Source organism: Cibotium barometz, chromosome 7 (assembly GCF_041138505.1).
Source record: "Cibotium barometz isolate CiBa-2024 chromosome 7, ASM4113850v1, whole genome shotgun sequence".
In the NCBI taxonomy this organism is placed as follows: Eukaryota; Viridiplantae; Streptophyta; class Polypodiopsida; order Cyatheales; family Cibotiaceae; genus Cibotium; species Cibotium barometz.
The window spans coordinates 54,288,827-54,426,314 of record NC_141052.1 but is presented as its reverse complement, the minus strand read 5'-3'; the positions used below and the strand labels follow the sequence as shown (position 1 = coordinate 54,426,314).

At 41.6% G+C, this 137,488-nt stretch overlaps 3 protein-coding genes across 4 annotated transcripts in view; 1 reads left to right on the top strand and 2 right to left on the bottom strand.

Moving 5' to 3' along the window:
* The window catches only part of LOC147637188 (uncharacterized), a 9,953-nt gene extending 7,371 nt beyond the window's left edge, over nt 1-2,582 (bottom strand). The window contains exons 1-3 of the mRNA XM_086800807.1: nt 2,313-2,582; nt 1,987-2,107; nt 1,372-1,549 (exon numbers count right to left, since the gene is read on the bottom strand). Of these exons, the coding sequence (XP_086656933.1) occupies nt 1,372-1,549; nt 1,987-2,107; nt 2,313-2,430 (417 nt within the window). The 5' untranslated portion in view covers nt 2,431-2,582. The remainder of the gene's footprint in view (nt 1-1,371; nt 1,550-1,986; nt 2,108-2,312) is intronic.
* Nucleotides 2,583-23,452: 20,870 nt separating this feature from the next.
* G4 (UbiA prenyltransferase family protein) lies at nt 23,453-66,812 on the top strand. Of its 2 annotated transcripts, XM_086800805.1 has the most exons (15): nt 23,457-23,757; nt 24,131-24,172; nt 24,384-24,478; nt 24,685-24,772; nt 56,684-56,769; nt 56,923-57,009; nt 57,884-57,949; nt 58,064-58,147; nt 58,265-58,326; nt 58,468-58,543; nt 64,878-64,940; nt 65,040-65,121; nt 65,962-66,038; nt 66,148-66,195; nt 66,329-66,812. In XM_086800805.1, exons 1-15 carry the CDS (start codon nt 23,586-23,588, stop codon nt 66,389-66,391), a joined length of 1,191 nt encoding a protein of 396 aa, XP_086656931.1. In that variant the 5' UTR covers nt 23,457-23,585; the 3' UTR covers nt 66,392-66,812. The 2 variants fall into 2 exon arrangements, with proteins under 2 accessions (XP_086656932.1, XP_086656931.1); XM_086800806.1 differs by lacking the exons at nt 64,878-64,940; nt 65,040-65,121 and having other exon boundaries at nt 23,453-23,757.
* Nucleotides 66,813-113,414: 46,602 nt separating this feature from the next.
* LOC147637186 (uncharacterized) lies at nt 113,415-115,396 on the bottom strand. Its single transcript, XM_086800804.1, has 4 exons — nt 115,120-115,396; nt 114,771-114,839; nt 114,220-114,326; nt 113,415-114,125 (listed from the first exon to the last, which is right to left on the bottom strand). Exons 1-4 carry the CDS (start codon nt 115,310-115,312, stop codon nt 113,709-113,711), a joined length of 786 nt encoding a protein of 261 aa, XP_086656930.1. The 5' UTR covers nt 115,313-115,396; the 3' UTR covers nt 113,415-113,708.
* Nucleotides 115,397-137,488: the final 22,092 nt, after the last annotated feature.

The window sequence follows — 137,488 nt, the reverse complement described above, 5'->3', positions numbered from 1 at the left end:
TTGAAGGAGGAGTGGCCATTTTGAAATAAGCCCCCCTCCTTTGCCCACGTGGAGGGAGGGCCACTCTCCCTTAATCCTGTATAGATATAAATGTAAATAAAAACACACACACATACACACATGTATACACACATATACATATATGTTTTCTATTTAATTTATATTTTATTAAAAGATACTTTTTATTCTCTTTCTCTCTCTTTTCACCCTCCCTCATTACATCTCTCTCTCTCTAGGTTTGCCCCATGTCACTCTTTCTCAAGCACATTCTACACATAGATGCAGATGTACACACATGCATGCATATACTCTCTCTCTCTCACACACACACACACACATGTACACACCGCACATACACTAATCTAAACGCACACTCTTTCCTCCCACACAAACTATCTCCTACGTAGAAATTATCTGTCGTCTCTCTCTCTCTCTCTCTCTCTCTCTCTCACACACACACACACATGTACACACCGCACATACACTATAGAAAACACACACCATCTCCTACATAGAAATTCTCAGCCTCTCTCTCTCTCTCTCACACACACTCTCTCTCTCTCTCTCTTCACACACACTCTCACATAGAAACTCTCATGCACACACTCTCTCTCTTCACGCACTCTCTCATGCACACACATACACTCTCTCTCTTCACGCACACTCTCACATAGAAACTCTCTCTCTCTCTCTCTCACACACACTTAAATAGATTTATACATATATATAATTTTAATTAATTAAATTTTAGATTAAATTTTAATGGTAGAGATGAGTGATGAGGTATCCTCACTCTCAAATAAATGCATCTTTCATGTAATCTCTCTCTCTCTCTCTCACACACACACACACATGTACACTATTTATATATACATGCTTACATACCTATAGAAACACATACATACATAATATATATAAGTGTGTGTATCTATAGGTAGGTAAGCATGTATACAAAGATTTCATTGAAAGATGTGAGATGAGATCTTCTTAGATTCAAATTCAAAATTGCCTTGGAAGATGTGAGATTTGGCTCCTCCTCACGCTTGAAGGAGGAGTGGCCATTTTGAAATAGGCTCCCCTCCTTTGCCCACGTGGAGGGAGGGCCACTCTCCCTTAATCCTGTATAGACTATATCTAGTGGGAGTTGGACTCCCAGTAGGTTTAGAGTAGGCATTGCATTTAAAAAACCTTTATATTTTCATATTGGAGATCTCAAAACTTGCCCTTAAAAAAAGGGAAAAAATGTTGTGAAGATTTTATATGAGGTAATTTAAGAAAAAAACTTCAAATTTTATTTTGTGATATTTCCTTGGAGTTGAGATGAGGTTTTTCAGTTTTTCATAAAATAGGTTGACAATGTCATGAGGGTACCTGGAGGTTGTAGCCTAGCCAGAGGAGGGCCCACACCGCAATATTGGAGGTGAAAATTCTGGGAAGGAAATCGTGGCTCTCACTCAGAGCAGCTGGAAGGTACACCAGAACATATTCCACGAACAGTAGCACCGAGGGCAACGCGATAATGTTCGCTACCGCGTACGCAGACTCTCCGCTGCATTTTTCAAAACAGCCCTTCTGCATTACTATAGAAAATCTTGTTTCGCTGCAAATTTAGCTCACGCACAGCATTAACCCACTGACTGCACCACTAACGCAATTAGGTTTTCCGTTAACCTCAAAAATTAATCACACATTGACTCGTAAAACAATAAGCCACTGATCGAAGGTGCACCTCGTGGTCATATTGAATCTAAGCTCAAATTGCTAAGCATCCTAAGTCTAAATCAAGCAGTAATGCATACGCTCCTTGTAGTCATATTTGAATCAAGGTCGAATAACATGATTATGCTGAGTCTGAACTAAGCATTACCGTTTGACTGGTTACTAACACAATTAGGGTTTCCGATTGCGCACATAAACTGAGTATTATGAAGGTGCTCCTTCGAATCTAAGGTCATATGCTGTATTACGCTAAGTCTAAATGCTCACCTTTGTCCATCCAAGTTTTCATCCCGAGAAACAACTTGGTACATGATGTAAGATATCACAAGCAGCAAGAAAGGGAAGAGCAAAAGCCCAAGCCAGCGAGGAACCCATAAGACAGGATGAGCTGCAAAATCAAAGAGAAAAAGCAACATTGAGAACAGTAAAATGTCCGTGAAAAATATCTGCATCACGCAATGGCCTTCTACACTCATGACATATACTCCCAAGTTAAGCAGAGGCCTAATGGCCCTACATGTTCAGGCCTGCATGTTCAATATATACACACAGAGATCATTTAGAGGGAGGAGGTCGAGGGCAAAGCATCACACCATAAACACTCCACCACAAGGGCAAGTTTTCCGGAGTGCTATCCCAGCTATAGCCTGCAGCAACTAAGCTAGTAACAGTCAACAAGAGAGGCAGAGCGACAGGGCTGCTACCAGCCATGGACTATTGTAAAGGAAAGATATAGGGACGGAGAGAAGCACGAGGAAACCCTGGCGCAGAGAGAGAGAGAGAGAGAGAGAGGAGGGATGGAGAGGAGCACGAGGATACCCTGGCACAGAGAGGGAGAGACGCGGGAAGAGAACGTGAAGGTGTGCTGACACTGTGCTCTAAGAAGATAAATGAAACGTTTGCTTTGAAGGTTGGACCCATTAATTCCTTTAATGAGCCCACATGTGCTTGCTCTGTCACCTGTGTTTACAAGTCCAACTGTACAGTGTCCTTCGGTGTAATTTTCACGCTTATAATTTTGGGTAACCTTGAATTAAAAGACTCACATTTCTGAAGTTTTAGCTATAAAACAGATTAACTGATGCAATTTTTTCAATAAAAAGGGCTGGAGCGTGAAGGTCGTCCGGGCTAGAAAAAGATTTTATTTTTGACACTGGTGCAACATCAATGGGAAAGAAATCATTGATTTTATTTTTGACACTGGTTCAACGTCAATGGGAAAGAGATCATTGATTGAGAAGAAATCATGCAAAAGGTGCAACTTAGGGCCTTTACCCACTTCCCCCGCCGCGGAAAATCCACATGACGCATTCCCGGCTCCAGCCTCCAAGGGAAAAAGGGGGAGATCTGCCCCACCCAATTTCCTGTCCAGAGCCTGGGTAGAAGCTTAGAAGCTGCCCTTTGTCGCAGCAGTGACTGATCGAAGCACACGCTTGATTGCATGGGGTTGACAAGCCCTTCGAAATGAGGCCACATTGATACACTCGTCAAGCTCAAACACTCAATTTGAAGGCACGCATCTCATGCGCTGCATCGAGTTTGGGGATCAACTTGCTATTTTTTTCGGCATGGCCAACTCGATGCAGCACGTTTGGGCAGTTGGCCGCTTACCTTTACACCAAGAAAAGGCTCTTAAATTATAAAATGGTTTTATTCGTAGCAAAAGCACAAAAAGTCCAAGGAAAAAAAAAGGCTGTAAGGCATTTAAATTATTAAAAAAATTATTTATTGATAGCAAAAGCACACGAAGTAAGCTAAGAAAAACCTGAATTTTGATGCAATCCATCCCTCCAAGTGGGTTGAAGAGTACACGGTTCAAGGGGGTAGAAGGGGAAACAAGGGCATAGTCAAATCTAGCCAATTAAAGAGGATTTTGATGCTCCCCATCAAAGAAAGGGTTGAAGAAATTTCATTCAAAAAGCACTAGATTCCACAACTATATTTATAAGCTAAGCACCACCTCTCATCACATGCCTTTAAGATATTAGTTGAATCCATTTAATCCTTGAATTCAATGTGCACAGTGCATTGAGTTAAAGGTTCAACTAGGTAATATATATCATATGTGTTTGACCTAAATGATCATTCGAACATGTACTTTAAATTTGAAAGCTACATAGGCATCTGCCTTCCTTGAAGCTCTTGCTTCAGCCCATTTCGTAACATAATGTGTTGTGGTTGTCCCTCACGTAGCAAAACTAATTGGTCCAACATAATCTAGACTCCATTTTTTAAAAGGTTGGTCTACTTGAGCAAGATGCATGGGCATTGTGTCCTTCCTTTACGGTTTGGCATAGAGTTGGAACTTATCACAACCTTTGACAAAGAGTGCAGAATCCTCGAAGAGCGTCGCGGCCACCAATACTCCGATTGGAGTATTTTCTTAGCTATGATTTCTGTTATAAAATGTCCACCCATTTTCCCTTAGTGCACTCGTTCCAAGATGTACAAGTATTCATCCTTCCTAGGGCAATGTCTTAGTATAACATAGTGAGGAGAGACGAGTTTGTCACGATATTGGATGAAGCACATTCAAGGGTAGCTGGAGGACATTTCACTGGAGAGATTATAGCTCGCAAGGTGCTTGAAGCAGGACTATGGTAGCCTATGTTGTTCGAGGACGCCATAGAGTTTGTCAAAAGGTGTGAAGAGTGTCATCGATTTGGTATCCCGCAACAAAGGAACAAGATTCCACTTACCCCTGTTATTGCAAGACAATCTTTCGAGAAATGGGGAATTGATTTTGTTGGGGGACCTATTAGTCCAGCTGTGCATCTATCACAAGCCCGATATGTGATCATGGCCACATACTATTTCATGAAATGGGCAAAAGCCAAAGCCTTTAAGCGAGCTAATGCACACACAACAACTAAGTTCTTATATGAGAAAATCATTTCGAGAAGCTACCCATTAGAGTTAGTCAGTGATCGCGGTTCACATTTCATTAATGAGGTGATTGATCACTTACTTGCTGGATTCCTTGTAGTCCACCCCGGAAATCATCACCTTATTATCCATAGGCTAATGGTCAAGTGGAGAGTATAAACAAGATTTTGTGTACTATCATTAGGCAAAATATGGACTCTCATTTTTGCCCCTTAAGGATTTCCACACCTCCTCTCTCTAAAAAAATGGGCTCATGATGACATTTTTGCAAATCAACTAAAAAGTGAGCGGAGTTTGGACATTTGAAATTGAGACCTTTCCAATGGTATATAGCATGATAAGCAATTTTAAATATTCGAGAAGTCTCCAAATTGGTGATGATGTGGCATGCCACATCATCACCAATTTGGGGACTTCTTAAATAATCAAAATTTTCCATCATACTATATATCATTGAAAAGGTCTCGATGAGTAGATTACAAATATGCAATCTCCGCCAACTTTTGATTTGATTTGTAAAAATTTCACCATGAGCCCATTTCTCTAAAGAGAGGAGGTGTGGAAATCCTTAAGGGAAAAAAATGAGAGTCCATATTTCACCTAATGCTTGACAAAAACATTGGAAGCAAGTCGAATGGATTGGGAACATAAGCTAACAGCAGCCTTATGAGTACCTAGTTCCAAGCTTGAGAATTGCAGTGCAAGAACATTTGGAGAATGCATTAGCTGAAAGGCTAATAGATTTAGAGAAGCTTGATGAAACCAGACTGCATCACATGAACTTATGGTCGAAAAATTACGAAGAAAACATTGGTTTAACAATAACTTAAAACAAAAAGAACTAGAAACGGGGGACCTTCTCCTCATGTATGGTGTAGGGAGCACTAGAAAAAATAAACTCAAGTACAAAGGGTTAGAACCTTTCCGAGTGTCCGAGATCACACCTTAGGGGTCGGTTAGAATTGAGACAATTGAGGGCGTACAAATGGAAGTTACGTCAATGGAAGCAAGCTTTAAAAATGAACATCTTTTAAAACAACGGAAGGAGCTCGCAAAAGAAAAAATCCAGCAAGCTCAAGAAGCTAAGTCAAGAGAGGCCAAGGCCAAATAGATACTCCAGAAGAGGATGTTGCATGTGAACATGGCTTCACTAATGCTCCTTGACGAAGATGAACTAATGGGAATCTCTACGACTAAATGTCATGCAATGAGCATTGCATTGATAGATACAGGATCAAGTCATAACCTGATCTCATATGAGACATGGGTAGCCCTAAATAACCCGCACCTTGAGGCCACCAATGCACAAGTACGAAGTGTGTGATGGTCTCATTGAGTGCTCTTATTTTTTATGCATTTGCTCTATTACTTTGTTCTCTTTCTTGTTGGAGTTGGAGCACTCTTTGTTCTGCTTCTTTCAGAGTTGAGGATAGTGAATTTAGTCTTCCTTGGCTTGGGAGGTGTACTATAGCTCCTGTAGCTATTTAGCCTATATAGCTGCTTGTTCCTTGTTATGTGCGACTTCCCTTTGAATTTTCTCCTTGGATTGCTCCAGCTGCGCTTTCAAATCTGTATTTTCCTTGATTTTTTGCACTAAATTTTGACTCAAAACAAGATTGTTGTTTTCGAGTGTTTGGTATTTGGCTTCTTGCTCCTTAGTAGCTTTTAAACTTTTTAGGATGGCATCCCTGTGTGTTGCTTCTACTGCTATTAGATGCTCTAGCAGTGTTTGAACTTGAGTGGTGGCCTCTTGGACCTGCTTCCATAGCGTTGCATTTCGGTCATAAAACATATGGGTTGTAAGAAGATGGCATCGCCATACACGCTGTTCTTATTCCCAAAGGAAAGCACTGGCTTATGTTTTTCGAATGATCACCGAAGAATATATGTAACTTATTATTATTTCACATTTAACCTCTAAACTTTAACACCTCAATTAAAATACTTTCTTCAAATTATTCTCTTTTCTAATTCAAATAAGATTAACGAGGTGTTTGTGAAAGATACTCATGTTAGTGTCTATGATAGATACTTGTATTGGTGTCTGAATTTTCATATTATTGGATGTTTATCCCTTTTTACGATTAGAAATCACAGTTATTTTATGAGATAAATGGAGAAATATCTTTAGGAAATAAATCTAGGAATAAATTCAAGTAATTTGGTGCTAGACCCCATGACCACTTGAGAAAGGTGGGTCAGTAAGATACCTGCCCATCTCTTGAATCGTAAATTAAGCCAAGACTTGTGACCATTCCCATTTCTTCAATACGAAGAAGGGATAATCGTCTGATTTAGAGAATTTTTCCTAAGACCCGAAATCGTCTAGAAATAAGTTAGAAATTCATTTGTAATTGATGGATGGATCACCCGAGATACGAGATTCGTGATTTTCATTAAGGAAGTCCGAGTTTTGAAAAAAAGGATCTTGTGAAACCAATACTAGAGATGTTTTCTCGTGAAATGGCTTTTTGTAAGATGAAAGCAAACTCAATGGAAAAATCCTACTTGCATAGAAACTCTGTTTTTGTAAAGGACTGTCTTACGCTAGAATGCTGGAGGAAGCATTTGGTTTATTGTTTAATCTAAGGAGAGTTTGCAACAACAGCCGGCCGGCGGGGAGTCATCGAAGGACGTCTCTCGTGGCAAAGCCTGCCAAGGTCTTGACCAACCTCGGTACGGTTAAAAATGGTGTGCTTCCGATACGATGGGCGAGGGTCAATGAAGCGGTCCCTGAGTGAAGTGTTAGGACACCTAAGGAGGATCCTAGAGGTATGACCAGGCGATGCTTGGGCTCGTGGGGTTGCGAAGACACCCATGCGTATATCGCGGAAGATCTTCATGGATTGACGAGAAATTTATTTAAGTAAACTGGAAACTATGAAATTGGATCTCATTGGTTGACTAGCCGGTCTTCAATGGAGAGTCTGGATGACACTTGAGTGGAAAACAATGGAACTGGAATACTGAGCATTATGATGGAAATAGTGTGGTTTTATTATAATTCTGTCTTGAAAATAGTTGAATCTGAGAAAAGGCAATTTCATATTGGGTGCGTAAGTGGTGTGTCTATTTAATATTTTTGCATGAGTGCCGGCTAGGGGGCCTGGGAACTCTTTTCCCTACTGGTACCCCCGGGACAAAACACAACCAATTTTTTATAAAGAGGGATCCCACCAATATAGTGATTGGGTAGTTGGCTAACCCATGAGCTGGTTGGATCGGTGGATTCCTATAATAAAGTTCAGTTATGTTCAAGTTATGATAGTTGAAGTAAGTCACATGGTAATTCTTATTCGATGGTTGAAGTAAGTCACATGGTAATTCTTATTCAAGTTACGATAGTTGAAGTAAGTCACATGGTAATTCTTATTCGATGGGAAAGAATCAAGAGCTGTGTCTCACTTGAGGGGAAAAAAGCGATGATCTCTATGAACTAAGTGCAAGTTCCTCCTTGATTCGGCCATGTGACCGTGGATTCGATTAGAATACAAAGGATAGTTAAGACTCTTAACCCCGTTAGATAAATTTTCGTCAGAAGATTTTCTTGGAGGAATCGCCTGTGCTTTTCGGGGGAGGAAAGTTTTTCCATTTTCGGTTTTTGATGGACTAGTCCCTTGCCCGGACATTCGTGGGCAAGGCCCCGAGTGGGAAGCTCTGCCCTGCATGTAAGAGGTTGCTCTTTCCACTGCTATCACTCCAGAGTTTGTTGATGCGCAGAGAGGTCAGGGGTCTCACAGAAAGTGTAGGTTTTATACCTTGTTTTTGAAGAGTGAATAAGATTTGTGTCCAATAACCAGATTTGTGAATGCATAATGTACCAATAGAGTGTGGGGTTTGTGAGATGACGATAATGTATGTGATTGACGACACGGGAAGCAATCGTTCACGCTTATTCAATCAACCACTTTCAATCATGCAACTTATGCTCAAGAAGAAAAGAATTAAAAACATGAAAAGAAAATGCAAAGGCAAGGTACAAGCTCCCACCTCAAACCCAGATATATCGATTTCGCAGGCAGATAGACGGAAATCAAAATCATTGAGATTCAAGCTCGAGGGTTGTGTACACAATGAAGATGACAAATGTAAAATGCACAAAAAAAGAAAGAAAATCGATTTTATGGCACAGCCATCGGGCTAGGCAGCTGCCGTCGAGTTGGGCAGCTGCCTTCATGAAGAATGCCACGTGGCTTTCCATGATTGGTGGAGAAAATGTAACCGTTTCATGACGTGAACATTTGAGGACCAGTTCACGGCGTGAACCTTTTAGGACCAGTTCATGGCGTGAACTATTTAGAATGTTTCATGACGTGAACCTTTTTGTACCAGTTCACGACGTGAATTGTTTGAACCAAGTGTGTGCAAGGTTGATACCCCCTACGTTCCTTTCATGCTCAGTCACTCAATCATGCATTCAAAGGTTGGATGAAGTGAACGATCCCCATTTTTACCTTGTATCCATTTTTGAGTAATGGATACCTTTATTTTTTATTGCCATGGAAACCAAGGTGGTACTTTGGCACTTCTGGGTAGTTGTTGTTGCAACAAGCATTTTAACTCCGTGTGAGAGTGCTTGATCTTTCCCTCCATCCAACTGAAGAGTGTTTCTACTAGGTCATGTGGATTGGGGTTTGTATCTGTGTCCATTTGTTGCACCTTTTTCTTCTTTTCAATAACATTGCCCAACTCCTCGATCGTGGTGGTTACAGGTAGCGGTTTTGTGTTATTTAGCTTATCCTGTTGGATTGATTTCTTCCTCCACACCAATGTTTGTGCATTCCTAGCATTTGTTTTAGTCGGGAGTTGGTTCTTAATGCCTTTACTGCCCTTTTCTTTGTATTTGCAGGTATTCAACAATGGCCTTTGGGTGGAATTTGGGAACCCATACTACTGTATTGCCCTGGTAATAGCCTTGTGCCACTAGCAATTCCTTTCGAATCCATTGCTACCGAGGGCTTTGTGGAGTGCTGTTTTGTTTGGAATACTGCCAGCTTATATTTGCAGACCATTTCTGTCCCTTGTTTGCTCTTTGAACTTTTTTCCTTGATTCCTTATTTATGCCCTTCTCATCTTTGTATAATTGGTTTCTAAGTTGACCCTTAGGCACCCACTGCTGAGTATCTTGTGACTTTGGCTATTTTTTGCGTATGGATTGTGGGGTTGATGCCTTCTCTAGTACATAAGCTGCTGTTACTGTGCTTGGTGTTTTCATATCCTCAATCATGGCTTGCTTCCCTTTGTTTATCGGGCTCCATAAGGGCATGGAAATGACATTGTTGCCCTTGTTCAACTATGTCATCCTCTTCTCCCATTGGATATTACAGTTACTCGCACAAATCCAAGATCGTCCCAGGATCATTTCATCCTCCATCGATCCTATAGGCACAACAAACACCTTTCCAACCAAGGAATTATTTCTGATTGGAAACATTAACAGCCATGTTAACCACCGTACTTTATAATTTTGATAAAACACATATTGAGTATCCTAACATATCTCCGGAGGATATCACTGAGCTACAAGAATTTATGAAGCTCCACAAACCCAGCCACCCACCCCTTATTTCAAGAGAGGTTCAAGATGAAGCATCAAATTCATCACCTAATCCTACTTACCCTGTATATTCAAATGTTGCAACAAGTAAATTACTTAATCCATATCCAAGTGCTCCACCTACTGTTGACAAATCTCAAGCCAACTATATATTTTCTAGACTTCCTTCTCAACCCTTATAATTTCCCACTAACACTCGCCCCTGAGGAGTTGTCGGCACCAGACCCGTCTCCACCCAAGGCCAACTCAAGAGGTTATTCACAATCCACTACAAGATACACTTGAGCCATTTACTAATAATGATTCTATTCTTGAGTCCTTGTCTGTTGTCTACAGAGTACGAAGGTTTAATAAGAGCCAAGAATCCTCTACTCAAGCCAAAGCTAATGTTCAAAGTGTTAATGCAAATAACACCCTTTGAACCTACTCGACGGTTTCTACCCGATGCCTATTCAGATGTCACACCAACAAAGTAGCCGTATGTACCATACCGTCTCCGAGCACCGTGCCCTCTCCAGCTATTGCCTTTAGCTGGAGAGGGCACATTATGGTCCAATGTGGCATGACATACAAAGCTGGCAAACCCACACTTGGCAGATCTACTGGAAATTAGAATTGTTACATTTATGATCAGTTACTGCTTCCGCATATGGAGAAAGGCTAATCCAGTCCGCACAAGAGGGGTTATATGCATCGATTGTCACAGATAATGTCAACCCCAAACTGGAACATTTCGGTATACAGCCGGATTGGAGGAAAGAGTACCTTACAATTCCAGAATATAGCCATCAATATACGTGTGCAACACTAACACAGAGTGGATCCTTTGTACATGCCACTGAAGAGAAGGTGGACACCATTGGAGTTTCAAGAGGCAAAGCAAAGAGATTCACATGTCTACTACAACTTCCCTATATTCTTGCCAGCAACATTTACAGAGATAGGTGAGCAAAGAAAGCAAATGCTGAATTGGATACATGCATGGCGCCGCATTTCGGACCCAGGAATTGTGGCCAATGTTTGATTCCTGAAACTGATTATGGTCCTCATAGATCAACCCAAAGAAAGATCTGATGGATATGGTGCTGATCAACTGCAATTTGACATGAATCAAGGACCTAGTGATAAAGGCATGATGTTATATTATCATCGCCTAAGGTGTCTACCAGCATACATATGCATGTCACATTTGAGGATATGGTTGACAATAGGTTTCGGAGATCACACACTACATTTGGAAGAACCCTTAAAAAGCTTCAGTCACGTCGAAACTTCTATCATCACGAGTTCGACGACCAAGTCTTTAGACCTTGGTAACAGGTTTTGAGGACAGAACCTACATCAGGTAAGGGGGTGTTAATCCCATTTTGGATTAACAAATATGCTCTTCCATTTGAGGACATTAATAATAAGTGTCACGCAAAGGCACTATAAAAGTTGTACATTATGAGATATTGGCCACCCAAGGCCTTAGTTAAGTAAGTTTTGGGCGCCCAAGTGTGAAAGGGCCAATTGTATATAAGGCATTTTCTCATAATGAATGGACACAATACCCCTTTGTGCTATGAGAGTTCTTGCTTTTGTCTTGAGAGAGAGATTGTTGTATGCTTGTATGGACTAGTGAGAGAGAGAGTGATTGCCTTGGGTGGTGGTGTGAGCGACTCTACGGTGACAGCGTGGAGGTGAAGCTTGGAGGATTGGAGCTTCTCAAGAGAGCTTGGAGACCTCAAGGGACACGAGCTCGAAGCATTGGTAAGTGCCCTACGACAGTTGTGTTATATTGCTCTTTCCAAGGGTGAATGCATTGAGTTCCTTCTTGGAGGTGTGGTAGCCCATAACAATAATTAGCTAGAAAGATATCTATATTGACTTCATAGATGTATATATATCCATATCTGTATAATTTTTGGTCACTTGTCTTATTGGTCGAGTTTGTGTGGCAGCAGTATACAAAACATGATAGTAAAAAACATCGATAGAAATGTCATCCTTGCTATTTAAGAGTATATTCTCGAATGTCCACTGATCATCTGCAATGCTCCACATGTACAACCATGGCATAAGAAATCGTGTTAAGTACTATGGATCTTGCTCCTCATTGTCTGGATCAAATGAATCTGGTGATATACAATTCTCCTAATCATTGGGGATAGATTTGTAACAGTCATTGTCAACCAATAACATGTTTTGTTTGTTAAACTATGGATAATGATTCCACACAGCGTCAAGTTTCTTTCAGAAATTTGGTTTATCTAAGTTCTTATAATGTTGGATGTCCTTGAAATCATACAGGCCCTGTGAACATTATTAATAAGTGTTGTTCAATATTAGTTTAGCTATTTATAAAAAATAATTATACTAAAAACAAAGAGATCACTATACCTAAAAACACTTTACTATCTTTCCATTATCTAGAAAACACTACCTTTATTACTTCATCCATGTTGCATGCCATGTAATTGGTTCATATCATTAGGTGGAAATGCTTAGAGCACCAAATTAAAAACTTCTCAGCATTTGGTCTTACCACAAGCACTAGCTGTTTATTCTTGTGAATCACTTGAAAGACTCCATATGTCTATGCTCTTCTGGGAACTCTTGCTTACCTATACAACCATTACCTTTTAGACACTTAGATATGCCATGCTTTATGATTGGCAGATAATCCTACATAGTTGTCTATATATTGCAGTGATATATAGCATTGCTATATAGCAAGGCTAGAGATATATGCCATATGTTACATAGCACTACTGCATACCTTTTAGAAACTTAGATATGCCATGTTTTATAGCAAGTAGACATTCCAACATATCTATCTAGCAATGCTATATAGCAGGGCTAGAGCTATATGTTATATGCTACATAGTACAAATATTACCTTTGACACTTAGATATGCTATGCTGAAATATTACCTTTGACACCTATGCATTGCAAGCTGGGAGACAATCCTACATAGTTATCTAGCAATGCTATACATGTAGTAATGCTATACACCCCTACTATATATCAGTGTATATAGCAATGCTATATAGAAGGGTAAGAGCTATATGTTATATATTACATAGTACATGTTATATATTACATATCACTACTACATACCTTGGATTGTATCTGTTTTTAACAATAGCTCATTTATGTACAGTACCAATAGAGAAGCTATTTTTTTATTCAGAAAGAGGAATAATCATTGATTCTAGAGTAATGAAGAACACTTCATCTCATTAGCAGTAGAATCCTCTTTTGTTGGTTTTCACTCTATCTACTTTTCACATGGGATTCACCCTATTGACCCTCAACACTTCATCTCATTAGCAGTAGAATCCTCTTTTGTTGGTTTTCACTCTATCTACTTTTCACATGGGATTCACTCTATCTACTTTTCACATGGGATTCACCCTATTCATTAGCAGTAGAATCCTCTTTTGTTGGTTTTCACCCTATTCAGAAAGAGGAATAATCATTGATTCTAAAGTAATGAAGAACACCATCTCATTAGCAGTAGAATCCTCTTTTGTTGGTTTTCACTCTATCTACTTTTCACATGGGATTCACCCTATTGACCCTCCACATGGTCTTCACCCTTTTTATCCTCCACATGCTCATTAGAAGCACCCTCATTGTCATATGAATCATCATCCAACAACCCCATCACCTTAAGTATTAGGTCACTGTTCTCATAAGTTGCATACTTAAAACATCATCTCATCAATTCTAGGGCATGTAGAAGTATGTTTATTAGCATCTGTAGGGTTGGATATGCTAGGTTTTTCTCAACATCCACATGCCCAAAATCCACACGGTAAATTATCTTAGGCTCTTCAACTTCATCCACATGCCCAACTTCATCCACATGGTAAATTATCTTAGGCTCTTCAACTTCATCCACATGCCCAACATCCACATGGTTAGTAGGAGGCTTTAGGTCAAGGTTCACATGAGCAATCTCTACAATATCATCAAGTTTCACACTAATCCTAAGGTGAACCACAAAATCCAGATGAGCAGGTGTTCTTAGGAGAGAACACTCAAGCCTTGCTACTACAAGATAGAGAGAAGGGGAGGAGAATGCAAGGGTCATGACAATTTGCACCTTAAGCCACTCTTGGTAGAGTAACTCTCTTATGGAGAGCTAGGGTCCTTAACCTTGCCTCCTTTGTTGTCACCATAAAGGAGCTTGTGCAAATGGGTGGGGAGTAAAGATAGTAATTGGTAGTGATGGTCATCTTGTTGTTTATAATATAGACCTGACACAAAATAAGATCCTTTTAGACAAGTCTCCCATGCATCAGAAACTATTTTTTCTGCCGCATCCCCTTTGTTACATTGCATTTCAGAATAAAGAACTTAGCTTATTCATCATTGCTCTTTTTTGCATTGATAGCATAATTGTCACCTTCACAAAGAAAATCAACCAATGTATCGTCACAACCCTCATAGACAGGGTCACTAGTAGTGCTTTCATATGATAAAACCTTAACTATAGGTTGGAGTTGGACATGAACCCAATTTTTTTATATATGACTTACTAGTATACAGTCTCCATGCCCCATGCATACATGCATCGCAATAGCAAGGCAACTACCTTGTTTCGATTTGTGTTGCATCGTGCTTAGGAAATCCACATACACTATGGATGGATCGCATACTTCAATGTTGTCACACCCCAGGTGTTGCTTCAATCCACATCACCAACATTCATCTCCCAAAAAACTCATTTGTTGATATTCTTTTCCTTGGAGGTATATATAGTGGTTAGTGGTTGATCCATTGCTTAAGATCCCTCTTGATTATTGCACATGCCTTGTCATTCTCACCCTTCCCATGACTTGATCCGAAGAAACTCTAGGTCATCTCTGCATTTATGAGACCAAGATACTTGCCCACAAAGAAAAATGGTTTGAAAGCCTTGAATTGTGAAGCTGCACCATCATACCATACCCAATGCTTTCCAAAATACACTCTTGTTGCTATAACCAGTTAAAATGAAGTTTGAAGCAATGGTTTGGAAGAAACTCTAGATCATCTCTACATTTATGAGACCAAGATACCTACCTGCAAAGAAAAGCCTTGAATTGTGAAGCTACACCATTAGACCATACCCAATGACTTCCAAAATGCACATCTTGTTGCTATAAATAATGCTAGATAAATAATATATCATGTTTTTAATCATTAAAAATGTAGAAATGCATCTCTTTTATCACGTGGTTGTCCTCTTTGTTTACAACGATAAGTAATGTGTACAAGAATAGTGCATTGATCATCGTACTAATGCATTGATTGCATTTCATTCTTTGCTCTTTAAACGTGTTCTCATCAAAATCCATAGCCGGAACTACATCTTCTGAGAAGTTCCTTAAGCTTTCAAGTTTTCTTTTTTCCTTATTTGTTTAGACCAATATCAACATCTTCAAACAACTTAATAACAATGTTCATGTCATTCTCAGATTCTTCCCTTGGGCATAATTTCATTGCCTTAACACCACAGTTTTTACATTTTCCCATGATACAATATAGCCTATAAAAGCAAATCTCATAAACAGATTTGCAACCTGGTCAATGTAATTTAAATACCTCCATACAAAGTCGGTTCATGGCTTCCTTTAAGTATAGCATTTGAACACGGGAAATGAAACAATGTGTGTTCCTATCCTTCAACTTATACACAAAGAATGGTTTCAACTTCTCAAAATAACGTTGCCCAATTTTTACTTCTGGTAATGTTAACTTGAATCTCATATAAAGCTCAATCTGCATGGAGCAAATGATAGAAGCAATCAGTTCTATATTGCAACACCACAGTCTAAGAATGCAATTATGTTATAATTATGCTATATAGCAATAATATATATGATACACTATTGCTATACTAAAATAATATATTGATACACTACTGTTATATAGTGCTATATAGCAATTACAAGTTATATATTGATACACTACTGTTATATAGTGCTATATAGCAATAGTGCAGTTACAGGTTACCAAGTCAGTATAGCACTCTTGTCCTTGAGCAGCTATTGGGCATTCCATCTGTTGGTGGCAAAGCAAGCCTAAAGATGTGCCCCCACACTTCCATAGCCCCCTCTTCGATGACTTCACATGGAAGCAATTGCTTGTTCACACATGGCAGTGCTGAGAGAAATTGTGGGTGAGAGAGCACAAGCGTTAAATTGAGGGCTGATTGGGAACGTAATCAAAGTGGCGCATCGGAAGCATTAGGCGCTCAAAATAACAATGGTGTGTGTGTGTGTGTGTGTGTGTGTGTGTTGTACTACTCAACTCTCAGCCAAGCATGTAGGCTCTTGAAGCCAATGCAAGGCAGCCACCTAGGCTACCTAGGGCAGCTAACCAAAAATGGCAAGTAGAGCTCGCCTTGCAAGGGAGCCAATGGTAGCACTCCCCACATTGTACGTTGGTGTGACCGATCTCTCGTAGGCATGCCCGCGGGCATGCCTTATGGATGTTTGCGAGCATGCCTTCTGGATGCCCACCGGCATTTAGAGGGATACAAGTGAGTCCATAAGTGATTATTCATGTGTGTGGAGTTACACACAAAGGAGGGCATTGACAGGGTCATCGACATACATGTCGTGAGTTCATAGCCACTCGCAACACCGTTATTGCCATAGATGCCATGTGTGTGTGGCTACATGCAACATCGACATTGAGTTATCTTTGTAATCGTGGGTGTGTAGCCACATGCAATAGCAACAATATCGTAGCAGTCGACGTAACTCGTCCACAAAAGTTGCCATTACTTTTTGGGGATTGGCAAATTTGGCAGTTGTATGTACACACGAATGTTAGATTCCATTATATTTTTGGTAGTTGTATATACACACAGACGTTAGATTCCATTATATTTGTGGTCTCATTCAATGCTGCTTTTTATTTTTTTGGGCCAAGGAGATGTGCTCCTTAGGTCTAATTTATGGTTCTTTTAATGATACTTGTTTGGAGATGATTTTTTGACAAGTTTATCCGTCTTGACTAGTTGGATAACACAGTGGTTGACCCAACTAAAACCTACTTTGTATCTGTTTACAAATCCACTGCAGTATGATTGAGACCAAATTGGCCCATGGTTCTTGTCCCCAGTTAACAAGAAAGCATCTTTGGGTACATTAACAATAGTGGCATTGTGACATTTAGCAACTATAGTGTTGTACTAATTGCAACCAAAGCGTTCTTCACTTGGTCCGTAAAGACGCAAGCCCTCATGCATGGTGTTTACAAATCCACTGTAGTATGATTGAGACCAAATTGGCCCATGGTTCTTGTCCCCCAGTTAACGACGAGAAAGCATCTTTGGGTACATTAACAATAGTGGCATTGTGACATTTAGCAACTGTAGTGTTGTACTAATTGGCGTTCTTCACTTGGTCTTGGTCCGTAAAGACGCAAGCCCTCATGCATGGTGTAGGATGCATGCCCTTGTGCATGGGTTCTATTGGCAAGAATGCCATTTCTCCATTTGTACATGCTTTGGAGATTCTTGACAGAACTCGAGATATACCCAACATGGCTATGTGTATGCATGGGTACATGTATATAATTCTCTTGTGAATATGCAGAATGTGATGCAGTTTGCAATTGTTGAGTATATATGGATGCATATGCTTGTAGATACATGTTTGCACATCACTTTGTTGGGTAGTCATAGTGCTATTAAACACATGTGCACACGCTCAAATTGGATTCATGGCCGTAGCTGCTACAAACTTGGTGCACATAGTGGTCTTGTGCTTGTTACATATCTTATCTCTAGACAACAAATAAGCATCTTGGGAGTATGGCAACTACAATGTTTTGTTGTTTAACAACTGTAGTGTTGTGTTATTTAACAACTAGAGTGTTGTAAACTTGGTCCACAAAAATGCAAGCGCTCGTGTGTGTGGTCCGTAGAGACTCATGCCCCCTTGCGTGGCTTCTCACATGCCAAACAATTTATGTTTCGTAAAAGAAACATGAAATATGTTCAAAATATGAACATGGACCCAATGTGGAACAATCTTTTGTTGCAAAGATGTCTAGGTCAAGTAGATTTAAAGATTCATGGTAATATTAAATTCAGGGGTTCAAAGTAATCCGAGGCTCGGAATCATGAGATTTCAAGTATGTAAAGCCCAAGTATAAGGACATTTACTATCTGGGGTTCACCCTGCTTAAGTTGAGTACGTAGTTGCTCTAGTTTAGGTTGAACAAGGTTATATTTCATATGTTCAATATATTGGGAGTGTATATGACATGTTATATCATCTTGGGAAATATTAGTTATGAATTTATTTGTTTTTTTTTATGTAACTCCATAAAATATTGCAATCCACAAGGTTGGGGTTAATGGGATCTCAAAATTTATCACATTAATCTACATGTATACTCTAGAGTGAGTATTGTAGAGTTACGATGTTAGATTTTTAAACTCCTCAATGGTGAACACATGGTTTTAAACCAATCTTTTCTTATGCTTACTATTGTGATGTTTTACATCACTCGGGTTTTAAGGATGTGGAATCATCTAAATGAAAGCAAGAAGCTTCAATTTCTATGTCACAGTAGTTTCATGATCATTTGATGGAATGGAACGACAAATGTTCTACAAAAACTCTTGTGACCTTGGTCGTATGGGACACTAGGTAAACACAAAATTTGACTTTCTTGGCTTTTGATTTTTGTAGTGTGTAGTCACTTTGTAGGTTATGTCTGCACACTATACATTATGTTGACAAGATTGGCTAGCCATTTCTGGTTATAGTCATTGTCTACTATGTCAAGACTAGATGATGCCTTAGAATGATCAAATGGGTCTCTTGACATGGATGTTTGAGTTTAGGGTTGAACACGGTGTTTCATAAGTAAACTCCAGGTTTAGAGTTGATGTAGAGAGATCAGAGGCCAACCGCAATAGATGTGGTATTAATTCAAAGTCATTACACAACATATATCTTAATCTTGATGCTAGCGTGAAGTGCTCAGTAGTTATCTTGATTGTTTTTGTATTTAGGCATGATGTTGTTGTATATGTGCACAATTTCCAGCAATAATCATCTCCCTCATCAAAAAAGGTGTGCTAATCTGTAGAGATGAGTCGAGATTTTTGTGAGAAAGAAGAGTGAGAACTGACCTAGAGTGATCAGACAAATCCCTTGGGTTATGTACTGAGATGAAGGGCTCAGTGGTGGACCCTTAATGCCCACTTGACCCTGTGTCAAATGGGGGTGATAAAATTTAAGGGGGAAAAAGTGATAATATCTTTTAGTTGATTTTGGATGTTTTCTAATGAGCAATTTCTAGAGAAGGGAAGGTGTAGTTTTCGCCAGCCTATGTATAAGATCAATTGAACCTTACTACATTAAAGGAAAATTTGCTACTAAAGACTTATAATAGATGCACAAATTTGTTGCATTAAAGTCCAGGTGGTTTCTAGCTGCTGCAAGAGAAAAACATCTTTAATGTCGTAGAGAATGCAAAGAAATTCCTTGAATGTCGAAGCACATTCATTATAAAGTTTTCAAGGATTTTAAAACTTTTGGCATATGCAAAGGCATGATGTTATTCGATGCCTTAGTACAACTCTATTTTTGAAAGCGCGAGCCCAATTTTATATGAGACAATATTTTGAGCTCCAAGGGCTAATTTTTGAACTCATGTCATGGAGAGAGCTACACACATGAGGGGGAGATTCAACCCAATCTTGAGTAGATGGTGATGTTTTTTTTTTAATGCTATGGTTTTTGTGTTTGATTTGCTCAAGGTCTAAGACTACGCTTAAGTTTGATGTGCATGAGGTAATTTTCTCAAGTGGTACAAAGGGTCTAACACAATGAGATAGCACACTACCCTTCGTGACCATTGGGGATGCTTGAGAAGTCATTGTGGGTGATTTTGTTATTTTCGAACACATGGTATACCTAAGTGGAGGTCGAACTAAGTGTTATACAGGTGATACCATGTGAAACACCACAATCATCAGGTGTACATTGGGCCTAAATTGCTGTTAGCGTGTGATTTATACTTACAACTTTGTGCAGCACTGTCTTGGTGTGTAATTATAGCTTTGTGTGGCACTCATGTGATTATCTTTGTGAGTAGGTGAAAGAGAGCATTGGTGATACTGAGCACATGTGCACACTTGATGATTGATAGTATACGGGGGATACTTATTAGATGTCCGATGGTATTTTTTATGGTGGTGTGATGCCATGATTATTTTGTTGGCCATGTGCCATTATTTGTACATGTTATTTAATCTGCCACAATTGCACTTGGGTAGTGCTACTTGTATTAGCACATGTGAGCTACGTTTATTAGTTTAACACACTTTATGTGTGAATAGTTCTATTAATAAAAAGTGCTATTTGCGAGACATTATTTTTAGCTCCAAGGGCTAATTTTTGTATACATATCCAAATACTCATGTTGTGAAGGGAGCTACATGCATTGGGAGGAGATTCAACCGAATCTTGAGCACATGGTGATGTTTAATTTTTTTAATTATTGTTTATGCTATGTTTTTTGTGTTTGATTAGATATGTGCATGATGCAATTTTCTCAAGTGGTACAAAGGTCGTAACAATGGTACCAGATCAAGGGACCACTTTGAAGGGGAAAGATTACTCAAATTCAAGGCAAATTTCAAGGGAGCAAAGGCAAAGGCCTTTTATCCACTGGACAAAAGAATCTCTAAGGGTTATTACCCAACCAAGACCTGAGAGATATAGGCTCTAATGTATCTCCTTAAACCCACTCAAACACCAATTATGTGTTAAAAACAATATCATCTTTGGACACATCGTCTCCAAGAATGGCATCCCCATAGATGAGAACAAGATCCACACCATATGATCTTAGAGTTACCACACCACCCATCAACTACAAGGGGATACAAGGATTCATGGGGTACATATGGGTATTATAGAAGATTTATGTTAGAGTTACCACCACCACCCATCAAATATATCGGGGTGGTGCAGAGATTCATGGGGCACATATAGGTATTATAGAAGATTTATCTTCTTATATATCATATATGCCAGACCCTTGTATAAGTTGTTGGATTTCTTTTAATGGACAAACGAATGCCAATAAGAATATAAAAAGCTAAATAAGGCATTAGCGAGCACACCCATTTTGAGATCCCCTAACTAGGATCTAATTTTCCATGTGCATATTAATGCTTAAACATTTGCTATTGGATGCATGTTAGCACAACCATGGGGAGCATAACATGGACTTCCCTATGACCTTTGCTAGCTATCTCATAATTCAATGATGTTGAATACAATTATACCACTATTGAGAGAGAATTTAGGCATGGTATATGTAGTAAAAAAAGAACATACATTATCTCTTGGCTATAAAGTTTGTTTTCTTTGTAGACCAGCAAGACTTGCTTTATTTGGCAAATAAGCCCCTTGCACCATGGGGTGCATCACTGCCATAGATCCTTTTTCATTGCAGTATTCAAACCAACTCACAAACCTAGAGATGAGGCTTTATATTATACCACATGAAGCCTCAGCATGCTTCCTATCTTAACAACCAACCAAACCCTATCTCGAACGGGCTTGAAGCACGTGGATTTGTCTCGTCATTAACCATATCTTCAACCATCCACACCTCTCTGAAATTGGTAACATCTTCACCACTGATCTTGGTGACGCAAGGATGCAATAACCATTAGGAAAGGGATATGTTAACCACTTTGTAGGGTATATATGGTTACTTTAAGGATGAGGTATGTTAACCACTTCATAGGGTTATATGGTTACTATAAGGATGCGGTAACGAGGTATGTTAACCACTTCGTAGGGTGATATGGTTTCATCTACACGACCGTAAGGTGCTTTTTCATCTTACCACCGAATGCCATCTTTTGTAAGGTGGTGCTAGACATTATAAAAAGCGGATAATGGAATGCCATCTCTTGTAAAGCAGACTTTATAAAGTGCCCTTACTGTGAGCTTAATACCAAATAGGGAAGTTACCAACTTTGTGTATACACTTTCTTAATACCAAATAGGAAAGTTATCAATTTCATTCACATACTTTCTTAAGACTAGAACTAGTGGATTGGGAATACTTTAAAGTTTTTATCGGGCTTACTGTGAAAGCTAGTCATTTGTGTATGGCATTAAGCAATACATATTCATTTTGTTTGATACTTGCATGCATGATGATGGTTTGCTTGCTTAAATATGTTTGAGTGTAGGCTTTGCTCTCTCATTAGCAATACATATTCATTTTGTTGGATACTTGCATGATGATGGTTTGCTTGCTTAAATATATTTGAGTGTAGGCTTTGCTCTCTTATTACCTTCTTCTCCCACCTCTTGTGAGAGAGAACCACCGCGAAGGCCATTATTTTTTTGTCTCCAAATAGGCAAAGAGAGCTCTTCCTTCACCCTCTTAGCAAAGCAAGCATTTTGGTGTGATAAGGGAGTGAGGATGCGACTAGATGAACTAGCGCCCACATCGAGAAATAGCTTTTGTGGCTCTAAGAAAGGCAAGACCAAACGACACTTGTTTTGGCAAAGGCTAAGGTAAGCTCTTGACTCGAACAACTACTTAGAGTGGATTATAGTTTATTAGCAAAGTTACAAGGCACATGTTAAGGTCTGTAAGGGTTTAACTATGTGATTTTGTATTCACAATTGAAGGATGGCTAAATTTATGGTCGTTGATTTGTGTATTTTGAATGTGTACCATTAATTGTTATCCTAGTCCTTAAATTGCATTGGTGCAGAAGCATGGACTCAAATGGTTTGTTTTGCTAATGTGTCCGCTATGAATTAGTTGTAGAAAAAAAAAGGATTTTTTCCCTACAACTAATATGTTGTTGTGTCTACTGTGAATTAGTTGTAGGAAAAATTAGTTTGCTGTGAATAAGTTGCTAATGTGTTTGCTGTGAATTAGTTGTAGGAAAAAAAGGATTTTTTTCGGGGGTTGGAGGGACAAGTGTAGTCCAAAAGCATCATGAGGCTTTAATCATTTTTTTTTGAAAGTTGGACGATTTTTTTTTTACTGGAGATGTGTAATTTTAGAAATCGGTGGATATAGGGATATTGATGGCCCTCACCAGAGCCAACTTTTCGTTACTATATTAGGGACCATCACTCTATCGACTCCCCTACGTGAAGCGTTTGTCTAAGATTTCTTCTCTTCTTTTTTTTTTTGTGATGCAAGATTTCTTCTCTTCTTCCATTATTAAAAACTTCTTCATCCACCTCACATTATTAAATCTCTACTCTTCTTCTTCCCTTCTCTTCTCTTCTCTTCTCTCCATCCATACCTTATTTTTTTCTCCATCCACATCGCATTTTTAAGACTTAGTCAAGAAATTTTTTATCCATACCTCGATTGGCTCTAAAAGACTAACTACACAAGGCTGTCTCACTGTCTGTTACTAGTGTCAAAATGGCTATGGCACCAAGCTCCTTCCTTTACCTGCAACGAGCCTCGCCCGCGGCTTCTGCAAGAATTTGTCCACCCCACTTCCACCATCACCACCAGGAAAAGCAGCACATTCTTCATCGCCTCGCACTCCCCCCTCGACCGCAGCAGCAGCAACGGCAGCACGCTTTTAGAGGTTAGCTATCCCTTCTTTTACCCACATGTTAACTTGATCAATAACGGTTGCTTGGAATCGCCCAACAATACATCACTCTGTTGCCATCATGAGATTAATGCGTTTCATTTGGGCTCTAATTGGGATAGATTTGTGTAAATCTAAACTTCTACTCTTCTACTGCCTTTTGGAGAGAGAGAGAGAGAGAGAGCTTTGATTAGTTTTGCACGTCAATGGTGACCTCTAAATGAAAATATCATGTCTTACGGTTATCTGCAAGCATGGTTGTATATATGTGGCGGTTGTGAGTGTGAGACTTTAAAAGGTTGTGAGTTATGAGGTTGGGAACTTAGACCTTTTAATTGAAACATACAAGTTGAGTGCAATCATGCAGGTTGTGTGAAAACCAGGGCTGCAGATGTAGGCACCGATGAAGGTATTACATCTTGACTTGAAAACCGTTCAACAAATATCAGTAAGTCGTTTGGTAGTTTGATTCATTTTGTGATGTCAAGCATGCGCGCGCGCACACACACACACACAGAGGCAGATATGCACACACCAATTACTCTCCTTGCACTGTATCATGGGTCTTCCCTGTTTTAAATGGAGCTAAGCTCTCATCATGCATTCTGTTTTTTTGGCAGTGAAGCAAAACATACCGGACGCTGCTCCTGGGAAGGTTGATGATAGTGGAGCCTTAAATCAACTACTTGGGATCAAGGGAGCAACTGCAGAGACGGTACTGTATGAGGAGAAACATGTTTGCTTTTTGCAATCTGCCTTCCACATTTGTCCTGTGAATGTAAATTTTTGCATGAAAAGACTCTGTATTGTGTAAACGCAGACCAAAGCATTTATGCTCAGAGACTGTTTTTTTTTCATACCAACTATCTTTAGTGAATCAAATGCTGCAAGCTTACTAGTTTTATCTTGTGGCATAAGCAGAATAAGTGGAAAATTAGGCTTCAGCTTACAAAACCTGTGACATGGGCACCTTTGATTTGGGGCGTTGTTTGTGGTGCTGCGGCTTCTGGTAATTTACATGCACCTTAAACTCTGTTCATTTTTAGTGTTCTTGCTTTAAACAGAAAAAAAGCCATGTGTGCATATGTAGAGTTTTTGATATAGTTGCATGCTCATATGTAAATGGATGTGCTGATTTATATATGCACAGAGAGAGAGAGAGAGAGAGAGAGAGAGAGAGAGAGAGAGAGAGAGAGAACCACATCAAAAAAAGAAAAAACAAAAAAAGAGAGAATTATATTAATGTCTATGGGAGACCAAAATGGCCTATGAGACCAAATACACAATACCAAGACAATGAAGGTCTTAAGCCAAATTTCTGGACCAGGAAAAGAAAAGCTTCAAAGAAAAGTCCTACTAGGGATCAAAAAAGCTACAATGCCAGAGATCAAATACATTCACCTCAACTCAAAGTCAGTTCTAATTTTTGGTTTGGGTTTGCGCCGTGCGGTAATCTTCAATGAGAGCTCTACCCTCGCGGTAGACTGCCTGCTTTCTTTCTTTGCGAGCTACTCAAACTTCGGTGAATTTTATAGGCTTCTACATGAGTTGCATTGGGGTCAATTCTGCGATCCATATCTTGGTGTCTTTGAGTGCTTTTGACTGTTTGGGAATCTTAATTTTCTCATGTTTGGTACGGTAAGTGAGTATTGCATGATTTGCCTTGTGAAGCTTTGGCATGATTCCACTTATCATTGGCATGACTTTGGCTTTTTGTTGATCTAAGTATTGATTGGTTGCATGAGGAAATGGAGAGAGCAGAGAGCGACGAGGGGCTGTATATCACGGCGGAAGAATGGGACCCTTCTCATCTCAATCCATGTCTCCATGAGAGAGAGAGAGAGAGAGAGAGAGAGAGAGAGATGTATTGAAGCAATAGGGTTATAAAGGTGGGGAATGAGGTGACACATGGCCTTATGATTTGTAATTTGCCTTGTCTGGTTTGTGGTCGCGGTGCCCTTCTGTGGGAGTGTTTGAGATGTCAAGACAAGTCCCTCATGTGTTCTTAATTTGAACCCGGACAAGGAAGCATTTGATAAAGTTGCACATGCGGAAGCAAAACATAGGAGAGAGGGAGAGAGACAGAGAGAAAGAGACATAAGACAATGAACATCTTTATTGTGTAGCAAGAGGCTTTACGATGGCAATACTAGCCAATATGTGCCTGTGAATGGAATGTTGCATTAACAGTGAGTGGAGAAGAGGTCCTTATATAGGGAGGCAAGGAACTGGCCGACTGCCATCAAGGAGTTGGCCGACTTGCCCCATGTAGCTGGCCAACAGCAGTAAATTACCCCACGACTAATCAAAATACAAGTGTCCAATAAAAGACCAAATCCCATGTCACAATGAGATGCACAAATTCCAACACCTCCTCTGCAGCTCATAGTGTGCAAAAGTTTGAAGAAGAAGATAAGTTGATGAAGATGCAACCTTGGACACTCCGGTACTGCATATATTGGATACACCTCGAAAAGAGCACCTGCCAACCTGGCTCCTCGAAACAAAATGCCACCCTGAACAGCAAATAAATTTGCTTGGCTCTAGGTATAGAATTACAAGTCTGTGGAAAACACCGCTCCCATCATCCCCCAACAGTAGACGGTGAACACATCACGTCCAAAAAACCTCAAACAATGAACCCAGTCCATAATCTCTGCTACACCAACCAATAGACTTGGAAGACATCCAATGAAAATGAACTTGTCTCGCCAGATATTTTACTTGCTTGGAACTCCGACACAATGGTCCCATGCACCAAAAGTCGGGGCTAGACAGTCCCCCTCTCCCGCCCACAAGCCTCCTCTGGCTGGAAGCACACGGGGGAAACTATCTATATAACTATAGAAGCTGACCATCTAGATCCTCCCTGGCTTTTGTAGCCTTGGGGACATTAGAAGTATGAGAGTCATCATCTTGTATATGATCATTGCCCTTGTTTAAAAACTTGGTCGTGGCTTGGGCTTTTCCGTTGTTCTTGCAATCCTTGGCCAAATGACCCTGCTTTCCACAAGAGTAGCAGTGACACCGCTGTCTTTTGCACTGTAGCAAGTGCCTGATCCAGTCCACTAGGAGGGAACCTTGTATGTGTGTAGCCTTATTCATGTATATGTGTATGTGGTCACCCCTTATAACTGGAAAAGATAAGTGTATGCTATGTGTCATGTGCTTTTATGTGAGTGTGATTTGTGAGAGTCAAAAGATAAGGTTTTAAACCTGCAAAAAGCATGTACTTGGTGTAAGCTTTAGAACATTGATCAATGCTTTATTAAGTCCTACAATCTACTTCTCTCTCTCTCTCTCTCTCTCTCTCTCTCTCTCTAGTTAGGATGGAGTACCACCCTCCATAATTGTCTTTGGCCTAACCCTAAACCTGGGCAACCTGCTCCTTCATTTGGTATTAGAGCTGGTTGTTTCCACTGTTGCATCTTGTTTGTGTGTTATTTTCTGTAAGCCGCCTCCTTCAGATCTACACAGTAATGGCTTCTGCCTGAGCTCTGAGCACGTCCCCACTTTCGTTGACAAACCTGCTGCTCGTCAGCTTCAGTAGCAACAGCCTCTTGCTCTTCAACCATGTCACCTATGAACACTGGAGAAGTGCTGCCCTGACCCGCACACACCATTCGGGCCTACATGCCTGTGCCCACCATTTGGGCATCTCGCCATGTCGTCAAGCCCACCAGCGCCATGTCAACAACAGTGTACACCCACGCGATTAGTAGTTCGGCTGAGCAGCCCTGTTTGGGCCTTTCTTGCATCCGCCTGTGCGCCACATGCTGCCGGTGACCCTCCCATCGCCTTAGACGACCTTCACGAATTGCCATTACCTCATCTCCACGCTACTACTGCTCCTGCTTGCGTCGCAACTTGAGAGCCACCTCTTCCTTGGTGCTATGTCAGCTGTACCTTCCTCCACGACATCATCAGCAGCAAATCATCATCATCATCAAGGCACCTGATTCAGATTTCAAAATCAGGGCTTTTCAACAATCAAGGTGATAATCTTCTAATTAAGCACTCCAGCATTCAATAAAATGGGGGCTTTCTGCAGCAACACTAAACAATTAGCAGCAAATTGAAACTTCTTGGTCAACGAAAATTGGAGCTTTTCCAAATTTTGGGTAAAATCGATTAATTGAAGCTTCAAATCATCACATTGAAGTCCTAACGGGTTCAGTGCCCTGGCCCTTAGGCCTAAAATGACTGGCCAAGCATCAACAGCTTGGCGCTTGCATCGCAAACGACATCTTCACCGACATTCTAGATGTGGAAGTTTTTAAAACTTTCCAAACATTTATGTTTTTAAGTGTGTTGAGTCATGGGTCCTGTCTGTTAGAAGTCATCTCCTGTCTTTACTGATACACCAGGGCCTTTGTGTTGTGGGTGTGCCGCCCTTGTAGGTGTTTTTCTCATTTTTCCTCACTCCCCGTATTTTTTCCCATTTTTCTGTGGCCTGGGGGCTGTCCTGGGCTGGCAGGCGCATCTTTATCTTGGCCGACTGTACCCGACTGCGTGTGAACACCTTTCTGGTGCTGGCTGACAGTGCACAGTTCTGGCCGACTGGTATAGATTCTGGTCGTGGAGAGATAGGCCTGTCGGCTGCCTGTGGGGTAGGCCGACTACTTCTTGGGGGCCATATAAAATGGCCCCACATCCCCTTGCCATTTATTGTCTTGTATTCCGGATTCTTCTTGTGTATATATAGCAGAGTTACACGCCTCTCTCTCTCCATTGCTGTTTTTTCTGCACTTGCTCTTGTGTTTCCAGATTTTGTCATCATCTCCGTTGCGTATTCAGGCATGGTATCAGAGCCCTAGGCTCTTGATAGTTCTTGGGAGTTGTGTGAGCAAGAGGGAGACTGTTGTGTTGCTGATTGGTGGACTGTTCGGGACTGTTCGGGAAGAGAAGCAAGAGGACGGTAGGCTCATTTGCTGGACAGCCACTTGCAGGTTAAGTTCTTCTTTGTTCCCACTCACCCACCCTTTTCAATTACATCCCCGCAATGGCAGATCTGCTTGAGATGGCTGAGAGACATGTGAAGATCCCGACACTCCCCACGTTCCCAGTGGACCGTTAGTTGGACGGGAACAACTACGGCATATGGAAGGTTATGATGGAATCTGTTCCGGAGTCTTACGACCTTGTTGATGTCATCGTTGTTGGGGTTCCACGGTTGGAGGTAGAGGAAGGGGCGTAGGCACAATTGTGGGATCGTGTCAACGCCAGGGTCCATTCATTTATCTTCCTCAACTGCACACCGCAGGTAATCAATCATGTAAAGCATATGACGCTGGCCAGAGGTATATGGCATCATTTGGCTTCTCTTCACGACAGGGTATCGCCCATGAAGAGGATTTCCTTGGAAGTACAGATGCGGGTTATGAGTCCTGCAAAGTCGTCGACAATGTGGGAGCATATTAACAAGTTGCAGCCTCTTCAGGAAGTTCTTCAAGCCGGGAAGGAGATATCATCGGAGGACATGGCCATAACGTTTCTGTCGCATTTGCCCTCTCAATACTCAGCATTTTACTCGTCTTTGATTACCAGTGGTAGGCTCAGGACCATCACGTGGGAGGAGCTTGTGCCCATGGGCTTGGACCAAGAGGAAAGATTCTCAAACCCTCCACAGGGTGAAGGTTCGGAGGCCTTAACTGGCCAACGATCGAAAGGCCGTAACAAGGGCAAAGGGAAGGCTTCATCAGAGAAGACTTCTGAGAAGAAGTCCGACGCTGACCGCGAGAAACTAAAGGCAAAGAAGGACTTGTAATGATTGTGGCGAGAAAGGCGACTATTGGAGGTAGTGTCCCAAGCGGAACACCGAGAAGAGTGAAGAAGCCTCAGCAGCAATCGTGAAGACTCCAGCTTTTGTGCACCTGGAGGTGATGGACACCGATGTTTCATTTTCTTTGGGTAGGGAGGAGGTTGGAGGACTCACCGCTACGGATACTCGAGAGTGGATTCTAAACAGTGGTGCTTCCAGGCACATGACTCCGTTCAGATTTACAAGATCTCTGCAGGTATTCTGGTCACATTCTTACTGGGGATACATCCACTATCCCAGTTCACAGTGAGGGCAGGTTGGAGATAGTTCCTGATGGCAAAGGGGGGAAGCATTCCTCCCAGGTGTTGTATGTTCCCACACTTGGTTCTCATCTGTTGGTTGTCAGTGCATCAGGTTTGCAAGACTGGCGTACGGGTGGAGTTTGATGAGCATTTTGTTGCTCTCCGGGACAAGGCAACATGCCAGGTAGTTTGGGAAGGCGGAGTGGAGAATGGAGTTTACAAACTTTTAGCACTCTCTCTCCTAGGTCCTCAGTTTTGTGATGAGTGGCAGTTTGGTAATGGCCACTTAAGTGTGGATACACTGCGGGTGCAAGCTTTCTGAGACCAGGTGGAGGATAGCTTGCCAGTTGATGGCAGTAGTTGGCAGGAACTTTCCAGTACCGATGTTGGTAGTTCTTGTGTTCGTCAGTCAGAGGAAACTTTACGAGTCCTATGCTCTGATGTCTCGTAGCATTCGGGACAAAGAAACTTCTGTAGATGAGGATGTTCTTTCCACGGGGACCTCTTGGAAAGCCAGGCAAGTGGCAATTGATTACTTGCAGAAGGAGGTGGATTCTCCAGGCTTAGTGGTTCCGGACTCAAAGGGGGTGGTTAACATGTTTCAGAAGGCCTTGCGTGGTCTTTAGCAGGTTTCCAGGACTTGGCTTCCCACCGTAACAGGTGTTGATCCTTGTGAGCAGTATGATGCCTCTTTGACTCGGAAGCAAAATGGTTCATTGATTTGGTTGATGGATACCAGATTGGACAGGAGCTTCTTGATGAGGCTGTTGAGCTCATGGTTGCAGATGACTCTTTGGGAGGCAGGATTGCGTATCTTGTGGTTTCTGCAGCATGCGAAGGATCTTTATCTCTTTTACACAGGAGGGGGATTGATGGATGGAGTATGACTCCACGGATGGAGTGACTCAGTTTGGGGAGGAGATTCAGACACGAGGAGTTCTACTTCAGGCCCAGGAGCAGTTTTCTGGAGCAATAAGAGGCAGTCATCTTTTGCCTTGTCGACGATAGAGGTAGAGTACCGGGTTGCTTGTGGTGCTGCTTGTGAGGTTGCAGAGGTTGCATGGCAGGATTGGGCTTTTACTGGAGAAACCCAGAGTCAGCCAGAGGCACTTTGTTCGTGAAAAGATCGTTGCTGATGATATCTTGCTAGAGTTTTGTTCGACGAAGGATAGTACGGTGGACCTCTTCACGAGTCGCTATCTGAGGCTTTGCTCTGGCGGCACCCCAGCTCCTTGTGGTTGGTTTCACAGCCAGGAGCTGAGAGGGGGTGTTAGAAGTCATCTCTTGTCTTTACTGATACACCCATCTACTCCCCCCCCCGCTCCCACCAGTACCTACTACCATAGTTACTCTTCACTTGAACTGGTCTGGGAGGATCTTAGTGGTCCTCGGCCGGCATGATACGGTGACGTGCTGAGGGATGCTTCATGGACATCCGGTGTCCATACTCTTTGATGGAGGAGCATCGGAGGACATCATTAGAGACCGTGTGGTTGAGCGGTTGAAGTTGCCTACGACGGTGGACACCATTGGCGTAGTCCTAGCCACCGCCATGAGTAGCAAATGGAAGAAATTGAACCAATTTCGGGTTGTGGAGACCTTGGAGGATGCCTCGTTGGCTCTTGGAGAGTTTTATGAATGTTGCAAGTTCAAGGTGGTACCTTTGGATCAAGTGGATATTTTTCTAGGCCACCCATGGTGGTATGATCATGCGAATGTGGTCTACCTAAGACATGGCCCAAAGATGATCTCATTCCTAGTGCAGAGCCCCCATCTCGTGCCCCATAGTGGATGAGTCGTCTCGAGATGATAGAGCTCAAGCAACAGCCGGAGGAAATGTTGGCCAAAGACTTGGTCCATTCGAGCTCCTCACCATTTGGAGCTCCAGTCCTCTTGGTCAAAAGGACGGGGTATGCGTCTGTGTGGACTACCGGGCGCTCAACAAGCTTATTATCAAAAACAAGATCCTGCTACCTTGCATTGATGACTTGTGGGATCAGCATGCATGGGCGAAGTGGTTTAGCAAGCTGGAGCTGAAATTCGGATACCATCATGTTCACATGCATCCGGATGATATTCAGAAGACACCTTTCCGGACTTCATTCGGTTTGTTCGAGTTTCTTGTGATGCCATTTGTGTTAACGAACGCCCCGACTACCTTCATTAGGATGATGTCCCGGATCTTCCAGCCTTGGGGTATTCATTGTCTTGGATGATATCTTGGTCGTTAGCAAGACTAAAAATGAGCATGGGAAGCATGTATAAATGGCCTTCGGTTGATTGATGTCCATAATTTGTGGCTTCACCCTCGAAAGACGGAGTTTTTCATGGTCAAAATTTCTTTTTTGGGACATGTCATATCCAAGGATGGAATCTCGATGGATCCGGAGAAAGATTGAGGCCATTGTTTTGTGGCCCATACCAAAAAATCTACACGAGCTTCGTGGATTTCTTGGCCTTATAGTCTTTTATTAGCATTTTGTGGAGCATTATGCTAGGGAGACCAATCCTTTGATAGATGCTACAAAGGAGGATCGGATCTTTTGTTGGACTTTGATTGAGCAAGCATGTTTTGAGAAGGTCAAAGTTATTATGTCATCTGCTCTTGTTCTCTAGTTACGGGATTTGGATGAGCCCTTCATAGTTTTTTGCGACGCTAGTGGAGGAGCAATTTCGCAACAACATGGGCACACGGTTGCCTATGAGAGCGCCGAAAGCTCCATGGTGCTGAGTTGCAATATTCCACATATGACCAAGAGCTGCTTGCAGTGGTGCACACCCTTCGGAAGTGGCGCCACTATTTGTTTGTTTCGGAGTTCCGGATCCATACGGATCACGAGTGTCTTAGATATTTGTCGACCCAATTATAGCACGACTCCTCTCCCTGCCAATTACGTTGGTGGCATTTTCTCTCTCAGTTGTAATATGTAGCGGAAGCCTTCGTATTGGAGGATCCTGTCACACAAATGCTCACACGGTCTTCTGTATCCTGAGTTTCGTGAGTTTAGCAATCCACTTTAATACTTCAAACTTTAGAGAGAGATGAGAACTGTACACCGTATGGGGTCCCGAATTACCCACTGAAGGGTCCCCTATCCCGTTACCGAGATAGTATTTGCTTTATTATCTTTAAAGAGACTGACGGTGTGATTGACGATAAGCCAAACGCAAGACCTCTGAAGACCAAGTGTTGGGCTAAACTGTGCACTGCTGTAGAAGTACCAAAGATGTCCAATCTCGAGCCTACGCACTCTTTCCAGTGGTATGAGGGAGGTATGCAAAGCTAGGGCTGAGAGAGGGGCTGTTTGGGACTGTTCTAGACTGTATATGAAAGATCCCTGTTCCCACCGAGCAACGGATTCAGGATACTGGCAGCGGAAGTAGCACTTCTCGCGCGGGACAGGGGTCCCACATTCGGGGCCTCACCCACGGATATCCGGATAAGAGACTAATCCGTCGGTTGTTCCAAAACCGAACCCGGAAAAACTTCCTTTACCGGAAAGCACGGGAGATTCCACCAGGAAAACTTTTTACTCTAACGTAGTCAAGATCATTTCTGATCAAGCTGATCTAATTGCATCTTCAAGATACTTGATCAGATCAAGGAAGAAACTTGCACTTGGATCATTGAGATCAACGCTTTTTTTCCCATTCAAGAGGCACAGCCGTTGATTCCTATCCATAGAACAATTACTGTGCGGGATTTACTTTATCTATCGTAATAACAAAAGTTGAGTCTCGATTTACGGATCCATCAGTCCAGCCTAACCCCATCCAGTCCCATGGGTTAGCCAACCGCCCAACCACTGTAGTGATGGGATCCAATTAAGAATTTGGTTAGGTTTTGTCCCGGGTACCAAGGAAAAGAGTTCCAAGGTCCCCTAGCCGGAAGTTCATGCAAAAATAAAACTAGTCACACCATTTACACACCCAATATGAAATTGCCTTTTCACAGATTCAACCAATTTTAAAACAATCCTTTAATAAAACCATAGTATCACTGATCACCATCTTCCAATTTATCCGGTTGATTCTTAATTTTCCCATCATTCCTTCATCAGAGTATCTATGGCATCATTGGCAACTAGGACGCTCACCACTTGTCCACTCAGGAGCCGTTTCTTAGTTCCTAGCCCATAATACTCGGCAATATAATCACTTATCAAGATGGACTCTCATTGAAGATCAGCAAGATCAACCAACAGATCCATATAAAGAGCCATGGACTCATCCATTGTAAGACCAGCAAGGTCAATCAACCAGATCCATGCCCGATTTCAGAAAACAACTCTTACTCCTTGTTCCAATATCTTCCTCGACGCACGCGTGGGTATTCTGGGCGACCCAGAGCCCGAGCACCGTATGGTCAGCACCCTCTAGGATCCTTCGCTCGCAGGTGACCTAGCGCTTCACTCATAGGCCGCTTCCTTGGCCCCTCATCTACCGTACCGGAAGCTCACCATTTTAATCGCACCGAGGCTGGTCAAGACCTCGACCGACCTTGCTACGCGAGACGTCCTCCATTGACTCTCCGTTAGCAGTTGTAACTTTATCAGTTAGGTCTCCACGACCTTAATCACAAGATGGTCAAAATGCTTTCCCAGCATTCTTGACATAAAACAGTCATTTACAAACAGCATTTACAAACAGTCACAAAATACAGTTTCTATATTAACTCTCATTTTTCCACATTATCCCTCATCAATCTACATTGCTTATTCCACATTCCAGTTATATGTGTACTCATCCCATCACATCATTTTCCATCTCATCACTTCAGATTCCTTCACATCACATATCATATATTCACATCCATACATATATCCACATCCACATCCATACATTCCACATCTATATCCATGCATCTATTTTCATATCCACATCTACATGCACATTCATGCATCCTCATCCATACATCCACATCTACATGCACATTCACATCCATACATCCACATCTATATGCTTACATTCACATCTACATGCATACATCCACATCCCATCCATGCATCTAGATCGACATCCTCATTTACATCCATACATCCACATTCACACACACCTACATGCATACACCCATACATACACATCCACATTTACATCCATATTCTCACCCTATCACAACCCATATACATCTTATCCCATCACATACACTTCTTACCTCATCCCATACACATCCTATCACTTCTTAACTCATCTTATCACATCCTAACTCATCTCTTATGCATACCTCTATGCATGAAATTCAATTATGCTAAAAGTAACTCTTTTATAATAAAATATTCATCTCTTATGCATACCTCTATGCATGAAATTCAATTATGCTAAAAGTAACTCTTTTATAATAAAATATTCATCTCTTATGCATACCTCTATGCATGAATTTCAATTATACTAAAAGTAACTCTTTTATAATAAAATATTCATCTCTTATGCATACCTCTATGCATGAAATTCAATTATGCTAAAAGTAACTCTTTTATAATAAAATATTCATCTCTTATGCATACCTCTATGCATGAATTTCAATTATGCTAAAAGTAACTCTTTTATAATAAAATATTAATCTCTTATGCATACCTCTATGCATAAAATTCAATTATGCTAAAAGTAACACTTTTATAATAAAATATTCATCTTTTATGCATACCTCTATGCATGAATTTCAATTATGCTAAAAGTAACACTTTTATAATAAAATATTTATCTTTTATGCATAATATAAAAATTTAATTTTTCCATGATTACTATGAAATTCTTTCAATTAATCTAGGATGATAATTCTTAGAATATGGTAGGAAATCCTCTTTTCATGCATTGAATGAAATTATTTTATGTGTAAATTTTTATAAAAATTTTGCCATAGCTCCGCTACTATAACCAATTATTTTAAAAGATAAGGCTTATCTTTAAGGGAATGATTAGAATGATCCCTAATAGGATCATTAACCCTTAATGGATTAAATAAAAAATAATCATAAACTAAAAACATAGATAAAAAAATCATTAATTTGTTCTTAAGCATAGATTAATCTTGGATTAGGAAAAAGCTTTATGAAAAGCTTCCTTTGGATTAAGAATGGGTCATGAGTATGACTATTTCTTAAGTGAGAGAGAAAAAAAACCATTAGAATTAAACATAAATGAAAATTTATGTAATTCTTTACTATCATTAATCAATTAACTTCAATAGCATTCAAAAATCATACCAATTAAGCTTCTCAAGCTTGAGAGGGGTTGAGAAGAGAGAAACATTGAGAAATTATAAAAAAGATCAAAATTCACCATACTTACCTTACAATTTGCTTGATTCTTTATTCACGGTAGAGGCCCCCAACCAATCAATTGGTTTAGTATGTTGATGGAGCCACCAATGGGAATTGAAGAAAGAGAGAAGTGTCAAAAACTAGTGAATTATTAAAGAATTCACAGTTCTTGGCTTAGGTGGAGTAGAGTAACAAAGCATAAGACACTATATTTTTTTCAACAAGGGAAGGCTTCTATTTATAGGAAAAATTGAGCTCCTAACCAAACAAACTGATTCTAGAATTTTTCAAGTCAGTTTGGTCACTTTTTGACCATTTTTAGGTCAGTTAAGCTAACTTTTTGGAACTAGACTTGAATGAGGAGAGAGGAGAGAGGAGAGATGAAATATCTCAATTTTTATGAGTTTAAAACTCATTCAAGCATGTAAAGAATGCACCTCCTTTAAAGAACTCCCCTTCCTTACATATGTGTCAAAATGGAATCATTATACCCAAATATCTCATATTTTTAATATTGCTCATAGTTTTTTACTAATAAACCTTGTACATTTTCAACTCTTCATCTTATGTGAAATATGCGCCTCCTTTAAAGAACTCCCTTTCCTTACATATGTGTCAAAATGGAATCATTATACCCAAAATATCTCATATTTTTAATATTGCTCATAGTTTTTTACTAATAAACTTTGTACATTTTCAACTCTTCATCTTATGTGAGCATTTACTCATTTTTGGATACCTAAAATATCTCATATTTTTAATATTGCTCATAGTTTTTTACTAATAAACCTTGTACATTTTCAACTCTTTATCTTATGTGAGCATTTACTCATTTTTGGGTATCTTCTTTTACAAATTGGATTTATCTCCTCCCTACACATGGATTGATGCTATTGGTCCATAGGAACCTTAATTGGACCATAATCCAAAAATTTCTGAAAATCTAGGCCCTTAGGCTAAGGTCTTTTATACCTATTTCCAATTAATTCCAATTGCACATTGAAAAATTCTTTCTGAATTTCTGTTTCAGGGGAATTCATTTTAATAAGGTGAGATATTTTTCTATCTAAAAATATTCAAAATCTGAATATTCTTTCTCTAGAATATTTTCTCTCTCTAGGTTAAAACAGTTAGAAACAAGGTCTTTATATTTCTGAAGAGGGATTGATTACAGGGGAAGATACTAGACATCAAAAAGGGGGTTGGGGGAGGAATCTTACAATATGAATGCTGTAAATGAATGAGAATGCTGCGTTTTACCTTTACCAAGTGGCTGGAGCAAAACGATGAATGAATGAATGCTGAAAATGATGGAAAAATTACCAGAAAAATACTAGATAAATCTTGGATGCTGTTTGAGATTCCTGCAATGGTCTAGATGCTATGCATGAATGATGTGCAATATGCAGGATGCTTTCCGATGCAAACCCTAAGGTTTCTACTGACTGTATATGCATGAATGTGTCTCTTTAAGTGGGTTAAGGGACTTAGACTGACTGATTGACTGATTGACTATGGCTGAGAATGACCTACGTAGCTCGTGCCTGACTTATCCTGGACTGAGGATATACAATGGGGTCACGGCGTACGATAGATATCGTCCTGAATGGAACTAATACTGTACAAATGTTGCACTGCTGATGATGAGCCAGTTTGTTACCATGCTCTGCAGTGCAGAGTGCATGTGACATTCCCTCTTGCTTAGCTTGGGAGCAGGTTCATGGCTTCCAAGTAGTCCGCCAACAACTGGGGGTACTCTTGGAAGAACTCCTCGTCTAGCCATACGGCTTCGTGGGTACCTCGATCTCCAAGAGTACCCCCAGTTTGTTACCATGCTCTGCAGTGCAGAGTGCATGTGACATTTCCTCTTGCTTAGCTTGCGAGCAGGTTCATGGCTTCCAAGTAGTCCGCCAACAACTGGGGGTACTCTTGGAAGAACTCCTCGTCTAGCCATACGGCTTCGTGGGTACCTCGATCTCGGAATTTCGTATAGAATTGACATATCCGTCGACCGGAACCATGCTTCCAACGAAGAAGAAGGATGTGCTCGGGCTCAATGACTTCTGCTTCGTTTACCACATCTGGATGCTGTTCATCTGAAATATCAAACACTTCTGGACCAACATATGGTTTTAGCCAAGAAACATGGAAAACATCATGCATTGTCCAACTGGTAGGCAACTTTAACTTCATGGAGACATGACTTAACTTCTTAACTATTGGAAAAAGGCCAAAACTACGGAATGAAAGCTTGGGACAACGTTTGTCCACTTGTTTCAATCTCTGTTTCATGATACGCAAATAGACCCAATCCCCTTCCTTGAAGTGGACATCTCGTCTAGACTTATTCGCCTGTCTGCTATATGCTTCCTGAGCTTTGGTCAAGCGGTCCTTGACTGACTCAATGATCTCGGAAAATGCTTCCGTGGTTTTATTAGCCTCTAAAGATGGAGACACCATTCTCGTCAAAAGAGAAGAAAAACGGTGACCAAAGGCTGCTTCATATGGAGTTCGTCCGACACTGGATGAATGAGTGTTGTTCAAGATAGCTTGGACCAATGGAAGATAATGTTCCCATTTGGACTGCTGGTCATGACAGTATGACTTGAGAACATCAAAGACCAACTAGTTATAAATTTCTGTTTGGCCATCCGTCTGCGGATGGAATGCACTAGACAACTGCAACTTAGTTCCGAAGTTTTCGAATAATGCCCTCCAGAAATGCGAGGTAAACTTGGAATCTCTATCTGATGTTATGGTGCTAGGCAAACCACAAACTCGATACCAATACTTGAGAAACAGACGGGCTACGTCCTCGGCTGTGGCCGTATGCTTGCATGGGATGAGTATGCAGAATTTACTAAAGCGATCCACAATAGTAAAACACTGAGTGTTACGGGATCCGGTGGATGCTGGTAGAGGCCCTACAAAGTCCATAGATATGTCGATGAAAGGTCCGTCGGGAATAACCTGCCTTCTTTGTATGTGGAACCTTGACTTTTTGACAAATCTTACAGGCTTGTACATGTGCATAGACATCATGCCTCATCTTTGGCCAATAAAAGGACCGTTCTAATTTCTCGAGGGTACTGTTGATACCCCTATGTCCTCCAACTAAGGAGTCATGGGCGTCGTGGATAAGAGCGGAACGCTTTTCCCGAGTAACACAGAGACGGTTCTTATAGAACAACCAACCGTTCTGTATTGAATAGTGGCCAAGCTCAGAATTGAGGGCCAAACTGTACTGAGTACCAAACTCAGGGGAGTCGACATATTGGTCTTTCATACTATCTAAGTCCTTCCCCGTGATTTCGAGAATGGTAGATTCTTGGACTGCCTGGATACTGGCCTTTCGACTAAGAGCATCTGCTACTGGGTTATGCTTACCAGGGATATATTTAATCATTCCTCCAAACTGTTGGAAGATTTGACTCCACCTGGCGGCCTGTCGATCACTCCACTGGGCACTTGGCATAGTTTGAAGCCACTTAAGTGCTTGGTGGTCTGTTTTCACTGTGAAAACCTGTCCATAAAGAAAAGGCTTCCAATGTTTGAGTGCTGTGATCACACCCAAAAGCTCCTTGTCATATATCGAATAATTCTTTTCGGCGACATCCAACTTTCTACTGTAATATGCCACGGGTCTATTGCCCTGCTAGAGGACTGCTATGGCTACATTGTTGGCATCGGTGATGACCTCGAAAGGTTCGTCCCATGATGCTAACTTTAATACAGGTGCTTCTAAGGCCTTCTGCTTGCCATTTGTGGCAATCCTTCTTACCATGCCCTATGATGTGACAGAAAAAACATCTATTTTTTGACTGATACTTCTTTTGCTCCTCTGGAGGAAGATAACCTCCAGTAATGCCTGCTTTAGCCTTTTCATTGGGGGTTTTCTTAGGCTTAGATTATTTCTCTTTCTTACCCCCTGAACTGGAGCTATTACTGCCGTCCTTAGCATCTTTAGAAGATGCGTTACCTTTCCCTGGCTATATAGTGGATTGCTGTTGCTGGGGTTTGGTATTGGACTGAGATGACTGCTTGGGCTTGCCTCCGTTCATCTTCATTTCTTCATTTTGAGCGAGAGTCAAAGCCCGGTCATATGTACTAGGTTCAAAGTTACGAACAGCGAACCGAATGTTAGGATCCAATCCACGAATGAATTGCTCCATCTGGGTCTGTGCAGATAACCCTAACTATTGTGCTAAAGTGATAACCTTTCCGGAAAACTGAAACACTGGGGATCCGCTCTGTCTGAGTCCATAGAACTCATCTGCCAGACCGGTCATGTACTGGGGCGGGAGGAATCTAGTCTTCAGGTCATGGACAAAGGTATCCCAGCTGAACGCTGTGACACCTGTGGTCTGGTCTGTATAGAGATTAGACCAATGCTGCCACCAAGTGACTGTCTCACCAATGAGATGGGGAGCCGCTACGTGGACTCTATCCTGAGGATCTGTGATCCTAGCTAATGGAAAATGAGCAATAAATTGATGAATAAACTGATTTACTGCTAAATGATCACACTTACCATCATACTTACTGAAATTAAGTTGACTTCGAATGACGGTAGTTGATGTTGCGGACTGCTGGCTGGTGGCACCTGAGACATGGGATGCTGAAGAGAGGTGCTGGTATCTAAGATGAATGGCCTCCTCTTCCATTTGGTGCTCAAGTAACATACGTTCTCGATCGAGCTCTCGTTGGTGCTCCCGACAGTTCAACCTGACGCCGGTCTTCTTGTTGGGCTTCCTCGTAGTCCCGTCTTTCTGCTCTTTCTTGCTGCTTTCTAGCTTCTACTTTTGCTTTTTCTTCTCTCCTTTGGGCCTCGTCCTCTCTCTTTGTTGTTCCATCTGAAAGAAGAGGGAGATGTAGTTGGGTGCTGCTGGAGGCGGAGGAGGGCGTGCTGCTGCTGCCTCCAAGAGTTGGAGACGCTCCATGAGCAGTTGGTTCTTAGCTCTAAGAAGAGCTATGGTGTCTATGGTAGACGGAAGAGCAAGGTCTCCTTCGGGGGAGACGTCTTCCGGTTGATGAGTACTCTCCTCTGTAGACATGATGCTGAAGTCGGTGGTCGTGCCGCAACGTAATTTGAGCATCCAAGGATGCCCTCACGCTAGGATACGGTGTGTGTGTGTGCAAGCTGAATCTGATACCAATGTAATATGCAGCGGAAGTCTTCGTATTGGAGGATCCTGTCACACAAATGCTCACACGGTCTTCTGTATCCTGAGTTTCGTGAGTTTAGCAATCCAGTTTAATACTTCAAACTTTAGAGAGATATGAGAGAGAGATGAGAACCATACACCGTATGGGGTCCCGAATTACCCACTGAAGGGCCCCCTATCCTGTTACCGAGATAGTATTTGCTTTATTATCTTTAAAGAGATTGACGGTGTGATTGACGATAAGCCAAACGCAAGATCTCTGAAGACCAAGTGTTGGGCTGAACTGTGCACTGCTGTAGAAGTACCAAAGTTGTCCAATCTCGAGCCCATGCACTCTTCCCAGTGGTATGAGGGAGGTATGCAAAGCGAGGGTTGAGAGAGGGGCTGTTTGGGACTGTTCTAGACTGTATATGAATGCTGTAAATGAATGAGAATGCTGCGTTTTACCTTTACCAAGTGGCTGAAGCAAAACGATGAATGAATGAACGCTGAAAACTGTATGGATGCAGAAAATGCAAGATGGACTGAAGGCTGAATGCTGAACTGCTGCGTTTTACTGATGTAGATGGCTGAATGCTCATGCGTTTGAGGCGCCTAGGGCTGTAGGAGACAAACGTTGAAGAGAGATGGCTGAAACTGCAATCGCCTATGCTCCTGGGGCTGAGGATGGTAAGCGCTTGATGTCTCTCTTGCTGAATATGATGAATGACTAAATGATCATGCAATGGCTCTATTTATATGGGTTGCATGAGCCAGTCGGCTGGCTACAGAGCTGGCCGACTGCTCATGTCCATAAATAATGCATAAATGATGTGAAAAATGCTGAAAATGATGGGAAAATTACCAGAAAAATACTAGATAAATCCTGGATGCTGTCTGAGGTTCGTGCAATGGTCTAGATGTTATGCATGAATGATGTGCAATATGCAAGATGCTTTCTGATGCAAACCCTAAGGTTTCTACTGACTGTATATGCATGGATGTGTCTCTTTAAGTGGGTTAAGGTACTTAGACTGACTGACTGACTGACTATGGCTGAGAATGACCTACGTAGCTCGTGCCTGACTTATCCCGGACTGAGGATATACAATGGGGTCACGACGTACGACAAATATCATCCTGAATGGAACTAATACTGTACAAATGTTGCATTGCTGATGATGAGTCAGTTTGTCACCATGCACTACAATGCAGAGTGCATGTGACATCAGTATACCTTTCAAATTGATTATTTGCTTGGTAAGGAGAATGAGGTAGCTGACGCGTTGAGTCGAAGGTCACATTTGGTGCACACCGTGGAGAGTTGCCATAGTGATTATTTCATGCTGACAAAGGTGATGTATGCTGAGGGCCCAGATTTCAAGAAACCTTGGAGCAAATGCGTGCATAGCATTTCTTCATTAGAATACACCATTCGAGATGGGTGGTTGAACCACAAGGATTGACTTTGTGTCGTCAAGGGTGGTGATTTCCGTCAAGTGCTTCTACGCAAGGCATGCGATGAGCCAGACACCAAGAAAGTTGCCGGTAAGCTTCACCCATTGCCACTTCGAGAGTTGCCATGGGAGGACATTTCTATGGACTTTGTGGTTGGATTGTCGAAGAGCCGGAGATTCTAGAATGATTGTATTCTTACAGTTGTTGATCGGTTGAGTAAGCAAACCCACCTTATTCCTTGCAAGTCGGATGTAGATGCTTAGGAGGTGGCAAACTTTTAATCTGAGAGGTGTTTTGCTTACATGGACTTCCAAAGAGGATCATCTTAGACAGGGATCCAAAATTCACTAAAGGTTTTTGGAGGGCCTTGTTCTATGGTTTGGGGATGAAGTTACAGTTGAGTACTGTCTTTCATCCCTAGACAAACGGCTAGACCGAGAGCATGAACAAGACTATGATCACGATGTTGCAGTGCTATTGTCAGGAGCATCAAACTCTTTGGGAGGAGTTCTTGCCATTGGTGGAGCATGCCATCAATGATACAGTGCAAGCATCGACCAAGAAGGCTCCCTTTGAGGTGGTATATGGTCATCCGGTTATTAACACGATGACCCGAGCTCTCGAAACTTGCACATGGAACTATGGTGTAGACCAGGTGGTTGAGGATTTGGGCCAGCTATTGCGACAAGTTTGGGAAGAAATGTGGAAGGCACAAACAAAGCAAGTCTGCGAGGCTTACAAATATCGTCGGGATAGTACATTCAAAGAAGGAGATTGGGTTTATTTGAAGATCATGAAGCAAAGGCTAAAACAATTCGGGAAAGTTGCTTCCAAACTAGCTCCGAAGAAAGGCCCATTCAAGATTATCAAGAAGCTTAGTGATGTAGTCTTCAAGCTGGAGTTACTAAGCCATCGGAGAATGCATCCGGTGTTTCATTCGAGCAAGCTTATAGAGTATCATGGGCCCGAGCTGAGCGCTTTGCCGAATGAGGATGAACCCGAGTTGGTGGATGACGGAGGATTATAGGAGGTCTTAGCACTAGAGCAGGTTGCTTTGCACCAATATTAGCAGGGATCTCGTCAAAATCAGCGCCAATATCTCCTCAAGTTCAAGAGCTACCCAATCTAGCAAGCGGTCTAGTTTGATGAGGATCAGTTAACACAAGGACGAGTCTCGCCCATTGTTGAGAGCTTATCAAGAGGCCATGTAGTTGAGGACAGTTGTGATGCAAGTAGGGGAGAATGTGACACACCTACGAGTATGCAGGGCATAGTCGGACATCAAATAGCAATCGATAGGCAGAGTTGGATAGCGCAGAGGACACATGGCATTGCCATGTGGTAATGATGATGGTGGCGACAATGACATGGCAATGGGGTACAAGTGGCCGACAGCAGTACTATTGGCTGGCTAGGAGCATTGGTGCATATATATACGTAGGTAGCCAAATCGTCATATTCATATGCTTTCCTTAGGGATTGTAAGGCCCCCGACCCATAGGGCGGGGGAATCCTTTTGATAGGCGGTCAAGTCTCATGTTGTTTTCCGATTGACGTCACCTCGATCTCGTAGAAATGCGAGGTTACGAGCAAACGGACGGACCTAACTCTATCTCGCAAGGGAAGCGTAGTCATCCTAAAGAAAATTCTAATCCCCAGCTCGAAACGTGCATGGAGATGGAACAAGACCCACACTTGGTTCAAGGAAGCCAACGCCTTTTTCCCCCGTATTCATGAGGCACGGCCGCTGGCTCGGTCCCCTAAAACAAGTCTTGTTCGTGACTCTACTATTCCCTAAGTATCGTAGGTTACGACTAGTAGAAAGCTACCCGACTGATCGGGTCCACCCATCCTTAGAATGGTACCGTCAGGGCATCCATTCTCCCACTTTCCACACACTCACCCGTTCAATTGTTTCCTAATTAAGTCCTACCACACTGTGAAACACTTAAAAACAAATTCCTTTGTTAATTAATTACACTTGATTCCTTAAAGAAAATCTTCCTTAGCACAACATTGAAATCAACGAGCATACTTACAGTGAAAAATATTTACAAAGACCCTGAAACCGGGCCGATATCCCAATCCAAACTTCATGTCCAAACCATAACCATAACCACAATCCAATCACAGTCACAACCACAACCACAACCACATCGATGATCTAGAATTCGATCTTCCAGCCTCAACCAGCTAGGTAAACCTCACGGACCGTCTCCCCTCGTCGTCAGCCAGCCGACGAGGGCCAAGCTGTCCTGTCACCTCCTCAGGTATTGACGCTTGTACCAAACCCTCTCGCTCTTCGGAGGGGACGTCTCCTCATGAGGTGGGGGTTAAGTCACCGCACTAGCCTGGACCCACAGAACTAGGCAGCATATATACATCACCCTGGTGGTGAAAACCAATTCCCAGTGGCATAGGAGGGGATTGCCCTGGGCCGACTCCCGGCCTCGCTATATCCTCTGCCCGGCTACACAGGCAAGCACGGAGCTAGCTAAGGGGGGGGAGAAGCTGTACCTGCATGTTAGCAATAAACCAGCTGTATATTCAATAAAAAGAGACATAGCCTTTATCCAATGAATTCACACATTAACAAAAACCATCGTTTTGGAAAGACAATGATTCAAAAGCAAGATTATTTTCCTATAACTTTACTTAAGAGTAACCATAAGGTACTTTAGGCCATCTATACTAGGGGTTTAACCTTGGTTCCTTTCCTATTATTTCGAATCTTTGCATTAAGCTTCATAAGAGAGAATTTTACTTAAACTTGTTAAATGACCAACTTGCTTATCGTTTTCATGCCTATTCACTTCAAGAGGGGCGAAGTCGATTGCAGGGACGCGATTCGCTTCATTCCCTCCTTGGGCAGCACGTGGTTCCTCAATTCGACGGCGTTTCGGCGCCATAGGAGCACTAGAGTTTTAAGAGGATAGAGAGAAAACGAGGTGAATATAAGAGGTTGGGAGCGTGGAGAGAAAAGAGAGAATTCTACTGGTTCAAACGGATTCGAAAACGGAGTCCGTTTGGGGTAGGAAAAGCTTGTTGGGCTTATGGGCAGGAACGACCTCTTAGCCTAAGTTTAAGTCGCCGCATATGGGGGGGGGGGGGGGAATTGAGAGGGTGTTCTTAACTTGGAGAGCTCTTGAGAAGAGTGTACGTCTAGGGAGGCCTAGGGAAGAGTAAGGCAAGGGTTGGAGGAGAGGCACACTTTAAGTCTATTCACATGGGGGGGGAGAAGAGTGTAGGACATGTCCTAGAGCTTGAGAGAGGGCTTGCGCGTAGGGGCTTGCTGGGGGCTTGTCTGGAGAAGGGGGCTGGGAGGGTCCTTTTATAGGTGCTGGAGGGTGGACGTCCGGGTGCGGGAAGGTGACACCTGGGTGGTGTAGGTGTCCGGGAGAGAGTGTGGGCGTGAGACACCTAGGGGTGGAGGTGTCTCGAGGAGAGAGAAAGTGTTGACACATGGGGGTGGAGGTGTCTCCAAGAGAGAGAGAGCGCGACACCTGTGGATAGAGGGTTCTGGGAGGAGGGGGTACGTGTAGGGGTGTGCTGGAGGGTGCGTCTAGGTCGTGTACACGCTTAGGTGTCCCGGGCGGATTGTCGGTTTTTTTCACGGGCGGCGCCCGTGGTGGGGCCCACGCCGGCCGGCCGCCGTCGTCCGGGGGGGTCAAAAAATATTTTTTGACGGAAATGTCTGGCCTTGCCCCTTGACCATGGGGGCGTGTTCCGTTCGTTGATTAGACGCTTGGATAGTTACTATTTTTGGTCGGAAGTTCACAGATTAAAGGCTTAAAAGCTTAATTAAACCCATTCCGGGTGCCCGTTTTTAGTTCAGAAAAAACTATTTTAAGCGTAAAATTACGCGTAGATTTCAAATTTGGATTCAAAATTACAAATTTCTAAGTAAAAATGGCTCATTTTCCAAAAATAGAAGTTTTTTGATCGTAAAAATGACAAACTAAGTTATATTTTTCAACTCTGAAGCAAGTACATTGTTATTTACAATGGGTATGTTACATCCTTCCCTACTAAAAGAACTCGAGATGTCCTCATCTCGGCATGAACTCTGGGTAATTCTTTTGGAGGGTTGACTCTTCCTCCCAAGTGGCATCCTCCTCAGGGTAATCTTTCCATTCCACTAAATGTTCCCTAAGGATTCTATTGCGAAGCACTCTTTCTCTAGAGTCGATGATTCTATTAGGTCTCATTTCAAGGACTCCCTGAGTTGGCATTACAATTAGTTCATCATCAAGAACATGATCAGGATGAGGCACATATGGCTTTAGTAAGCTTACATGGAATACATCATGGATTTTGAGGTGGGTTGGGAGGCGAAGTTTGTAGGCATGTTTTCCCAAACATTTGATGACTTCATAAGGCCCACAATACCTTGGACTCAGTTTCCTAAATTTTCCAAGAGATAAAGAACTTCTCTTTGGCCGCACTCGAAGAAAAACTTTGTCTCCTTGCTGAAAAATTCTTTTAGATCTTTTGGTATCAGCATAATGCTTCTGTCGATCCTGGGCGGCTTTAATATCCTTACGAATAGCTTTGGTTTGTTCGTCCATTTCTTCAAGCATTATCCTGGAGGCTTCAATCTTTAGTGCGGGGTCGGAGAAATTTAAGGGAGACAAACATTCCTGGCCATAAAGAGCTTTGAATGGTGACATCCCTATGCTTTGGTGATAGGATGTATTGTAAGAGAATTCCACTAGAGGGAGATACTGAATCCACTTCTTTGGTTCACGCCCACAATAGGCTCTCAGGATGTCTTCTATAACCTGATTAACTCTCTCAGTTTGACCATCTGTTTCTGGGTGGTAAGCTGTACTGAAACAAAGTTGTGTTCCAATAGCCTGGAATAATGATGTCCAGAACTTTGAAGTGAAGTCAGAGTCCCGGTCACTGACTATTCTTTTTGGCAATCCATGAAGCCTAAAGATTTCCTTGATGAAAAGGCGGGCAATATCAGAAGATTTAAATGTCTTCTTTACTGGGATAATATGGGTCACTTTGGTAAGCATATCCACAACTACTAAAATAGAATCATACCCTCCTTGTGTTGTGGGAAGACTTGTGACAAAATCCATACTGATACATTCCCACTTCATCTGAGGAATGTCCAGAGGTTGGAGTTTCCCGGGCATTTTGATTCTTTCAGCTTTAATCCTTTGACATGAAAGGCATTGTCTGATGTATTGAAGGATATCTCTCTTCATTCCAGGCCAAAAGTAACTTCTCCTTAAGGCATTCAAGGTTTTTGCATAACCTGGGTGTCCTGCTATCTACGGGGCTATCATGAGCTTCAAACAAGATCATCTTCTTCAGTGCAAGATCTTTGGGAATACATAACCTATGCATGAAGTAGAGGCATTCATCATCGAGGGTGTATCCCTTGATCAATATAATTTCCTTTTCTGTGGGTGCCTCCTTGTGAACTAGGCTTACTAGCTTTTGGTAATCAGGGTCATGAAGTGAAACTTGCTTTACCTTCTCTAGGACGGGATTATTTGGCATAGAGATTGCACTTAGGAAGGACTTGCGACTGAGGGCATCTGCTACAACATTATCCTTTCCAGGACGAAATTTGATATCAAAATCAAACTCTTGCAGAATCTCAATCCACCTCCTTTGCCTCATGTTGAGATTGGGCTGGGTGAATATCCACTTTAAGCTCTGGTGGTCAGTTACAAGCAGAAACTTACGGCCTAGGAGATAGTGTCTCCATAACTTGAAACAATGAACAACTGCAAGGAGTTCCAAATCATGGGTGGCATAATTGACTTCATAGGATTTAACCTTACGAGAAGTGTAAGCCACAGGCCTTCCTTCTTGAATTAAGACACCACCAAGTGCAAGGCCACTAGCATCAGTGACAACCTCAAACTCTTTGGTGAAGTCAGGGAGCTTCAGAACTGGTGCTGAGGTGAGGATAGTCTTAAGTTGGCTAAAACTGATTTGGTGGATTGGTAGCCATACTATCTTACATTCCTTCTTGAGGAGATCAGTTAAGGGTGCGGCTATCTTGGCATAATCCTTGATGAATATCCTATACCATCCTGTGATGCCTAGAAACCCACGGATTTCTTTGACTGTCCTAGGGGGTGGCCATTCCAATATATCCTTGACTTTGGCAGGGTCTACTGAGATGCCCTTTGAGGAGACAATGAACCCTAGATATTCAATTTGGGAAGTGAAGAAGGTACATTTGCTTTTCTTGGCATAGAGCTTATGTTCGCGCAGTATTTGCAATACTTTGCGTACATGCTCCTCATGTTCCTCTTTTGACTGAGAATAGACCAAGATGTCATCAAAGAAGACAAGGACAAATTCATCCAAGTAGGGTCGGAAGATATCCTGCATCAGGCGGTTGAAGGTGGCGGGAGCATTGGTTAATCCGAATGGCATGACTGTAAATTCATAGTGGCCATAGCGGGTATTGAAAGCGGTTTTGGAGATATCTGATTCCTTGATCCTAATTTGATAGTAGCCAGACCTTAAATCCATCTTGGAGAAAACGTTGGATCCATAAAGTCTGTCAAGAAGTTCGTCGATGCGAGGAATGGGGTATTTGTTTTTGACAGTGACCTTGTTTAGGCCTCGGTAGTCAATACAAAGACGAAGCGTGCCATCCTTCTTTCTCAGGAAAAGAACAGGCGCTCCCCATGGGGAATTACTAGGGCGAATGAATCCTTGCTCAATGAGCTGCCTAAGTTGTTCCTTGAGCTCTATGGCTTCAGGAAGAGACATTTTGTAAGGTCTCCTTGAAACTGATTCAGTCCCAGGGATTAACTCAATCTCATGATCTACTTCTCGAGATGGGGGTAGTTTTGTAAGTTCCTCTGGAAAGATATCTGAAAACTCCTGGAGCCAAGAGGGTTCTAAATCTGGGTTGCTTTCTTCTACCTTGTTGAGTTTGACAAGGAAGATCTGTTGACCCTTGCGGACTCCCTTAAGAAGGCGATTAGCTTTGACCAAATGAAATTTGGGTTTACCTGTTTTTCCCTGGGCTGATACTACCTGTCCTTGACTATTCTTAAAGGTGATGTTTCCTTCAGCACAGTGAATGTCAGCATTGTTTGCAATTAACCAATCCATACCAAGGATTCCATCATAAATCCCTAATGGTAAGCTTCTGAAATACCCATGGGTTGATTCACCATCCAATTCAAATTCAAGATCTCTCACACAATGTCGGGATACTTCTTCTTTTCCACTAGCTAACTCAACAATCATTGCTTGGGCTGGTTTTTGATCTAACTGTAACTTACGCAAGCATTTTGGAGAAAGAAATGAATGCGTACTACCACAATCAACCAAAAGCTGGAAAGATCTACCTTGATAAGTAGCCGGAGCTTGGATAACAGAAAACTGCTGATTAGGTCCTTGATGTTCTATAGCTGCATGAATGGTGGCTTGCTCTTCTTCTTCCATCTCTAAAGTTGGTTCACCAATCATAGAGCAGACACGGGCAGTCACTCCACGACCTCTACCACGTCTACCACCACCTCGTCCAGCCTGGCGATTATTAGGAATCCCACGACCTTGAACTACCCGGCCGCCTTGTGGAGCAGCAATAACACTAGGATTGAGAGAGGGTTTTGCAAGTTTGGGGCATTCATTCCGAAAGTGGCCAACTTCATTGCAATAAAAGCACCTTTGGTCCCCATAGGATTCTGAAGTGGAATTAGCATAACTGCGGGGGACAAAATTATTGGGGTACTGACCAATAGTGTTGTGGCGGAAATTCGATTGGTAATTCCTCTGAAGGCGCCCCCTTGGGTTAGACTCAGGATAGACTCTCTTCTTTGCTTGACCACTCTTTACTTCTTTAGCCAGAGGTTTGGCTCGGGTAAGAGCATCTTGTAAGGTAGTTGGCCTCATTGCTTCAAGGCGAGAATCCAAAGGTTCATTCAGCCCTTGGCAAAATCGGGCCACTTGTTGAGTGATCGACATAGGTGGAGCATATTTGCCAAGTGTGACAAATTTTGAGTAGTATTCCTCCAAGGTTAAGCTAAGCTGCTTGAGGTTGAAGAACTCGTTCATCTTAATAGATTCATGAGATGGGGGAAGATAACGGCCCTTCACAGCTTGCTTAATGTCACTCTAGGTTTGGGTATCTTCAGTGACGCCCTTATCTCGGCACCATTGCTTCCACCAAAGTTTGGCGTCCCCGGTAAGACGGAATCTGGCAAGCATGGATTGATTCCCAATTCCTGTACCAGCAGCCGAAAAGTAATCGTCCATGGCTTCTATCCAAACTTCTGCATCCCTTTCAATCTTTGAACCTGCCCCATTAAATGAGGGAGGTTGCATTTGTTTGAGGAGAAGCTTCTTCTCCTGTGTATCTGTATATAATGCATTGGGAGCAAGAAGTTGACGATCCTGGTTATCAATAAGAAGCTAAATTTAGAATCATGTCACTTAGGCGGTTTAATACACATAAGACAATGAGTGTGAAAATCAAAACCTTTTATTCCAAGTTTTAATATTTACAAGTAAACCAAGCCATTTACAAGGATTGGACTAAATCCAATCTTATTTATTTACATGGTAGTCCTCTAGGGAACCTAATAAAGATCTGCGGTGGTAGCATTGAAAAAGTAGGGGGGTTCTCCCATGGTTTCAAGAACTCGATAAGTCTCTGGTAGGGGAGGTAAACCTCGTCTAGAAAGACGGGTAACGGCTACTCTATCAGGGGATACAACTTGAGTCACCCTATCATAAACCCATCGATTCTGCAACATGCGATTCCCATCGATAGTGACATAGGTGTTACGAGGAGTGCCAATAAACCAGAACAGGCGAACCATCCGCAACATCTCGGCATATCGGATCCGCCTCAAGTCGTTGGTGAGATTGCCGACTTGCTCAGCTCGAATGATGAAATAGGTAGATCGACGATGCCAATACTCAGTTCTGTTCCATCCCCTTTCGATGCGAGTGTAAAGAGGAAGGGTTAGCTTGTCTACAATGTGCATCATAGTGTCACGGAACTCGAATTCGGAAGAGCGACAAGCAGTCATGAACATGCATTGGAATACCAGGAAGCGAGAATAGGGATCCATCTCGTCCTCCTGCATCCAGTCGTAACTAGATTAGTTTAACAAAAATTCCTAGAGCAACAAGAGAATACAATATAAAATCTCCCAAGTCTAAACCTGCTCTGATACCACGTGTAAGGCCCCCGTCCCATAGGGCGAGGGAATCCTTTTGATAGGCGGTCAAGTCTCATGTTGTTTTCCGATTGACGTCACCTCGATCTCGTAGAAATGCGAGGTTACGAGCAAACGGACGGACCTAACTCTATCTCGCAAGGGAAGCGTAGTCATCCTAAAGGAAATTCTAATCCCCAGCACGAAACGTGCATGGAGATGGAACAAGACCCACACTTGGTTCAAGGAAGCCAACGCCTTTTTCTCCCGTATTCATGAGGCACGGCCGCTGGCTCGGTCCCCTAAAACAAGTCTTGTTCGTGACTCTACTATTCCCTAAGTATCGTAGGTTACGACTAGTAGAAAGCTACCCGACTGATCGGGTCCACCCATCCTTAGAATGGTACCGTCAGGGCATCCATTCTCCCACTTTCCACACACTCACCCGTTCAATTGTTTCCTAATTAAGTCCTACCACACTGTGAAACACTTAAAAACAAATTTCTTTGTTAATTAATTACACTTGATTCCTTAAAGAAAATCTTCCTTAGCACAACATTGAAATCAACGAGCATACTTACAGTGAAAAATATTTACAAAGACCCTGAAACCGGGCCGATATCCCAATCCAAACTTCATGTCCAAACCATAACCATAACCACAATCCAATCACAGTCACAACCACAACCACAACCACATCGATGATCTAGAATTCGATCTTCCAGCCTCAACCAGCTGGGTAAACCTCACGGACCGTCTCCCCTCGTCGTCAGCCAGCCGACGAGGGCCAAGATGTCCTGTCACCCCCTCAGGTACTGACGCTTGTACCAAACCCTCTCGCTCTTCGGAGGGGACGTCTCCTCATGAGGTGGGGGTTAAGTCACCGCACTAGCCTGGACCCACAGAACTAGGCAGCATATATACATCACCCTGGTGGTGAAAACCAATTTCCAGTGGCATAGGAGGGGATTGCCCTGGGCCGACTCCCGGCCTCGCTATATCCTCCGCCCGGCTACACAGGCAAGCACAGAGTTAGCTAAGGGGGGGAAGAAGCTGTACCTGCATGTTAGCAATAAACCAGCTGTATATTCAATAAAAAGAGACATAGCCTTTATCCAATGAATTCACACATTAACAAAAACCATCGTTTTGGAAAGACAATGATTCAAAAGCAAGATTATTTTCCTATAACTTTACTTAAGAGTAACCATAAGGTACTTTAGGCCATCTATACTAGGGGTTTAACCTTGGTTCCTTTCCTATTATTTCGAATCTTTGCATTAAGCTTCATAAGAGAGAATTTTACTTAAACTTGTTAAATGACCAACCTGGTTATCGTTTTCATGCCTATTCACTTCAAGAGGGGCGAAGTCGATTGCAGGGACGCGATTCGCTTCATTCCCTCCTTGGGCAGCACGTGGTTCCTCAATTCGACGGCGTTTCGGCGCCATAGGAGCACTAGAGTTTTAAGAGGATAGAGAGAAAACGAGGTGAATATAAGAGGTTGGAAGCGTGGAGAGAAAAGAGAGAATTCTACTGGTTCAAACGGATTCGAAAACGGAGTCCGTTTGGGGTAGGAAAAGCTTGTTGGGCTTATGGGCAGAAACGACCTCTTAGCCTAAGTTTAAGTCGCCACATATGGGGGGGGGGGAATTGAGAGGGTGTTCTTAACTTGGAGAGCTCTTGAGAAGAGTGTACGTCTAGGGAGGCCTAGGGAAGAGTAAGGCAAGGGTTGGAGGAGAGACACACTTTAAGTCTATTCACACGGGGGGGGGGGGGGGGGGGGAAGTGTAGGACATGTCCTAGAGCTTGAGAGAGGGCTTGCGCGTAGGGGCTTGCTGGGGGCTTGTCTGGAGAAGGGGGCTGGGAGGGTCCTTTTATAGGTGCCGGAGGGTGGACGTCCGGGTGCGGGAAGGTGACACTTGGGTGGTGTAGGTGTCCGGGAGAGAGTGTGGGCGTGAGACACCTAGGGGTGGAGGTGTCTCGAGGAGAGAGAAAGTGTGACACATGGGGGTGGAGGTGTCCCCAAGAGAGAGAGCGCGCGACACCTGTGGATAGAGGGTTCTGGGAGGAGGGGGTACGTGTAGGGGTGTGCTGGAGGGTGCGTCTAGGTCGTGTACACGCTTGGGTGTCCCGGGCGGATTGTCGGTTTTTTTCACGGGCGGCGCCCGTGGTGGAGCCACGCCGGCCGCCCGCCGTCGTCCGGGAGAGTCAAAAAATATTTTTTGATGGAAATGTCCGGCCTTGCCCCGTGACCATGGGGGCGTTTTCCGTTCGTTGATTAGACGCCTGGATAGTTACTATTTTTGGTCGGAAGTTCGCAGATTAAAGGCTTAAAAGCTTAATTAAACCCATTCCGGGTGCCCGTTTTTAGTTCAGAAAAAACTATTTTAAAGGTAAAATTACGCGTAGATTTCAAATTTGGATTCAAAATTACAAATTTCTAAGTAAAAATGGCTCATTTTCCAAAAATAGAAGTTTTTTGATCGTAAAAATGACAAACTAAGTTATATTTTTCAACTCTGAAGCAAGTACATTGTTATTTACAATGGGTATGTTACAGGGATATACTTCACATATTGTTTCTCTGTAGGTGAAGTGCTAGCCAAGAGTGAACAGTAGGTCGCAGGGCTGTGATTTGAGGTCTTCATTCTAAGCCACATCTTGTACTTGAATCTCAATCGTATTTTTTCTTCTTGTATATAATACAAAGTAGTAGTTTAAGACTCTTGTGTGTGCTATATGTGTGATTCCGCCGCACTGTTCTTTCTATCTCTGGAAAACCCTAGCACATAGGTGCAGGTGTTCTACAACTTGGAGGATTTGGTGATAGATAGACAATTCATTTTGGACAAGCATGGACACTTATTCAATGCCGATTTGTCTGAGGAGCTATCTCCGTCATGGCTTGAGGATCACCACATTGATCTCATTCCTAGTGGAGAGCCCCTAGCTTGTGCCCCATACCGGGAGATGACAGAGCTGAAGCAACACCTAGAGGAAATGTTGGCCAAAGGTTCTTTCCATCCGAGTTCCTTGCCATTTGGAGCTTTAGTCCTCTTGGTCAAGGAGGAGGATGGGTGTGTGTGTGTGTGTGTGTGTGGACTACCGGGCACTCATCAAGCTCACTGTCAAAAACAATTTCCTGCTACCCTGTATTGAGGACTTGTTCGATCAGCTCGCACGGGCGAAGTGGTTGTGAGCAAGTTGGATCTGAAATCCGGATACCATCAGGTTTGCATACATCCAGATAGTATTCAGAAGACTGCTTTCCGAACTTCGTTCGGATTGTTTGAGTTTCTTCTGATTCCATTTGGGTTAACGAATGCCCCGGCTACCTTAGCAGGATGATGTCCCGGATCTGCCATCCTTTCCTTGGGATATTCATCATTGTCTTCTTGGATGATATCTTGGTCTTTAGCAAGACTAAAGATGAGCATGGGAAGCATGTGGAGACAGCCTTTGCGGTTGATTAATGCACATAATTTGTGTCGTCACCTTCAAAAGATGGAGTTTTTCATGTTCAAATTTTCTTTTTAGGGATATGTCATCTCCGAGGATGGAATCCCATGGATCCAGAGAAGATTGAGGCCATTGTGGCCCATACCAGAAAATGTACATGAGCTTTGTGGATTTCTCGGCCTTACAGTCTTTTATCGGTGTTTTATGGAGCATTCTGCCAGGGAGACCAATCCTTTGACATATGCTACAAAGGAGGATCGGGTATTTTGTTGGACTTCGATTGAGCAGGTCTGTTTTGAGAAGCTCAAAGTTATATTGTCATCCGCTCTTGTTCTCAGGTTCGCGGATTTGGATGAGCCCTTCATGGTTTTTTGCGACACTAGTGGAGGAGGTAGAGCAGTGTTATAGTAGCATGGGCACCCAGTTGCCTATGAGAGCCGAAAGCTCTGTGATGCTGACTTGCGGTATTCCACATGAGGTATGGCCTGTAAAACTAGAGAGGCTGAGGCTCATAGGGTGTTGGTATCATGCAAAGTGGAGACCCAGTGGCCAGCCTCCTCAACAACTATGTAGAGCTCCTCAATAGCCACTCTTGTGGGAAAGTACTGCGGTGTTTCTGGAGTATCTCCCGGATCTAGACTGATGAGGGGAGTGTTCTCTCTGTCTCGCCGGTCTCGATCGTCTGGCCCTCCACATTAGGAATGGAGGCAAAGGCAAGCGTAGTTCTGGATTCGTGGGGGGAAGCCTGAGCGTAGCGATAGGACAGTTCCATTACTGTGAACAGCCTTGTTTGATGACTCTGAAACCGGTTCTGTCCCTTCTGGGGGCGTTCCTGGTCTCTGTGTGTGTGTGTGTGAGAGAGAGAGAGAGAGAGAGAGAGAGGTATGGAAGGCCAAAACTGCATGTGAAACCGAGAAGTTATATGTTATTTAATCTTAATCCATCCCCAAAAAGCTATCACCACAAAGAAATAAAAATTCAACTGACGTCTAACCTAGCAGATGCTAGAAAGGCATTGTGAAGCGGTAGTGAGTTCTGCCAGTGCTGCTTTGGAGTCTGGTAAAGGTGAAAGGTCACTCTATGTCCAAGAAGTAGGGTTACAAAACGGGCGAGGAATCTCATGGTTTGAGGAAGATGGTGAACCTCCATTGTTCACACAATATATCCAGGATCTGCTAGGTATCCTTGCGTATGTGAACCCTAATTCATGGGACACGGCAGCAGCAGCAGTTTGTGGGCAGGGTAGGTAGGATGGTGACTGCATGTGCAGTCAGATTTGGGCAACTGACCCGTGTACTTGTGTCAAATTTCACCAATTATGTTGTGTCAACATTCATGATGACTCATACGTTTCCCTAACATAGGTGCATTGGTACAGGGAATTTCCAGTGGACCATTGAAGATGTTGCCAAGTCAGTGGTTTGTATGATCATGTCAGGGCCTTGTCTGACTGGTTATACTCAGGTCTGTTTTCAAGTCATGCATTTCTACTTTTTTGCTCTCATTTTTGGTCTTTTTAGAACACATCATCTATTGAATTAATATACTTAATTTTTTAATCCGTTTTTAAAAAAATGCTTTTACTAGAGAGGTTTCAATGATAGGTTGGTTTTGCAGACTTTAAATGACTGGTATGATCGTGAAATCGATGCAATTAATGAACCTTATCGTCCAATTCCGTCGGGGGCCATATCCGAGAGTGAAGTGAGTCACACCTCTCCTTGTCATTATCTGTACTGATATCCTTGTGAGTTGTGACCATTAAATTTATAAGCTAAGCCTTAAGGTTCTACATTATTTATTTTGTGCAAAGAATTCTTTTTTAAGATGGAAGATGCTTGAGAGAGGAATCGGAAACCCCATGGGAAGCTCTGAAGTGTCTGTCTAGGCTCTGGCCCATTTTAGTGGGCATTAAGTTAGCCTCCGAATGGCCCATCATATGAGTGCTCAGCCCTGCACACAGCAAATAGGTGCCTATTCAGTCTCACATCCACAGCTCAATTGTGCCCACACTGCACTGCCATGTTGCCAGCCTGCTTGAACCTGAGCCTGAGCATCACCCAGTGTGCTCTCGTGTCCTGATTCTTGGAAATGCCTGTCAGTTAGCCTAATCCTCTCTTACAGAGACCATAGATGAGAGACTTGTAAATTTTAAAGGTCACTTCATTAGTAAGTAACTTACTAATACTCAGCTCGCATTATCCCATGATTGAGTCACTAATTAGCATTAATCTAACCTCATTAGTTTTGCCAGTCTAGTATGTCTTTTGGGCATTACAGAATCCAATCCTTGTGTAGATGGATCTTTGGAGTAGATAAATGATTGGATTACCATCCATATCATTTTAGAATGTTTGGAATTATTGGATTACTATCTACACTGTCTTAGAATGCACTATTATGCTTCAAGTCATTGCGCATGACCTAGTGCGGGTTTCTTAGTGAGATAAAGATGTGTATTCTGAGCAATAATTTTCAATTTTGGACATCTATAAAGTATGATCATTGCAAAGAAAGGATCTAGGGAAATAGTAAGTGTAAGTGGAGAAAGATCTAAAGGGAGCTTTGTGTGTTTCAGGTCATTATCCAGATTTGGGTGCTACTTTCTGCCGGGTTATGCTTGGCTTATGGCTTGGATTCTTGGGTAGGCACCTGGTTTTCTCAACAAACAAGGGTTCAAATGTAGCTGGAGTATGTTATTATCAAGGACCTGTATGTTGTTTTTTATAACTGTTTAGACCGTGGTTTCACACTCTAGGCTGGACACACTTTTCCATCTATCCTGTGCACTGCCATTGGAGGCTCTTTTCTTTCCTATATATATTCGGCGCCTCCCTTGAAGGTGAGCTTCTCAGCATTTGACGTAATTTGAGTGAAAGATTGCACTGTTGATTCACCTTTGTTAGCCATTTTATCATGCCATCAAATTTTTGAGGTTCTGATATACGGCTCGTTGCAGCTCAAGCAAAATGGGTGGATAGGCAATTTTGCCCTTGGATCAAGCTACATTTGTCTTCCTTGGTATGCTGATTACGCACCATGTTGGACTTCTTTGACATGTCCAAACATTTGATGTTGGTCACTCAAGTGGTGCTATGTGCATGTTTTACATCTGGATTGATAGATTCAGGAGAGTTGTGGATGCATTGTTCTTAATTGCAGGTGGGCTGGTCAGTTACTCTTTGGAACACTCCCTCCAGACGTCATGGTTTTGACAGTGTTGTACAGTATTGCCGGGGTAACTCTTTTTCACCTTCCTGGATGCCTTTTTAAAACCATTTTGTGTTGATTCCAAGTTCTTTCAAATACTTGCATAGACGTAAACGCTTGCCGCCAAATTTTGATGCTACAAGAACATCACCTTATGGCAGGTTGCACTGTGAGATGCAGGAAGATACTACCTGGTCCCTAGTCATTTGGCCATTATGTAACAAGGGTGGTGTCAGCATCTTAACGGTCCCATATCTTTCTCCCTAGGTGCTGTTAGCAGTCATCTCCTGTCTGTACACTATATTAGGGCCTCTGTTGTGGGTGTGCCTGCCTGTTTTAGTGTTTTCCCATTTTTTCTCTCTCCATGTATTTTCCCCATTTTTCGGAGGTGTGGCTGGGCTGTTGGCTGTCTCCAGATGCTGGCCGACTGTGAGTTGCTGGCCGGTCGTGAGCAGCCCAGGTGCTAGTCGTGAGCATGGGCTGCTGTCGGCCTGTTTTAGGCTGGCCGACCAGCAACCTGCAGCAGTTGTCTTCATTTCCGTTGTGCATTCTGACATGGTATTAGAGCCCCAAGTGGCTTGAAGCTTGGAGACAGTGGGACGTCGAGGGTTTGTTGATTTGAGGTGCTGATTGGAGATTGTTTGGGCTGTACGGGACTTGGAGATCGGGTAGAAGAAGGCCATCACCGTTGGACAGCCAGCTTCCATATTATTTGCAGCCTCTTCTTCTTCTTTTTCCTCACCCACCCTCCCTTCACAAGACCTTGTGAACCCTTGAGATGGCAGACTTGCTTGAGATGGCTGAGAAGCACGTGAAGATCCCGACACTCCCCACACTCCCGGTGGACCGACAATTGGATGGGAACAACTAAAGCATATGGAAGGTAATGATGGAGTCCGTTTTGGAGTCTTATGACTTAGCTGATTTCATTGTTGTTGGGGTTCCATGGCCGGAGTTGGAAGACGGGGAGTTACCCTCTATACGACAGTTGGATGGGAACAACTACAGCATATGGAAGGTAATGATGGAGTCCATTTTGGAGTCTTATGACTTAGAACTTCTTTTGGCTGTTTGAGGACATGATACATGGCATTAATTCCATTGACTCCCCTAGAGCTCCGCAACTAGCCATCATGACCTGGGCTGCAAGCTTGCCAATCTTTTTTTTGATAGGCACCATGGAACTTGTCACTTGCACAGCTCGGATGGGATCCTATAGTTGGCTTCCCTTTGGGTTCGAGAAATAGCCTTGATTGTTATAACACCCGACAGTTGATCCAGAATTTGTGGAAAGAAGCCAATCCCATCAGTAAATATGGCGGCATTTCTAGCATGAGGTCTTGCTCATCTTGCAAGAATCAACTCAAGGTCACCTCGAGTCTGTTGGTCATGACCACTCCTGGCTAGTTCAGGTGTGAACACGGCTTACTCACGGGCACTTTTTCCCTATGACTAGACACAAGTTTTTTCCCAGTGTGAACACACTTATGTGTGTTGGGCACTTTGCCCTAGGCTACTTTATGTACTCGCATTGTACTTTCATTATTATTATTGAGTACATCTTTTCCAACATTCTTGAGCTTCACTTGTTTTCTCTCTCTTGCAGCTGTGTGTGTGTGTGTGTGTGTGTGTCTGTGTGCAGGCTTCTTCCCCCATACCCAACATTGGTATCAGAGCATTAGGGTTAGGGTTTCTCCCTGTATCCCCTCAGACCTGCCGCCGCTGCCTTGGCACGGCCCTCTGCATCCCTTCGTTGCCTGTATCGTATGGCGTCGCCTTTCTGCACTACTCTGCCGCCGCCCCTGCCGTCCCTGCGCCTTAGATCTGCACCGCCTGTAACTGCACCAGATCCACTGCAGCACAATGACGCTGCCCAGATTTGCATCGCCCGTACTGTGCCGCCTTGTGTACTTGTCCGTACTGTGCCGCCTTACACGTGTACTATTGTACTTGCTGACTGTACTATTGTACCTGTCTGATTGAAGTTGCTCCATAACATTGGTATTTCTGCAATTTTTTCAAATACTCAGAAATTGCTAAATACACTGCATTAATTTTGGGGCTTTTCACCATTGAGCTCAAAATTGCAATATTGGCATACATTGGCACTGATTTTACCTGATTTGATGCATAATTGCACTAGAAATTTGGGGATTTTGCAAAAATTGACACCATTTGCAAGTCTTTTATAGACATTTGCAGGCATTTTGGGTGTTACAGGCAGATTTAGTTGACATTGGGCCATTTCCCCCAATTTTTTGGGTTTTACAGTATTATTACTTGTTTGTACACACTTGTGACAGCCATGTCTGGGAACACTAGTGATTTATTTGGAATGCTCTCCGTTAAGGATAAGTTGGATGGCACCAACTATCCTATGTGGGCATACATGATGAAACATGTACTTGTTGCAAAGAATTTGTGGGTTTAGATGTCAGGCCTATTGCTCCTGCACGAGCAGCAAGTACTTCAGGAACCATTGATGGAGGTGATGATGTATCTTCAAGTGGTGCTACATCTTCTGCACCTTTGCCACCCACTCCAGAACAGCTCAGATGGGATGCCAAGGATGCTCAGGCACATGCTTTGATTTCCCTTTCATGCAAAAGGCAGGTTATACCGCACATTCGTTCATGCACTTCTTCTAAGGGTGCATGGGATGTACTTGCTTCTTTGTATCAGGTTCGCAATGAGGCTCGTGTTGCCTATCTTCGTAAGAAGATTGAGTCTGAGCATATGGATGAGGGTGATTCAATGGGCAAGTTTCTTACTCGCATCAAGGATTTGCGAGAGCAACTCATCAACATTGATGAGGTCATTCCAGATGGTTCACTTGTATCTACAGTGCTTCAAGGTTTGCCAGAATCCTATTAGGGTTTTGCTACTACTCTTCGTCTACTCATGAAGGGTAATCCAAACTCGTATACCTTTGATGAGTTGGTGACTCTCTTATTGCAAGAGGAGCAGTCTCGTTCTCATAGGACCACTATGCTTTCTGCTGAACAGGCATTTGGTGCCTTTGATCGAAACAAAGGTAAATTTGGGGCTGCATCTAGTGGTAAACCTAAGGGCAAACCACATGCCCATTCAGATTCTACCTCGTCTAAAGAGGGTGACAACAAGAAAAAGAAGAGATGTAACTACTGCAAAAAACCTGGCCATCTTATTGAGGAATGTAGGAAGTGCATTGAGAGTGAAAAGAAAAAGAAGCAGCAAGGTTTGGCTGCTACTGTGGACACTAAAGAAGAGGCTAACTTTGCTCATGAGGGATATGCATTAGTGGTTACATGCAGTTTGCCTTGGCATGCTCAGTTTGGTCACTTGAACTTCTTATCTCTTGTACGCTTGCAAAAGCAAGGTACGGTGCATGAGCTTCCTCCTATGCAGGTTCCCTTCAAGCATGTATGTGAGGGATGCATCCTTGGAAAGATGCACATGAATTCCTTTCCTAAAGATGGTGCTATGAGAGCTATCTGTCCGTTATACCTCATTCATAGTGATCTTTGTGGCCCCATGAGGGCTGCATCTTTTGGAGGACACTTGTACTTCATCACGTTCATTGATGACTACACTTGGGTTTGTTGGGTGTATGGTTTAAAAATGAAGTCAGGTGCCTTTGTAGCTTTCAGAGACTTCCGTCCCATGGCTGAAAATGCTTGTGGACACAAGCTTGTCACATTGTGTACAGATCGAGGGGGGGGGGGGGGGGGGATATTTGTCAAATGAGTTCATAGCTTACATGCAGTTACATGGTATTTCTCATCAGTGTACTACCCCCTATACTCCTCGGCAAAATGGAGTTGTAGAGAGACGTAATCACACACTTACGGAGATGGCACGTTGCAAGCTCAAGAGCAAGGATCTGCCCAGTAAGTTTTGGCTTGAGGCGGTTATGTGTGTCAATTATGTGCTTAACCGTTGCCCCATTAAAGCCTTGAAATCTATGACTGCCTATGAGGCATGGAATGGCAGGATTCCAGTGGTGACTCATATGAGAGTCTTTGGGTGTTTGACATATATGCATGTGTCCACACAACAAAGACATAAGCTTGATGCAAAGGCAATCAAATGCATTTTCATTGGTTATAGTACTGAGAGTAAGGGATACAGACTCTATGTGCCTAATACAGGCAAGATCATTGTGTCAAGAGATGTTATCTTTGATGAATATGCATCTCAACCACTTGTCTCATGTACCAGACAGCCATCTATTGGGCCAGAAGATGTGTTTGATACTTTGTTGCCTTTATTCAATTCAAATGTGGACAATGTAGAGCCAGTTTCAGCTCATTTACAGCCACCTATGCCTGCTGAAAACAATCAGCTGCTGAACTTGCCCCAAATTGATCCTGAAATGCCTTAGATTGATTAGGATACCTTGGGTGATGCATTGGCAGAGGAAGATGCAGATACTAGGAAGTCAAAAAGTGTTCCTAGAATCTAGATGGCTGATTAACACTTTGCCTGATAGCAAACAGTCTACATTTATGCCAGGTCGTACATGTGCTGCTTCTCGTTATGTGGATACAGCTCTTGTTGCCACTGCTTGTAATGAGGAACCCATTTCTCATGTTGATGCATTGGAGGATGACAATTGGGTGGTAGCCATGCGTTCGGAGTTGGACTCCATTGACAAAAATGGTACTTGGGAGTTACGTGACTTGCCTCCAGGCAAGCGTACTATTGGCACAAAATGGGTTTTCAAGCTTAAGCGTAAGCCTGATTGTTCAGTTGATCGCCATAAGGCTCGCTTGGTCGCCAAAGGGTATGCCCAACGTGAGGGCATTGACTATGAGGAGACCTTTGCTCCCACTTCACGTATGACTACCATACGTACTGTTATTGCATTGTTTGCCCACAAACAATGGCATGTACATCAGTTGGATGTCAAAACTGCCTTTTTGAATGGCGATTTGTAGGAGGAAGTTTATGTGTCTCAGCCTCTTGGCTTTGTTCAAAAAGGTGCAGAAAGTAAAGTATGCCGTTTACATAAAGCATTGTATGGTCTTAAATAGGCTCCTCGTGCTTGGTACCACAAAGTTAATGCATACTTGATTGCCAAAGGGTTTCAGAATAGTTCAGCTGAAAGTACACTTTATGTTCGCCACATTGGGAACAATATTCTCATCCTCATTCTTTATGTGATGACATGCTTGTCACTGGCCCTGGAGAGGGTGATATTTCAACTTTTAAGGCTGATTTACAGCATGCATTTGATGTTGTCACAGACATGGGGCATTCGCATTACTGTTTAGGCATACAGTTTATACCTTTTGAGGGGGGTATCATGTTATCTCAGTGCAGATGTGTTGAACAGCTCCTTGAGCGTTTTCACATGACAGATTGTAAACTCCTATGGAACCAGGTTTAAAACTATCACTTGAGCATGCTGGTGAGCCTTTTGATGTTGCCACCTATCAACAGGCTCTGGGATGTCTTATCTATTTATGCTCTACTCGTTTGGACATACAGTATGCTGTTTCTCAATTGAGCAGATTCATGCATTGTATGAGCACTATGCATTGGCAAGCATGTAAGCGTGTCTTTCGCTGTCTTAAAGCCACTGCAAACTTTGCCTTGTTTTATGGCGGTTCTTCTACACTATGCTTGCTTGCATTTACACACAGTGATTGGGCAGGTTGCTATGACACGCGAGTGTCAACCAGTGGTAACTGTTTTCTTCTTGGTGACTCATGCATCTCATGGCTCAGTAAGAAGCAGCCTACAGTGGCCACTTCTAGCTGTGAAGTTGAATATAGGTGAGAGTCTACACTGCAGGGCTCCAGGCTGGAAGATGATTAGCAATCTCATTGCCTGGCACACCTGGTCTATCTGCCAGGAAACCGAGAGGACCCTGACCTTCCAGGGTGAGACTGCCAGGGGTATTTGGATTGATTTTGCCATCAGGGCAGCTGTTGAGCTATGCAGGAGCAAAGAGCAGCTTCTGTGCCTCTTTTTGAGCCCAGGAATTTCCTTCACTGGAGTATCAAACGTGCTTAGGTGGAGCTAATGGTCCCTATTGTGGCTCTTTCCCATCAGGCACGCACGCATGTGCACACTTCCTTCTTATCTTATGTGCACAAGTGCTATCGGTCCTATTGTGGCTCTTTTCCCCCACGCCCAGGTGACAGGCGCACACGTGTGCACACTTCTTAGCTTTTGCGTACAAGCACTATAGGTCCCTATTGTAACTCTTTCCCCCCACACTCAGGTGACAGGAACACATGCATGTGTGCACTTGTTAGCGTATGTGCACAAGTGCTCTTGAGTCTAGACTCCATATCAAAAATGGGATTTGTCTTGTCTGTTGGATGGCCACTAATTGTCTCACATTTGCTTTGTGTAATTCTATAATGTTTCAGCTTGGAATAGCTATAGTGAATGACTTTAAAAGCATTGAAGGAGATCGAGCCATGGGATTGCAGGTGGTGACCACGAAACGATGTTTTTTTTTTCCCTCATGTTTTTCACCTGAAACGCCATGTATTTGTGGGTGGAAAAGTGAACCATTTGTGGTGTGTTAGTCATTGCCAGTTGCATTCGGTATTGATACAGCCAAATGGATATGTGCGGGATGTATTGATGTAACACAACTTTCTGTGGCAGGTTAGTATCAGCTGTTTTCCTTTTTAACAGCTTTATAGCATCCGCTCAAATAGTCTTGTTATGTTATCTGTGCTGTTGTCTGTTAGGGACTCAATCCCTGCTCTTCACGTTATGCTCTAGGTCTTTGGAAAAAATGTATGATATTACTTGAGTGCACAGGGGATGGCTTTCATACTAAGGTCCATTTATAGTCATTTTACTTTTCCAGGAGGTTTAATATTTATGAGCTTCTACTGTATTTGACTTACAGCAGGGGTTTTAAAATTTATATCATATATTTACTTACAGAAGATAATATTTGTGTGTATACATTTACATACATGTGCAAGTGCATTAGCTTCTACTGTATTTGACTTACAGCAGGGGTTTTAAAATTTATATCATATGTTTACTTACTTACAGAAGATAATATTTGTGTGTATACATTTACATATATGTGCAGGTGTGCATGTGCGCGCGCGTGTGTGTTTAAATTAGACCTATTCTTATATACCCTAAGCATGCAGGTGATATGGGGGTTTTCTTATGAGTGAGGCCCCCGCAGACACTAGAGGCACTGTGCACGTCCGTGTAATTGTATATTAATTTCTAAACTTGGCACATGGGATTCACATAGTCAAGTGGCAGTGTGTGCATCCACAGGTGTATGACAGGTCAAGTGGCAGTGTGTGCATCCATAATTGTATGACATTTTGAATCCCGAGTGGTGGTGTGCATATTCAAAATTGTATGACATTTTAAATCCCTAGTGGTGGTGTGCACATTCAAAATTGTATGGCATCGTCTCATAGACACTCGTGACCATATGGATATTGATACATGCCGGTAATTTCCTTGCAGCTTATCTTCTTGCAACCGGCAAGCTTTACTATGGTGTTGCTTTGCTGGGCCTCATCTTCCCACAAGTATTCTTTCAAGTGAGTGTTTATTCAGAATGATTACTTACGAGAGATGAGTCCATGTTCTTCATACTATCAATAGGTACTCTTTTTTTTTTATATCCTTACATTTCTGCTAATTGTGTAGTTTCAATACTTCCTCAAGGACCCTCTTAAATACGACGTGAAGTATCAGGTCAATCTGTCTTCCCATTATGCCTCTCTCGAAATGGATTTCAAGAAATGAGTGCCTTTTTATGGGATTTTGAAAAAAGTTTGTTCCGGATGTGATCCAAGGATTAACACTTTAATAATTGCTTTTAAGACAGGCGAGTGCACAGCCGTTCCTTGTCCTTGGCATTTTTGTTACAGCACTTGCTACCAGCCATTGAAGCTTGCATGCAGCCATGTGAGCAGAGTTCGAAACTCTCCTACTAAGAAAGTGTGAAGCGTTATGTTCGTGATGACTACTTTCATATCACACGGGGCACTTCGTACAAGGCATGATTTTAGGTTAAGGTCAACTGGGAGCTTTTGATCAATCAGGCTTATGAGATTTTTTTCTTCTTTTGGAAAAGTATCTGGGAGTATCAAACCTTGTAAAGAGTCATATAATAGCCATACAGGGGATTTCTTTTTATTAGTGAGAAAATCGATTTTAAGTTGTAATGGTTGAGTATCATGGCCACAATGCTGTGATATAGATATTCCCATGTGTAAATGTACCTGTACAAGCTCAGGTTACCCTTAGTTCATTTGTGGCCCAGAAGATGGGCAGCCTTTCTTGCCATTATGATGTGATAAGTCTTAAAATTGCATGTTTTTTTTTCTTTTTGTTGGGCAATTTCACAATAAATCTCGTCAAGCAATACAACCGGCAGTTAAAACATCTCTTAAATGATTGAAAACAAGCATGATGATTGTCAAAAAGCTTCCTTGATTGGGAGGTAATGAAAATGGCCAGTTAAAGTTTTGTGTCCATTAATTGACCCATTATCGTGAGAAAGTTACACTTAGTGTTCTTGAAGGGGGGTGAGTGGTTAATAAAAAGTGGATGGTGCAAATTAGTTCGACCTTGTATCCTAGCACAGCTAACAAAGGTCTCTCACATGAAAGTTGGAATGACCATTAATTGAGCTATTAATGAGTTAGTATGAGGCAAATCTTTTGTTATCTTCCATGGCTTGCTGAGTAGCATAAGGGTCTAGAGCTATGTATGAGGTAGGTGTTAAGCCTCTAAGGTGGTTAGTTTAAAATTTAATGCTTTTTGACCATACTACTATGGAAGAAACACCTACCAGAATACTCTCATTTCTTGGTGGTTGAGGGAAGAACAAGCTCTCATTTTGTTGGTGGTTTGGTTGAGGGAAGAACAAGAAGTAATCAAATGCCAAAAACTAATAGAGGTCATGTTTAACAAACTCAACTCTACTGATCACAAACTCTTGATTCCATCAAATTTTATCCAAATTCTCAAAATAAATTAATCCGATGAATTCACAATGATGACTCATAGGAGCTCAAGATGACCCTGTTCCATAGAGAAAAAGACGAGGAAAAATTTAGGTTACTTTGGAGTTGCACGCGCCAAAAGCATATTCACTCGCTAGCTGTTTTCGCTAGTGTAGTCTCAACCACCATGAGAAAAGGAGTTTCTCAAGAAGGATGAAACATTTAAGGAGCACAAAGGCAAAAAAAATTTACACAACTTAGGAATTTCAACAGTCATGCAAGAATAAACAATTCTTTAGATAGGCCTCAAGAGAAATGTAGCATTAGAACTCTGAAGTGTATAAATATAAACATACTCAATACGTATCTAAGCCTCTAGGCTGCCCAAGAAGGTGGGCAACAAGTACAAAATGCTTTTGCTTGATGAACATTTCATGCCTTGGTTGTAAGAGAAATCCTTTGGCCTAAAAGGATTGCTAATACAATGTGAAATGTAAAGCGGTTGAAAAATTGCATAGTGTGGTCCAATCAACAAGCTTCACATCATGTACCAATTGGAATTTTACAATCACAATTTTTGAAAAATTACATAGTGTGGTCCAATCAACAAGCTTCACACCATCTGTATAGTCTCTCTATCTCACTTGGAATTCCTCACTTTTGATCATCCTGAACCAAGAGCGATGTAATTGCAAATCCACATACAATTACTATCACCAATAGTAAAAGCCTAAATGAGTGTCTAAATAGATGTTAAAAATCTAGAACTCCTATCATTTTTGCAATCAAATTGTTTCTTTTTTTTTTCAGATGAATCCTATTTGTTCTTCCAAGCAAGCACTTTTTTTTTAAATTAGAAAAATTGCTATGTATCAGTCAAAGCCTTTGCATGGGTCTTTTACTGATAATCTAGAAATGTAGATGAATGATTCCTAGCCATTAAATAGATAGATTTACTCTCATTGATAACTATGCTTCCATACTGCAATTTGAGAAAAATTTAAAAATAAGGTGATTGGGCCCAACATTCTAAGGGTGAAGATTACGTCCATGGGGACCTATAATCATCACCCACCCCATTCACATTTTTTCTTAAATTTTGACCCGCCATTATTACATGAAAATTTTAATATCATTATTCCCCTTACTAATCTCATCAAAATGGATTTTGCTTATCAGATTATATTTGCCTAAGTGCTTACATACCAAACTAAACTTTGGGTTTTGGCACCTTCAAAGGATGCAAATTTTCTTCTTAATTAGCCCTAATTCTCTCATTCCTTCTATCATGGAACCTTAATTTAGCCTACTCAATACATTATCTCCCAAGTGACTCCACAGATGCTCTCACTTTCTTCCCATGGTCTGTTGAAGATAACGACCTCTTCTTGCCCAACATTTCATCATCCCCCCAACCACCTCCTCCCAACAGAGACTACAAGCCTGGATGGGTCTCTTGAGTTGCACAGAGTTTCCTTCCTTCCTGAGGGCTACATTCACTGCTGACCTTTGACACTTGGTTTTCTTCACCTTCAACACCATTTCATATGCTCAGTTCAAGTTTTTTCAATTGTATTTGTTGTCTTAACTAGGTGTTTTTGCAAAACAAGTGAAATCGCCTCTTGAAAACCAATTCTTTCCAACCCAAAATTTAGTTCTTAAATGATAAAATAATCTATAACAAGATCATTTTATTTTTCATTTTTACTTCAAAAAAAATCTACTATTTAGGGCTAATTTTTAAGGGAGTTTTTTTTTTTGGTGAGAAACCCTTGCAACAACTCGTTTGATTTGTGCTAGCTATGGCCTAGAAGTGACATTGCAAGGGGGTAGAGGGAAGGCCCACTCATGCCCTCTTCTTGCTTAGTTATATGCTATTTAATCTTACTTTCTTGATGGATGGATGCTAGACAGGTTTGATTGTAGGTCTTCTTCTTGCATTAGCTTTCCCTTCATCCTGAGAGAGTGCCATCACGAAGGACTATCTCTTGTTACCTCCATCTAAACATAGAGGGCTCTCCCTTCACCTCATTGGCAAAGGAGCATTCTGGTGTGACAACAGAGTGAGAATGTGATGGACGAGCTAACGCACCCACATTAGAGAAATTGTTAGCTCTAAGACAAGACCCAACGACACATGCTTCGGTAGGGCTATACCTTGAACATATTTGGCATCGCCGTTCCGGGGACTAGTTTAGGGCTTAGCTTCATCTATCCATCCATTCTAAGCTATTGGGATCACCCAATAGCTTGGAATTGATGCCATCAGGGACTAGCCTAGGGCTTAGCTCCGTTGCAAGCTATTGGGATCACCCAATATTCCCAGGTATTGATTAGGAGATCACACTCCGAAAAACATACGGTTTTGGAGTCATTGGAGGTGTTTGTTGTTGCTTTTGATTCTTCTTTGAAGTTTGTTTGCATTAATGCATTCTAGTTTCATCTATTGGTGGAAGGGTAAAACCCTGGTTCGTTTGGTGATTTGCATGAAATTGGAGTCCAAGAGGCTTAGATTTCATTGCTTTGATTCAAAGATTAGCTTAGCAATTGTGATTAGAGGAACCCACTTTGAAAACATGAGCATTGAGCTCCATTAGGTTGGATTAGAGTGGGATAGTCAATTTTATTCATGTTTTTTTTTGGGTAAATTTTCCATGTATTGTTGAGTTGGTAGATCAAAAGCATGTAAGTCCATCAAAAAATGATCCAAAAATATTTAATTACTTGCATCACAATCTTTAATTAGGATTAGGACCATTAATCACATCCCATCAAGTCCAAAAAACACCAAAAATCGTCTTGGGTAGGGGAGGTGAGCCCACGACCCCACATAAAAAGACGTGAGCTTGGCCATGTGAACCCGAAGGCATGAGTTTAGAAACGTGAACATGGTCACGTGAGATTAGAGACATAAGTCCAGAGGTGTAAACTTGCATATGTGAACCTATAGGCGTGAGCCTCTAAACGTGAGTCTAGAGACATAAACCTAGAGATGTGTGAGCCTGTAGACACGAGTCTAGACATGTGAGCCTATAGACATGAACCTCTAGACATGAGCCTAACAGCAAAAAAAGGGTGTTTAAAAAAATTCTGAGATCTTATCCACAAGTACCGTTACAAGCACCATTGATGTGAACCTGACTAATTGTTGGAAATGACAATATAGTCAAAATGCTTCCTCAAACCCACCAAGCCTCTTAGCAAATGCCCAAGATGGCCAGACTCCTTCAGATCCATCTCCAATGAGGATATTTGGGAAGAAATGAGCCAAAAAAACAAAGAATTGAGTGGAGGAACAGTGAAAACCTTGGAAATAGGAGCCGCTTATGTCCTCTGAGCTTCGGAGTCACCAACTAGCTTTGTAAACAGTACCCTAAATTTTGTAAAGAAGGCATTTCACCACTATATTTTTGGGTGCATCTCTAGTGAAGGAGTGGGAGCACCACGACCATAAAAAATGAGCCAACAAAACACATAATTGAGTGGAGGAACGACAAAAGCCTTGGAAATAGGAACCGGCTAGGTCCTCCGAGTTTTGGATTCATCAATTGGCTCTGTAAATAGTACCCTAAATTTTGTAAAGAAGGCATTTAACTACTTTATTTTTGGGCGTAGCTCTAGTGAAGGAGTGGGAGCAAGACCTTGAAAAATATCCAAAGCTTAATTTCATCCCATAGTCTCCTATTTGTGTGGCCATCTCAAAGGGAGTAGGAACATGAGTGTTCAAACTAATAAATAATTTATTAGATCCTTTACTAAGAGAGGGATTAGATCCTTTACTAAGAGAGGGATTAGATGCCATGAATAAAGTTCTATGGACAAATCCAAGAAGGGAGTAAGTCAATTAGCTCCAAGCTAGAATCTTCTATTGATGAGAGCAGAGTGTTGTTTCTATTACATAAGAGTGTTGTTTCTATTACACGAGTCATAGGAAGTTGAAGAAGTTGCACTACTTCAAGTATTTGTTACATTTGCTAGTAGTAGAACTAGATCATTGTTGTGGGGTAGTGTAACAAATACAAGAGTTACACTACTCATGTATTTGTTGCACACCTACTAGTGATAGAACTAGATCATTGTTGTGGGGGTGTTGATTTGCTGCACTTTTTCCCCAAGATACTCTTTGCATGTCTACTAATTGGAGCAAGAGCAATACCTTTATCACCATTTTCCATTTGACGTTCGTTAACAAGGGACATCTTGTTGATTAGCACTAGAATGCACCTTTATTATTTTGAATTCTCTCATTTCTCTATTGAATTCCTTCATGTAACCTTAATTTAGCCCACTCAATGTTCTCCTTAGCACCAACATCGATATATATCTCAAGTGACTCCACAAGTGCTCTCATTTTCTTCCCACGGTGTTGCCCTTCTATTGAAGATAACACCCTCTTCTTGCCCAACATTTCGCCATCTCCCCAAGCTTCAAGGACCCTCTCCATTTTCTCTTTCATGGCCTCCTCCTCCTAACAAAGACTATAAGCCTGAATGGGTCTCTTGACTCGGGAGGTCACCCTAGCTACAAAAAAAGCTAAAAAAAAAGTGTCTAAAATTTGATCTAGGAGCACCGAGCACCTTTGATGCAAACCCAATCTAGACTATTACTCCAAAAAGGTTAAAAATCATGCTTGTTACTCTGTAATGGTCAAGGAATCATAATATCAACTCACAAGCATGATACTCAAAATTTTAATGGGCGTAAACTAGTGGATACTCATGACTGTGAGTCTCATAAGTTTTTCATGCCCAAAAAAGTTGTTCCAATAGGCGTGAAAATGACAATACAATAGCCAATAATATTGCATCAAGCCACTCTTCCTTGAACCTGCCAGGCTTCCCAAATGACTAGCACTTAGTAGAGTTCTCCCCTAATAAGAAGGCTAGACTCCTTTGGATGTAGTGAGTCGAGGAGATTTGGGAAGAAATAAGCCAACGAAACACAAAACCGAGTGGAGGAACAATAAAACCCCTGGAAACAGAAGCCGCCTAGGTCCTCAAAGCTCTGAATTTACCAACTAGCTCCTCTGACAACACCCTGAATTTTGTAAAGAAGGCATTTAACTACCCTATTTTTGGGTAGAGCTCTAGTGAAGGAGTGGAAGTAAGGCCAAGAACCTCCAAGGTTCACTCCCACTTGAAGCGGTCAAACTATGTAGTGAAACCATGTCTGAGATATAATGTTCTGAACATTTAGTGTCGATCATGAGCTGGGTTTATCCCAAGCAGATCATGACCAACAAACATGTCTCTTTTTTTGTAACACTAAGGAAAGTGTTCCAAAATACACCTAGCATCAAGTGCACACAGTGCATGAGTCCCACTCTCCACAAGAGTTCATTATAGAAGCACCTTTACGACTGAACCAAGTTCCAATTCTTCTCCATTTGGACAAGGAACAAGAAACACAGGGCGGGGTAAGGAGCTAGTGTCAGGGATTACCTCATCACAAAGGGATCCACGTGAACAATCTAAAACATGTCCTCGACCCCGCAAACGAGAGAACTGCCTCAAAGCCATGATGGTTAAGGATAAGCTCCATTAGAAACCGCACAAGCTAACCGCATAGGGCAAGAGATTTTGTACCATGATGGTTAAGGATAAGCTCCATTAGAAACCACACAAGCCAACCGCATAGGGCAAGAGATTTTGTACCAAGAAATAAAGGGTTTTGCATTGATGCAATTTTTTTGGAAACCCATTTTCTTTTTTAGGTGGTGCTAGGAGCTAGCATAAACATGTTGGATGAGGAGTTGCGATGTACATTATTCTCCCATTTATTTAGGTTGATATGGTTGATTTGATACTACGTCCACTACCTTAGCAACACAAGAGTGTGTAGCTACATTCTAGAGTAGCATATGTGGTTTTGGGCAGGTGGATTAGGACCTTAACTAATCCTAGAGAGGTGGCAGAGTTTTTGAAAAAAGATAGATTCATTGAAGGTCTGCATCCTCTATTGAAAGTCAAAGTAGAAGAAGTTGAACCTGCTAACTTTAAAGAAGCAGAAGCCATAGCCTTCTTATATAAGGCAAAGAAGTACAAGCATAGGAAATACATGCAAGGGGTATTGGAGGATGAAGGATCATCAACAACAAAAGGGAGAGAACCAAAAATTCAAGGCAAGGAAGAGCAGGATATGCAAGGAGGTTATCCGCACGTAATTCAAACAAATACTCCAGAGTTGGTTGATAGGATGAATGAAAATATGCATACTCTTTCCATTAATTTGGCACAGGGCATAAGAATGAAACAAGCTATGCATAAAGAAGCTATGCATAAGAATGAAACAAGCTATGCATAAAGAAACAGGTGGAGCAGATAGAGGTAGAGAAATGGAAGGAGGTAGAGGAAGGATCCCTAATTTTCAGTGTTGGAATTGTGGGGAGTTTGGTCATGATATGAATAATTTCCAGAGTTAATAGCTTGTTTGATGAGAATCGTGCAACAATTACAATGGTGTTTCCATGTTGGAGATGGGATCTAGTGTAGAGGTAGGGCCAGTGGAGCCCTGCGTGTGTCTGCAGAAAGTGATGCCCATGGTAATAGAAAACCACCTGATGTTGTCAAATTGCTTATCATAGAGTGACAGCCATGAGTTAGGTAAGAAGGATGGATAAAGGATGCATCCTGAGGCTATGAGGGATCGATTTGTCCATATATTATGAGTGTGTTGTAAGCCAAGCAACTAGGACATAGATGGGGAACTTGACTTACTTTTGGGTGGATGATGCATTGAAAGATCTGCCCAGCCATGGAATCTTTGGGCAGAATGAATACAAGTGATGGGTTGGATATAGATGACCTAGATGAAAACGAGGAATTGCATGATTTGGTGATTTATGGGAGCAGGAAGGGGGTAACTCTTTCTCTTCTTGTGCAGAATGAGGATGTTTTTTTATACTGACTTAAGTGAATATGAAACTCAATTTCAAAAGAATGCGAAAATCAAGACCATTTTGGATGATGCGCACAACATAATCTTATAAGTTTGGATTATGATTCTTATGGGTAGAATTTGTTTAATGAGCTATTTGATGAGCATGAATATGATGCTACATGTGCTTTGAAAAACATGAAGTTAAAAGATAGAGACTTCAAAAGGTATGTGGATATGCCGAACCATCTTCTGGGGGATGGCTGTCTATGATGCAATTTTTTTGGAAACCCATTTTCTTTTTTTAGGTGGTGCCAGGAGCTAGCACAAACATGTTAGATGAGGAGTTGTGATATACATATGCTACTCTAGGATGTAGGCAAAGGTAGTGGATGTAGTATCAAATCAACCCTATCAGCCTAAGCTTTTTTGGAAACCCATTTTCTTTTTGTTAGGTGGTGCTAGGAGCTAGCACAAACATTTTGGATGACGACGAATCCTTTTTTAAAGGAAGGACGGTAGGAAAAAGTGGTTTCTTGGGGGTATGCAATTAGATGTATGCAGACACACACTGACTATCATGAGAGGAGAAGCGTGGAGGGCTGCAATTTTAGGTTTTGTAAGAAACATATATATATGCTTTGTGAGTTTATGGCTTGGAGAGAGAAGGGTTTGCAAAAGAAGCCGCAGTTTAAGCAGATTTCTGAAGCATAATGTTGTCTTTCTTTCACTTTCCTCTCATTGTGAGTTTATGGCTTGGAGAGAGACGGGTTTGTAGAAGAAGCAGCTTAAGTAGATTTTGTGTGATGTTGTATAAGATACAGGGTCAATACAAGTAATACAGTTTAAAGAGAGTTTTTTCCAAAGTCTGTGTGAATCCTTGTCTTGTTTGTCTAATTTTACCAATTGATGAGTCTGAGTTCCTTCATGTTCAATTAGCTTCTCTGAGAATCTTTATGTTTCATGCTGAATTTTTCTTCTGAGTTGTTATTAGGTGGTCAGAGAGGACTTAGCTGAGCTATTAGTCAGAGAAGACCTAGCTGCCTGTGTTTTTTTATTAATTGTCTTTATGGGTGGAGCCAGTTGAAAGGTATCAAATTAAAGGAAAGAAGAGAGCAATTCAGTGTGAGAAGAAAGTATAGAGAGAGAAATTCTTGCAGGCGCGCAAGATATCAATTGGTGTGAGTATGGAAGTCAGAGGATTTAGTTCATAGTTTCTTCTGTTATATTAGTCTGACCCAGATCCCTTATAGAGCTACCCACATGCAGCCTTGCATCCTCTTATAAATGTTAAGGGCAGCTATGCTGATAGATCTGAAGCTGTCAGACTAGGAAGGGTTAGGTCCAGACATTCAGGTCAGAAGCTAACAAATTAGAAGCTATACAAATCTAGAGTGATCAGATGGGAAGCTGTCAGACGAGGAGGTGGCAGAATCAGTGCTAACTGGATCAATGCTGACAGATACAAAGCTGACTGAAAGAGGAAGCGTCTGAATCAGAGCTAACTGAAAGAGGAACCATCTGAATCAGTGCTGATGACTGACCCAATACTGACTGAGTTTGAGCTGTCTAAATCATAGCTAGCTTTAGGAGGAAGAGATAGGTCCAGAGATGACTGAACCAGAGAGCTATCTGAATCATAGCTGACTAAAGGAGAAAGACATAGGTCTAAAGCTGATAGAAATAGTGCTGACTGAAGGAAGAAGTGATAGGTACATTACTAACTGAAGGTGGAAGAGATAGGTCCAAAGCTGTCAGAATCAGTGCCTGACTGGATCTGTATGCTGACAGAAACACAGTTAACTGAAGGAGGAAGAGATAGGAGCAAGACCTGACTGAGTAAGAGCTTTCTGAATTGGTAATATCTGAATCAATGCTGACTGAAGCAAGAAGTTAGAAGGAGAGCTATTTGAACCAGCATTGACAAAAGTAAAGGTGTCTGAATAAGAGCTCCCTGGTTAAGAGCTGATATGTAGAAAGAAATGTCAAGTTGAGGGCTACCTGAATCTAAGCAATCAAATGAGGGACTGTCAGATTAGAAGCTAGTCAGATCAAGAGCTGTCGGATTAAGAGTTACTCAAATCAGGACTGTGTGGAACAAGATTGTTTGGAGTAGAAAAAAAAGCAGTCAATATGAGGAGGATAGGACTATTGAGATGAAGAGAGAGACTAGCCAAGAATTTTAGGTTGGACTTTGTATCTATTGACTAAATTCGAACTATTTGAAGCAAAAAGTGTTAAGATCTAGAAACGTCAGAAGAAGGATCAATTTGAATCAGGGAAAGGGTCTAAAAGAGTTTAGGAATAGTCTGAATCAGAAAGACGTTGAGAATAGAAGTTGTCGGAGTCAAGAAAAGGGTCTGAAAAGTTTGAGATGGCTGAATCAAAAAGGTGTCCAAATAAAAAGCTACCAGAACCAAGAGGTGTCTAAATATGCATTTAAGTTAGGACCATTGAGCTGAAGAGAGGCAAGCCAAGACCTTCAGTTTGTGTGTTGTTTGTTTGGTGGTTGGGGGTGGTGTCTTATATAGTTGATTTCATCTAGCCTTCTTGCAGTGCTAGCTAGCACTGGAAGAAGGTTCCCACACTAGCTAGCAATAGCTAGTGTGGGATTTGAAAAAATATCTCAACGTAATCACCTCCTTACGTTCCATGATCTTGATTGGTGGTGTTGGTGTCAACATAATCACCGAGGATTTTTGGGAGGCCTAGGAAGCTTACCACTTATAGTAGGCACAAGCCTCGTAGTGAAGCTTGACACCGATAGGAAAACCCATAGGCATCCTACAAGTGTAAAGATCAAGACCTTTGGATTAAGCTTCCACCGCACATGCATGGTGATGGATTTTCAGAGAAGAGGATCATACACCAGGCCTTACATGAGAGATGCAAGATTAGTTCATGATTGAAAAACTAATCACATTTATATATGCAAGGATAACCAATCCTTGAAAATAAACTTAAAAATAAGGAAGACTCATCCCATGGGTCTAGGCATTCTTGACAATGAGTTTGACACAACCGCTTGGACTACTTCAATTGATATTTGCAACACACCAGATGGATTGATATCTCTAGATCTTGTAACATGTTGGATGGTGAAGAGGACCTAGAATAAAAGCCCCGCCTAGAGCCTACCAACTTTGAGGACTAGATTCATGTGTTCTAGCACCATGAACACTCTTCCATCATCGATGGTGTCATCGAAGGGAGGCATGCCACACAACTAGATGATCTTTTTTGGGTAACTCTAACTCAAGGTAATCCGATTCCACCACTGCTTCTATTTGAACGCGTTGACGAGCATGAACATGGATGTGATTTTGGCACCATCCAATTGTGCAAACCTTGTCCCAAGCTTCTGTACACCAAGGCTAGCCACAACATTTTTGTTGGAAATGGCCCAAGAGCAAGTTGAGGGTGATATGCATAGAGGGACTACAGAGAATAGTAGCTCGACTATGGTGCAGAGAGAGAGAGAGAGAGAGAGAGAGAGAGAGAGACATTGACCAAGAAAGTAATCAGCACATCAGGCAAAGGTTTATCGGAGATCAGGGGAGATACACGATGAGGAAGCATATTTGATCATTAGATTTTAACCCTTTTTACAGGAGAGGCAACCTTTACAAGGTGCATACATATTTTGCCCGCCACACATGCAACATGTCACATCAAGATGCTTAGTGTTCCTATGAGGTGTCACCTACATACATCATTGGTTACACATAATCCTTCTAATGGGTTGTTTCCATGTATAAGAGAACCCACACAATAGTTGTTGTGTTCACAAACACTAGAACCACATTATTTAAATAGTTTAAATACACACATTACAGTGCTAGTTTACATAACCACCTAGAATTGTGTTTATTCCCACATTAATTACCATTAATATCTAACAATCAATCCCCCCTATAGTAATAATGTGGCTAGAAGGCCGAGTCTTCCTCGACTAGGTTTGATTTTTCCTTTGGCTACTACTTCTTGTCATCGGTGGAGGTAGCAGATATAGTGTTTGCAAAAATTTTATCAACTTTATGTTTGTCAAGTCTGACTCTCTTCGATCTAGCGCCCAAGCTTATGGCAATAATGACACTCTCCTATCACTCTGTGTGATGAACCAACTTTACTTCTATCTTTGGGTAGAAAGGCCTTATCTTCTCTATTTGTGTCTTGTCTAGATTTGTTCTTCCTAGACTACTCCTCACATGAAGAAGTAATCCAACCAAGTCCTTAAAGGAAATGGGATTACCTCCTCCCCTCATAGAGAGATACTTCTATCTTTGGGTAGAAAGGCCTTATCTTCTCTATTTGTGTCTTGTCTAGATTTGTTCTTCCTAGACTACTCCTCACATGAAGAAGTAATCCAACCAAGTCCTTAAAGGAAATGGGATTACCTCCTCCCCTCATAGAGAGATACAAAGAAGTGTTAAAACTTTGATAGGATTTAGGTAAGGAATGAAGAGACTAACTTCTTTTCATCAATTACCTCATTTATGTTTAACAACAGTTGTTCTTTAAGGCCTATAACTATGGTAAGGTGATCCACTGTGGAATCCCCTTCATTCATGGCTAGGATGGCCAGCCCCCGCATCAGGTAAATGACTCGTGCTTCGTTATGAGACTAGAACATGATCTCAAGTACCAACCACGTAGCTCTCTCAGAGCTGCAGGATTGGATGAGGAATGATGGATTGCTTGATTAAGAGAGATATCATGGACATTGCTTGAGCATCACAAGTGTCCCACCGTCTTTTATCTTCAGTAGGTCTAGGCGGTGGTTATTGAATGACACCACTTGGGCTGGTGGTTATTGAATGACACCACTTGGGCTGATGTTTGAGTCCTCGTTCTTATTGTTGTCGATGAAGATGTTGCTGCAGGATGAGGCTCTTGCCTCGTGAGACAAGCTCCCATAGTCCCCTAGCTATTAGTAGACTCTTCATGAACGTTCAAAGTGAGTAGTTAGGCCCATTAAGCCAATCTTCAGCGGTTTCATAAACCCACCAAATGCAAAAAGGTCAATGTGGCAGCAGGTGCTTTCTGTGACATCCTCACAATATAAGATTTCCCAAACCTTGATAGGGTGCAAGTAACAGTGAAGCCCCCCTAGATGTGACCTTCAAAACACCTTTCATGCAAATAAGAAAAATTTGGGAATAAATGCCACAAGACTTGGATTATGTTTACAACATTGGGAATGTGTGAGGTACACCGGGAATGTGCCAATTGCACCGAGAATGTACTGGATGTAAGATGTCACAATTGAAATGCACCAAGGTCTAGCTATGAACTTGAATGAGCTTCTTCACTACAAAAACGAGCACCTAACTACTCCGGAGTGTGTGCTTGATAGCACCAAGATGTATGCTTTTGTAGCACCAAGATTGTACTATAAACAAGTGTGCGTGGGATACTTCCACCACCCCATTGTGATTTCCCCCTTATGGACAAGAATCCCCAAATAATAGTAAACAAGCTTTTGATTTTTTCCATAGAACTAATGTGTCTAAGAAAAGGCCAAAATATGTTTGCCTCTATCCTCTAGGTGCTGTGTGTGACTGCTAGTGTGAAAAATCCTCGTCACTTCCTTGGAAAGCAAATGGCTAAAAATTGCCCTTCTTGTCCCTTCTCCAACCTTATGGGTGCATGCAAAATCCCCCACACAAGGGATGGCCAACCCGCTACTGTGCTACCTAACTGACCGTGTAGATGACTAAGAGAATAGGAGGCCACGTGTTAAGTAAGGGCTGAACATGAGTGAGAACACTGGACTTAGAGGTAGGAACTGTAGCCCACAGAAAGAAGCACAGATCAGGAGCAGAGAGGGCACATGCGAGAGCAATAGCCAAAAGCTCAGGCAATCACTTGTTGAGAGGAAAACGGGGTGGACGATCCAGATGTGAGGCAACATGAGAGATCGGCACGTAGGGAGCAGCGTGGAGACTGGCATGCAAGGATCTAGGAGGCCAACCAAAATTTTGGGCTCGGCATGTAGACATAAGCAAGAGTTATGAGCAGGGCTTGGTGCACAATCCTAAACGAGAGCTCTGATACCATTGTTGGCAATGGCCCAAGATTGAATAGAGAGTTGGAGCAAGGTGAAGGTGATGCAAAGATGGACTGCAGAATAGTAGCTCGGCTATGGTATAGAGAGAGAGAGAGAGACACAATCAGCACATTAGGCAAATGTTTATTGGAGATTAGGGAAGATACATGTTGAGTGAGCCATGGAAGCATATTTTGATTATTAGATTTGATCCTCTTTATAGGAGAGGCAACCTTTACAAGGTACGTGCATATGCTGCCATGCCACATGCCACATGTCACATGTCACATGTCACATCAAGATGCCAAGTGTCCCTATATGAGGTGTTACCTACATACATCATTGGTTACATAATCCTTCTAAGGGGTTGTTCCTATGCATAAGAGAATCCTTCTTGGGAGACATAGACCTCTTCAGGCCACCACACCTCGCACCATTTGTAACAACCATTACCCATGGTAAATAATTCCCAATTTGTGACCGTCCATAGTTTTAAAGCTGAATTGTGTATTGGAACTAAAGTTTCATATGACCCCCATAGGTATAATAAAAGAGAGTATCATCCTCAAGAGGGGATGGATTGCATCCACTAATTGTGTGGTCGAAAAGAATCAAACACTTGAGCTTCCCCATGGAATGGTTACCATACCCTTGGTGAATGAGGGCACCTTGCACCTATTAATCATGGAAATCCCTTTTGGAAAGGATAAAGAGGCCAAGATGTATGTCAATCCCTCTTGTTTAAGCCCTTCCTCTACTCTCTAATCAACTAAGTAATCTTTCTTATTTAAGCACTTCCTCTACTCTTTAATCAACTAAGTAATCCTTCTAAAAGGACAAGGTTAAGGTAGAAAATTTGAACAACCTTCTTCTCTAATCATGCTCAATCACACTCTCACTCAAGCAAGCAAGCATGCACATTCAACACACTTCATCCACACACACAAGCATGCACCCCCAACAATCAAGCAAGTAAGAAAGTAAGAGCTCAAGAGAAGAAGAAATATTTCCACTTGAGAAGAACTGATAGAATTCCCCCATTCATATTATCAAGAGTTCTATATATACAAAAAGGGCTTTGCCTGGCCACCCAACTTAAGTGGGTGCCCAATCCCTATCTCTACCCATATATATAAGGCTTGTGGCTATGGAGGCTGGCTTTTGATACATCAATGGCCCACGGCCTATACATAATACATCTTAGGCTAGAGGTGGGGATTTCAACCCCCCTACCTACACCTCCTATCCTCGAAAGCTATGAATGTTAGGTACGTCATGCATACTAGTTGGGGAGACCATTGGGTGAATTCTTTGATTGTACATAGTTGTTGGTTGCTCCAGATAGATGTATTGTTTAAATAGCATCATATTTACTAGGTGCATGTAATCAGTCGGGTGCACCTTTCTACAAAGCTCTATGAATATAAGCAAGTTCAATGGGTTGATCCAAGGTATACCCCTGATATATATTGCTCAACTTTTTTAGACTGTCGCCCTGGGGAATGGACTTCCTTATATGCTTCTAGGAAATGGCATCTTCTTATGGACTACACAACCAAAGCATTTCACGTAGACCCAGTCCACCAAGGCCAAGGCGGGGGCAAAGGGTGATTTTGAGGCTGTTGTGGTGATGGACGTAGTGCAAAATGCATTAAGTTTGCACAAGGTGAGCCATGCATGGATTAAACACAATTCCATAGAGGTGGAAAGGATAACTTTATTTGGCCCCACTAAGATGGCAAACCCTCACTGGACCAATGTCAGGCTATCATACCTCATCACCCCGACCAAGGCAATATGTACATATTTCTCATTTTACAAGCCCAATACAAAAATACTTCCTAAACTCTACCGAGATGATAAGGAGCAAGATGCAGAGGCCACAACACAAAATTTTACAGAATTAATATACATAGAATTAGAGAAGTTGCTAATTTTGGGAGGGCAGTACCTAGGGGTAGGACTCTTCTTGGCAAGAATCATTTATTTGGGATTGAAGGCAGTTCAATAGTTGCCCACACCAATGGAAAGGCCCTTAGAGGGGCAGACCTCCACATAAGTAACACAAGGGAGAAAAAAAGTAGAAACAACAAAGAAGGCCCGGGTAGAAGAGGAAGCACAAGACACTGGTATTAATGAGAAATAGGCCAAAATCAAGAGAAAGATAGTGCATTGCAAGCCTTTCATAAGCAATAGGACGAGGTGAGCCACCTCGAGGCCAATAGAAGGTCCATCAATGCCTTGCATGCAACTTTGGAAGGGCAGTACCTAGGGGTAGGACTCTTCTTGGCAAGAATCATTTATTTGGGATTGAAGGCAGTTCAATAATTGCCCACACCAATGGAAAGGCCCTTAGTAGATGGGCAGACCTCCACATAAGTAACACAAGGGAGAAAAAAAGTAGAAACAGCAAAGAAGGCCCGGGTAGAAGAGGAAGCACAAGACACTGGTATTAATGAGAAATAGGCCAAAATCAAAGATAGTGCATTGCAAGCCTTTCATAAGCAATAGGACGAGGTGAGCCACCTCGAGGCCAACAGAAGGTCCATCAATGCCTTGCATGCAACTGAGATGAACAAAAAAGACATCATCATAAAAACCTTGCACATCAAGAGTTAGAAAACAAAAGTGCCCAAGTGTGAAAAAGAAAGTGTCCAAGTGTCCGCAAGTGTCCAAGTGTGAAAAAGAAAGTGTCCAAGTGTCCGCAAGCTCGGACTCAGTAGAGTTGGCAGGGGTGGATGTGGAGAAGGATCGGTTAATCTTAGAGGTGGTTGGGCACTTGCCTAATCTTAGAGATGGCCATACACTTGCCTAATCTTGTCCTACAACATCACGGCCTTGCCCAATACTTTCACGTGGCTCTCCAAGTAATCTCACTTATGGCATTAGCATCCTCAAGGACTTTACATCATTGTGCTTTAAGCAACGCTAAAGCTCTTTCTTATATGGGAATTTATATCATCAGGTCCTTTCACCAAGAATATGGCTACAAGTTCCTCAACCATCTCAATTCTAGGTCACTTATGCTTGGGAGAAAAAGATGTCCTATTTACCAATTGCTTGATGAATAAAGTAGATCTTTAAATCAAGCAAGCGGACACCTTGGGTAGTCCATGTGGCACTTCTTAAGATGGAAACATTGGGGCCATTTCATAATAGACTTTCTCGGTGTGACCATCCTTGACATGTCCATTCACCCTATCTAGCTCTTCGAATCTAAAATACCTCGATCACTTCCTTGGTTGTGGCAATGCAAGAATGCATTCTTTACATCCATCTGATGCAAAACCCAACCTTTTAACACAAAATAGCTCTCCCTTGTGAGCCTATGGGACCCTATTGTACCCCGGTGACAATTATTGTGCTTCTCTTTGTGCATTGATGCAATCAATTGAATAGAGGCTTCTAATCCTGGCTTGTATCCTTGTGAACCATTGTAGAGGTTCCCCTATGGGGCTAACATAGGACCTACCCTAATATTTTCTCTCAACCACACCAGTGGGAGCTATGCAATGAGTATGAACAAAGGAATTACCTATCACAATTAGATTATTGTGAGAAGCGAATCGATGACTTAAGGTGTGCAATTAAATTGAGTAAATTGGTCGTTGCTTCTGAGGAGCACGATGAAGATGATGCAGAGCAAACGAGCCATTCAAGTCAATTTTAGCAAAGCTTTAGGAGCACCTATGTTTAATTCGTCGGGGCGAAGATAAGCTGTGATTAAGTTTTCATCTTTATATAGGGTGCCCAATCGTGACAATTACCTGGGTCGGTGATCTGGACTCGACGATATGAACATGTGCGATCTGGATCGAAAAACGATCCAAAAGTTGGCACGATCTAAACATGTGTGATGATGATCTAATGTTGGAAATCGACGATCAGAGGTTGGAGCAATAGGATCAAGTGATTTGAATCTTGAACTTTGGAATCGACAACCAAACTTGATGACGATCTAAAAAGGTGTGATCTACACTCAATATATACATTTGAAATTGAAGAAGGTTAAGATTAGGAATCGACTAAAGTAACAATCGATTTAGGACAGATAAATTGAGATCATGATAATTTAAAGTCAAGTGGCCATCCAAATATTGGGATCATTGAATGGGTTTGGATCGATGATCCGAAACTTGGCAGTTGTATTCTACAATTGTGTTTTTCCTTTTTTGTTCCCTTGGGGTGTCGTGGGGTATAGTGTAATATAGGCACATCTATAGATGCAATTGAATGCATATATCATACAATGCAAGAACACTTCATAGGGATCGATGGGTAGTCGATGACAAGGTTTTTACCTTGGAGGTTTTATCACAGCAGCACGGGATGGAATTCTCAAGCCAACGGGTCATACACTAGGCCAAGCAAAGGAAAGTTTCCCTTCCATCTTTTCGCGAGTGCCCTCCATCCAGGAATGTACCTAAGAGGCTATTGGAGTCAAGGTTTTACTTAATTGTAGTTTGTGATTAGTGCATGAGTGGGACTTACTCCTCCACTCTGGTGACCTAGACTTGGAATCGACCCTTATGACTACCGCATCCCGCATATGCAACTTGACTTAAGTTTGCTTGTCTCTCTAGCACAAGTGACTCAACTATAAAAGAACTTGTGAATAATCAAGTGTGATGTGCTTAGGATTTCCACTTGGGGCTTTTTTTGGCCTTTTACAACCCAACTCTTGACTCTTATGCCCTTGGGCTTCTTTTGTCCTTTTACAACCCAAATCTTGACTCTTATGCCCTTGGGCTTGTTTTGGCCTTTTTACAAACCTGGCTCTTGACTCTTATGCCCTTGGCACATTTTGGTCTCCGATAACTTTTGAAAATTCAGAATGTTAGTAGCCCCTTGGTCTTGTCTTTTTGCTTTGTTTTGCTTGGTGCTTCTATTGAGTAAGTAACAACCTTCTTTGTCCTGTGATTTGGCAATGAGGGTGATAGCATTCTCTTTACAAAAATGGTTTCTTCCTATGTGAGGATTGATGATTTCAAGGTCTTTGGGCATTCTATGGTGACAATTGCTTGTCGGCCCGACACTTTCAGTAGGTTTAGAGGAATTTTGTTCATACTAGAGGTTGATGGGAGGTCTTGAATTTGCCTTTAGAGTTTTTCCCTCTCTTCCTCATTCAAAATTTCCTCTATCTTTGCCTTGCCTTTGTTAGTCTTTTTAGGTACCCATTTTTTTACTTTGGCTGGGCTAGCTTGTGTACTGGCTTTGAACACAATGATGATCCTTGATGTACTTTAGCTCCCATGTTGTGTCATTTGATGGCCCCCTTTGTTGGCTTAATCTTTGGCACACCCAGATCAAGCTTCATCCTTGATACTATTCTTGGGCCTTGAGGGAGTGTTCTGTGGTTATCTATCCTTGAGTGGCTTTTTCATTTCTTTGTCTAGTGTTTCTCCCTAGCTTTGAGATCCATGACAACTTGTCATATATGGTCTGTTGTAAGTTTGGTATTTTGCCTTTTGTGATCCACACCTGTTTTGGTTGCATGACCTTAGATTTTGGAGAAATATGGGGTACAACTATTGGAATAGTTGGGACTTTTGGTACCCATACTTTTCAAAGTTTATGCTTAGGTATTGTTGGTCAAGTGGAGATAATAGCAGGGATTGTTATCTCCTTAGCTATTTTTCTATTCCTTTTGAGGTTCCTCCTTGATTTTGTCTTGGGCTTCTCTGCCTCAAGCTCTTGTTAACCCCTATTTGTGATAGATTTGGGAAGGGCTGTGGTTGTTTTGATGAGGCTTGGAGTTTGTAGATGATAGAACTTACCGACTCAATAGGATCTACTTGTAATAGAGTGAGAAATTTTTGGATCTCCAAGGAGACTTTCCCTGGTTCTCCTCTACAAGGACACTCATGGTTCTTTGCTTGAATTTGATGGTTGTAGTCCTTATCCTCAGGTCATATTTGGCAATCCACCCTCTTCTAATAAGGATGATTTCTTCTAGCATAGTTCGTGCTCTGTCCATGACAAAGAAACTACCTTCTATGTGATAAGATGATTTGGCAATCGACCCTCTTCCAAGGATGATTTCTTTTAGCATAGTTTGTGCTAATGACAAAGAAACTATCAATGTTGCAATCATGTTTGGCAGTCCACCCTCTTCCAAGGATTATTTCTTCTAGCATAGTTCTTGCTATCATGACAAAGAAACAGCCTTCCATGTGATAAGAGTTTATGTAGAACTTAATCTTTACAACACCACACATTAACACTCATATACAAGCACTAAGGCCTTTGTGGGTTCAAGGATTGATTTAGTTTTAATGAGATTTGTCTTATAGGACATCAAGTTTCTTCCTACTCTAAAGTCTAGTAGAGCAATCTTGGCTATACCTTTTGTGGTGGTGGGGAAGGCCAAACAAAGCCTTGTGGGTTCACCTCTTCTTATCAGTGTCTACATTAGCCATGTGGATCGATAGGATACCTGTCCGCTATTTAGTTTTCTCCTTATTACGAGCCTTGGCTTCTCGTCTCATTGAGCTTGTTTTTTCCTTTCTATTTCCTTCTTTTTTGTGTCCTTAGCTTGGTGGATGGCTTCGATTTGCTCATAGGAGAGAGGTCCATAGAATTTTCTAACTTTCCTTCCATTTGGATTCCATCTAGTGTTTCTAAGTGGATAGCTCCTCCCAAAGTCAGTTCATAGATCCTAAAAGGACCCATTCCTCTAAGCTTAAGTTTTTTGTTTGTTTTTCCTGAGGTTATATAGCAGAAAAAAGTCCTCTAACTTGAACCTCTTAGTCTTAATGTTCAAATCTAATCATCTTTTCCTTCTCTTCTTTTTAGCATGCCCACTAATGAGTGTTGTGGCCTAGCCTCATCTAGTTTTTCAAGTTCTATGAGCATTCAAATAGCTCATGGATAGTCCATTCAATTTTTTTAGCTTTCAGCCATGAGATAGTCATAAGGACAGAGAGGATTTCTCTCAAGGCCTCCATATTCATTAAGGACCATGCCATCATACATTAGCCTCATCTAGTTTTTCAAGTTCTATGAGCATTCAAATAGCTCATGGATAGTCCATTCCATTTTTTTAGCTTTCAGCCATGAGATAGTCATAAGGACAGAGAGGATTTCTCTCAAGGCCTCCATATTCATTAAGGATCACGCCGTCATACATTAGCCTCATCTAGTTTTTCAAGTTCTATGAGCATTTCCCACTAATGAGTGTTGTGGCCTAGCCTCATCTAGTCTTTAAAGTTCTATGAGCATTCAAATAGCTCATGGATAGTCCATTCCATTTTTTTAGCTTTCAGCCATGAGATAGTCATAAGGACAGAGAGGATTTCTCTCAAGGCCTCCATATTCATTAAGGACCATGCCGTCATACATTAGCTCAAAAGTTGAGTTAATGACCATAGTAGCCAATGTGTCTTCAATAAGGTCAAAACTATCATGGCACCCATGTCCATGCCCACTCCGACTCAGTTTTCTCTGCATTTTGTTCTATCATAAATTCTCTGAGTGTGAGCTACCTCTCATGAAAATTATAGTGCTCTAAGGTTTCCTACATCTTCTGGATCTAAAGGCTCATTACAAGGTTTTATCTTTGATTCTAAGCCCATTTTGTGCTTCCCTGTTTTCCCAATATTTTCTCGAGTGGTCCCTTAATTGTTGATCTTTTTGTTATTCCTGTCTCGAGACACTACCCTCATGCGATGCTTCTAGGATTGGCTCTAGGGGTCTCAGTGTAGGGATCTTTTATGGAAACATCACCACTTTAGAACTTTGGGAAGTTCTAGGCTCATGTGGTTCTTTTATAGGCTCATTTGGTATAGCTTCTGCCTTCCCTTTGTTATGGTACCTACTCTTTTGTTTCCCTTTTTTCTTTTAGGGGTTACGACATAGAAGCTCGAGGGATTCACTCACAATAAAGGGGGACATCACCTGCATGCATGAACCTCAAGAAAACCCCCCTATATATGATACTCACATAAGATGATAACACCCCCCTATTTAAGCTTATAAGGATACCTTTAAAAATGACTATGTCACCCCTCTTCCTTATATCTATGTTTTTTCTCTAGCATTTATACACCCCCTCTCCTTATATTAAAGTATGTTACTTTGGACCTTATTGAGCGAACATAAGTATTTCATGCATGCTACCAAGAAATAGATGTTAAGTACTAGGAAATCATCATTGTAAATCACCACAAGCTACTGGAATCATTATTGAAGCATGTTGTGATCATTTCTTGATATCATCATATCATTACCATACATGCACCATGAAATTGAAGTGAAACCATGTGACCCTCCCCCCCCATCCACTTAAATTTAAGATTTAGTATTCACCTAAATACATGGCCTTACACCTACCGTATAAGCTTGTGCCTCATTTTAAAAAAAAACCCTCTTGTACACTCACGTGATATCATAAGTTTTCTAAGAGTGAATCCCCTAGGTGTAGAAGAAGGTTGCCTAATCTTGCAATTGCTTGGCTTGGTCCCTTGTCCACAACATTCAACGGTACTACTTATTTTTTGTCATTCAAAGACGATGTCCAGACATGACACACTGACTATCCCCAACCATGGTAGGAGATGATGTACTCATCATCAAGGGATTTTGAGTTGTTAGCTTAAGAGAGCAATCACTTAAATGTTCAATGCCATACTTCGTACACCATCTATCCAAAGGTGGTGGGATAGCTACTTATGGGTTAGCTCTCATTGGGCAACTAGCCACTCTTTTAGGGCCTTGGCATCTAAGGCACGCCAATGGAGCTCACCTTGGTGCATTGAATATCTCAAGTTGTAAGCTCTAGATGTTATTTTCATTCAAGTGGTCAATTGATGTGTGTCTCTAGCACATCAATTAACCACATGGTGTTCACCCCCCTTGGTGGACTTCTAACTGCTTGAGTCTGGGTAAACACAGAATTTAGGTATGTTAGGTTCATCGATAATTAGCTCAATCTCAACTAGCCTCATAGGTTTGGGCCACATGGTGTTCACCCCTTGGTGCTTCTAACCACCCACCATTGAGTCCGGATACTCAACATGGAGTTTAGGTGTGCTAGGTTCATTGATAATTAGCTCAATCTTAATTAGCCTCGTAGGAGTAGTTCTTAGCGAGGTGCCGGGTTGAGGAGGTAACACTGGAGGTGGAATCTTCATGTCCCTCTATAAGATTCCTAACAACAATTAGGTTCTTGCTTGGGTAAGCTGCATCTACATCATTGGGAGGTGGCATTGCTAGAGCTAATGGTTGTGGGGGTGCCGGTGGCAATGGTGGCACTCCAATTATCCTTATCATTCACTGGGCATGGTAGAAATTGGTTGATCCATGATTTCCATATCTTCTGCAATACCCACATCGTTGGTTTGCTCTTACTCTAAGGATTGGGCTTTCATGGGCTGTGTGGTTGCTTCTACAATAGCACACCACGCCAATTCTCGTCTAGGAGATAAGTGAGAATGGCCTGACTCTCTTGGTCCATCTTTGAGTACTCCTTTAAGTCCTTTGATCAAAGCATTCACTATATCTTTTGCACTCTCGAGTGCCATAGCTTTCTTTGAATCTTTGTTTATGACACTTGGCTTCATCTTGGTCACACTGATTCTGACCTTAGACAATATGTGGTAGTAAAGTTGTCATTAAAGTCCATGGCATCCAAGCAACACTCCATTAATGTTTGATGCCTTTTGGCATATAACACATCATGTAGTTTTGCTAACGGGCCTTAGTCCTTCCAAGAATAGCAAAAGCAACCTGGTTTGGCTCGGTTTTTCCTTAATAAGACACTTGTTGTTCAAGTTCTTGAGAAAATTAATGCAATCTCTCACCGTTTCATGTTTAAAATGTTTAAATTGGTAAAGCTAAGTTATTGAGCTATGCTGGATAAGATGTTTGAATTAGTAAAGATATGCTTGAGCTATGGTTATTAACACCTATCTTAGAGAATCCTATTGTGAATGCGAACTCTAATTCTTCCACGTTTTTTCTTTAGAATCTTTTAACAATTGAAAATAGAGCAAAGTATTAATAAGCTGAAAGAATCTATCTTAGTTCAAGGATGCATATCTCTTTGAAAGTAACTAGACGGCTACAGGGTTCTCCCATTCCATCAAACTTTGAGATCAACTTAGCTAAGAGAGAGGGCCTTAGCTAGGACTATATTCCACTTCCTCCCTTAGTCTGATTAATGATGGAACAACATCGATGTTTCTTCTTGTTTCTTGGGTTATGTGAGTTCTCAACACAATGTTGAGGGGGTACGAAGCTTGAATGTGTCATCATGTGCGATGGGCAGGTATCCATATACTGATGCTCCATGAGATGTATTGTTAGGCTTGAGGCCCTACTATCTTGGTTCTCAACTCTCATGGGTTCCCCTTAGTCAAAATGTCTTGTATACATGACTTGTATTTATAATGCCTGGCCACCCAAAATGTCTAAGGGCTCAAAATCTAGTTTGGGCTAATTTCCTAGTCTAAGTATATACTACCGACATTACACAAGTCGTAAGCTTGGAGATTTGACCTACCAAGGTTACACAAGTCATAATCTTGGTTTTGACTATCTTTTGACATTACACAAGTTATAAGCTTGAAAATTTCTCATTATAATTTACATGAACCGCTTTGTACAGTACAAAATTTATGGCTCAAAAAGTGATGGTACACGTCGGAGTAATGTTAGCCAATGTGGTTAACATACCCCCTCCCTAACCATGGTTCCGCCCTCATAATTGGTAGTGAAGCATGATGAGAGTCAGCAGTAGAAGCTGTTGTAGTCAAAACGGGATTGGGTGATGTAGTGGAAAGCTTTGTAGGAGGTTCAGAAGTTAAAGCGAGACTCACTGATGCAGTGGAAAGCTTTGTAGGAGGTTCAGAAGTTAGTCTCTCAAACATATCTTTAAAGGTGAGCAGTTGCTGACCTTGCATCCATTGTACTTGCTTGTAGTAGTAGTTGAGTACCTGTCAAAGTGTGGGGAGCTTCATCAAAACTATGCCAATCTAGAAATTCCACCAGAAGGACGATGATGAGGTAGTAACAGAAGCAAATGGTGATGACAATGTCAGGGATGGGCACTTGGTTGTAATCCGAGATGAATTTGCACATGGTGTGAAGAATCTAGGCCTCGTTGTCTCAAGAAGGGTGGGTGGGCTAAGGTGGAGGTATCCATGGCGGTGGGAAGTTAAACTATAGCTTTGGGCTTTCTCTAGCTCTTTGTTGAAGAGATTCAAGGCCCATCATCATTTGAGGGGGAAATAGATGGGGATGACTCGGAGGTACCTGGGAGCATAACAATATTCTTTCTAAAGCTTGGGCTGGAGAAGGGATGGCTACCTTCAAGTTGGTTATTCCCCCATGAGGTCATGTATGATGAGCTCAGCTCTAGTCGGTGGCCTTCTATATATCCACTATGGTCCCTTTTTCAATGTGCCCTCAACCATTGGTTGAATTTTTCCTCCACATAACCTTTGATGAGGTAGATGTCCATGTAATCCATGCTCCTATTAAGATCTAGTGTAGGGTTCAACCTATGCTCTAGGATCTGAATGGCTATGTCATCAATGTCGATTCCGTCTAGTGGGTCTTGCTAGTTGAAAGGACGATTGGGGGGGAACATTTGTTCACACTCCCTGATTGGAGGTGATGGGATTTCTCCTTCTTCCAATACTCCCAAAGATGAGGGTGCTACATGTGGGGTAAAAGGGTGGTGGATGTCTTGAAAATTGAAGGCCTTTGTTAGTGTTGAAATGAGTGATGCTAGAGTGCCACGTCACCTAGACAAGTTATCCCACATGAGCTTTCATAGCTTTGTTATGCTCTCCTCATATAAAAGAGGACCATTTCAAGCAATGCAATATGTAGCAAGATCTCAAGCCTCTCTATGAGTACAAGTCTCAATCTTGTAACCTGTTTGTGCTTGAGTCTTAAGCTAAATTAGCTTAGTTCATTCATTATGTTTGTTATTAGGTATCACTCACCCTAGCTTAGCTTCGTACTAATCACATGTTAATTAGATTAAGATTAGGATCTAATTAGATAGTTGATTATCATTAGGGATCTTGATCCATGAATTTTAACATGGTATTAGAGCTTAGTTTAAGCTCCCCATTAGCTTAGCTTTAACTCATATTAGTCTAATCTCTTCATTAATCACTTAATTAGCTACTAATTTTATCTTATCCTTTCTTCCTCTTTGTGGCCCAAAATTCAAATCCTTAGCATTGCTTATCCTCTTAACCATTAGCCAAAAAATTTTAGGAGAGTATTTCTTAGCCATAGGCTAATCTATATCCAAGAGGAATTAGGAAGTTTCTCACCCTACAGCCCGAAAACGGTGCTTAAGTGCAGATTGGTCTTTTGTTAAATTTTTCGCATACAGCTGCTCAATTAGCATAAGCCCTCTTAGAGTAAGCTTAGGCATTGCTTAAGCTACCCAAAACTCAAAGCTTAGCTCAAATGAGTGAGTGGTCGCCATTAACCAGTCTCGCTAAAATCTGCTTACTACGTCAATTTGTGCCATAATTTGAGTGATTTGTGAGCTTGGGGACTAGAAACCTACCAAGGACAACAAGAATATGCAAAAAGCCCCAATTATTTTGCCTTCCACAAGCTCAATTGAAGGCTCCAAATTTTAGCTCTCTTAATCATTGAGATTAACACTTAATCGCTATCATTAACATTCATTTAGCAGAAATTGAGCTTAATCAAAGGCAAAATTTTAAAAAATAGAGTGCTATTCCATTGTGGGAAACTCTTTGTTGCATCAAAATTTATCTCAACCACTTGCATTGCTGAAACTTAAGTGATTCTTTCACCGAATTAAGTTTATCTATAGCATATAGTTTGCAAATCACTTATAAAAGGGTAAGACACTGAATGAGCACTAAAATCAAGGCTCAAGGTAAGACCCCCTTCTCATCATGGGGCATGTAGAAGTCTCCTCAAGATTTAATGGTGATGGCTTTTTCACATGGCAAAACAAGACCATGTATTTGCTTATGCGTAAGGGGCTCTGGCACCTTATTGAGGATGAACAAGTGGAGGTTGAGCCAATTCAAAACAACAAACATTGGGCCTTATCGCTCAAAATCTTGATGACAATGTGATTAGTCATATTACTGGCATCAAGGATACCAAGTTGGCATGGCAGGAACTCAACAAGATTTTCGGCGCTGACTCAAAGAGCTCAAAGATCAACCTCCTCATTTTACAAACTCGAAAAGAAGGAGACCAAGACCATGGCACAACACATCAGTAAATTCAAAGGTATCAAGCAGCAACTTATTGCATTAAAGAAACTCATTGAGGAAGATGAATCTATTGTCATATTGTTCAAAACTGTTGACAAAGAACCTTATGAAACACTTGTTGCTACACTTAAAAATGTGTCCAACACTAAACTTCAAGATGTAGAATCATCTCTACTTGAACAAGAATCAAAATTCAAGGATAAAGAATCATTCAAATCACATTCAAGTGAGCAAACACTGTATACAAAGGGTGGGAAGTTTCAAAGGACAAATCAATCAACTCTTAACTTCCAAGATACTATTACTATGAAAACTTGGTCATACTAAGAATGAATGTCGCTCGCAATAAAGATAAACCAAAGCTTGTTTGTGTGACTATTGTAGGAAAATCGGTCACCTAGAAGAAGATTGCTATCAAAAAAAGAAGCATCGAGGCCAAAGCTGTCCCAGCTGAAGACGTGCTCTTCTAGAAAGAACCATTGTACTTTTCACCCCTCTTATCTCTATTAAAAGTGTGATGTAATCAGCCTCTGAGGCCATATGATGCACTCAAGCTGAAATTCATAGCCAAAGTAGCATAAGGGCCAAAGCAGCCTAGCATAAGAGGAGAGAGAGGAAGAGGCCATATGATGCACTCAAGCTGAAATTCATAGCCAAAGTAGCATAAGGGCCAAAGCAGCCTAGCATAAGAGTGAAAGCATAAGAGGAGAGAGAGGAAGAGTGAAAGCCTAAAAATTGTACTTTTCACCCCTCTTATCTCTATAAAAAGTGTGATGTAATCAGCCTCTGAGACCATATGATGCACTCAAGCCGAAATTCATAGCCAAAGTAGCATAAGGGCCAAAGCAGCCTAGCATAAGAGGAGAGAGAGGAAGAGTGAAAGCCTAAAAATTGTACCCAATCTAGTATCAAGAGAGAGTGTTGAAATGAGTGATGCTAGAGTGCCAAGTCACCTAGCCAAGTTATCCCACATGAGCTATCATAGCTTTGTTGTACTCTCCTCATATTAAAGAGGACCATTTCAAGCAATGTAATATATAGCAAACTCTCAAGCCTCTCTATGAGTACAAGTCTCAATCTTGTAACCTAATTGTGCTTGAGTCTAAAGCTAAATTAGCTTAATTCATTCATTATATTTGTTATTATGTATCACCTGTGCTAGCTTAGTTTAGCACTAATCATATATTAATTAGATTAGGATTAGGATCTAGTTAGATAGTTGATTGTCATTAGGGAGCTTGATCCATGAATTTCAACAGTTAGTCCATTTAGGGCTTCCCTTAAGGAGGTAAGGGGTGGGGGTAGTTTGTGGAACAAAGGGGGGGATAGTGGTGTTAGAGAGGCAAGGGGTATAACCATGGGTAGAGTGGCAGGTGTAACCATCAGTAGAGTGGCAGGTGTCGAAGTGGAGGTGACAAGAGGGGGAACCAAGGTTGATGGTTGGACATTAAGTTCTTAGGTTTTGCCTTGGTTAGAAGCTTCTAGAGTTGGTGTATTGGAAGATGGGCTTCACGACGCAGAACGGTCTTGAGGTGCCTCATTCAGGCCACCTGCAAGAGGGTGCTCCTTTGCTATTTTCTCTTTTTTGTTGCCTGACACATCACCTATCATCTTTGTCCTTGTCCATGGCAGTGTCACTGTTCTCCTCATCCTCTTCCATCAGGGAGGGTGTTGGTTTGTGCCTTGACTTGTAGAACTCCTTGTATTCATTGTTTGAGACATCCCAGTGTCAAACAAGTGTCACTATGGCTAGTCTTCATGAATTGGAGTTGCATCCTTATTTTGTGGTATAGTACCAAGATTCCAATGGGTTTTTAAATTACATTGCCCTTTGATGTTAATGCTTGTAGGTGTCATCTATCGCCCACTACCGGTGTTGTTAGTGCACAACCTTCAGTGGATGTGGCGTTGGTGATGATGGTGGCTCTGTCATCGGTGATGCACAGTATGGACAGAGGTCATCAGGGACAAATAGCTCAATGAATTTGCCTTCCTCCATCATGCGATTGGAGAACACTTCCTCCAGCTAGGCAACAGTCATCTCTTTAGCTTCCACGACTCCCTTAAAATCCCTATGCTTCTCTGAAAGTCTATTTTGGAACTCATCCATCAAGGTTTTGGCCTCATGTAGTGCAGTGGTTACCCTTGTGAGCTCTTCTTGGTTCTGTGCCGTGGGCTGCTCTATCCCCTTCTGGCTCTTTCTAGATTTGGCCTTGAGAGCTGAACTTGGTCAGCATTTCGCTGCGTGTCTAGGGCACAGTTGGCTTGGGAAAGGAGCTTGCTACGCCACATCAGTTTTCTCTTTTTGCCTTTTTTATAGATCTTGTCACACTCGACCCACTTACATTGTGGAACATAGAATGGAATGCTTAGCCCTAAGAAAGAGGCCTTGGTTCTGGGATGCTTCATAATGGCTCAATAACCTGGTGATGGGAAAATAGGATATGTGCCAAACTCTTTCAAGCACCTCTACAAAAATGTTAAATGGTCGAGTTGAGGGTCCTCCTGTGAGACGAGGCGGGCTCCTCATGGGTCTGGATGCCACTTTCTTGCTTTGATTTCCACATGCCTTCTTGTGGTGGGTGTGCCCATTAGATATGTTCTATCAATTGACTCTCAATGACATTATCATCCACAACATTATAAGCATCTATTTGATTACCTTCTAAAGCATTGGGGACATTATTACTTTCTTCCATTTCTTCCTCAACATGTTTATCTTCAAATATGTGTTTGCTTTGAGGTGTAACTTGTATTACATACTACCATTTTGATTTTAATGTACCTGATTGGAAGATTACATGTTCCATATTATAATATCTATTATGTTTTTTCCATTCTACAACAACAAAAAGCTAATATATATAAAAATATATATATATAAATTTTCTTAAAAGCTATTACCTACTTACAATGTTGTGGTAGTACAAATGTATCATGTCTATCTAAGTCTCTAAGAAAATGGCATAAGAGTTAGTGGGTGGTGTCTCATGATCCAACTTTGCCTTTTTAACTTGAGGAAAACCAGTGATGCCGACAGATGAGGGAGCTGTTAAATTTGCAGCAATGTGATGAGCTATGGTGGTTCAAATGCTAGAATCAATATCATTAATAAAGAGATTAGATGATAATTAAGACGTGATTAGTGAACAATTAACTGATAGCTTAATGTAGGTATGGATAATCAAAAACTAACAAATTGTCATTAGGCCAATGCCTCAATCTATAGAGTTTACATCCAAGCATCCAATCCCACTTATTTGTCCTTGATTCACTCCACCTCTTTTGCTTGATTCTCTCTACCTCTTCCCAGAATATCTCCACACCTCCTAAATCTTCTCATGCTACCCTTTATTCTCTCCCAGTAGATACTTCTCACCTTTTCACAGCTTCTCTCACATTTACAGATTCTCTTTTACAACCTCTTGCTAAGGGCTTGTTCTCGCACACACCCTATTTACTTGTATATTTCAACACCTCCCCCCCTCAAGTGAATAACCCTAGCACACTTGGACCTTATACCAAGTTTTCCTCTTACTTGGTAGTCCGCAAGCGACCAGTGCCTCAAGTCCACTCTCTCTCTCTATGTGTCCAAGAGGCTGCTACAAGTGCCCGTGACCTTGACTAAAGTGCTCACACATACATCTACCACATGGCCTACATCATCAGTGGCTTAGAGGTAGTTTGGGCAGGTTACATTGGATTGTGGGGTTTCTCTCTCTCTCTCTCTCTCTCTCTCTCTCTCTCTCTCTCTCTCTCTCTCTCTCTCTCTCTTAGAAAAGATGATCCGACTCCACTTCCTTAGGAGCCTCCATGAAGTTTGTCGATGTCGTTCCTTCTCCAACTGGGTTCGCTGTAGCAGTCTCTTGCCATGTGTCCTGGCTTTCCACAGTTGTGGCAAGTGAAGGTCCTTCCTCCTACTCTGCCTCTTCCTCGTCCTTGTCCTCGAGAGAATCCTCCTCGGGTGAAGAATGCTTTTTCTTCTCCTGCTGTTGAGTCCAGCCATTTCTTCTCTTTGCCTCTGGTCTCTTGCTCTAGTAGAGCTCCTTCTATCTCGTGTAGCTTCAATTCAAGTGTTGCTACAATGTTTTTATATTCACCTTTTGTCCACACTCTTCAGAAGCACTTCTAGTGCCTCATCATCTTCTACCTTTTTGCCAGGCTGATAGTTGTTGCTTAATGCTTTTATATTTGTTTAAGTGTGTGATTAAAGGTTCACTTTCCTTCATATCCAGTTTGTAGAATTGCATTAACAGATTTATCTTTGAATTTTTTGCCCATTGTCCCTGTGATGTGATGAATGATTTTATGATTTAAACTGAGTGCGATAAGTCCTAATGCTTTCTCATTCCTGCTCTTCCACTCATTTTTCCCTCTCACCTCTGGGCATTCATCTCTTCCCTCAACTAGCCCCCACAGATTTTTCCTCATGAACAGATACATGGTTTTTGTCTGCCATGTGTAAAACTGCTCCCCATTAAATTTGGCTATCTCTTGTGCCATACTCATGATGATGTGAAGGGAATCTTACCTCTTGATCCAATTTCAAGACTCAAGGACAGTGTCTACCCTTTTACAACTCAATCTGGTGTTTAGGTGATGATTACAACAGATTTATCAGCATAAATTCATCAAAAATTATATTAAACCAAGGGTAACAAATCTGTACGGAATGGTTGGAGTATCAAACCATCTTCGAATTGCAATCTAAAGTTATAGGGATCTGTATCTGATACCCAATGGTTAATTTGAACCCTCAATTGTACCAAAATATAGTGATTAGTACTAATTAATCATTGATTAGCAAATTAATCCTCTGTTTTGTGTGCAGAAAACAAAGTATGCGGGGAGTCTAGATCTAGGGCTTAGAGTTCAAATGAGCTCAAATCCTTTCAAGGCCATCAATAGCAATTAGTTTAGTAGAGGATTAAGCCAAGAAACACAAGATTTGACCAAACATTGAATGCTTAATCTCTGTTTTACCAAAGTCACCTGCAAATTTGATGAAGAGCTTGGATCTCACTGTAGACTTGATCAAATCAAAAACTGTCTTCACCAGCTTGTAGAGCACCCTTGAAAACCCCTAGGGCCAAGAGGAATTAGACCCATTGCAACTGGAGCAGTAGAAATATCATTTTTTTCCTCAGAAAACTGGCGCCTGCAAATTAGCAAAAAACGGCAGCTGCGCTTGGCGGTTTGGCAAAATTTCTTGATGGGCTTAAGCACAAGGAGGTGGCTATGTATGGCTAAGAGCTTTTGAGCTAATATTTCTCGTGGAGGGAGATCAAGCCCCTCCACTGGCTAGGGGTGTAGAGGTTAGTTAAAAAAAGAGGTTAAAAATCTAATTATCTACTAATTCTAATTAGCCAAGTGATTAGCAAGATAATGGGCTCATAAACTTGATGGATTCTAGGCTAGGCTCTGATACCATGTTAAATTTGCAGCAATGTGATGAGCTATGGTGGATCAAATGCTAGAATCAACATCATTAACAAAGAGATTAGATGATAATTAAGATGTGATTAGTGAGCAATTAACTGATAGCTTAATGTAGGCATGGATAATCAAAAACTAGCAAATTCTCATTAGGCCAATGCCTCAATTTATAGAGTTTACATCCAAGCATCCAATCCCAATGATTTCTCCTTGATTCACTCCACCTCTTTTGTTTGATTCTCTCCACCTCTTCCCATAATATCTCCACACCTCCTAAATCTTCTCATGCTACCCTTTATTCTCTCCCAGTAGATATTTCTCACCTTTTCACAGCTTCTCTCACATTTACAGATTCTCTTTTACAGCCTCTTGCTAAGGGCTTGTTCCCGCACACACCCTATTCCCTTGTATATTTCAACAGGAGCCTAGGAGGGTAAGCTACAGTTTGAGGCTTCCTTGGGGTGACAACACCTTGGTAACTGTATGGTTTAGGGAGCTCTTCCCAACTTCCAGCACAATAGATTACTTTGGGGAGGATCATGGTAGTTCTAAATTTTTTTGTGGGATTGGTGCAAATACTATGTAACTCATGGTGGAAGTGATCGGCCCAATTTACTAGCATTCCTTGCTTCAGACGGGTGATGCGACATCGGTTGAATCTGTCTGTCCATCATAGATTTGCGAGCATAGTGAGTAAGAAACATCCTCCCACTTTACCCCATCCTTGTTGCAAGTCCTCTAATTACTTCTTTGAGCATCCCTTGTGCAGCACCATTAAGCTTCTGATACGGTTTTGTTGCTCTTGGTTAGGTGCAAGGCTTCTTAGACGACATCATCCACCACCAAAGTGAGGGCCAGGGTTAGGTTGACACGTGTGCCATCTCGGATGGTCCTTGCACATAGAGATGGGTGTCGTATGAGGAGATGAACCTAAAGCAATGCTGAGGTCTACCTATCGAGATCGAGTCTCTCCATGTGCTCCATAACTTTGATCCTCTTTGCTACTTGGTAGCACTCTTGGGTGTGGTGGGTGAGCTTGTGCTCCACCTTCTTCTCTGACTAGATCTGATCGCTGCGCTGACTTCTCTAAGTAGCTCCACTCCAAGGGGAAAGAAGTCACTGAAAGCCACCTCGTACTCCAAGAACTTGTGGACCTTGGTGGCCTTCCTCTTCTTGGTGGGTGTAAGCAAAACAATGTCTGATGATGTTTCTAAGGCACTTGCTTGCTGCCATGATGGTAGTGGGGGAGAGAAAGTGAAGGGGGCTTTGAAGGTGAGAGTGATTTTTGGATAAAACTAATAAGAGTTTGGCTAGGAGGAGAGTGAATAGTTAAAAATGAGAGGAGGGCTCCAGCTTATATAGCTTTTGAGTGAGAACATACATATGAAGGTTAGAATGCACGTATGCAGATCATTCTTGACAACATGTGTACATAGAGCAGTGTATATATGTACATACGAAGGTTAGAACGCACATATGTAGATCATTCTTGCCAACATGTGTACACAGAGCAACGTATATACATGCACAACTCTAAAGGAGCAAGCAAAACCTAGAGCATGCATGTGTAGCTTGGAACATGCGTGCATAGCTAGGAATGTGCGTGTGCAACACACATAGGAATGTGCATGCATAACTAATGCACAGATAGAAACATACATGCACACATAGGAATGTGCATGCATAACTAATGCATAAATAGAAACGTGCATGCACAACTTAAGGAAGTAACTTTTTGAGATTAGCATGCACCTAGATATGGTGATTTGGGTGCTAGTGTGTGCTTGAGCTTTCCATGTAAAAAGGTCATAATAATAAGTGAATATATAGGTGCGGTGTTGGGCCGTTTGCCTGTGGAAGTGTCTTTAATTAGTGGTGTTCTAATCATTAGCAATCGAGGCAATGGGGGTTGTACCATGGACCAAGTTTTCACCCAGCATGGCCCCCCATTCTAAGATGTATCTAGAAAGCTAATGATTGGAGAACCACTTACGTGATCAGTGTATCGACTTCCACGGGGACTCTCCTTACATGATCAGTATTGACTTCCATCGGGTTTCTCCTTCCATCACTCATGCTTTCTTCAACTCTTTGTATTGCCTTTTTTGACATTTAATTATTGGTTTTGGGATGGATACCCTTCTTATCTAACAAGGGTGAGGTTTCTCCTTCTTTAATTCTTTCTTCAACTCTTTGTATTGCCTTTTTTGACATTTAATTATTGGTTTTGGGATGGATACCCTTCTTATCTAACAAGGGTGAGGTACCTATGTTTGGCCCATGTAGCTAAGCTTGAGAGTGATGCCGGCTACTGTAGGGAAATCGATGGTTCTTGTCTTTCTGGTGTAGCATAAGCTTCTAAGGTGGATGTAGAAGGAATACCATGTTCATAGTGTTTTTGGTGATAGTCTCGGGGATCCATGAATTCCTCAATCTTTTCTTTACCCTTTGTTAAGGCCAAGCGTGAGGTTCTAGTTTTGTTGGTAGCCTTTGGTTTTCCATTGCCACTTTTCCTTGGTACTTTCCTCGATATGGAAGAAGTTGGGGGCAATGACGGTATGATTTTAGTTACCCAAATGCTTGTGTTACCTTTGTAATACCCTTGTGCCACTAGAAGAGTGTGACACCCAACATCTTTGGGTAGCACACCTCGATTGGGTTACGGGATGGTTTTGACTCCACTGCCTTTAGGTAGCGAGAGTTGTGTTTGACCTATATAATATTCTTGGGCTTCCAAAACAACTCCTTCCTGACAAACCTTAATTTGGGTTTAGGGTTGTTGGTTTCCACTATCTTCCATTGCATTTGCATGGTGGTGTAGCTTTATCACACTGGCTTGCGCTATTACTTTCTCTTGGGTATCCAAATTTTCTTTTGCTCCTCATAGTATCCTTGTGCCTGAAGTATTTCCTTTGGCACCCACCATTCATTACCTTCTTTATGGAAAATTTGGTGTTGTTATGCCTAATACCTATAGCAATGATGCATGCACCATGTAAGATGGCTCTTGCTTTTGAGTATGACACACTTCCCTTCCAAGCCACACTTTTGTGGGGATTAATGATGGTTGTTGTAACATGCATCAAGTCTCATGAGACATTAGGTTATGGCTAGCTCCCATGTCCACGAGCACTAGCTTTTGTTCAAAAACAATTGCTATGGTCATGCCCAACTGGTGGGCTTCACCTCCCAATCTTCCTCTTCTAGGTCAATGACCCGTGCAGCTTGTCTTGCCTAGCCTTAGCTTCACGTTGGGCCTCTCATTTTACCATATCCTCTTTTATTTTATCTTCTTTCTTTTGGTGAGTTGCTTCAAAGAATTTGCAATCTCAAAGGACCATAGTAGCATCTAAGTTTTCTACCATTAAAGAATCCTTTCATTTCTACACCGTCAAGTGTTTCAATGCATGTGGATCCTTGCGGGATGAGTTTGCACACTAGGAACGGTCCCATTCCCTTGTACCTCAGCTTGTGCTTTTGGTTCTTGGTGAATCAGTACATGAGAACCATATCCCTGACTTCTATTTCCTTGTCTTTGAGCTTCTCATTGAACCATTTCTCATGTCAAAACTTTTCAACAATCATTCCATATGCATGCAATCTAGCTTCTTCTCCTAAGTGTTCAAGCTCGAATAGATGATCACTCAGGATGTTTCTTGTAAACCTTTTCCTCGACAATAATTCTTAGCTTGGTACTAAGAATTCCATGGACATGACGACATTTGTTTTGTATGTTAAGTTGAAAGGTGTGGTGTGAATATAGAGCAATAGGTAACTTCTTTTCCCAGTCATTATTTGAGGCTTCAACTGTCTTGGTCAAGATTTCACAAATAATCTTGTTGGTACTTTTAGCCTTGCCATTAGCTTGGGGATACTAGGGCAAGGATTTGTAATGTATTACCATGAATTCACTGAGCAAGAACTTGATCACATCATTGATGAAGTGAGTCCCTCTATCACTTATATCCTCATAAACGAATTTGGCTTGCTCTTCTGGCATCATCCTTTGTGGTAGTACGGGCCTCAACCCATTTAGTATAGTAGTTTTTAGTGGCAATGATATAACGTGCTTGAATTCCTTGAGCAGTTGGGTCCAGAAAACTCAATACCCCATTTCTCAAATGGCTACAAGGAAAGTACAAGATGTATGAACATTCTATCATGATTGTGAACCCTAGCAAAAGGTTGACTATCTCTTCAGCACATTCCCTAATTGGCGGCTCTCCATTAGGGATGTGCGACAATTGGTCGGCATGCTATGAGCCTCTCTACACGGTCATAGTAGTGAAATCAAACTCTAGCAAGATTAAAAGCCATCGGGTTATCCGTCCCATAGTGCAAGGCTTATTGACCAAGTAAAGAAGCGTGTGATGGTCTACCAAAAACACAAATTTGTTTGCCCAAAAGATAATGCCAGTACCTCTTTACTATCCATGGAAAGCCCTTCTCTTTCTGTAGTGGTGTAGTTTTGTTCAGTGGTGTCGTTTAATTGGCATGTTGACAAAGCTAACATGGAAATCCATGTTATGTTGTCTCGATTGTGCTAATACACAGCTAATGGCAAAGGTTAAAGTGTCAATGTACATGTGGAAGCCAGTAAGGAGATCTTAGGCTTCGTGCACTTGTTAAGGCTTTCTTGAGAATGTCATAGGCTTTTTGTTGACACTCATCTCTCCATTCAAAGATGATGAGTAGTCTATACAAGGGTCTAACTATGTCGATGTATAAGATTATGAATCTTTTATAATAACTGACATGTCCCATGAATCATTGGACAACCTTGAAGTTTGTGGGTGGTGGGAGCTCAAGAATCAGTTTCACACCCTGCTATCATCTATCAAAATGCCATGTTCGAAAATAATGTGGCCAAGTATTACCCCATGTCTCACCCATAATTAGCATTTAAATGGCTTAAGGGAGATTTGGTACAGTGTGCATTTCTCAAGTACCTTCCTCATGCACCAAAGATGTGCTTTCCAGCAACAAAGGTCATCCATGACATGAGAGTTTATAACCTCAACGTAGAAAAGCCAATAGTCTTTGTTCCCTCCCTAGAAGAGATTTAAATCTTCTCTTTTTGAGTGTTTTGGGCCCTTAGCTACCACCTCCTAGTTGTGGATATCTTCTTCAAATTCTAGTGTATGTTGCATTGCTCCAGTGTGCTCAACATATATACCGAAGAAATTTCCTTGCATTGCTCCAGTGTGCTCAACATATATACCGAAGAAATTTCCTTGCCGTCTACTATGGTATATCTCGTGCATGTGCATATTCTAAAGATGTGGTAGGCTTCCAGGAGGCGATCGTGCACGAACAATCCAAGGTTCATATTTTGAGAGCTACCTGAGCTAAAAGTTGATGATGTAACCACTCTCACTACAGTTGTTCTAGTTGTTATTCTAGAAAGAATTACTACCCCCCTACAAGGTTGGCACTTTGAGTTCCTAAACTAGATTGGTTAGGTTCCATATTGAGAACGGATGGCTCCACAGTTGGTCTTCTATGATGGTCTCTTACTTGATGGGTGGTTTGGTGATTCTTTGACTATCACTCATCAATTGGACCTCCCGTGATAATGCCTCGAATTATGTCCACAAAACTCCTCTGAGTGGTTGAGTTTCCTTGGCTCCTCCTAAGAGGTCCCAGGGACTGTGAAGTGTGCAATGATTCCTCTTAATATGATCCTCTCGATTTTGCATTGTTTGAGGCACTCTCCTCTAGTAGGGATTGAGTCCAAGATCTTGTGTACATGAAAGGGTGATCATCTTAAGAGCACACTGTGCTCAGTCATCACAAGTCACATATGGTAAACCTGGAAAGTTTGGATATTGTTGGATTTTCTAAGTTTTTTTAATCTTTGTGTGACTTTTGAACGTGCGTTTACAAGATGAGAACATGCATTGCCACTTGGGTACATGCATGGCCCAAGTGAGATGGGAGCATGCATAGCCATGTCCCTATTTGACTACGGACATGCATTCACAAGTGTGGAAACATGTGTGGTGATGTGTGAACATGCATGGCTAGAGAAGATGGGAACTTGCATGGCCAAGTCCCTATTTGACTTACGAACATGCGTTCACAAGATGAGAATGTGTGTTTCTAGTTGGTACGTTGACATCTCTACTAGCTATAGTCTGCTTCTACTTATTTATTACAACCAAACCCTACACATTTTTTATGTCCATTCAACCTTCTCACTCACATCCTTTCGCCACCAACACTTAAGAACATAGAATCGTACATTCCTTTTGTACCTTGTAATCCATCCACGCACCCATATCTTTTAGTAATTGCACCCAATGGGGTCAAACGCACCTTATTAAGGCACTCTAACATCGAATCCCATTCTTGCATGTAGTATCCATTCCCCATGCCAACACTTATATGCTTGCCTTTGATCAGCTTGTCTTTCTTAGTCCAGTAATCTTCCCATCCATGAATCACTATTTTTATGTTTGCATGCTCATAAGGGCTCCTAGCCTGCCATCTATGCACGACATGCTTGGACTTCAAGACGATGCCCACCACCAAAGAATCCTCCTTCTTGCCCAATCATATGGGCATCCCAATCGTGGTCTCTATGAAGTCATCAGATCCATGCACCCAAACGGAGATCTTCACACAAAGTGTTGATTCAATCAACCATGCTCCGCACCTCTCTCCAAGGCACACAACTTGCCTACATATGTGCTAAGCAAAGGTAGAGATGCCGAAAAGGTTAATGTAGCACCACATGCCCAAGGTCAACACTACCGGTAATCCAAAATTTCACCCCAAAGGTATGGAATGCTTTCCTTGTTTCTATCGATATAGGCATGCTTGAAGCAAGCAGCCCGAATAGCCACCAATGTTTCAAAATAGGGTCAAGAAGTACCCAGATCCATTCGGCTATGTCCAGCAAACTATTCATAGTTCACGATTTACTAATGTCCTACCAAGAGTGGGTGTCCTAAATTCTTCTATTCTCATTAACATCCCAACCTCATTCACACCCGCCTTATTGGAAAGCCTTGTTACACATCAACAACAATTCCCTATCTCAAACCATGTGTAAGAGTTAAAGAAAGCATAATGAAAAGTGTCGAAAAAGTAGACTGTTGGAGCTTTCACTGGGAGAAGCTTCTACATGAGCCCTTCCTCAAATCAACACAACCTTTCCTTGGCCTTGTCTTGACCACACCACCCATTTGATCCACATTTCCACTATCCTACCCTACTGCATTGCAACTATGGGAACAACCATGCACAATTCCGCTGCCATGCCTCGAACAATCTATTGATATTGACTCTTGATGAAAAGGGCTATCAGAAAGTAGCAAAGATAATTGAAGAAAACTAAAGTCTTTGTGTTGGAGAAGTGCACACACGAGCACACCTTCTGCCCATTACCCATGCACATTACTTGCATTCATTACCATTCATTACAGGCATCATAATTTCTTTTTACTTCTTGCATCTCATGATATTCACAAACACATGCACCTAACGAGACGAACCTCGTCAATGCTAACCCCCCTCATACATCTCTAAATGGGGGGACCATGGCGGGCGCAAGCCTAGCTCATGGCATAATCCATTGCCTAGAGAACCCTTAGCATGGAAAAAATACCTCAAACAATCTTCAATGTATTTAACCACCTTCGCTTTGACTCCACTTCATATATAAGTCATTTTATACAATAAGTAAGACATAATCATTCCCTCCCAATAGTTTATTTGTGAGCTCTCCTCTTCCCTCTTCTTGGTTGCTTGTATGCCATTGAATCTTGATTGCTTGATGGATGCATGTTAGATAGGTTTGATTGTAGGTTGTCTTCTTGTATTAGCTGCCCCCTTCATTCCCCGCCTCTTGTGAGAGAGAACCATCACAAAGGACCATCTCTTATTGCATCCATCTAGGCATAGAGAGCTTTCCCTTCACCCCATTGGCAAAGGAGCACTTTGGTGTGATAACAGAGAGGACGTGAGCTAGCGCACCCACATAAGGAAGTTGCATTTGCATCTCTAAGGTAAGATCCAATAACACATGCTTTGGCAAGGCTAAGGTAAGATCTTGACTTGAACATTGATGAAAAATATGATTATAAGAGATGGCAGCTTCCTACCTAGGTAGTTTAGAAAATAGATAAAGTTGGAGAATAATATCGAATGATTGCTGAAAAGAATGATTACAATAGATGGCTTTGGCTTTGGCTTCCCACCTATTTAGTTGGGAAAAAAGAGCTTTTGATGTTTTGAACAAGATGGAGGCAATGTGCATCAAGGATAAAACGGCACAAAAATAGTGAAGATAGATGAATGAATGGTGAATGTGTCACTAGTTTCTATGCATAGGATCCTACCTATAGTCTACGGTATGGTCCTAGGTATAGTCTATGGTATGGTTGGGCCCAACTTGATCCAACCAACCATACCACCTAACGTGAGTATTAAACTACATAGCAAACCCATCCGAACTAACGTGAGTATTAAACTACATAGCAAACCCATCCGAACTAATGTGAATGCACGTTTCAATTCCATAATCCAAGGATGAGGTTTCTTAGGAGATACCCTCCAACTCTTAGTGCAACCAAATATGAGAAGATCATTCCGTACTTGGATGTAGCCTATTTGGAAATATACCAAACCTATCTAAGTTGTCTTCAAGCATCTAATCTCCAAGGCTATCATTTGATATCTAAACCAGGTCTTGTGAGCATGCAAGCTATTCAATTATAGCAACTCCTCATAAAGAGAGCCTTACAAAATAGAGCTAGATTTATCATGCAATTACAAGTAGAGGAGGGTAGAGAATTGGTTTCCACCAACGTAGAAAAGCCTCAAAGCATTTAAGCTAAGCTTGTACACTATTACATGCAGGCTATTCAATTATAGCAACTCCTATTCTTGTGAGCATGCAGGCTATAAAATAATAGCAACTCCTCATAAAGAGAGCCTTACAAAATAGAGCTAGATTATATCGTGCAATTACAAGTAGAGGGTAGAGCATTGGTTTCCACCAACATAGAAAAGCCTCAAAGCATTTGAGCTAAGCTTGTGCACTATTACAACCATTACCAATTCTTTAGCATTATCATCATCATTGATGTTGATGATAATGGTGAGTGTCTTCTATAATGATTATGCGGAGTAGGGTTCAGCTGCCTCTAGGCTAGAATAAGAACACACGGTCATCACTATACCATGAAAGGGCTCTCCTTATTGTTTGATTTGTGATTTTTGTTATTAAACTAGAGAAAAATGGTATTGGGCATCACACATAAAAACTTAGTGCATTAATATGCCAAATTATACTTATGTGAACATCAAAATGATGCACCTTTTTGAAGAGGAAGTGGTAACAAATGTCCTTACCAATTGAACATGAGAAATCAAAATTGTAGGTTTCGTATGAGTAGAGCCATTTTCAATCTAAAAAATTTGGGAAGGTGAACACACTAGATCAAAGGCCCAAAAACATTGAGAGCCATCGATCACATGCTAGTAGCTGCATTGTATTCTTTTTTTGGACAGAGGTCTTTTCCCCTTGTGGTGGTAGTTAATTTTTTGGTCGCTCACAATTCAAGCCCTCACTAACACTAAAATTTTCTTTAAGATTTAGCTAACTCTAATCTAGTTAAGAAAAACATTAAGAAGTTAATAATGTGAGAGGCCGATTAGCTAATAAGCAAGACTATAATAAATGGCATGGCATTAAACTGATCTGCCCCTCCTATATATACATCAATGGAGTCTTGGGAACTCAGTTTAAACCCACCTAGCCAAACCATAGTCACACACCTCTCTCTCCCTTTGCCAAATACCCATACATAACCCTTAGCCTACTAGACTTAGACCCAAGGTTCTAGTCTTCTTGTCTAAAAATAGCTACCACAGTTACTGGTTGCACTGGTGGTGTGTACCTCATGTCGCCATGTTTTATTTTGCTCTTATGTCTTTTCCTCAAGAATGTTGCATTCCTTTGACCTCTCATCCTTCAACACTTTAACTGTTGGCCTCGATGCATTGATCCTTGCAAATTTATAAGCCAACTTATTAGCTTCCTCTCTCTCTCTAGTTTGTTTTGGGGAACATAAAATATATTAGGAACATATCAACTATTATATACAAAATTCAAATACATCTTCCTAACTCCCACCATTTCACTATTTAACAAATTTCATATCAGATCCCACCTCTCATCCTCCCAAACAAAGGAGGATTGCTCCCAAGAAATATAATAACCTAGTTGCATACAAAGAGAGATCATAGCTTCAAAAGTGCAACCTTTTGGGGATTGCTTCTCCGTGTACTCTCCTTTTTTCCATACTTTCACCACTGGTCTTCTACCCAAAGGGTTTTCAATGAAGGCAACAAATATATATACTGGCTACTTCTCCTTCAAGCACCACCTCTTGGTCTTTGGCCCAAACTTAGGTAGTTCCGCCTTCAAATCGAGACATGTATAGCCCTGCCACATGACAGCATCTACTATTCGAAAAACGTAGTATGTGTACAAGAGTCTTCTCAGTCGCCCCAGAGGACAGACCATCTAATCCCAAACTTTAAGGCCTGGATTAGCTGCACCACATCCCCATCATTCAGTTTATTAACATAATATACAGACTAGCACTTATATACACATTTATGCATCAATTATATCACATCCAGCCCTTGGCAAGCCTTTTTCTAGAATATATAATAAAAACCAAATTAGCAGCCCCATCAACTACTAACAATCTTCCTAACACCTAGTCCCCCCAATACCCTTGCATCCCTGTGCTGGTTGAAACCCATTTTCCAATCTTATTCCAAGCCCCTCTAATAGCTGGACAATCCCAGAAAGCATTTCTCCCATCCTCTAATGCTGATCTACATCTAGGGCACCTCCCGGATGTAGAATTCCTCTATAAAAACTTATACCCACCAATAGGCAAATCCCACAAACACAATCTCCACAAGAAAACCTGAGCTTTCCCAGAAATAACCACTTCCTAAATCATCCTCCATCTCTTCATCGAGATGTTAAGAGTTCCAATTCACCCTCCATATTTTATTACAATACCAGACTTCACTCTTGTTGAGCTCTTCATACAGAGTCTTGGTTACCCCTTTATCTAGTTTGACACCATTAAACTAGGCCCAATCTTTCAGGCAGCAAGTCTCATCAAATGCAGTAGACACCCTTCCTCTCTCCACTTCCACCAAAAGCTATCTCACCAGCTACAATTTCCCTAGTTGGAGCCTAAACTCATCCTTCAGCAGGCTGACCCAACTCCTTCCATCCCACTAAAGACCAATCCTAGCAATCAGCCAATCTCCTCAAACCTTTGTTGTTCAGCTTCTTAGCTAATCTAATGTCTAGCTCGGCTAAAGGAGGGGTGAACTTATGAGTCCACCATACTCCTAAGCTAAACATAGAATTCCATATGACTCTGGTACATCCATCCCATTTCACTAGCCCCAACACTTCTTTCCAATTGGTATATAAGAACTTACAAAATGGAGAACTTGTATTTTTTAGGGGAGCATAAGATAAAAGCTTATCTTTCCAACCTAATCCCATCGCCTGCCTCTAAGAAGCACATCAAAATCCTCAACCAATTCCCTTAACAACGTGGTCCAAGTTTCCTCTTGATGTAGGCATTCAGGAAGATTCATGGGTATCCTAGCCTTAGCATATGAATGGGTAAGTGCAGAATCCCAATGCCTCCTTCCTTCTTTGGCAAGCTCAACATATCCTAGGCAAGTTATGCTGCCACTTTCTATTATTCCCCCCATTTCTCCATAGAAAGTCCCATTACAGGACCTACAATCTTCTTCCAGTGACATTTAGCAAAATCAAGAACATGTCATAAGAACATAATGTAAACATTTAACACCACATTGCAAATGACCGTGAAATTGCACCCTGACTCCCTCCCACTTCTTCAGCTTATTAAGGAATCTCTCAATAGCCCAATCAAGCAGCTATTTATTTGACATCTCCACTCCAAAAGGAACACCCAAATGTCTAATTATCTAACCCCTCCTTATTATATCACACCCCCATCTCTCCAGGTCAAAATCATTATCTTCAGTCAAGCTAATGATCCTAGATTTATGAAACAGAAAACTCATGCACAATCCATAGAGGTTGCCTCTCTCTCTAGTTATAACTCAAGCCCAATAGGTTATGCTACACATTCATATAGCTAGAAAAGAGCCTACATTATGAAGGCCCTCTTACTCCCCTTTTATCATGGCGGGATAGCCTTGAAGAATGAAGGAGGAGTCATCATGGTGTAGGGTGTAGTGGGGGAGCTCTCTCTCTCTCTCTCTCTCTCTCTCTCTCTCTCTCTCTCGCTAATACATGCTCCTATTGGAGCTTATTTCTCAATACCTTCTCATAATGTAACAAGGAGTGAACTCTCATGCCACCCATAAAAAAGAATCCTTTCCACCCTTAAAAGTTGGTGAAGTCATGTCACTCATTATAGTGAGCTTCTATCATGCTAACCTAGGTGAACACACCCAAAGTAATAATTAACACACACACCCCACTTAACCATATCACTCCTCTCTTACATGTCATTCATGGGTAACTTATGCTTTGCTTCATCTCAGAGACTACTAAACGTACACAACATGTGACACTCTCAACCACACCCGCTTGTGCCTGTCATGAGCATTATAGCATAGTCTCCACATGGCCCATCTCCATGTCAACTAGATCTTCATCATTGGTCCCCCCCCCACCCCCCCCCCCCCCCGCCCCCCCTCTTTGCAACCTCAATGTGGTTTCCCTTACACTGAAAGCCAAATATGTCTCATATTTGGCATCCATGTCGATGAATGTAAGACATTAAACAAGATACAAACATCCTTTTTTAAAAGGGTGTCTTGCCATGTAAACTTACACAAATTATAAATACTAATTAAAACCTATGTAAATATTCCAAAATAAAAATTGCAAACCCTTGCTTGCTTGATGAACCTCTTATTGCAAACAATAACTTTAGTTACACAAGTAATAAATGCTAATCAAAATAAAAATACATAGAATTTTATCCACTATTAAATCCCATGATGTTTGACCAAAGTGGATCAAGAAACCACTCCTAACAATGTCTTTCATTAAGCAAGATCAAAAAATTTGAGATGTGGGAAAGCCTCTTAACCTTTGGGAAATTATGGGGAAGGGAGAGACCTTGTAAAAAGGCCTTATCCTTACCTTGAAATAGGCTTCACATAATGCCTAAGGCCAAGCCTCATATAGAGTCTAGAATCTAAGGCCTACATAAGCCTCTTAAGCTTCCACTCCCCATTAAGAATTTTAAAACTTCAAAGGCGTTCGTCCCCCTCCCTTCTTCCATTTCAAAGTCCAATGCGTTGGCTTTGAAGAAAGGACAGCCCTTATGAAAAGCATCCATTTCTTCGTCCCCCACTCTTTTTCCATTTCTTCTTCCTCTGTACTAAAGTCCAATGCTTTGCACCCTCAGCATGGACCTTTCAAGGCCAGAATAGGCACCTCCCATCTCCTTTTTAGAAATTTAAAAGAGTCTTTCTTCTTTGAGCCTCTCCTTCAATAGCATATCCTTCTCTCTTCAATTTTATTTTTATTTTAAAGTCTCATTTTTAAAAATCGTTACATCTAAAAAAGCAATAAATGCTTATAAAAATGTCCCTACAAAACAAAATATATCTACAAACAAATCTAGAATTTAACAAAAACACAAAAATTACAAAAAAATTACAAAGACTACCTCCACCATCAGATCCCACATGATGGAACCCCACTCAATATGTCTTACCATAGGCAAGACCAATAAATCAATGTGAAACAAGGGCTTGTTCAAGCCTTTTACACCATGAAGCCACAACCCTAAGGTTGAAGAAGCCAGAAAATTGTTGCCTTCCCTGAAAGAACCATTGTAGTCAACTCCACAGAGAAGGTATGACTGGCTCAAAAAGATGGTAGTGATACCTTTTAAACTCTCTCTCTCTCTCCACCACACCTCATTTCGCTTGTTGATAGTAATTCTGCTATCAGTAAGGCCACAAGCCAACTGTGCAGCCCACGATGGAGCAGATAGAGTATGTTATGGTTGGTTTTAACCTCTAGATCTTATCTTCTACCATGACCACTCTTGAAGAATCTTGGTGCTTTTTACCCTCCTTTTAAGTCGAAATAGACCTCAAATTGAGAATTACAAAGGGAATATGTGGCTTACATATAACTTGACATCGATCAGCCCCACTTCTTGCTAGTCCAAGTTCAACTCTCCTTAGGTTTTTGCCACCACAACACACTCCTCGTATATGCACACTTCAAAGCTTTAAGTAAAAGTTGTACATTTAAAACTTTAAGATGTTAGCATGACCATAGACTACCATTTGGTGGTAGCAACCATAGTGACATAAGCACAGAAGCTTCAATTTCCCAAACCATCATATATGTAGCTATAGAGTAGCCTCATGGAAACCCACTGTACAAATGAAGCTTGGACAGCTGAATTAACTTAACTTGCCAATCTAACAGAAAAACGCTCTAGGTCACCCTTATCTTCTACTAGATGTCCGCACACTACCTATAGTGCTTCAATAACAATCCTCAGTCCACATCCCTCAACTTTCCTTCCATATCAAAAACCTTTAACAGGCACCCTTTCAGGGCAAGGAGGAATCAGTCATCCTTTCTCAAAGGGATCACCGAGACCCTTGAGCAAAATTTTCATCTCTTCCAAAAGAATCTTCACCAGGTTCATCAAAAGCATCGTTACCAAAAAAGCTGTTGTCCTTGCCAGCCGAATCATTGACTGTAAAATTGTTGCTAGAGCTGCCAAAACTGTCATTGGTGCTAGCACTGTCATTCCCTGGTAAATTGTTACCGGCACTGCCAAAACTATCCTTGCCAAAGGAGTCATTACTGAAAAAGCTGCTACCCCCTTGGTTGGAGTCGTCCCCAGATGAAAAATTATCATTGAACAACGATGAGTTTCCGAAAGATGAGTCCCCCTGGGGACTGCCAAAACCAGGCCCTCCACCCCCAAAACCACCAAAGCTTCCAAAACCGCGTTGCTTCTCAATAGCAAAGTTCACTCGCAATGGCCTTCCAGAAAGAACCTGGTGGTGGCAAAAACCAGTTACAATCATGGTCTATAAACACACAAATAGAGAGACATAGGACCCAAGCAATCGCTAGCAATAAAGAATTCACCGTGCCATCCAAGCCTTTCATAGCGGCTTCAGCATGGTCAGTGCAGGTAAAGCTCACAAATCCAAATCCTTTAGACCTTCCTGTCTCCCGGTCGAGGACAACCTTGGCTATAGGCAATACATAGAAATGTTAGATACATAGAAAGGTTGGATACATAGAAAGCTTGTGATAGTAGCTACTTAAGATGTGTTGTACTTTTGTCCCCTAAAAGATACGCTGGGAGCATTCATTCTATTAAATGCTAGTAACCCAATAACTGTGCGAAAGGGGGGTTGATGGGTACCCATCGTGTGTGTATCTGGCCTTGAGAGATGGCCTATTGGGTAAAGTACATTGCACTACTGCTCACGCGTATGATGTATCTATTCTTACCATACAAAAAGCAAAGTTTCAATAATCTTAAGAGTGGTCACTCATGCATACTACCCATGGGGGCCATCTAAGCAGCCCGTTAGGGGAGGGCATCGTCTTTGCCCATCCCACACACGGCGAAGGCAGAAATAAATAAGAAGCTTAATAAATGAACGAAAGCAAATCAGAAGCTTTCATACCGTCAACCACTTCTCCATATTGAACGAAGGCTTCCCTCAAGGCATTTTCGTCCATTCCCCAAGCCAGACCTGAAATGACCATAAACTTACGGTGAGATAGGTAGAGAGGCAGAGAAACAGGTGCTAAACAAAGTAAAAAGTATAACCAACGAACCCTTGAGTGCCCGCTAAAACCCTAAGCACAGAGAACAGAGCCCAAAAGCAAACCAGAAACACTATGCACGTTAAGAAACCACAGAAAATCGACCCATAGGTAAAAGCAAACTAGAAACCCTATATTTGAGCACAGAAATCCATGGCTGTAAAGATGAGTTAGAATGAAACCTACGCAGAAACCCTAGATTCTTACCTCCAACGAAGAGCTTGGTGGAGGGCACAGAGCACATGAAGCGAGCTCCAAGGAGGGGGGAGGAGCATCTGATGAGGGTGCCGACCTGCTGCCCTTGCTGATGCTGCTGTTGAAGAAGACATTGCTGCTCATGTCCGTAGAGTCGGGTTAGCGTAGAACGCAGTAAGCTGGACGACCTGCGAAAGAAGGCCATGGTGAAACGAAGGACCAGGCTACACAGAACAGAGAAGGCGGCCTGCAAAAACAACTAGCATTTCGCAACTCTGAATGCCAAATGTAGATCACATAATAAGATCCTGGCCGTCCCCCTTAATCCATCTCGACCGTTAGACCAGTCCATATTAGATATTTGCTACCCTACACATTGTTATATGTATATATTATATTACATATTGTTATATTTGCTACCCTACACATTGTTATATGTACACTACGATAATTTTCATGCCCATCTTGATCCACCACCTTAGCCCTTTTTTTCCCCTTTGAGGCAAGATTGATTTTATTAATTATAGTATGCCTGGTTTTGCGGCACTCTAGTTTTTGCAGGCACTCTAGTTTTTGCAAAGTTACCAGCAAGAAAATGAGACAATTGAAGTAAGTCTTGCACCTCAAGTTTGAAGAGGTCACTAGGAAGGCCTTTGATAATAAAATGATGTTCTACTAGTAAGGGTTGCTAGCAAGGATTTTGGGCTAATAGTTATAGCCCTATATTTCTTTGAGTTTGCTACAAGCTAGTGGAAACATGCCCTAAAATGTGGTTCCCCTATGCGCAATTGCCTCCACAACCATCATCCCCGATTACATTAGGTAGCCTAACATCCTTGCAAAAAAGTAAGGAAGGAGACAAGGTCACGTGGTAATAATATCTTGCGAGTGGTAATAATATCTTGCAAAAAAGCAAGGAAGCCACGTGGTATTTAAAAACTGGTTCAAAATATAGAAGGCCTACGCTCTGTCTTATCAAACAGGTGGATAAGATGCTAAAAGCCTATGGCGGCGTTGACGAGGGCTAAGATGTAAAAGATCTTGAGATTGCTCGTAGTGCTGTCCTCAGGGTGGGCTACTTGTCTTCTCGCTTAAGAGGCTAAGCCTTACCAGGGCTTTCCTTACTACAAATGTGCTGAAGAAGATTGCAAAACCGACTTCGAGAAGCGACAAGGCGGTCACAATACGGAAATCTACAGGGTGTAGTGATGACACAAAACCCCCAACAAAACCACGGTGGCATTTCACACAACATAGTAGTGTACGCACAACAATCTGACTTCGGAAGAACAATGACATCTTTCGCAAGGAAATAGCATCATCATCATCAATCCGTCTCCACCAACAGAGTGTTGGTGGAACCTACAGCATATGAGCGCGCACGCACGAGAACTAGACCTATGTATTGCTAGCCTAGGTGAGATTGCAATAAGCCAAAAACCTGCAAACGCCTTGCTTTTATTTTCCCAGGTCCTGATGCTTCCCGCGCGAGCCTTCCATAGTCCAAGGTGTCCAAACCAGTGTGAGTTCATCATTTCCCTCTCCACCTAATTAATTTGCAACGAAAACCTTACTGCTGTTTGCGTATTTTTGTATTTAGGGTTTGATTCGAGAAAATATTACTTGATTTCCTTCAGAAGGTCGTATACATTCTACAAAAAGAGCTGCTAGAAGCTGCTTTGTGGATTTTGCTTGCATGGTAAAGATATTTTGAATTTTCTAGTAGCAATCCATGAGAAAAAAAGTGAATAAAGCTTGACATGGACATAATTTCATGTGTAGCCCTTCACCTACCTCGCACCCCCACCCGCGCCCCCCACTTTACCTTGGCCAATTTCTTCTCGTAGGCTTCGATCCCGAAGGCTTCTTACATTTGGGCATTAATTCAGTTGAGTCTCTACCATGATGGTAAGAATTGAATAGGCGATAAAAGTGCACCTACTGCACATAATCGATTGTGTAGGCACTCAACTGTCTTGAATGTATGCAAAGGCGGCCTCTCTCCAAATTAAATCACCTACACTTGCATCTTAAAAGCTTTACACCAACCTAGGAGCAGCAGATAAGGGCCAAGAAATAAACGCAAGCAGGTACTCTCTCTCTCTCTCTCTCTCTCTCTCTCTCTCTCTCTCTCTCTCTCTCTCTCTCTCTCTCTCACACACACACACACATCATCATCATCAAAACTAGGTGCACTCCACGCTCTGAAGCTTGCAAAGTGAGAAATATTTTTTTAAATTCTTTTATCGTGTTTTGTGTGAGTGCTTGGGTAGCATACTTCATGTAGTGCCTATTTGAAATGCTCGAATGAACATGAATTCGAAAGCATACTTGGAAGCAATGCTAGACTGACATCCGCAATCGATGAGCTTGAAGCCTATTCTTATGCTCGATGGGGATTCAAAAGTACCTCGCAAATTAGAAAATTACAAATTCATTACCATATTTGAAAATGAGTTTTGTGTCATGAATCAATACGTAGGACTAATGGCCACCTTCAACACTGAAGGTGTTTTCGTCCACTTTCAATATTGAAAGTGCTATTTGGGAAACGGGGGAAGGGCACGTTCTCCTATGTTTATTAAATTTCGGGGAGGACTCTGCCAACTCCCCACCATACTTTATGTATGATTTTTTTTTAAACTTCGCTGACACAAATGAACACGAAAATCCTATGACTTGATGAATGACGTGTAACTCAAATTCAATTGTGGTAATGAATTTGGAATTTATCTACCTTGCAATGTCCTCTGAGATCTCTGTCGATGTCTATAATCATAGGCTTGGTGTTCATGCTCGTTCGAGCTCTATAACATGTTCATATAAACTTGAGAAAGACATGCATATGAAGAAGACGTGCTGCAAAAATGGTATGGGTTGCAGTGTCTATCTTCATTCAAGCACTTCAAGATGCTTACAAGTGAACAGAAGGACACATGTTCTTTCTATGTACGTTGACAATGCACAGGTGCAAGCAATCAAGAGGATAAGGGTACCCAAGCATTCTAGCGGGCTAATAGTTATAGCCCTATATTTCTTTAATTTATAGCAAGAATTTTGGGCTAATAGTTATAGCCCTATATTTCTTTGAGTTTGCTTCAAGCTAGTGGAAACATGCCCTAAAGCGTGGTTCCCTATGCACGACTACCTCCGCAACCATCGTCCCTAATGAGCTCGTCGAATTCATTGGAATGGCTCCAACCTATCTCAACTTCATCTTTCTCGATACAAGGTAATCATCATCATTCTTTAGCAAATCCTTGTAAAGTCTACTCATAAAAATTGTAGGTCCTCCATGACCCCTATAAACTCTTAGAGTTCTAATTTTTTATTACACTTTAGATGATTGTAGGTAAGAACATGATCTATAGATGGTTTGATAAGCTTATTTATCTTAGATACTAGAATGACTTTCATGCTCATTCAATCATTGTGCAAGGCTTGTTGCATGTATCCAAAATAGAGATTTCATAATAGCCTTATTTAAAGTCATATAAATAAATACAAGTATGAAGTAATTGCTAGTTGTGTAACTAGATGTTGTTGCATAGAATAACATTTATAATGAATAAACGCATAAGGATATTCCAGAAGTCATGGCCAAGCTACAACTTTCAATATATATAACATATTATAAAATGCAAGTACTTCACTACAAAAAATGTATGATATCTCTTGAGTGCACATGACACCATTTTTTTAATTAGTTATACTTACAACCTTTGTATTTAAACATGGTTTATTGTATATTAGCTACCCATGGATTTGTCTTGTCACCATACCAAAAGAAAAAACAATGTTTAGTATTAAATTTGTTTAAAGGAAAGGCAACTAGTGTCAAACAACCTCCCCTCTTATTATTGAGGTCATGATTTTTAAGAGTTATTGACTACAATAGTCTAGACATCATACCAAGCAAAAATAAGAGCATATTGATGTGGGCATTTTGAAGGTCGAACCTATCATGATAATCAATATAATGCAAACTCCATTGGCCTTAGCTATAAAGATGCAATCATAAATTATCAAATACTATTATAATGCAATCAAGCATTATGTAGACATTCCAAGTATCCCTTTCAAAAAGCGAAACAACTTAAAATAAGAACTGCACTTACCTAAGTGTCCACCCAAGATCTATACACACATAGGCATATCTGTGAAAGCAATGTAAGTATCTATATTGCATGGTCACAAACAATTCCGCGAGAACAAAGGTGGGTTTGAATTAGCACTTGCCCTCTACACAAGAGGCACTGCGGCACCCATTGCCAAGGAATAGAACTAGTGCCAAAGCAAATTAAGACATTCTACTAATCGGTTATTTGCTTTTTCTTGCACATTAGTTGAAAAACTTGTGGTAGAGTGATTATGTGTTAAGTTTGGAGTGTGATTTGAAGTGTAATGGTGTGTTTTGTGTGGTTTGACATGTAATGGTATATTTTTGTGTGAGTAGATTAAGCTTTTCCTAACCCATAACCCTTTTCTTGTGTTTTTGTTATCTTTGCTTCATTGATGAAGATGGATGGTTAAGTTGAGCTCCTCCTTACAAGATTGAGGTTAGCAATCTCTTTTGTTAGGCTTTTCCATTGACATCATGAGCATTAGACTAGATTAAATAGGCTGAATTAGCAATTTCCCAGTATGTCCAAAGGTAAAATTTGGCCTATTCTTTCAATTAATCCCTAATCATTAATCATTTTGGTGTTTGTATGGTAGAATAACCATTTGAAACCATTGCTAAGCTAGGTATCAAGCAAAAAACCAAAAAAAAATAGGGAAAACACTTGTTGTAAAGAGGAATCATGCATCCAGTCAGCTCGTTTTAACCCTAGAAGTATGATCATTTGGGATAGAATCACCTAATCCAACCCCTCGAGTCGAGTTTTTTTGACTAGGTAGGTGCAATCATTGAACATCTAAGGAGAATCGAGTGCAGGTGCCATAATGAGCCTTTAATTGGCAATAACCGTCATTGAATGTGGTTACTAGCACCTCAGTATCTACCAAATCATTGTAGGGAATATTTGTTGGATGTGTAATAACTACACAGTAGTCAAGATGCTGCCTAACTGACACTAATAGTTAGCAGACAATCGTATTGGCCGATCTTAAAAAGTACGATCATCGATCCCAGGGTAAAATCGCTCGATTTCAAAAATTGGAATCGTTTGATCCCAAAAGTAGGATGGCCGAGTTCTTGAATCGCCCAACTGTTAAATCATCCCCAAGTTTGATCAATATAATCCCAAAAGTAGGAGCGCCAAATCTTGAATCATTCTGACTAGTAGCGATGAATTTTAAGCATTAAAGAAAAGATTATAACATGATACATCAATATCAATGCAATGGAAGAAACAATGGCACCTACTCATAGCCAAAGATCAACATTGACATACTAGAAAGATGTGAGTGAATTAAGTTTATAGATGGTTTAAGTAAGCATCTTACTCATAATTATGAAATACTAATGAAGAATCAACGAAGAGACAAAGAAATAGAGATAAATGAATAAATTTACAAAAAGGGGCAAAATGAGATGAGGCTAAATAAGAGATGTCTCTACCCATTTATACAAAAAAAAGCAGGGTTTGAAGGGTTACCTCACACTTAGCTCTACTAACCCTGACCCTACTCCTCCAAAGGCCCACAACTCATGGGGGCTTTGTCTACACAAGGAACAAAAACACTCATAGCTTTTCTAAGCAAACTACAAGGACAATACAAGTTCCCCAACACTTAAATCATTCACTGTCCTCAGTGTGTACTAGAAAGCAACATTTCATTCGCCAAGGCCGACAAAGCACAACTCAAGCTGATGTTAGGAAAAGCAATCAAAAAACTAGAAAGGTAAAATTTATGCCAAAAATTTAGAAGGAAAGAGAGAAGAATGAGAAGAAGGCTAGAGGAGGAGGAAAATAAGTTTTGGAAAATGGGGAAGAAGGCTAAAGGAGGAGGAAAGAAAAAATTGGAAGAAGTAGAAAAAGGTTAGAGGACGAGGAAATTAAAAATTGGAAGCAGAAAAAGAAGGTTAGAGGATGAGGAAATTAAAAATTGGAAGCAGAAAAAGAAGGTTAGAGGAAGAGGAAAGGAAAAATTGGAAATGGGGAAGAAGAACATGAAGAAAATAGAAAAACCTTGTGAAAAGAGGAAAAATGGAGAAGAAAAAGTGAAAAGGGAAAGAAAGAGGAAGGAAGATGAACAAAAAGAAAGAGAAAATGCAAGCACCAACAAAGATCCAATCCAAAAAAAAGAAATAAAGGAGGCCAAATCTCCAATAAAGCACACCCCTATAAAGCCCACTTCTACCACACGAGACACGGAGAAGCAGTAGAAAAGGTAGACACCTTACCACTCCTCTATCTTTAATAGAGTTGCAAAATAACAATTGGAAAATATAGGTAGTTATTCACCACTAAGGGGCACTCAAGAAGCGTCAAACATGCCCATAAACAGAGTGAGGAAGAAATGTCAAGGGAAATGCCTAGATCTTAGCAAAGGGAGAGTGAGCTACTAACATGTGTAGGCAAGGGGTAAAAAAATGTGTAGGCAAGGGGTAAAAAAATGCTGCTTACAGACACCATTACCGACGTTTTGCAACAATAACAAGGGGGAACAACTATAGTATACATTGTGATGACAGAGATAGTCAATGTACCAACAATGACCACATTATGGTAGAGGGGTATTATTTGGGTGAGTGTGTGCATAAAGGTGAGCATGTGAAGAGGAGTGGGGTATTGATGCGAATGTGTATGTATGTGTTAGCCTAGAAGTCCCTGGTGTGAATAGCCCTACACACATGCACTTTTTACCTTGTGCTAACAAGGGTTTTTTCCCCCATGTGAACACACTCTTGTGTGTTAGCCACGTCAACCCTAGGGTTAGGGCTATTTGTAGTCTTGTACTCCATTCATTCATGATCATCATTATCGAGTACTTTCTAGCATCGAGCTTCATCTCTATTGCTCTCCAGAGCTTGTCTGTCACTATGTGTGTGTGTGTGTGTGTGTGTGTGTGTGTGTGTCTGTGTGAGTGTGCAAAGCATCTTCTCCCTCGTCCAACATTAGTATTAGAGCTAAGGTTTTTGGGCTCGATTTCAGTGTCTTGGTTTTGGAGCCTGTGTGTATTTGACTATCAGCACCTACTACCATCGACATTCGTATCTCCTCCCGCCTCGACTTCCTGCCATTGGCCTTGTTGCTCTCCTCATTTGGCATGGCAACCTATTGGCTTTCAAAGTTGGTTTCAGAGGTTAGGTGTAGATCCATTAGTTCCTCGCCATTAGTGTATGAAGCGGTGAAGCTTGGTGCACATTGCTAGTGTTTTAAATCTACATCGTCATACATCCATTTATCTTCACCGCCACCACGAGCATGGGTAAGCTCTTGCACTTCTCACTTTCCACATAACTATGGTTTTTGTCTCCTTTGTACACTGGTCAGCTTTTCTTTATGCTACTGTACATTCTCGCCAACCCCACACACTAGCACGACACTCAGCTCAAGCTTTCAAAAGCTTTTGCCATTGGATTTCTATATTCATCGAGTTTTGATGTTTTTATTGTTGTTGCTACTGTTTGAATACTGGCATTCATATGTCGACATTGACTTCTCAGACCATTGATTCTGCCTGGTCAGCCATTCGGCACCCCTTATGGCAATGGACTTTTGTGTCCATCGATTCTGCCTAGTCAGCCATTAAGCTGCATCCGTCAGCTTGGCTTGGTTATTACCAGATCAACCCTTGGCTTTTCTCATTCAGCACTTGAACATTCAGCATTCAACTTCAGTTGTACTTGACGATTGATCAACTATCTAGTTGCTTCCATTGTTTTTCCCTCAGCAATTGAATCTTCGGCTTCCAGCTTTTGGCATCAAACTTTTTCTTTTTCATCAACTATTTTAGTCGACTTTGCCCGGTTAGCCATTCAACTTTGCCCGGTTAGCCATTCAACATTTGGTTTTCACTCATTCAGCCATTCTACTTTAGGAATTCTGCATTAAAGCATTCTACTTTAGCATTCAGCCATTCTACTTTAGGAATTCTGCATTAAAGCATTCGACTTTAGCATTCAGCCATTCAACCATTCAGCTTTTTGCATTTAGCCATTCGTGGCTTTAGCATTCAGCCATTCTTCAAGCTTTCTACATTTAGCCATTTGGCTTTAGCACTCAACCATTTAGTTATTCGGCTTCAGGCTCTCTGCATTCAACCATTCGGTGCTTGGCTTTTTGCTTTCAAACGTTTGGCTAGGCTTTCCGCAATCAGCTTTCAGTGCTTGGCTCTTCGGCATTTGAGTGCAGCCTCTGCATTAGTAGCTTAGCAGTCAACTTTTAGCGCTTTGGCATTCAGTATTCATCTTTTAGCCACTCGCGTTCAACATTTGATTGTATCAACAGACAGCTTTGAGTCCTTCAGCTTAGCATTCAAACGTTATTCGAGTTTACTCCATTCGCCAGGTTTACCTTCTTGCCCGAGTTTACCCATCAGTAGTCGTCTTTCTTCTTTGGCACTCTGCTTTCGACATTCTTAATTTGGGACGTCAGTCTTCGGCATTTGGCATTTGACTTTCAACTTTTGTTGGCCAATTCAGGCAGTCAATTCATTTTGCTTTTAGCTTCTGTCAGTTGATTCAGGCAGTTAATTCATTTGACTTTCAGCTTCCATCAGTTGATTCAATCATCGATTCAAATTTTGTCCATTAGCTACTTCAGTGTCCATTAGTCAACTAATTCTAACATGTTGCTGCTGTTGATTCAGAATCCGTCTATTAGTTGTGTCAGCTTTTGACCTCCGAAATGGCTAACTCCATGTTAGCATTAGATTTGCTGATGACACGCCAGCTTCAGATTTGCTGACTCCATGTCATCTTTCGATTTGCTAATGACACGTCAGATTCGGAACTCTTGACTCCATGTCAACATTAGATCTATTAACTCCATGTTAGCTTCAGATTTGTTAATGCCACACTACCTCCTGACCTGTTGGATGCCACATCAGCTTCCGACCTATTGATGCCATGTTAGTTGCTAACCTGTTGACTCCACGTCAGCAGATTTCAACCTAAAAATTCTGTGACTTTCGAGTTCGCCTGCAGCTTACGACCCGTAGATTACTAATTTGGTTATGCGTCGCTTATCTTGGTCACCCTAACTTCACCTCTCTAATGTGATTAAGCATTATCAGTTTATGGTTTAGGAGTTGCCACCTATGCAGCTCCCACACAAGCTCTTAACATTACAAAAGAACCGATCGAAGGGGGGAATACTTCACATGTAGGATTGTGAGTTATTGATTCATTTGATGTAGAATTGCATGATGCTATTATGCATGACATTGATCCTGGAGATGATTTGTACTCTGAATCAGGATTGTTAGTTGGTGCTATACGTGAGATTGATCCTGGAGATGATCCGTACTTTCAATCAAGATTGCTAGTTGGTGCTATATGCAACATTGATCCTGGTGGTGATATGTCCTTAGCTGATTATGCTTTATAAGGTTGTCAGTAGAATTATCTCTATGGGCATTTGAGGGGGAACACATGGTGTGTATTGCTGGTCATGATGTCTGTGTGGTCACTTATGCACTTGACTTCTCAGTTCTACTCTGTCTTGGAGACATACTTGTATGCATTGATGTTTACTTACTGAGATGTATTACTTACTTATGCTGAACCAGCTCCTTGTTTGAGTCACCTCACCTTTGCAGCTCCTTGACATGGATGGTAATGGAGTTAGACTATTGCCTTGTCACTATGCATAATTCAGGGGTTTTTTACATCAATCTGTGTGGGATTACACATCCTTTTTACATTGCTATGCTGAGAGGTTGCCTTATACTCTCATGGTTTAGTTGGATGTATGCCTTACTGCCCCCACTTGTCAGATTTGTTATATCAGCCCACTCTATTACTGATTTCACCTTGTCGGCTTGTCCATTGACAAAGCTATTTTTCAGATGCATTGGCATTCAGTGGACCTTGACAGGTTATCTCGTACTGTTGTTCACAATGCTCACATTATATGTTTCTTGCTAACTTAGTTGAGCCTGTTTTAGATCTGAATCAGTCCTTTACTACTATTGACATTCAATCAGATTCAACAGCCCAACTTTCCCATATTGCTCTAATGCCATTGGTGATGCATTAATTGAAGAGGATATAGCCATTGGGATCTCCTACTGGACAGCATTCAGACACGTGTTGCCTTTGGTCATGCATCTTATTTTATTGATTCAGCCCTTGTTGCTTCCATAGTACATGAAGAACCACCTTCTCTCCTTGATGCATTGGAAGCTGATCATTGGGTTACAGTCATGCCTTCATCGTTCTACTCCTACTGACATTCAACAGATTTAGCAGAAACTCGCCTTGATTGTTTGCTTGTGACGTTACAACATGCATTTGATGTTCAGCCATTCAGCTTTTGCATAATTTAAGTATCTAGTTTATAACAATCGAGGGGGGCATCATGCTGACTCCAACAATGAAGCTTTTGTTGCTGCCCCTTATCAGTGAACTGTCGAATGCCATATTACATATGCAGCACCTGTCTAGAAACTTAGTATGCAGTGTCACAATTGAGCAGGTTTAGCATTGCCCTAGCTTTGGCATTGGCACGCAGTGAAGCGAATATGAGTTTTCTTTATCCTTACTACCTCCACTAACAACTATTGGGCATGATGTTCGGACACTAGAGTGTCTAACAGTGGTAATTATTTTCAACAGTAGCCACTTTAGGTTGTGAATCTGAGTAGATTCAGGCATGTGTTGGCACCACCATCTATTGGCAACTCTTGGTATTAGCAGTCTTCTTCTACTACCATTTTGATATTGTCTTGATTTCTATTCCTACACATACCAATATGGTAGATGGGTTTACCCAGTTTCTGCTACACTCTGTGCACATTCACACCATTCGCGCTTCAGAGGGTTTGTTAGCCTATAAGTCCTTGGTGTGAATAGCCCTACACACGGGCATTTTTTACCTTGGTGGTGCTGACAAGGATTTTTCCCCCATGTGAATACACTCTTATGTGTTAGCCACATCAGCCTAGGGCTAGGGCCATTTGTACTCTTGTACTCCATTCATTCATGACTATCATTATTGAATACTTTCTAGCAGCATCGAGCTTCATCTCTCTTGCTCTCAGAGCTTGTTTGTCACTGTGTGTGCATGTGTGAGTGTGCAGAGCATCTTCTCCCTCATGCAACAGTATGTATATATGTGTGTGGATAAAATGTGAAAGGCATGCATGTGAGGGGAGAGGAGCAAAAGTGAAGAGGGGGGCTGTTTAGGTGATGTGTGCAGAGGGGCGAAGCATGTGAAGAGGAGAGGGATCTTGATATGAATGTGTGTATATTATAAGGGTTATTAAGAGAGATATAAATGCATGTATAAAAAGTCTATTATGAAATTAATATGAAACAACAAAAAATCAAAAGTAAAAAAGGTGTTCAGTGGTGATGGCAAAGGGACCAAAGAGTGATGGAGATGATAAAGATGCGAGAGCGATGGTCTACATATTAGAGAGGAGGATCCCTCCTAGCCTTGGTACCGTTCTTGGTAGTAGTTCTCAAACCTCGATGAAGATGGTCATTTACTTCTCCCCACTCTCAATGCTCTCCTTAAAGTTTGCTAGTGCATTTTGGGGCATCCAATGGACTATGTGTTTTTTAGATGCTTCCCACTTACTCTATCCCTGTAGTGGATGTAGTGGCCCCTCTCCGAGTCTATTTCATCTCCGAGTTTGCTAGAGTATTTTGGGGCACCCCATGGACTATGTGTTCCCCCACTTGACTGTAGCCACTTAATGGATGTGATGTGACTCCTCTCTAAGTCTTTCATTCATGATTTATATGGACATTAATGACACTCTAATTAGAATCACTGGATTTACACCCTAATGAGCATAAATAGAACTTTAATTACATTACAAATTCACTCTCAAATGAGCTTGAGATTATATCAACTCATATACGCCAACTAATGAGCACTTAGATCCATAGTCACATCTCCATTAATATCTCCTTCAAACCCTAGAATATCTCCACACCTAAATCATCTCATGCTACCTTGTATGCTCTTCATTAGCCCATGTGGTCCCATGACATCATCAAGTACACATCATTCAACCATTCACCATTTAAAAATAACCATTGTGATCATTCAACATTTAAACTCATTACACCATATAAATAAATGTTGTCTTGGCTCCTACAAACCTCCACACATGCTCACACAAAATCAAGGATCTTGTGCTCCCCATTAACCATCACTATAATTTCCAAGACTTTGTTATTTCTAGCTCTTAATTGTCATTGTATGATTTTGTTTTTGTTCAATGTAAGCTTTTATATCTGCACTCTCTACTTTTACTTTACTTGCTTGCTTGCTTGCATATTGCTTAATAGCCTCCATTTTTGTGCATAACATTTTATTGCTATCACTATGCTAGAGTTCAAGCATCTTAAGTGTCTTCTTAGCATAAAAAGCACTTGGTTCATGTTGACTTGTGTGAACACCCCCTAGAATTTTGGCATTAGCTTGGGCGTGAACACCCCTAGCATTACTAGCATTAGCTTAGGCTAATGAGTTGTGGGATTTGATCATTAAAAGATGTCATATCAAGAAATGGTTACAAGAGGGCTAGTTGGGGAGTTAGGATCTTGTGGGAGCCCAATAGTCACATGGGTATCCCAACAGTCACATGGTTGGATGGTTATATAAAGGACCTCTTGTATGTATTTTTCCCTCATGTTAGCAAGGTTATGCTAACACTTTGGCGAGATCACGATGGGACGAGGGCTTCAATCTTCTCCTTGCCCCCACAAGCTCTTGATTAGAAGTCAAATGCCTAATCCTTAAGCATTTCTTTCTAGAATGAGAGAGAGAGAGAGAGAGAGAGAGAGAGAGAGAGAGAGATCATGCGCATGCATGAGAGAGAGAGACTCATTTTTTGTATCAGGACCCATCATTCTAAGTAAGCATTCTCTCTCACACATGCCCACACATGAAGGCTCCTTCTCTTGTGGACCTGTGCTTGAATGAGGTGAGTGGCAAATGGACCTTGTAGAAGCCCTAGTGAAGAGGGTGATTGATTAGCGTGCCCACCATCATGATCTACGAAGCCTTCTGGAAACGCCCCTCACTCTCCCACTGTCAACACTCCGCCGATGTAACAATGGACTGCAATACTTGTCGTATACAACCATCCTTGTCAAGCTCGATCTCAGCTGCACCACATGGCTCGAATCACTTGCTTTCCTTCCTCGGTGATATTTCCCTCACATCGGCTACCATCTCACAGTTGCTGCATGAGAACTCTGTAGCATCGGAATCTCTACTCGTAACGCCGGATGTATTGCCTGTGGGTGATCTAGGTGTGCGCAAAGGTTTCTTGAAGCTCTATGGTCTCAAGGCATTGCCCGCTCTAGCACAGCTTGCAGCACCTTGGCGTCCTTATAGGTCTCTGAGAGCATGGTACATGTGGCATCTAATTGACACGAAGGTACCCATGGTTATATCTGAGAACAACGGTCATGGTGGAGAATGAAAGGACTGCAGGCTTACACCATGTTTTGAAAGCACTGCTGGCATTCACTTATGGATCCCACACTTTTGTAGCGATCCATGCTGTGAAGAAGAGAGAGCCTAGGAATTCAGGTCGTTTTCGTGCCATTCCTATTGGAAGCGTTTACTTTTTTTTGTATGGTAGGGTGTGTGTGCTACTCATTCATGTGTTTCGTTGTCTGTTCTTGTGTTTGTGCTGCTTGTCTTTCCTTAGTAGGCCACACTGTGGTAGCAAACCAGGTGCTTGTCTAGATCGTGTTTGCTAACTACCCCAGTTGTTCAAGAGAAGATAGATACTGCAAGGTCGAGCCATAGTCTCTAAAGACACCATCAAATTGCCTCAGAAAATGAGGGAGGATCATGCATGTCGCCCGGCTCTATAAACTCACTGCTGTCAGCGGCTCCTGGATCCTTCTTCTTTTAGCTCACAACAAACTAGCAATGCATTGAAAGGTACTTGCAAGCACAATAGTCAGGATCACATCTTCACCCATCAGTTCAACCAATCCATGTAGGTAGCTGGCCTTTCTTGATTCACAATTCTCACCATGGTGGCTTGTAATTTTCTCTGAACACCGCATTCATTTGTGGGTCATTGGCCTTGAGATGACCTACCCCTTTTGGTGTTCTCTAAAAGACATGAAGGTTGACTGCTATCCTAGAAGGCCACCAACAAAGGAGGATCTCCTGGCCCTCCATAGGGAGTCTGTGAGATCAGCTTCCTTGCTTGACATACCTGGCATACAAATTTTTCCTATTGCTACTTTGCTTTGTAGATCCATTTTGGGAACTCTGTCATGAAAAAAGCATGTCCCTGGCTAGAATGCACTAATCACCAAGGAAGTAGAACTAGAGATTGGCACTGCCAGCTCACACCTATTAATTGCACTTGAAGCGCCATTTCTAGACTCACCACCAGGGTCATATTCCTCACAAAGAGGAGCATCAGTAAAGCGCAAGGCATATAGTTATAGGAAAAAAACCGTCGGAGGGCCTTACAACACAAAAATTGTTAAGGAAACCCTACCCTAACATGTCGTGGGAAGTTGCCTATTTGCCGAGCTCAAGCATGGCTCAAGAGCTCCACTGTAGCCGCTAGTCACCGTCATCCTCCCACACTCGTCGTCACACTGAGGCGGTTGCTCTAATCCAACGGGTGATGCAAGATCTCTTGTCGCTCGCGAAGATCCTGTGAGATCTCCATGAAAGAGGATCGCGTTGGTTAGCCTAATCACTTAAGAGAAAGAAAGAGAGAGGAAGCAAGAGGACAAGTGATTAGCACAAATCACTCCCAAACCCAAACCCTAACCCTAACCCTAATCACACCACACATGCTAGATTAGAGTCGCAAGAGAGAGAGAGAGAGAGAGAGAGAGAGAGAGAGAGAGAGAGAGAGAGAGAACACTCCACTTCTATTGCATAAATGGGAGAATGAGTTACAAACAAGAAAAATTGGCGTTTATAGTTCCAAGCCTTTTCCCACTAGGCCGCCTTAGAGTAAGTGATCCGAGGCGCCCAAAACATACTTACAAGGCTTTTCTCTATGGTTTAGCCAACTGACCAAGATTCTCTTGTCTGTCCTTTGAAGCTCAATACTTGGGTGTGTCTTTAGGACATTTTCCTCATCAAATGACGGGATTTACAATATAGCACGGGCGCCCATTACACAAGTGTACGAACATAGTTGTCATTGGTCCCGGATCCTCAACTTCTAACTGTCCGAATCCGGGTTCTCGAAAAAGATGCACGAGCGTGGCAAATGGCAGAAATTTCTAACCGTGGCCCAAACGGCACCGAAGAGGCATGAAAATCGAATCATGCATGGACAAATGTGTGGCAAGCAACCCGGATCTTTCTTGTTGTGTTCAGTTGAGATTCGGACTCATTTCGGATCCGAAACTCTGTTATGGCGATTTTGCACTATCTTCGTCGGGACCCAACTTTGACGCGCTAGAAGAAGTGATTGTGATGCCCAAATCCATGCACGGAGTGATGTGGACATAGAGCAACTTCCCTATCACAAGTCCGTGTGGTCCGTTCTCTGATGGGGTCCGTTCTCTGATGGGGTCCCGAATGTTAACCAATATATGGTTAACATACTCCCCTTCCTCAAGTCGATCGTGTCCTTGTGATTGGTGAGGTGTTGTCGAGGCACGTGGGAAAGTGTCGCACTGGTTCTCCTATCTCTCCGAAAATGAGAGGGGGTGGGGGAGTTAGTGAGATGGAAAGAAGTTAGTGAATTACTGGACAATTAAGTATCTAGCTAGTCTGATGGGCTCTTATGAGTTTGCTTTTTTGTATGTAACAAATAGTACTCTTTATTTTGTTTTTGGTGTTTTTTTTTAAATCGCCTTTGCGGCGAGACATCCTCATTAGAGGAGTCAGAGTACTTGAATGAGTAGACTAGCACGTAATACTTAATGACCAGTATCCCAGTGATAGGTGGTATGATTAAAGAGGAGTTAGTAAAACAATGGTGTTAGTAAGCTAGTGGCGAGGGGGGAATTCCGGAGGGACAAGGAGATAACATGCATGGAGACTGCTTGCACTCCAAGATACGGTATGTCGATGGCAATGTTCATGAAGCTCTAGCATCTTTGTCAAGACACCGCGATGGGTATCTTGGCTCCCATGGATGTTGAGTCATAAGGTTGCGTTGTTCTCTCTTTTTTCTTTTTATACTTTGTCTTCTTCTGTCAATTGGAGCTTTAGGATCCTGTGTTGATAGGAGTGGTAGTCGATGTCGAGGATCCATAGGTGTTGAGCCGAAGAACAAGTTTTGGGTAGGATTGATTAGACATGAAGCACAGTTATTCAGGTGCAATAGGGGTGATTAAGAAGTTTGTCTTCTTCTGTCAATTGGAGCTTTAGGATCTTGTGTTGATAGGAGTGGTAGTCGATGTCGAGGATCCATAGGTGTTGAGCCGAAGAAGAAGTTTTGGGTAGGATTGATTAGACATGAAGCACAGTTATTCAGGTGCAATAGGGGTGATTAAGAAGAGCCAGGCGATGGGTTGTACCATGGACCAAGCTTGCACCCACCATGGTCCCCCTATCCAGAGATGTACCTAGATGGCTGTCAATGATGAAGTTTTATGCGGTGTGTGCGCATAGGATAGAGCCCAGTGAGATTTGTAGGTGTTGTGCATGGGAGAGGGCAAAAGGTGTGCCCGTGGTCCTAATCACCTAGAGACTCTCTTTTTTTTTGCATGTGTTTATTGGTCAGCACCCCTAAAAAGGGTTTTGTACTGAGTGGCCCATGTGGCTAGAGTTGTGAGCTTATCTTTGAGTGGTTGGATCAGCTCAACCATGTGTAGCAGTGCCCCTTGGTTTGGTGACGAAGTCGAGGGACAGGGTGGAGCTTCGTGGATGAGGCGCAATGAGTTGAAAGGGTTGGGCAAATTGAGCATTGGAGTGCCCATGGGTTGGGTGTGGGCAAATCCGGAGGATTTTGTTGAGGAGGAGGGAACTTGCCTGCCCGTTGGTCACCAAACCATTTGTTGATTGGATAGGTACTGGTGTGGTGGGTGTGGTTTAGGCGAACTACTAAGGGGTATGCCTTGGGAGCAAAATGATGGAATTGCCATCATGGAAGCCTTGGGCTTCTAAGAGACATTTGGCCACCCAACGCTACCAAAAAGTGATGAAGGTCCGTGGTTGGTGAGGCTTCCGGCTTTTTTGTTGATAAGGCTTTGAGCTATGAGGTGATTGTCGACGCGGAGGAGAAGCTTTTGATTGTGGCTTGGGGAGTCACAGGTGTGTGTTGCCTTCATGGACGCCTTGTGCTTTGAGCACATTGGTGGGCACCTTGTGTTGTTGGCTTCACTATGCTTGGGGTTGCTTAACCCGTTGGCTATGGGACCTTTTGTCGCGGCTTCCCGGGAAGTTATTTTGGTGGATGAGCACAAGTAGCATGCTTGGGTAGCTAGAGGCGAGTGTTGCCTTCATAGTAGCCTTGTGCTTGTAATAGGTGGTCAGGGAGGACTAGCCAACGTTGAAGCTTTATCTTAGGGTTGGTGTTTGTTGTCTTAGTTGGCTTTTTGTGCTTAGGTTTTAGAGATGGTCGTTTGGGGATCCATAGTTATGTGTAGCCATCGTAGAATCCCTGAGTGGATAGAAGATTCTTGGGTACCATTACCATTGATTGCATGATAAAGATAGGAGATCGGGGTGCTTGCAGTGTGGGTGGTCGAGGATGTAGAGTTGAGGGGCAATGTCGACGACGAGGCTTGTTTGTCATTGGTGGTGGTGGTGTCGACAGTGGCCGATCGACCGGCTTAGGTGAGGTATGGGGTGGGGAATAGGGGAGACTACCCCAATGATGAGGAGGGGGCATGAGGGGGAAGGGTAGTCGAGGGGGTGAGGGTGTGTGGATGATTTCCTCTTGGGGACACAAGAGGACAGTGGCCTTTTTGTGGTTCACGCCAATTGATTTGGCAGTGAGTGGCATCAATCCACTCTTTTCCAATGATAATCCGGCCATGGAGTGCACTTGCATCTATGACATGAAATTTACACTCCAACTGGTTATTTCCAATAGATATTTTAGGAATGAAATACCTAACACTCATGAGATACATTTTATGTGATATTTGAATGTAAGTGTCTTCTTTTGTTAGTGTGGGATTTTCAAGAGCTTTCCACGCCTCCAAGAATATGAGATTGGTGTGGACCATAGGATATATGTGGGCTTGCCACCATTGTAGACCATTCTCGATCGGGAGTCCAATCCATATTCGTGGGTGGGTTGAGTTCTAGTGGTAGTTCAGGGGCAGTGGAAGACTTACCAATTATTGTGGGGGGTGAAGGAGTACCCTTTATAGAAGCAGTTGGTGGGGGTAGGGAATCAGAGTCGATGCGCTCCCCATCCGAGAGGATCATTGTTACCTTACCCTAGGGAAGCTTAAGGGTAGTTGTGTTGTCAACGGAGTTGATCGTACTTGTAGCGTTCTGGAGCTAGCTTCCTTTGAGGACGATTTCTTCTTTTATCTTCACTGTGGAAACCACATAGAACTTACAAGCCAATGGGTTAGCTACAGTATGTACAGTTTGTGTAAAAGACCCAAGGCTTTGTATGTGTTGTCCACCACTAGGCAATTTAACTTTAGCATGGGTAGTTTTAAGAGAGCGTTTGCATAGAGAGACCCATGTTTCCCATGGTAAAAGATTATGAGTCAGTGTGGGAGACAGCAAGGCACGCTTCGGTTGCATGTTTCTGCCAAAGGGGAAATCTATCCAAACCCAAAAGGTGGTTGTTTTAGGTTGTGGACTACACTTACACTTAGGGTGTTAAGCGAGGCAATGGCTTTGTAGGATTCATGAAGGGTCTTGTCATTTGGGAGAACGAATTGTGTGCCGAGTTTGCAACCTAGGAGGGTGTCAAGTGTAGCAAGGATTTGAAGCTAATTATGGTGGGCGACTTCGTCTCACTATTGATAGAAGCGACCGTGCGTGACACCCACCACGCATCATCAAGGGCTTGATGAGACAAGCCTCGCAAACCAAGAGATCATTGGTCCTGGCAGTGGTCACAGATTCTTTAGCAAAGGGAGTTTGGCCATGGGATGTGAGTGCCAGGTATATAAATTGACCTTAAGTGTTTGAGAGTGTTTACAGAGGTAGACATGATGTAGGTCCACAATCATGGATTAGTCGGGTTTGTCTCATGAAGGGTCGACCATCATAGGCAACATTACAAAATTCCATGACCACAAATGTGAGGTGGAATGTTATGTCACAGACTCTAACCTTGAGGCCATGCACTAGGTCCATGGGTTTTGTAGAGTTCTCGTCCGCAAGCTTGATCACCAATTTGGTGTGATCAAGGTTGGCCCCAGTTTTCCCAACATGTTTGTGTGAGGATGCTTACACCACCTCCATCCAGGATACCTTTGACCACATGTTCGTTATAGGAAATGGGCAATGTTGCGTTTGTGTCATCACCTTCAAAGTATTGTCCCAATGCATTGATACGAATTGTTGGTGCACCTTTGGCTTGTGGGTGGTGGTGGAGTAAGTCTGGATGATGGGGCTCAGATGCATCCGAGGAATTTGGAGCTTCCTCCGCCACATAAGCCTATAATTTGTGTTCTGTAAGATTCCTCCCCAACTCTCAAGATGTCCAGTATCTTCCTCTGTAATCAATCCCCTCTTCAGAATAATAAAAGATATTGTTTCCACCTATTTTGGCTTAGAGAGAGAAAATGTTCTAAAGAGAGGTTATTCAGTTTTTAGATATTTTTGGATGGAAAAATATCTCTTCCTATTAAAATAAATTCCCCCAAAACAGAAGTTCAAAAAGAATTTCAGAAGGTGCATTAGAAATAAATTATAATCTGTTCAAAAGGCCTTATCCTCTCCTAAGGGTCCAGATTTTCTGAAAATTTTAGATTAAGGTTCTGAGGGGCCAATTATATTAATCCAAATGTAGGGAGGAGAGAAATTGAAGAAATAAAGAACAACCTCCCAAAAATGAGTAAATACTCACATAACATGAAGAGTGGACTAAGGACCAAAGGAAATACTAAAAAAATAAATTTTTGACACCTCAGAGTGGGAATTCCTCCTCATGAAGGAGGCGTCTAATTCAAGTCTAGTTCCAAAAAGTAAGCTAAGCTGACCCAAAAATGGTCAAAATTTGACCAAACTGATCTGGAAAATTCTAGAATCACTGCTTGGTTAGAGGCTCATTTTTTCCTATAAATAGAAGCCTCCCCCTTTGTAGAAGCTTAATAGTGTTTTATGCACTGTTACTCTACTCCTCCCCACAGCCAAAAACATTGAATTCATTAATAATTCACTTGTTTTTGACTATTTCCTCTACAAAGAATTGGTGGCCACTCTTGATCCAAGCAAGAGTAGAACCCTCAATCCCTCAAGCCAAAGGATAGCTCACAAAACTCCATGTAAGTTAGAAATTCTACTTTTTCTAATTCTATTCTATGGTTTTATGATTTCTTTCTTCTTTTAATTTGAAATTGGATGTTATACCTTGATGGAAAGGCTTCCTCCTTCTCTTCATTGAATTCAGCCCTTCTTTATCCTAGATGTATAATCAAATAAATAGAGTTAAACTTTTCGTATTGTTTACTCTTTAAAAAAACGAGAATTGATAAGATTAGAGTGCTAAATTCATCTTGGGGTAAATTCTAAGTAGATTTAGAATATAAAAATTGAAAAATGGTCAGCCATACAAAGGAGGTTATGCCAAAATTTTCGTAAATTTTGTGGAAATAAGTTTTATCTTTATGTTATTTAAAAAGAGTAATCCCCTCCGTTTGTGTATTCTAAATGTGTTATTTTCATTCTATGCATAGAAAGATGCATATTGAAAATATTTTTATTATAAAAGTGATACTTTCATCAATAATGATTTTTATGCATAAAGTGATGCATAAAAGAATTTATTTTTATTATAAAAGTGTTACTTTCATCAATATTGATTTTTATGCATAAAGTGATGCATAAAAGAATTTATTTTTATTATAAAAGTGTTACTTTCACCAATATTGATTTTTATGCATAAAGTGATGCATAAAAGAATTTTTTTATTATAAAAGTGTTACTTTCACCAATATTGATTTTTATGCATAAAAGAGTTTTTTTTATTATAAAAGTGTTACTTTCACCAATATTGATTTTTATGCATAAAGTGATGCATAAAAAAATTTTATTATTATAAAAGTGTGATTTTCATTAGATTAAATTTCTATGCATAAATAGATGTATAAAAGGATTTTCTTTTATATAAAAGTGTTATTTCCATTGAAGTTGGATTTTATGCATAAAAAGAGGCATAAAGAATTTTTATATCAAAACTAAAGTTCTCTTTGATTCTATGTTTAATTTCCATGAATAATCGATAAATGAATAAGTAAATACACTGTGAGAGAAAAGTCTATCGTTTCATATTCATTCGGATGGTAATGAGAAAATTCTGAAAATCTATCAAAGTCAGAAATTTAGATAAATTGATTAATTTATTCCTCATAGGAATTCGTGATTAGATTAGAAATCAATTAAGTGAATATTCAATGAATGAAATTCAGTAAAATAGTGATTGAAATATCACCCCCCTTTCGAGAAAGGTAATTCAGGAAGAACCTTACCAGACTCGGACCCAGAATTAGACTTTGACCAAGACCAAACTCTTTCGTCAGTTTCAAAGTAAGACGATGTGACCAGTTCAAGAAAAATACACTCAAATCACCTACCAAATCTGAAACTAAGTTGAGACCCTTTTATTTTGATCTGAGGATCAAGGTTACAGAATTCAAGGAATTCTGTTTGGAATTCAGATTTGCGATCTAGAAGTCTTGGATACGGACTTAAGATATACTCATTATATTCAAAGAAAATCAAAACGAAAAACTTGCATAGAAACCCTGTTTTATTGAAAGACTGTCTTATGCCAGAATGCTGGAGGGAGCATTTGGTATATGTGTTTTTCTAAGGGAAGTTCGGTTGCAACAGCTAATGGGGAGTGTTCAAAGGACGGCTCACGCGGCAAAAACCTGCCTCGGTCTTGACCAGCCTCGGTATGGTGAAAAATGGTGTGCTTTCGGTACGATGGTGGGCGAGGGCCATGGAAGCGGTCCCTGAGTGAAGTGCCAGGACACCTAAGGAGGATCCCGGAGGGTTCTTACACCAGGCGATGCACGAGCTCGCGGTGCTTAGGACACCCATGCGTATGTCGTGGAAGATATATATGTATGATGATAAAAAAATTATTGTAATCTGTTACTAGATCTCGTTGCTGACCAGCTAGACTCAACGGAGAGTCCAGAGTGATACCTATTTTTGAG

What these genes read in the sequence shown, in the direction of transcription:
- G4 (XM_086800805.1), top strand. Translation starts at nt 23,586, where the DNA reads ATGGCTATGGCACCAAGCTCCTTCCTTTACCTGCAACGAGCCTCGCCC. An exon ending in ATTCGGCGCCTCCCTTGAAG is followed by an intron (nt 58,148 to 58,264) that starts GTGAGCTTCTCA and finishes GGCTCGTTGCAG; the next exon opens with CTCAAGCAAAATGGGTGGAT. An exon ending in AACACAACTTTCTGTGGCAG is followed by an intron (nt 65,122 to 65,961) that starts GTTAGTATCAGC and finishes ATTTCCTTGCAG; the next exon opens with CTTATCTTCTTGCAACCGGC.
- LOC147637186 (XM_086800804.1), bottom strand. Translation starts at nt 115,312, where the DNA reads ATGGCCTTCTTTCGCAGGTCGTCCAGCTTACTGCGTTCTACGCTAACC. An exon ending in ATATGGAGAAGTGGTTGACG is followed by an intron (nt 114,327 to 114,770) that starts GTATGAAAGCTT and finishes TATTGCCTATAG; the next exon opens with CCAAGGTTGTCCTCGACCGG. An exon ending in TGAAAGGCTTGGATGGCACG is followed by an intron (nt 114,126 to 114,219) that starts GTGAATTCTTTA and finishes TGCCACCACCAG; the next exon opens with GTTCTTTCTGGAAGGCCATT.